The sequence below is a fragment of the Sminthopsis crassicaudata genome, chromosome 1 (genome assembly GCF_048593235.1).
Source record: "Sminthopsis crassicaudata isolate SCR6 chromosome 1, ASM4859323v1, whole genome shotgun sequence".
In the NCBI taxonomy this organism is placed as follows: Eukaryota; Metazoa; Chordata; class Mammalia; order Dasyuromorphia; family Dasyuridae; genus Sminthopsis; species Sminthopsis crassicaudata.
Genome location: NC_133617.1, coordinates 665,573,686 through 665,717,864, shown reverse-complemented (window position 1 = coordinate 665,717,864; position 144,179 = coordinate 665,573,686). Strand labels below are relative to the sequence as shown.

General features: G+C 41.1%; 1 protein-coding gene across 1 annotated transcript; it reads right to left on the bottom strand.

The window, feature by feature from the left end:
* Nucleotides 1-32,126: 32,126 nt before the first annotated feature.
* Nucleotides 32,127-128,891, bottom strand: WNT3A (Wnt family member 3A). The gene is made up of 4 exons (XM_074283117.1): nt 128,686-128,891; nt 95,187-95,428; nt 41,029-41,294; nt 32,127-37,614 (listed from the first exon to the last, which is right to left on the bottom strand). The coding sequence occupies exons 1-4, from the start codon at nt 128,754-128,756 to the stop codon at nt 37,135-37,137; spliced, it is 1,059 nt and encodes a 352-aa protein (XP_074139218.1). The 5' UTR covers nt 128,757-128,891; the 3' UTR covers nt 32,127-37,134.
* Between the last annotated feature and the right edge of the window lie 15,288 nt (nt 128,892-144,179).

Below are 144,179 nucleotides of genomic sequence, written 5' to 3'. Positions count from 1 at the left end.
TCCACTTAAATAGCAAGTCAGAGACTGTGTAAGTACATTAAAGGACCAACCAAAAGTTTTGAGTGATTGAGCAGGGAAGGATCACTGCTAGATGGAGTGACTCAGCCAGAGAACATCTTGAAAGAAGTGGAAGCTGGTCCAGGCCTTGAAAGAAGGCAGAAGTTTCAAGAAATGAAGGTTGGCAGATAGGATGGAGAGGGAGGTCAATGTTTTAGATATAGGGATCAATACAAAGAAACAGAAATTGGAGATGGGATGTGGTAAAGGAGTAAGCAGTTTTTGAGTGACAAGTAACAAAATCAGTGGTGACTGGGAGAATTTTCACTTCCCTTCCTCCCTGAACCTAATTCTTATCTAATTATCTTTACTAACTAGATTAGCCACCCCACTCCAGATTCCATCCCTACCCTTGATCTCCACATATATATTGCATGTTTTCTCTCCTAATTTCTTAGTTCAAATAGCACTTCTTTCAAGAAACCCTCACTCAACATCCCAGCCCACAGTAACCTCTCCCTACTCAATCTTCCTATAGGACTTATCTCTTTGAACCACAGCATGGCACTGCCATGGCGGTCCTGATCATCTGCTCATTGAGGGCAGAGACTTTTGGTTTTTTGTCCCAACAAACCCACCATGATGGTTGGCCCATATTAGGCACTTAATAAATTACTGTGTTTGATTGCTTGATTGGATGTCTCTGGAGGGGACAGTGAGCTAGGTGCCCTTGTACAGTCCTCCCTTACTTCATCAGATTCACTTGCCTGCCATGGCATCCCTCTCCCTGATGCCCTGGTCCTTTTCAAGAATGAAAAACAACAACAAAAACAACGATGAGAAGAGAGGGCAAGAACCCCACATTAACTGCTAGTAGCCTGTGTGTGCATCTTGACTTTGACAATCAAACTCTAGCCTCCTTCAGGGCAGAGGCTTCCCTGCTTTTTTCAGTCCCTATAGAGCCAGTTGAGACCTTATGCAATGGAAAAGGGAGTTGAGTCCCCTTTAATCATAAAGACTCTTCTTTTCCCAGCTCAAACATTTACTAGCAGTATGAATCTGGCCAAACCATTTCTGTCTCCGAGTCTCAATTTCCTCCTTTGTGAAATGGAGATAATACTTCTATTCCTTTCTCCACATGATATTTTAAGGAGCACTTCTGCAAAGTGGACTACATAAATCTAGAGAGTTAATATTTATAATAGGTGCTCTGTAAACACTTTCTTAATGAGCTTATTAATGTGCCTGTAACTTGCCATGTGGTCTGTGACAAGCCATTTCCCTTTGTGGGATTTGACTTTAAGAGTCCCTTCCCATTGTGATGTATAAATTCCATGTGTTATATTCTACTCCTGCCCCTTCTCCACTCATCCTATATTTTCTTCATAGTTTGGATACTGTATAGTCCTGTGTTACATATGTTAGTTATAAGGTATTCATCTTTGATGAGACAATGTAGATCTGGGAAACATGAGCTAAACTGACCCATGGACTGAGACTCTAGCCCCGCCCAGCCCTGACACACTGAATGACCTTGGGCAAATCAGTCATCGTCTCAGGGACTCTGTCCCCAGGGATAATAATACCTGTGCTTTGAGCTCTCCGGAGCCAAGGTAAAATATAGTCAATGTTATTAATGACTGTTATTCTAGGGATGATAATATCTATAAAGGCATTTAGGATCCTGGGAGGAAAGGGTTGAGGACAAGGCAAGAGAGAACTGGGTTTGAATGACTGCAGGAAATATTTAGACTAGGTTTAGAAGAATGTCTACAATATAAAGGGGAGTGGGGAAGGAGAAAACTCCTGCCCAGGAGAGGCTATGGAATCTCTAGAAGAGATTTTTAGGGTCAGAGAAAACCTCTGGGATGCAGACCCCGGAAAGGCCACAGCTTCCATAAATTGTCTATTATATTATAGGGTTTGAAGAAGAGAAGATTTGTAGCAAATTAGAAAGTCCAGAAGGCAGTCTGCACAGTGCTTCACACATAGTAGGTGCTTTGGACATATTTGTTGAGCTGAATTGAATTATCAATAGAGGGAAGTTGGCAAGGTTAAGACTTTTATGCATGCATGCATTTATTCATTGCATACTTTTATATATATAAAGTTCTTCCTTCTTACCTTCCTTTCTTCCTATCTAATCAAATATCATCTATCTGACTATCTATCTATCTATCTATCTATCTATCTATCTATCTATCTATCTATCTGTTTGCTTATTATCTCTCCCCCCCCATTAAAGTGAGTTTCTTTAGGCAATGAACTGACTTTTGCTTCCTTTTTTTGACCCCTTAGTATTTAGCACAGTGACTAACATATAGTAGACATTTAATAAATGTTTATTGACTAAATGATTGGTTCTTTTCCCAGCTATGTAATGGAGCCTTCTCAGTCATTTATAGTAGCTCCTTATATATGCTCCATACCCCAAATATGAATGTTAACCAAAAGCTTGCTCTGGGATCTTCTTATTTCTTTTATACTCTCAAAGAGGTCTCATTAGCTCTTGTTACATTTATGCCAAAAAAAAAATCACATATCTGTAAGTTCAATCCCAGTATTTCCCCTGACTTTCAGTTCTGTATCACCAACTGCCTTTTGGGTATTTCAAGCTCAATGTCCCAGAGAGTTTTCTTATTCAACAAATCCAAAACAAAATTCATCATCTTTCCCTCAAACCCACCCCTCTTTCATACTTGCCTGTTTTTATCAAAGATATCACCAAGCTGTAAATATGATCCAAATCTCCTGAAGGACAGAAGTGAAAGAGAAAAGCTTCCAAGAAAAAAAAGGCCTCACTACAAGAAAAAAACCAACAAAACTTTAACACAGGGGTGGGAGAGCTGGAGGGAGGGAAATACTCTGAAAGGTAAAAGTGAAAAAGTCCCAGGCTAAGGAAAAAAAAACCCACGTTACAATGTGGAAAGCCTCAATTCCAAAGAAATCCCCAAAAGAACAAAATTCATAGTAAAAAATGAAAGACTTAAGTCCCAACAAAAATAAAAGCTGTGGCAAGACTTCAACATAATGAAATACAGAGAAATAAAAAGTCCTTCCTCCTTACTTTATTCCCCATCTTCAGGAAAAGGCCTCTAGGTGATTTATTCCAGTGCAAGAGGTTTAATCTCAAAGTTAACTAATAATTAAAGGAAAAGTAGTTGTGACACGGTGCGATCATTTTGGAAAGCAATTTGGAATAATGAAAGATATCCATACTTTTTGTACCAGAGCAATCATCAATAAGAAAAAATTTCTCAGAGCAGCGAGGTGGTGCAGTGGATAGAGGGCCAGCCCTGAAGTCAGCAGGACCTGAGTTCAAATCTTATTTCAGACACTTAATTGTGACCCTGAGTAAGTTACTTAACCCCAGTTGCCTCAGGGAAAAAAAAATCCTGTTTGTAGCAGCCCTTTTTGTAGTGGCAAGGAACTGGAAATTGAGTGGATGCCCATCAGTTGGAGAATGGCTGAATAAGTTGTGGTGTATGAATGTTATGGGATATGTTTGTTCTACAAGAAATGATCAGTGGGATTATTTCAGAGAGGCCTGGAGAGACTTACATGAATTGATGCTAAGTAAAACCAGTAGAACCAAGAAAATACAGCAACAACAAAATTATATGATGATCTGTTCTGATAGTAATGACTCTTTTCAACAGTGAGCTGATTCAGGTCATTTCCAATGGATTTGTGATGAAAAGAGCCATCTGCACCCAGAGAGAGGACTTTGGGGTTTTTTGTTGTTGTTTTTATTTGCTTGCTTTTTTTTTTTCTAATTTTTTTCCTTTTTTTGATTTGATTTTTCTTATGCAGCATAATTGTGGAAATATGTATAGAAGAATTGCACATGTTTAATATATATTGGATTACTTGCTGTCTAAGGGAGGAAGTAGGGGCACAAGAAGCAGAAAAAATTTGAAACACAAGGTTTTGCAAGAGTAAATATTAAAAACTATGCCTATAATTTGAAAATTAAAAAGCTTTTTTAAAAAAGAAAAAAATTTCACAAATATTTATAATAGCACTTTTGTAATATCTAAGAATTGGAATTAAATGGGAAATAGCTAAACAAATTGTGGTTCATGCATATAATGGCATACTATTGAAATGATGTGTGAAGAATACAGAGAAACATGGAAAGAACTATGTGTTTGATGAAAAGTAAGCAGAACCAAGAAAAAAAGTTACTACAGAAATATAAATGGAAAGAACTACATATCAAGAAATAAAAAATAAATATAACAAAATTATAAAGATCAAGTGGAATCCAAATGAAAAAATATGAGAGGATTCCCCCATTCTACACCATTATGAAAGTGGGAGGTCCATGGGTATTGAATAATGAATATATTGTTAAACTTTCTCAATGCACTGAATAATTGTGCTGACTTTTTCCTTCTTCTTAAAAAAATACTATTTGTTATATGGGATGGCTTTGCGGGAGAGGGGAAGGGATACATGGGAAACTAGTAATGTAAGAAACAGAATACATCAAAATTTTAAAAATATATACATATATGACAAATAATATAAATGGACAAATTAGGTCCAAAATTAAAAGAGAGAAGGTTCAATTGCTTTCAGGAAATTTGAACTCTTTCCCCTTGAGTTCTCCTCATTTACTGAAAGACACCATAGCACAGTAGGAAGGAACACCAGGTTTGATACTGGGATTGCTGTTCAAGTCATTTCAATCATGTCTGACTCTGTGATCACACTTGGGGTTTCTTGGTAAAGATATTGGAGTGGTTTGCCATTTCCTTCTCCAGTTCATTTTACAGACAGAGAAACTGAGGCAAATAGGATTAAGTGACTTGCTCAGGGTCATGCAGCTAGTGTCTGAGACTGAATTTGAACTCAAGATAAGTCTTCCTGACTTTGTATCTAGTACTTTGTGCACTATGGTGCCACCTGGTTGCCCACAGGATAGATTCTAGGGGACCTAGAAGTCCTGTCAATTACCATGTGGGTAGCCTCATCCTCATCCATAAAATGGGATGATTAGCCTAGATGAACTGAAATTCCTTTTCAGTACTAAATCTATGATTCTATGAGTTCTGAAAAGTACCTCCTTCTGTGGACTAGTCCAGATACCATCTATGTGTCTCTGTCTGTCTGTCTGTCTCTGTCTCTGTCTCTGTCTCTGTCTCTCTCTCTCTGTCTCTCTGTCTGTCTGTCTGTCTGTCTGTCTCTGTATTCCCTCTCTCTTTCTGTATCTGTGTCTCTTTGTCTCTCTCTCTCTCTGTCTCTTTCTTTTTCTCTCTGTATCTGTGTCTCTTTGTGTCTCTCTCCTCTCTCTTTCTATCTTGTCTCTCTCTCTCTTTGTCTCTGTCTCTGTTTCTGTCTCTCTCTCCCTTTTTCTCTCTGTTAATGTCTCCCTTTCTCTTTCTACCTCTCCTTGTCTATCTGTCTGTCCCTGTTTTCTCCCTTTCTCTTTCTTTCTGTCTGTCTCTGTTTCTCTCTTTTAGATGAGGGTTTCTTAAACTTTTTCCACTCATGTCCCCTTTTTGCTTGAGAAATCTTTATACGACCCCAGGTATATAGGTATATAAAATAGGTGTACAAATCAAACATTTACTCATAATAAATTATAATTTCATGACCCCCACATTCAGTTATGTGACCCCATATGGGGTCATGACCCACAGTTTAAGATAGCTTCGCTTAGATAATAAAACATTCCTAAGATAGTCTGTCACAGATTTCAAATGACTTGGAACCCTTTCTCTAATCCTGGACAAAGGAGACATAAAGGCAGAGGGATAGACAAGATTATTGAGATCTGAGGTTTTCCCTAGCTCAACAGTCTTAAGCTTCCATTTTCTCAAAGCCATATTGTGTAATGAGAGATGGAGTAACTCCCTCCTTTCCCTTATTTTGGAATTAGATCTTCTTTGCTTTTTTCTCTCAGAATCCCAGACAGAGATATTTGATTTAAACTTCCAACAAATGAGTGGGCCTCAGTTTTTTGCTTCTGGAGAATGGGGTCCAGGCTCAGTAATCTATCTTCAATGATCTGGCAGCTGAGAAGGCAATGTATATGGAACTAGGGGTAGGAAGTACCCATCTGGTGCTCCTACCACCTCTAGATGAAAGGGAAATGTCAGGTCTTATTATTACTGGCAGATAATACCACTTCTAGCCCACAGCACATGTGGTGTTTACAAAGCCCTTTACAATGGTTAATTAGCTAATCCACTCAGCATCTTGCTGGCCACCCACTGAGTCATCCAGAGGAGCCAGGAATGCCTGGCGCCCAGCCCCCTGACAGACCAGACCACTTTTCCTCCAGGGCTCGTATCTCGACCCATCTTTCTTGCCAGTGAAGGCGTCTTCTGTCTCATAACCCTAGTGTCTAGTTGTATTTTCCCACTCCTACTTCTCCCAGATTTTGCCTTCCCTTTGCCCCTAGCAAGGTGAGTCGGGCAAAGACCCTACCAGGATACTGGATGGAGAAAGGAGAGAGATGGAATATGGATGCAAGAGTCAAACCAAAGGGATAATCAGGATCAACAGCCCAGGAGGAATAGTCACAGAATGGTGATAAAAGCCACATTTGGGAGCAAGGATACTAACTGGAGCTAGTGTTCTATAGTGGAAGCAGCATTGAGCTCCAAGTCAGGTAACTTGCATTTTATTCCTGACAGTCACATAGCTGGACAAATCACTGCCCTCCTCTGTAAAATTAGGGGTTTCGATTTCATTTTGCTGTTCTGAAACCAATGGTGTCTATTTCTGTAAATGGTAACCCTATATAACATTTTATTGATTACAGGGCATCTCCCTCTCCACACCTATGTGAGGTAGACAATAATACTGCTCACCTAGGTTCGTCACCTAAGTGTTATTTTTGACTCTTTCCTGTCCCCCCATCTAATCAGACACCAATTCCTTTCTAATAGTTCTCAACTCTGTTCCCTCCTCCCCATTTCTATTCTCATTGTTTACTGCTAACCCCGATTTCAGACCCCTTTCACTTCCTGCCTGAATGGTCACTATGGCTTCTTCTCTGGACAGTCTGTCTTTAGCATCTTCCCCTTTCAATCTACCTGTAATCAATCATAAACATTTGTTAGGAGCCCACTATGTACAAGGTACTCTACTGGGTGCCAAGGATTCAGTGACAAGAGAAACATTTCCTGCTCTCAAAGAGTAAAGGGATGAAAGTCTCAGGAACACTTTGGGGGGCTCCTCTCTCTGTGACTTCTTATCCTCATCCCGGCAGAATGGGGGAACCTTAGTACTTGGTACTGCCAAGCTCCCTTATGGAACACTCAAATGGCTAGAACTTTAAAATATAGAACGATCCTTATCTAAACAGTAAAAGATGGGGAAATCCATGCCAGTAGAATGACAAGATACCCTCTCTCTCTCACCTAACCCCTAGGGACCTGTACTGTCTGGATGTCGAAGAGTAATTGCCATAGATGCCCCTCTTCCACACCATCATGAGGTAGCTGGATCACTCAATGGGTAGAATGCTATACCTAGATTCAAGAAGATTCTAGTTCCAAAGAGCCTCACAATTTCCTAACTATGTAATCTTGGGCAAGATATTTGACTTTTATCTGCCTCAGTTTCCTCAACTGTAAGTGGAGATAATAATAGCATGTTTCACTCAGGATTGTTGTGAGGATTGAAAGAGATATTTGCAGATACTAAGTAATTACTTGTTTCCTTCCTTCCCATCAAAGGGGAGGTATATATGTTATACTCCTGTATTTTGGGTCCTATTTAGGCATTCTTTTTTCAATGTTCAATTCTCTTCCTGAAGATAGTGCTAACCAGTTCCTTTATAGACCAGTTCTCTAACAGCTGGCTCATGGAAGGATTAGTTTGGAGCCTCAGTGGACAGTGTTATGGCTTCTCTTTATCTTGTAGGTTCAGAGTAGTTACTCCTCTTTTTTGGTGTGGATAGAGTGCTTGGCTTGGAGTCAGGGAAAAACTCATCTTTCTGTGTTCAAATCCAATCTCAGACACTTACTGTGTGACCCTGGGCAAGTCACTTCACTCAATTTCCTCATCTGCAAAATGAGCTGAAGAAAGAAATGGTAAACCATTCTAGTATCTTAGCCAAGAAAGCCCCAGATGAGGTCAAAAGAGTCAGCAGGACTGAAACAAAACAAAACAAAATAACAAAATGGAAAAGCAGCTCCCTCCACATAAATGGCTTTTTCAGGGGTCTATGGGAATGTCTCTTTCTTGAACCATTCAAAAGGATTTCTGTTTTCCACTCCAGATAGATCCTCTATCATTTTCCTTCTCTCATCACCGGTGTGGTACCTTCCATTTAGTCTTCTGCTAAGTCTTTTGGGATTTGGAGAGAAATTCTTGAACCTTTTCCTTTGAATTTTCCTTCTTCCATCTTCTTTTGTGGCAACTTGTCTAGATATGCAAATTACCCTAAACTACTTCCTGCAGATCTCCAAAAGGGAGATAGGAAAGGTGTAACTGTCAGTCTCTGATGGCTGCTCCTGGGAGCAACAGGCAGTTGTGACTGAGGGACATCCTCACACTGTCAAAATGAGCAAAGAGCCGGTCAGATCATTCTTCTGATCTAAACCTTTTCATGATTTCTTACTGTCCATTGAGTAAAGTTCCAACTTCTATTCCTAGCCTTTGTGGCTTTCCAAAACCTGTCTTTATCTTACCAACCTTATCACAGATTACTTACCTAAATTTTATGTATCCATACCTCTGTTAATACTGCTCCTGAGACCTAGAGTGCCCCCATGTCCTCCATCTTTATTTGTGGGATTCCTTTAAAGCTCAAGTGAAATGCCACCTCCTCCAGGAAGCTTTCCCAGGTTCTTGAGGTCATTTGCCTTTTTCTGGGACTTTATGTGGCATTTTGTGTATACCTCTCAAATGCAATTTTAGCCTGTATTATCTATAATAAATTCCAAAGGGGGAATTAGTGGAGGCAAAAAAAAAAAAAAAAAAGTCTACAGATGTCTTGGTGTGTGACCCAAAAACATTCTTTGATAATGCTGGAAGAAAGACAATGAATAGGCAGAAAATGGAATAGATCTTTTAATGTTTCTCTAGTGTTTTATTTGTGGCAGCTAAATGGCACAGTGAAGTATTGGGTTTAGAATCAGGAAGACTTATCATCATGAGTTCAAATCTGACCTTAGATGCTTACTAGCTGTATGATTCTGGGCAAATCACTTCACCTGTTTGCCCCAATTTCTTCAACTGTAAAATGAGTTGGAGAAATAAATGGCAAACTCCTTTAGTATCTTTGCCAAAAAAACAAAAACAAAACAAACAAAAAAAAACTCAAAGGGAGTTGGGTCGTGAAGAGTCTGAAACATTTCAGCAATAAATCTCTATTTTCATTCTTAATAACAATGGAATCATAACATTTAGGCTCTTGTATCCTGGCCCCTAAAGTGCTATATAAAGAAGTTAACATGATAAATAGATAAGGTGAATCTGAGAAGATCAGGTGGAAAAGGTCTAGAATATACAGGAAATCTATGCTGGAAATATATAATTTTAAAAGCCTGAAAGAATTTTTTTTATCATAGGGAGATGCAAAAAGATTGGAAAAATCTCAGGTAATATTATTACTCTAAAAGTTAACAGACAACAACTATTTAAACATATGCCTACTTTCTTGTCTTTTTAAAATCTTTATGAGAATAAAGATGCACATACAACAAAGAGGATTATCCTTGAAGTAAATATGAAAAAGGAACAGGCAGATTTTACAAATTATTTTCTACGACATTGTATATTTTAGTAAATGACTGAAAAGGTTTATAGACTTTAAATTTCCATTGAATTTGTTGATTATTTAAAAAAAACACAATTTAATTTAGTAGGGTTAAAAAGGTAGCCTTAAAAGGTCTCTCCAATCAGGACTTCATAGTTCTTTTTCTGGATGTGGGTAGCATTTTGCACCATCTTAGATGATTGTATTGCTGAGGAGACCAAAATCTTTTAACATTGATCATCTGCACAATGTTGTGGTTACTATGTATAATGTTCTTTTCTTGGTTCTGCTCACTTCACTCAAAATTAGTTCATGCCAGATACATTCTGACTCTTAAGTATAGCATTCTTCCCCTTACGTTGTGGGTGGTGATGACGCTATTGGTGAAGGTGATGAAGATGATGGTGATTGATGTAATAATAGTGAAAATGATGATGGTTGTGATGATGATGGTGATGTTGAAGATAATGATAATAGGTCTATTAATGTCTATTAATTATAGTAATGATGGTGATAGTGAAGATATTGGTGGGATATCTTATCTAGGACAGAGTTTAAAAGGACTGGTGGAAGATAAATAAGAGATTCTACTTTGACTTAATTAGATTTGGGATTTCTTTTGGGATAACATGTTCTTGTTGTATGGAGACAATCAAGTCTAAGTTACACCAAGTTTTTATATGGGCTATAAAGAGCTGGCAAATTATGCCCTCATTAGCAACACTGATAAGCAACTATCATAAGAGGTACAAGAATTAATCAATAAACATTTATGTATTTATTTTCCTTTTTAATTGTTGAACTAAATACAAAATAAGAAAAAAAAGAATAGAAAAAAAAGAAAAAATAAATTAAAAAACAAAATGACAAAACACGTCATGTGCCCAGCAAAACATCAGGAAGGATTTAAAATATATAACAATAACTTTCTCTTTTAATTATATGATAATAGAAGAAATATATTCATGAGTGTTCATCTTTTCTTTGCTTCTTTGTAGATTATTCTTTTGTTCTCTGCTGTGCATGTTTTTTAGTTTTTTTTAATAACAAAAACATATGCATTCATCTGGGGTTCCAAATTTTTCCCTCCCTTCTCCCATCCCTTCCCTAGAGCAAGTAATCCATTATATATCAAACATGTTAAAAATGTGTTAAATCAAATATATGTATACATATTTATACAATTATCTTGCTGCACAAGAAAAATCATATCAGAAAGGGAAAAAATGAGAAAGAAAACAAAACACAAGCAAGCAATAATACTATGTTATGATCCATTCTCAGTTCCCAATAAATATTTATTAAGGCCCTGTAGTGTACTGGATCCAGTGCTAGTCATTGGAGAACATGCAAAGCCTCGGGTGACATAGTTCCTGATCTTGGGAAGCTTTTACTCTGATTGGTAAAATAACTTTCACATGGCTGAAAATGAATGAATGAATGAAAAGACATTTATCAAGCACCGTTGGTACCAACTACTGTAGATTGTAGCATACTGTTTTCACTTTTTTTTTTCTTTTTTCATGATTTTCCCCTTTTGTTCTGATTCTTCTTTCATGACATGACTAATATGGAAATATGTTTAATATGATATATGTATAACCTACATCAGATTGATTACTTTCTTGAGAAAAGAGGAGGGAAAAGAGATAGAAAAAATTGGAAATCAAAATCTTATAAAAGTAAATGTCAAAAACTAAGTGCTGGGGCTTCAAAACAAATCACGAAAGTGCCTGCTCTCAAGGAGCATACATTCTAATGTGGAAATCAACAAACATTGAAAAATGCAAGCCAGGGAGGGCATGTTTGTCCAGAATGGTGTAGGGATGGTAAGTGGAGGTATGGGGGAGTGAATAAATAAACCCTGTCACTGCTTTTGAAAGGGGTGAGTCAATCCAAATTTTTTCCTTCCCTTTCCCCTCCCCTTTCCCCTACACAGCAAATTATCCAATATAAGGTAAACATGTTCAACTCTTCTATGCAAATTTCCACAATTATCATGTTGCACAAGAAAAGTCAGATTCAAAAGGAAAAAATGAGAAAGAAAACAAAATGCAAGCAAACAATAAAAATGACAGGGTTTATCTGACCATGGTTCCAGAATTGGAGATGGTTGGGATGGTAAGGGTGACAAAGAGATGGAGGGGAATAGAGAGTGAAGAATAACATGGCAAAGAGCTGCTTGAAATAGTGGGCTAATGGAATGAGTTACCCATCAGGGCAGAGATAGAAGTTCTGGAGGTGAGAGAAGCACCTTTTTTTTTTTTTTTTTTTGAATCAGAGATTGATAACTGGAAGGCCCTTAGAAATTCTCCCACTTAACAGAGAAGGAAACCGAGGACCCCAAAGAACAACTAATTTGATCCAGGTCACACATCTATCCATAATTTAGTTTTGATTTGAACCCAAGTTCTTTCCCTTTCAAGTCACTGGCTGGGTTGGGGTTTGGGCCCATAACATAGGACTGGATTAGTCCCATTCAATTTTTCAAGTATTCAAGTACTCAATTTCCCCCACTTCACCTAATACAAATTCCTTTCATTTCTAGGGCTTTTCTGTATATCACCCCCATCTTTCCTTGTAGGAAGAGAAACAAAGGCACAAGACAGCCTAGATCCTTCTGTAGTAAGGGAGGAACATTTAGAAAGACTCCCCAGATTCCCTTTGCATATCTTTAGTGGTTGTTAAGATTTCTCCCAGCTCTGACAATCTGCGTCCTGTAGGCTCTTCCAGCTAACTACTAACATTTGAGCTTCTTTTAGGAACCTTCCCTAATGAATTCCACTCTCTAATTGTCCTATTTTGTCATAGCTCCCTGGGTAATTATGAATTCATTTTCTCAGATTTGAACTGTTTTTTGCCTTACTGATTGAGTATTTATGAAAACATCTGTCTTTGTGATGGGTTCTGTCTCCCAGGGACTTTCTAGGACTGGGATCATGACTTTCAGAGAATGTCAGGGTTAAAAGGGACCTCAATAGTCATATACTCCAACCTACATCTGAAAAAGTATCCTTTGTCAACAAAGATGGTAGTGATGGGGATCAAGGGAGGGCATGTTCACCTTTCTGAGTGGTGGTAAAGATGCTTTTTGAGAGAAGTGGGTCCTGTCTCTCTAATCTGGCCCCAGAAAAATATGCCCCTCCCCAATTGGGCATATATTCTGCCCAAAGCAAGAGGAGAGAAGTGGTGGTGATGATTAGGAATCTGCTCCCTATCCTTGAGAGGACCCAAAGGCCTGGAGAAGAGTTTAGTAAAAAGAAAGAAACAAAAGAAAGGAATGGAGAAAGAGGGAGTGGTGGGAAAGAAAGAAGAGAAAAAAAGGGAGGGAAGATAGAAGAGAAGGAGAATAAGAACATTGTCTCAGGGTTACTTAGCAAGCCTGTCATGGAGAACTGGCCTCCTTCCTCCCAGACCCCAGGTCTCAGACCCCAGACCCTGGGTGCTTGCCCTAAGCGGCCACATCAAAGCTGATTCCAGCTCCACATCTCCCCCACCTCCTGGGCACTATGGGTGTGAGGTTTTTCAGGGGTGGGGTTTGGATAGGAGGAGCAGAAAGTCCAGGAAGGCATTGCAGAGCCCCAGCCCATGTCCCCCCCCCCCCCATGGCCCATTGTTGCCTCTTTTATATGGTTATTCCCCTCCTGTCTCAACTACCTGTGAACTGGCCCCAATCCCGCCCCATTTCCTCCCTTTGGGGGGTCATCGGCTGTAAACTTTCCTCAGGGGGGATTTTAAGATTTAGAGTTAGTAAGGATATTAGAAATCATCTAATCCAATCTCCAAATTTTACTGAGAGGGAAACTGAGGCCCCAAGAGGGTAGGTGAGTGACTTATCCAAGGTCACATAGATATAAAAATCATAACTAAGACCCCAAATCCAGAACTCTTTCCACCATACAAGATCATTCTGGTGACCTGTTCTAGGACTTCTGTCTGCAATTGGGGGTGGGGCTGGAGGTGGGGAGGGAAGCATTTGATTTCCAGACTTTTGGAAAGGGGTTGTGAAATGGGTTTCTTCCTCCTCATTCCCCACCTTGTCTCCTTTTCCCCTACCCCACCCCCAAAATTGGGAAGGCCAGGACTCTGGGCCTGAGTCTAAGGAGTCATGTCTCTTTTCACTCCTAATTCACTCCAGCAAAAGAAACCAAAATGGTGTTCTTTTGGTTTCCTATGTGCCTGGTGGGTATGAATCACCCTTGCAGATGTAGAGTGGCACAGAGGGGAAAATGCTGGATTTGGAATTAGGGACCAGGGTCTCTATCACTGTCCTTGTGTGACCTCAGGAAAGCTGCTTTCTGGGCAATTTACTGGACCTCAGTTTCCTCATTTCTAAAATATAAGGAAGCTGAACAAGATGACCTCTAAGCATTCTTCTAGCTCAAGACCTTTAAGGTTATGAACCAGGCCGTCTGACTTCAAATCCAGTGTTCCCATCACTAAACCATCATTGGAGGATTTTCAAATCGAGAAAAGGAAGCAGGAAATGCAGAACTAGCATCTCAGAATCTCAGAATTGTTCTCATAACTTGAAGGAGCATTGCAGATTTAGGCCACTTCTTCCCTGACCGGCTGAACACATTCAAGGACAGGAAACTCACTACCAGATAAAATAACCCATTCCATTTTTGGTAGGGCTGCAGCTGTTGGGAAGTTTTTCAGTATGTGCTTCTAAGATCTGGCTTCCTTCCACTTCCATCAATTCCTCCTAGTTCTGACCTCTGGAATCAAACAGAACAAATCTCTTCTCTTCTCTTCTCTCCATCAGCCTTTCAAATAGTGGGAGTCAGCTACCATAGTGTTCCCCTGCATTGGCCACTTCCATCCCCATCTTGATCTCCACTAGACATATTCATTGGCTGTCCTCCATACTGGAATGTTCTCTTCCTCATCTCCACCCCCTGGCTTCCTTTAATTCTCAGCTCAAATCTGACCTTTTACAGGAAGTCTTTCCTAATTCTTACTGGTAGTACCTTTCCTATTTTTATTAGTCCCAATCTAGCCAATTTATTGTCTCTCTACCCCCCCACCCCATTATACCATGAACTTTTGGAGGGCAGGAGCTGTTTTTTACTTTTCTTTGAATTCCTATCACTAATATAGTATCTGGCACACAGTAGGTGCTTTCAAAATTTATTTTTAAAAATAAATACTTTAATAAATATTTATTGAATGACTCTGCCTTTCTCTAAATCCCTGGTTCAATAATCCTTCTGCAGGCTAGATTTCCTCAGTTCCTTTCATTGCACATAGAATGACTTCTAGATTAAAACTCAATTTTAGATTAGAATTGTCCTAGAAATGTCCTTAGGATATCGGGCCATCTCCTGTTCTCTTTTTTCCCATATTTTATTTCATTTTTTAATTAAAACTTTTTATTTTCAAAATACATACATGGATCATCATGGAAACCTTCTAATTTTTTTCCCTCCCTTCCTCCCACCCCCTCCTCAGTCAGCAAGTGATCCAATATATTTTAAACATGTGCAATTCCTCTATACATATTTCCACAAATAGCATACTGTGCAAGAAAACAATCAGATCACAAAAGGAAAAAAATGAGAAAAAACAAAATGCAAGCAAATATCCTATTTTCTTTCTACCCATAGTATGTGTGTACCCATGTACACACAGGTGTGTATACACACATAAACATACACACATAAATAGAGATCACAGCATTTGAACTCTCATCAAAAGGGACTTGCCTCTGAAAAAGAGCCAGTCCCTAGTTAGAAGATAATTTCTTTTGTCTTCATAGCACCTTGAAAAGTAGGTTCATTATTCACTTGACAATGTGCTTCAATGGAGATCAATTGCTGTCATCTGGCTAAGATAATAAAATAAATATTTGGATGCTAAATTGGGGGTTGAGACCATCTTAGTTTCAGATTTTCCCTGAATCATAGAAGTCAGCACCCCTTTAAGGGTCTGGGTATGCTTCTCTGTAAAATAAATGAAGGAATCAGATTAGATCTCTAAAGTTTCCTCCAGCACCAATATTCTAGGTCTTTAGGTCTTCCCCAGTTTGATAGCATTCTATGTTCTCAGGGTTTTCCCATTCTCACATTCAATCATCTCAAGTCTTTTCCAGCTTTAATATTCTAAGTTTTCTAGCTTTGATATTCTCAGCATCCATGAAATTCCTCCTATCACCATAAGAGACTTTCTTCCCCCCTTCTCTCCCCCCACTGAGCTTCATTCCTATATGGAGTAGCTACACAATGGTTCATCGGCTTCCTTCATGTCTGGGAAGAGGTAATTACAGCCTCTGTGCTATTTTCTTTTCTTTCTAATAAAGGTCATAGCACCCTGGTCCTCAGCCAACAGCTAGTAGCATCCAGCAATTACAAGTCCCATACAGTCTTGGTGCTTCATTTCTGCTCTGATGAAGAAGTTCAGGAAAGATCACTTGTCTTTTTTTCTTTAACCTTTTCACATCACCCAGTGGAGTACGCTGATCATGTGAGTCAAGGGTCAAGAAGTAGAAGTAGAGGTTGACATGAATATCATTACATGGGCAGCTCTGACTATTGTTCAATTCTTCCACAATCTTCCCTTTAGGGAATATGGCCCAACCCTGTCTCCAGTTTCTACCATTTGTCTTGTTCTCTCTCTGTTGGCCTTCCTCCTCCCCAAACCTTTTCTGTTGGAAACATTTGCCTGCTTTGTCTTGCTCTAGTGGAAACAAATTATTATTTATTGCTTTGATATTTGATTTGGGGCTAATAACAATAATTTTTTATGTGCCATTATCTCTACTCCTCCTCTACTAGCTGGTATCTAAGTCAGTGTGGCATCTCATAGGAAGCTTTCATCTCAGGATCTCCTAGTGCCCGACCTGGCAGGTGTTAATTAGGCTGTCTCCTTCAAGGTGTTCTGAGTCAGAGATCAATATCCAAGCTGCCATTTGTGAAGTAGGCAAAGGTAAAGATTTGTAACTAACCGGATAGCCCAAAGTCAATGGGTACATCCAGAGATGGGTAAGAGATTTTTTCCTTCTCACTTATAAAGGACACAGTTTCCAAGGAAAATGCTAAAATTGGACTAGAAAACCATTAAACTCTGACATTCTGTGTTTTAGGTATTAAGGCCCCTTCAAGCTTTAACAAGTTATATTCCTAAAGTCTTTTCTAGCTTTGATGTTGTTTCTAAATTCCTTCCAGCTCTGTCATTTTATTCTTTAAAGACTCATCCAGTCCTGACATAAATTCTAAGTTCTGTAGTTGTTGTTCAGTCATTTAAATCATGTCTGACTCTCTGTGACCCCATTTAGGACCTTCTTGGCAAAATCACTGGAATGGTTTGCCATTTCCTTCTCCAGCTCATTGTACAGATGAGTAACTGAAGCAAACAGGATTAAATGTATAGCTAATATTTGAAACTGGATTTGAATTTAGGAAGATGAGTCTTCTTGATTACAAGCACTGAACTGCCCCATTCTATATCATAAGGGATATCATATTCTGGTCAACAAGGCTTCTATTAATAACTTACAATGTGCCAGGTGCTACTAGCAGGGGGCGGGGCAGAGAGAGAGACAGACAGAGAGACAGAGACAGACAGAGGCAGAGAGACAGAGACAGACAGAGAGACAGAGAGACAGACAGACAGAAACAGAGACAGAGAGACAGAGACAGACAGAGACAGACAGAGAGAAAGGGAGGTAAGAGAGGGGAAAGAGAGAGAGAGGGAGATCAAGGGAGAGGGAAAGGGAAAAGGGGAGGAGAAAGAGGAGGGGGAAATAAAGGGGAGGTAGAAGAAGGAGAGGGGGATGGAGAGGGGAAAGGGAGAGAGAAGGAGAAAGAGAAGAAGAGAGAAAGTGAGGGAGACGGGGAGGAAAAGGGAGAGGGAGAGGAAAGGGACACGGAGGGACAGAGACAGGGACAGGGACAGAAACAGGGAGGAGGAATTGGAGGCTGAGCCAGCTGGGAAGTTCTCAGTCCATCCCTGCTGGTTTTTCCAGTGCTCCACAGACAGACAGGCCACATTCATGCCCACCCCCTAGATTCCTAGATTGTTAGAGTGGATAGAACCCAGAAATCATTAAGTCCTACTCCCTTATTATAGATTGAGGAAACTGATGACATTCACATCTAGAATAATTTTCATCTTTAATCTCTTCCCTGAATTCCAGGTCTCCCTTGCCAATTGCCTGGGGATATTTTTGCCTAGATGTCTCACTGGCACCTCAAACTCAATCTGTCCCAAACAGAGATCAATGTCTTACCTGCCTAAAACTGATCCTCTCTTCTTGTTTCTGTTTTTTATTGACCAAACATCCATCCTCCTTAGTCACTAAGGCTAGTAACTTCAGTATTACCTTTGGAGCTTCCCTCTTCCTTACCCTCCCCAGCCTAGAGTCTTCTTGTGGATTCTTCTTTCATAAGACCTCTAGAATCTGTTTCTGCTCTCCACTTAAGACAGTAAGCATCAGAGTTCAGGTTCTCCTTATCCAGGAATTCTTAATCTATGGTAGAATGCAGGGGGTCTGCAAACTTGGATGGGAAAAATAAATTGGATCTTTATTTTTACTAGCCTCTAATTGAAATTTAGCACTTCCTTCAGTTATGGGTTTTGTTTAAAAAATATATTCTTCTATAGAGATAGCATGTTTAAAGTACTTAGCATAATTCCAAGCATAGAATATTTGCTTAATAAATACTTATTTCTTCTCTCCATTTATAGGGAAGAGATGGACTAATATATAGAATGAGATACACAATTTTTTAATATAGCCAGTATGGGAATTTGTTGTGCTTGATTGTGGTTATTTATTACAAGGGATTTCTGTTCACCTTTCCTGCCCTACTCCACACGCTTGAGGAGGAGGAAGGGAGAAAAGAGAAAAAAAAATAAATGTTTGAAAAATTTAAAAACAAAATTTTATTAAAAAATCATTCTGAGAAGAGATCCTTAGGTTTCACCAGACTTCCTGAGAGGTCCTTGACACATGCAAAAAGTTAAAGAATCCTGGCTCTTTTCACTTGGACGATTTCAATAATCTCCTAGTTTCCTTGCTTTGTGTATCTCCCAATCTAGTTCCTGCCCACACAAGGATCTCTAAAGCACAGGGCTTCAAACTTCACTCTCCCATAAAAATATCAATAATGACAACAACATCAAGAACTTACTTCCCTTTGCCTCTAGAATAAAATACAAACTCTTTGAGTTCGTTGTTTTAAGTCCTCCATATCCTGACACACACTGAATATTTTCCAGTCTTGCTTCACCTTACTCTGTGTCTTCCTAATTGCACTCCATCTTCCAGATTGTTGGCCATTCTCTTCACTCAATCTGTCATGCATTTGTAGCATTTTATCTTCCTGACAGTCCCAAGAAATGGGTACCATTATTATCCACATTTTACAAATGAGGAGACTGAGGCAGAATGAGGTTAAGTGACTTGTCTAAGATCACATAGCTAATAAGAATTTTTGAGGATAGATATGAACTCCGATCATCCTGACAGCAAATCCAATGCTATTCATTTATTGTACCACCTAGAATTTTGCGAAAATAAAGATGTACAACTATAAAAGACTTGGTTCTTCTCAGTGGTTCAGTGATCCAAGGTAATCCCAATAAACTTTGGAAAGAAAACACCACCTGCATTCAGAAAGAGAAATATGGGAACTGAATGTAAATTAGCACAAGCTATTTTTACTTCTTTTTTCTTTTTTTTCCCTCTCCTATGGTTTTTCCCTCTTTTTCTGATTTTTCTCTCCCAATGTGATTCATAAAGTAATGTAAAAAATTAAGTTAATTAAATTTTAAGAAATGAAAAGAAAGATGCAATTATTTTTCTTATTCAAAATAACAGACCTCCTGAAATCTTTTCATTTTGAAAGCTCATAGACCCCAGGCTAAGAACAGAGAGGTATATCCAGGCCCAGAGGGAGAAGTAACTAACAGTGACAGATTTGGACTCCAAATCCATTTTTCTTGATTGGTAGGAAGAGATTGTTTGGAGGTTCCTTTTATTTGACCTTTTCTATCTCTTCCTTTGACACCAAATTCTTCCTTTGGAACAACCCTCCATCCAGGAGGTTTATAGATCTATTTATTTAAATTATAAATATTAATGTTTATAAATCTGGAATTAAAGGTTTTAACTTTGGTTCTTTATTTTTTGGGAGGAGTATGGAAGTAGGCAAAGAAGCAGGCTGAAAAATAATGACAGCAGAACTTCTCTGTGGAAAGAAGAAAATAGAAACAAAGAGGAAGCCCACTGATAAAGGACAGGCTGAGCCAACTATAGTGTATGAACATGATGGACTTTTATTATGTCATGAAAAAATACACATATGAAGAGTTTTGGGAAACCAGGGAAGCCTTATATGAATGGATGATGAATTAGCTGAGCAAAACCAGGAGAACTATTTACATGATGACCACAACAATATATATATTTAAAAACAAAACAAAACAAAACAAAACAAAAAAACCAATCTTAAAAGACATTAGATGTTGAAAGACTAATCAGCAAGTGCTGTGACCACTTCTGAATTCAGAGGATGGCAAAAGTGAACTAGGGTGTGAAGCTTGCCTCCTTCTTCTGAATATAGATGGCACATTTAATACTTTCATAACAGGGCTATTGTGAGGATAGAACACACACACATACGTTATACCTATTGTTTGAAAGATGAGGAAATTGAGGTCAAGTGACTTTGGAAGTATTTGAGACAGGATTTGAATTCAGGGCCTCCTTATTCCAAGGCTAATACTCTTGTCAGTTCTACCGGTTGGCTGGAATTTAGTAATTTATGAAGGCACACATTTATTAGACTTAGAAATTTGTCTGACTGCTTCTTTGTTACTAGGAACAGTTCTATCAGTGGTGGCAGGGGAAGAGATGGGGGAGCCATTGGAAAAATAATGAAAAAGAGCATAAATAAAGAAAACTTTTTATTTTATTTTATTTTAGAAAAAAGTAAATTTGGATTTGGATTCTAGAGATCTTAATTTGAATTTCAGCTTTGGTGTTTTCTTTTTTGTCAATATTATTTTTTTAATTTAAAGTAACAGAATAAGAAAAAAAACATAAAAAGGAATATAAAACAAAATGAAACAAAACAAAAGAAAACATTATAATGTACCCAACAGAACATCAGGGAGGATTCAAAATATGTAACAACAAATTACCAGATCAAGAAAGTATATATACCAGTAGAAGAAATGATATTCATGAGTGTCCATCTTTTCTCTACTTCCTTGTAAATTGTTCTTTCATTCTCTGCTGTGCATCTTTTTTACTTTATTCTTTTTTTCTCCCTTTCATCTCCCTAAGCAAATCATAGTTAAGAAAGGATATATTTTTATACACATATGTAGATACACACACATTTTTCCTATTCCTGCTGACCCTTTACTTAAATTTTGCTCCTAATTTACTTTGCTATTATTTAACCTCCTCCACACATGGATCCCCCCACTTCTTCCCTCACTTTTGTTTCCTGTCCACTCATTCCTCCCCTCTTATTTCTTTATAGATTTTGAAGGGTGCTATACCCTTCATATTATATATGTGTTATTGCTTATTTAACCCATTCCCTTATGTGAGGTTTTCAGAACTATAAGCCCTCCTCCCCTCAATGCCTCCATGTCTATTCTTCCTCTGCACCTCATTTGTTTAACATAATTATCTTTACCTTAACTCTGCACCAATCTTTCTTTTGAGCTGCACTATTTTTGATGTCAATTTAAACATATATTTACCATGTCAAAAAAAACATAAAAATTTTGGCCATATTGAGTAACTTGAAATTTATCTTTGATATTGGCTCTTATATGTTAACTTTTCTATTAAGTTGGGTTTGGTTGATAGAAAGTTCTGAAAATCTGAAAATTTACTGAATATCCATTTTTCTCATTGAATATTGTAGATAATTTTGCTGGATATGATATTTTTGGTCCTAGGCCTAGTTCTTTTAATAATTGGTAGATATGATTCTAGGACCTGCCATCTTTTATTGTGGCTGCTGATAAATCCTGTACAATTCTAATCGAAGCTCCAGAATATTTGAATTGGGTTTTTTTTTTGCAAAGTTTTTTCTTTTTTATCTGGGAGTTTTGAAATTTGGCAATAATGTTCCTATCTGTTTTCCACAAAGGATCTTTTTGAGGTGGTGATCAGTGGATTTTTTCTATTTCTACTTTTTTCCTCATATTTTATCACTCCAGGACAATTTTCTTGGATTACTTCTTGCATTATTGTATCAATGTCCTTTTTTTGGCCACAACTTTCAAGTACTCCAATTATTCTTATATATATATTTTTTTCTTGATTGGTTCTCTACATCTGTCATTTTTCTTATAAGATGTTTCATATTCTATTTTTTCATTCTTTAAAATATATTTTATTATTTCTTGGTCTTTCATAGCATCCCTAGCTTCCCCTTGCCCGATTCTAATTTTCAAAGATTATTTTCATCTTTGAGATTCTGTATCTCCTTTTTCTAGTTGGTTAATTTTTTTTCATAATCTTATTTTTCTTGGAGGTTTTTATTTTTATTTAAAAATATTTTCCTCAAATGAATGGATGCCCCTCAATTGGAGAATGGTTGGGTAAATTATGGTATATGAATGTTATGGAATATTATTGCTCTGTAAGAAATGACCAGCAGGATGAATACAAAGAGGCTTGGAGAGACTTACATTCAACTGATACTGAGTGAAATGAGCAGGACCAGGAGATCATTATACACTTCAACAACAATACTGTATGAGGATGTATTCTGATTGAAGTGGATATCTTTAACATAAAGAAGATCTAATTCAGTTCCAGTTGATCAATGATGGACAGAAACAGCTACACCCAGAGAAGGAACACTGGGAATTGAGTGTAAAATGTTTGCACTATTGTCTTTCTACCCAGGTTACTTATACCTTCGGAATCCAATTCTTATTGTGCAACAAGAAATTTGGTTTTATACACATATATTATATCTAGGACATACTGTAACACATTTAATATGTATGGGATTGCCTGGCGTCTAGGGGAGGGAGTAGAGGGAGGGAGGGGAAATTTTGGAAAAGTGAATACAAGGGATAATGTTGTAAAAAAAATTACCCATGCATATGTACTGTCAAAAAAATTATAATTATAAAACTAATAATAAAAAATATTTTCCTCAATGTCTTATTTGAATTTTAAATTCTTTTTTGAGTTTTTCTAGAAATTCTCTCTGTGCAAGGTGTCATTTCATAGTATTCTTTGGGGTAAAACCTTTTTTTTTAACTTCAGTGTCCTCCTCTGAAGGTGAACCCCATCTTCCCTGTTCCCATAGTTGCTTTCTATGAGGGGTTTCTTTCTTCTTTTCTGGTTCATTTTTTTTTTAAATACGAGGTTTTAGTTTAAGTACCTCTAACCTTGGGGTGGGGTAGGGGAAGGTGCCCCTGCCTTCCCTTCAGCTCTTCCTTCTGACCAGGAACCTCAAACCAAGAGCTTCACCCTCCAGCAAGTGCTGGAAACAGCAGCATCTCTGCCCCACCACTCTGCACTGCCGATGTGCTGATTTTTTACTCATCAGAGCGGCATCCCTGCAGCACATCTGGGTCTGACATTCCTAATCTGCCAAGGTTCCTTCAGTCTTCCAGGACTCAGACTTGGTCTCCACAAACAATCCAGGAGGTAAACGTTTCTGTGGTTCTGTGAGGCTCCAGCTCATCCTGGGGCTCCCAACTTGTTGTTTCTAGCCTGGAGGTATCTGAGTTAATCCGAGGTCCTGGGTCTTTCTTTGGATCTTCCAGGATTGTATCGGGAGTACTCCTGTTCTGCTCCCAAGTCTTCTTGATTTTTCAACAGTCTATGTTTGCCCTAAGGTGCATTTTTTTTTTTTTTCTGTTTGTAAGGGAAATTGGAAGAGCTTGAAATTTACCAACTTATTCCTCCATCTTCCCAAAATCCTCCCCCAGCTTTGGTGTTTTCTAACAGTGTGGTTCTAGACAAAGCATTTCCCTGGTTCGAGTCTCAGTTTCTTCATTTGGAAAATAATCCATATCCTTCTTACATCACAGGATTGTTGGGAGGAAAGTACTTTATAATCTTTCTCATGCTAGAGAATTGCTGTTACCATTACACATAGGGATGAAATATGAGGCTTAATATGAGAAGTAGACTAGAATGTGAAGACATTAAAGGTCAAGATGAAAGAGTTTAGACTTTATCCTGGAACTGGAGGCGGAAAGATCTGAATTAAAATCTGCCTTCAGAAATTTATTGGCTGTATGACTCTGAACAAGTCACTTATCCCTATTTGCCTTTGTTTCTTCATCTATAAAATAAGCTGGAGAAGGAAATGGCAAACAACTTCAGTGCCTTTGCCAAGAAAACCCCAAATTTGGTCACAAAATGTTGAAACAACTGAATAACAGCACCAAATAATGGGGATAATAATAGCATTTACCTTCAAGGGTTGTTGTGAAGATAAATGAAATAACATTTGTCAACTTTGCAAACCTTAAAGTGCTACACAAACCCTATTTTAACCACTAATAACTATTATTAGTTAATAATTATTGCTTATTAGCTATTATGTTTATTATTATTAGTCAAGGAAAAAGCAGATGACATGAAAGCAGAGTTATAAGATTGTGAGTCTGATTGGAGACAATCTCTAGGGCCTCTGCCAGCTCCAACAACCTACATTCTTTTTTTTTTTTTTACTTAATAATTTTTTATTATATATATATTTTTTATAATATTATCCCTTGTATTCATTTTTCCAAATTATCCCCCCCTCCTCTATTCCCTCCCCCCGATGACAGGCAATCCCATACATTTTACATGTGTTACAATATAGTCTAGGTACAATACATGTGTGTGAATATCATTTTCTTGTTGCACAATAAACATTAGAATCCGAAGGTACGTGCAACCTGGGCAGACAGATATTAGTGCTAACAATTTACATTCACTTCCCAGTGTTTCTTCTCTGGGTGTAGCTACCTCTGTCCATCATTGATCAACTGGAAGTGAGTTGGTTTTTCTTTATGAACAACCTACATTCTAAAGACCTCTCTATGACTTGACTTTGCTTTTGGACACACTGAGTTTGAAAAATCTGTGGGACAAAAACGTGGAAGCTTGGAGCTGGTGAGGTGTAAATTTGGGGCTTTTAGGGAAAGTCCAGAAGAGAGCTCAGCTCTGTGGAAGTTACTCTCTTTTAGGCCTGCCTTACCCTGATCTGTTCGATAACACTGTGTCTTCTGTCCACTCCACTAAGTCACTCAAGGTCTCCAGCAACATGCAAAAGTCTTTTAATCCATGGTAAAGATTCCATGCTGTGTGTGAAGTGCTTCCAAACATTGTACATACTTATTGTCATGAAGACATGAATGCAAATTTGTGTTTAGATAAGAAAACGTACTTATTTGTACATGTATACCTACATGTGTATTTTTGTATACATATGCATGAACACAAAGATATAGCTAATGTACACATGCAGATATATGTATAGCTGTATGTTGTATCTATGCATATGCATGAATGCATGCATATACCTATATGTACACATGTGTGTGTATGTGTGATGTATGTGTGTATCCCTAACTGTTAGTACTTTTTCCATATGCATGAGCTGACACTCAACATCAATATGGCAGTCAGAAGAGCTGATGTAATTATAGACTTCATTAACAGAGGCAGTTTGTACACAGGAGGTGACACATATTCCCCCTGTTCTCTGGTTTAGCGAGATCACATCCAAGGTATTGGGCTTCAGTTGTGGATATCACATTCTAGACTGGCCACTGTCAACCTGGAGGGCTAAAAGAGTTTAGAGAAAGCTCTGAAGACCATCCCTCATGAGAATTAGGTGAACTGTGTTCAAGCTGAAGAAAAGACAATTTGGGGGAAGAGAATATGAGAGTTTCAAGTATGTGGTCCTATGTTTTCATTTTACAGAAGGGAAAAATGACAACTGAGAACTGGGTCTGCTCAAGAAAATGGTGGGTGGGACTATGATTTCTATCCCATGCTTAAAATGTAGGAATGATGGATTTCTTGCCTGGAGATGGAGTACACCTAATGAGAGTTGTTAACAATGTTATTTACTTGCAGCTTGCTTGTTTAATCAAAAGGGCTTTAAAATAATAAGGAAGAGGAACAGAGAAAACTATCTCAGTATATCCATCAAGCTAAATACCACAGGGCATAGCAATAATGCTAGGAAGAACTTAAGCAGCTTTTGAAATGCTTAGAAATACACAAGAGATCAATATAGCAAAGGGGCCAGCAATGAAACAAATGGTCTCTATAAAGTATGGCCAAGAGTAAAATGAACTGGAGGCAAGTCTGAGGTCACAAGACTGAAAGTTGGCTAACCAAAATAGTGCTCTGCAGTGGGATGCCTTAGTCAAAATTCAAGGGGTAAGAGTGTGTGTGTGTGTGTGTGTGTGTGTGTGTGTGTGTGTGTTTAGGTTAGCGGCAGAAACAAGCTTGCTATTGTAACCACATGATTATATTACATTGAAACTATGTCATATTATATTGTTATGTTTATTATATTATATTGCTACATTACACACATAATATGTAAGTATATATAATATGTTATACTATATCATATTTGTAGAATTAGAGTTCTGTTTGGAGTTTGTGTTGAAGAATATCCAAAGGAGGGAAAGCAGGCATAGTATAAGAGCTACACTGTAAACTTTGTGTCACATGAGAATAAGCTCAGTTTACCCTGGAGAAGAGAAGCTGAAGGGGTGACATGATGGTTCTTTTCATGTACTTGAGGGGCTGGATTTGTCCTCCATGGTCCCAGAGGACTATGGAAAGTAATGGTGAAAGTTGCAAAGTCATTTTTATACTTGAGGGAAGGAAAGAAGGAAGGGAGGGAAGGAAGAAGGAAAAAAAAGGAAGGGAGGGAAGGAGGAAGCAAAGAAGGAAGGAAAGAAGGGAGGGAGAGGAGAAAAGAATTAGGAAGTAGGGAGAGAGAGAAAAAAAAAGGATGGAAAGAAAGAAGAAAAGGAGAGGCATGATGAAAGAAAGGAAGGGGATAGGAAGAGAGAAAGAAAGGACAGAAGGAAGGAAATTGAATGGAATGGAAGAAAGGATGGAAGGAAGGAAAGAAGGGCTTCCTGCCAGTGAGAGCTGCCCAGAAATTTAATGGGCTGAAGGGGAGCTATTCCCCTCAAAAGTCTTTAACCCAGGGCTGGAGAACCACTTGTTAGCATGTTGCCTGGGCACAGAGAAGGTTAGGATGGGAGATAAAGTGCCGGTTTTTACTCTAGTATGGTTTGTTCTAGAGCAAGATCTTAATCTTTTGTGTGTGTGTCTGGACTAGGTAGTCATTGATATGCTTTCTAACTCTGAAATGTGGAGATTCTGTTAATGGAAAGTACTATGGAGGAAATTTTAGAGAAGCAGATTTTTTTTAATTGAAAAAAGAAAGTATTAACCCCCCCAAAAAAAACTGTCCTAAAATGGAATATATTGTCTCCCCATATTGGAAGTATTCAAATAGAGGTTGGATGAGCACTCCTCTGGGATGCTATGGAAGAAGTTTTTAATAAGATATAGGTTGAAGTAAGGCTGCTCTCAGTTCTCAGATTCTGTGATTCCACAGAGTGGGCCCATATTTGTGCCTATATATGTATGTGTACTCATGCCCATGCCTGCATTTGTATATGGGCAATCATAGGAGAAGATGACATGTTCACACAGCCCATCTCTGTCTTCTCTGGCAATCCTTCATCTTCCAGAAATCTGGAGTGTGAGAGGGCTTAGGAAGGAAGCTGTTCAAATTTCTCCAAGGTTTGTTTGCCTGCCCACTGAGTCTTCTGGGCAGTCACCCAGAGTCACAGAAGGAAAGCACTTCCCAATTATACCCTTAACTTCCCACAAACCCTCCCTCCAATATCCCATCTTAGTTGTCAATTGGGCCTCTATCTCTTACCAGCTTGGGGACAGTATCCCAAAGGCTATGTGAGGGGTGACTTGTTTGTAAATGAGAAAGAATGGGCATAAATGTAGGTCAGTCAGTCAGTCAGCAAACACAGAAGCATTCATTGTGCATTGCTACCAATACAAAGAAAGGCAAATAACATGGTCCCTGTGCATGCACATGTTCCTGGATACGTGTGCCCAGTGCAGCTTCCTGGACGTGTGCATGTATGTGTTTGTGTGTCTATATAATTTCAAGTACGGGAATGCATGCCGTATTTGTGTGTGCCACGTGTTTTTGTGTCCAGATAAGTGGCGGGTATGCATGTTGAGGTATATTTGTACCTACCTGTGTTTCTGTCTACACGTTCCCATATGCATGTTTTATGGTTGTGTGTGCATATGTGTGTGGGATGTGTGCCTGGCTGGGAGCTGAGATTAGGAGGAGGCAGCCCCTGGGCCTGAATTGGATGCTTCCAACCAGAAAGAGTAGGGGAGGTTGCCCCGAATCCCATTGTCTGCCCCTTTTCCCGGTGCCCCCCTCCCGGTAGTCTCCTCTTGCCCGGTGGGGCAGAGCCCCCAGCTGGGATAATAGTGTGATTGAGATTGAGAGTGTTGGGGGCCCTCTCGGCTGGGGGGAGGAGGGCACATTGTGCTGTCGGTGAATGGGGCCAGAGGGGGCCAGTGCCCTGGCCCTGGAGGGACCGGCCGGGCCCTTCTCCCAGCTCGCCAGGGCCTCGGGGGTTTTGTTCCCCTTTTCTTAAGCGCCGGGGCTGCCCGCTGGGGCCTTAAAGGAATCTGATGATCCCCGCGCCGGTGGCCAATCCGCCCAGAGAATGGGCGTAGGCAATAATGATGGCATTGTGCCCGCACCCGCCAGGGGCCGGGGGCCAGCCTGTCCGGCCTTCCCTGGGGCTTTGTCCCCTTAACCCTTTCAATAGAGCCCCAAACCATATTTAGCAGCGGCACAAATACTCCCTCCCTTTCTCGGCCCTAATCCCCGCCAGGGCCCTTCTCTCGGCCTGGCTGGCTGGTTCGCTCCCTCCCAGGGCTCTCCTCCTCTGCCCTTCTGCAGGCGATTTATCTCCCCCCTGTCCCCCTCCCTGCAGTCTCCCCCCACCCCCGTCCCCCCGCCGTGGGGAGCTCTCAAATTAAAGGGCTCCTTGTTAATCATTAGAGAAAACACACTGTTAAATCAGGCCCCTCCACTGAGGAGGGGTAGAGATTATTTCTTCTTCTTTTTTTTTTTCTCCTCGGCTTCCCCTCCCCCAAGGCCTAGCCCCTATGAGGCCAACTGGCTTGCAAATGGACAACTGGAGTCTGCCCTGACTCCTGCTTGCTACTTACTCCGGGCCTAGATGGGGCCAGCCTGAGCCTCCCCTCTTGACCAGATACCTTCTGTCTGGGCCAGGCTGTGGTGCCCCCAGAAAGGACACTGCAGCCACAGGATCTGTTTGAACCCTGACTTTCCTATTCCCTACCTGTGAGACCTTGGTCAAATCACTTTTCTGTGCCTCAGTGAGCTCATCTGTGACTCTTTTCATGACTCTTGAAGGCAGAGGGGGTCCAGATCAAATAGGAAGGAGGGAGTCTAGAAGGGTCTGATCTTAGGTACTAGGGTGAGCACTGGGGAAAGGGTAGCAGGCTCCATGCCAAAAGTGCCTCCATTGACTTCTCTCCCCCCATCCCCACCTCCATCTGGGGAACAAGAGGCAGGGTAAGGGAATGCAGTTGGCTCCAACCATCTCTCCCTGCTTTGTCCCTCTTGGGCCCTAAGGAGAGATCTAGAATTAGGTCAGGTTTATGAATAGACTAGAATTTTCTTCTTATAGACATGGGGAGCCTAAGAAGATTGGGAGAGATCCCCCACAAGCTCTTCTGTCTGTCCTTTATCCCACCCTGGGCTGTGCAGGGGCTACTGGGAGATAGCCATTTCATTCATCTGTTCCCCCACTCCTTTTCTCCCTCTACCCCCTCCACACTTCCAAGCCCTCTTCCAAGACCTTGCCAGCTGGCTTCAAGACAGGAGGCTGGAAATTCAGACTGTTAGTCTGCTGCTTTCTAAACGGGGAGTAGAACCTAAGGAACAACCAGAGAATGGAAAGAAAGGGGAAGCTCAAGAGAGTGGTAGACACAGTTACCGGTGTCTCTTGGGATGGTTGCAATTTATTTTTCTTGTTATATTTTTCCAGTGGAAAGAGCATTGATCAGGACAACATTCATTCATTCAACAAATCTCATTTCTCATGCTATGATATAGCACTTTCAGCTCCTATATTCTGTTTTATAAATTGCTGGTCTCTAATTCTAAAAGGAGCAAATAGCTGAGTGGGACAGGAAAAAAAATCTCCAGTGATTTTCTTTCCAAGAGGAAATCAAGATTGGATTCCAAGATTTGGGCCTCATGTATAGCAGAAATTTGATTCTCTCTTAGCCATGACTTATTGGTACTTAGCCCGGTCCTAAACCTTCTTAATCCTATCACCTCCCTTTTGGTTCACCTAGGAGGCCGTTTCTGTCAGGCCTTCTCTGAACCCTAGAGTACTGGCACTGTGAACCACCCTGCTAATCCACCATTCTGAACCAACTGGGCCATTTAATGTGCTTGTTCAAGAGGTACTTCTTGGTATTTGTTAACAAGGCATTCAAGGCCCTTGACCATCTGTTTCTGACATGCCTTCCTTCTCCTCCTCCTCTGAGAATATATGCTTGAGCCAAATTCAGCTACTGCTTGTAGCTTCCATAATTCTGAGACTTTGTTTGTGACATTCCTATATACCCTCCTGATAATGCCTTTTCCTCTTGTTGAAATCCCACCTAATTCTCAAGCTCCAGCTGGTTGCTGTGTCCTCTGATAGGGCTTTCTCTGAGTCTGCTAGCTCGAAATGATGAGACTCCATAATTTATTTGTCACTTCCCTTCTGCCACCAAATCTCTGGGGGCAACCTTGAGTGAGAATGACTTCACATGAACTTTATTCTTTCAATTCCAGTGACTCTCCAAGCCGTGTCTACTCATTCAGCTATTTATTCACAACCAGTCTTTTTCCTCACCTTTCTGCTAATTTCCTTTCTCCACCTTCTAGACTCACCCCCATGCCTAGAATTCTCTTCCTCCTCACCTCTACCTCCTGGACTTCTTGACTTTTTTCAAGGTTCAGCTCAGATGCCCCTGCTATGAAAATATTTCCCAATCTTTGGCCCACCCCATTCTCAATTAATTTGTGTTTACTTTGTATCCATTTTGTATTTACTTATCTATTTACCTGAAGCTTTTTCCTCCTAGAGTGTAAGCTCCCTGAGGGAGATCGATTTTTTTGTCTTTATATCCCAATGCCTAATAAAAGAAACTGGAAATTAAAAAATGCTTGTTGAGTTGAACAAAACTGGGAGCTTCCCAGAGCCAGACATTGCACCTTCTCTTGCTGTGGGACTTCTGGACAAATCATTTCATCTTTTCTATAGAATAATGGTGGGTGGGGAAAAGGGAGTAAATGAAGAGATCAGAATTAAATTCTCTCCAAAATCCTTCCCATCTTTAAATCTTATTTACATACACAATTTACACACACAAGGTGTTGAAATTAGAGGACCTAGATTTGAATCCTTGCTTGACATTTACTTTCTTTTTATCTCTCCCTCCTTCTCACACTCTCTCCTTTTCTCTCTCTATCTTTCACTCTTTCTCCCTCTGCTTTTGTCTGTCTGTCTGTCTCTCATCTTGGGTGAATCAGATAGATCAGAGATGAGAAAATGTTAAATACAATTTTAAAATTTTAAAATAAAACATGGATAATGTTAATTTGAGGTTTTGGAAGTCAATATATAGCCCAGGCATGTAAGACTCTACTAAGCTGAAGCTCTTAAGAATTTACCTCTTCCATCCTCCTCACTATACTTTAGCACCATGCCTCATCTGCCAGTCTCATTCTGCCATGCTTCATCTACCAATGTTCAGGACCTGGGGCCTTCTCCTTCTGCCATCCAGGTCTTCTCCCCTGAGTGAATTCCTCTGTTTTGTGTGGGTAGGGAGGGGTGGGTGGAACAGGTCAATCAATTTATTCTCCTCTCAATTATGCTTCTGACTGTGCAGACTGCAATTCTATGGCTCCCTCTGATCCTTTCACCTGCCCTACCCTGGCTTCTCCAATTTAAATATAAGCTTCTTGAGGACAGACACTTTTTCTTATAATTGGATCCCCAGAACTGGTCACAGTGCTTGGCCTGTAGGAAACTTATAATAAATGCTTGTCGCACATCTGCCTGCTCTTGTTCTAATTTGTAGGATCCAAATTCTATCTTTGCTACTTATTAGCTCTAGGATCTTAGGGAAATAGTTTCCCTCTTTCAGTGTCAATCTTTTCTTCTGTAAAGAAAAAAAAAAGAGGATTTTACTAGTGGATTCCTAAAGACCTCACCAGCTTTAAATCTGCTACGAATTAGAATACATTTGTATGGATTTCTAAAGTTGACCTTCAAACCTGGAAAAAGGAGCAGAGACAAAGACAGATGTATTGAATATTAACACATGATTTTTTTATTATCCATATAAAGTTAACACATCTAACAACTTGCTGTGGCCTCAAGAGACCCAGTCCATCACCGATGTCCTGGTGGGTGAGCTGTGGTAATGGGAAAACTTCTTGGGGGATGAAGAAGCCTTTCCCCTTCCTATGATTCCCCACCACCTTCTGCAAAATATTAACTCTCCCTAATACAGAAGACACTTGTCTGTCAAATAAATAATTGTAAAAACAAAAAGCCACAAACAGAAGTGATCAATGGGTACAGAAACCAGGGGATACCAGGCTGGATGAGGCATAGTGAATAGGGAAAAATGAGAGTGTAATACTTTTAGACATAGGGAAAGAGCAGTGGATGGAACCCAATTCACAATAAAGGGACTGTCTGTTTGGGGAGAGACTTTGGCATAAGGAATTCTGTGCTGGGAGTCAAAAGAGATATAGGTCCAAGACCCAACTCTATTACTGACTGGCTATGTGACCTAGGTGATACTCTTCCCCTTTCTGAGATTCAGTTTCTTCTTCTGTGGTGGTGGTGGGGTTTGGACCAGACGTCCTCTGAGGTTACTTCTCAGCTCTGATATTTGTTAAATGTGGTGTCATGAAAAAAACAATAAACTTGGAATCAGGAGACTGGGTTTGAAGCCCAGTTTGACCACTTAGTAATAATAGGATGAGCAAGTCAATTCCCTCTCTGATCTTTAGTTTTCTCATATATAAATTGGGGATGATAATCTTTGCCCCACCCCTTTATGGGGTTGGTCATTGTGAGAAAAAGTCCTTGGCAAACCTTAAAGTGCTATAGAAATAGGAATTATTATAATCTGCAATGTAGGGAAAGGAAGGACTCAGAAGATTCTCTGGAGGTGGGCCTTGGGCAATTGAGATTGGAAAGCTGGAAGAAGGCCCTAGAAGAAATACTAGAGACTCCTGTGTTGGCCATGTCTATGACTTCCTGTCACCCAGAAGAAACTCTAACAAAGTCCTGGCTGGATTCAAGGGAAATAGCCAACCAGGTTTGAGTCCCTTTGTGGAATTTTAGGGAAGGGACAATGAGGAGCATGAGTGAGACAAGGTATCAGACTTCTCTCCCTTGAAAATCTAGGCCAATGGAATAGGAGGGCTTGTGGTACAAAGCTCCCAGGAAAGGGAGAAACACAGCCAAACTGAGATAAGAGAGCAGGGATGCAGAGAGTGTCTAAAAAGTCCTTCTTCTGGAAGAGGTGCCCTTTTTGTGAAGGAGCAATCACTAGAAAAAGGAACTTAGCAGATATCTCATTTCTCATCAGGAATCTTGACCAGCTCCACTATCTTACCGAAATCATTTAGCATTTAAATAAATTGTCTTATTGAATCTCAGAATTGAAAAGGACCTCAGAGGCAATATTGTCTAACTGGTCTCCCCTCTATAACATTCCTGCCTAGTCATCATTCTACCTCTGCTTGCAAATTTTCAAGATTAGGAAGCTCACTACTTCCCTTAAGTATTCCATTGCACTTGGGGACATTCCAATATTGATTTGGTGTGAGCCAGCAGAAGAGAAACATATCTTGAATTACTAAAGATATTTTCATCTCTAAATCTCATCTTGTATCTCACCACTAGTCCCAAGAAACCCAGAGGGACAAGGATGAAGCTCCTGTATCATAAAGGAACAAGTCACATAGTAAGGCAGGAGGTATTGGGCTAATTCACAGGGCTCTGAGGGCTTCCCATGATCTTAAGAGCCCCAGAGGTAATTAAGTCCAGGAGTTGAATTAGGTAGGCAAATGCCTAAAATCCAGAGTCCTTGGACTTGGAGAAAGGCTTACAGAAGATTTTTATTTGGATTTCAAATGTGGGAACCCAGTCTACCTCATCCAACCCCCCTTTCTATATTTGTTCTAAGGGCCATGCTCTTCTCAGTGACGGGGGCCCCCTCCTCTTCTATTATGCCAGATTTCAAAGGTTCAGGCATGGGGGGAGAGAATGATCTACCTTGATCTTCCTTTCCCCTCTTAGGGATGGGGAAACAGCTAAGGACCACAGAGGTTGGGAGCTTAGAAGACTGCCCATGTCCTTTTCTCCCTCTTTGCTGTGTCCAATCACACACAGCAGCGAGCCAACAATCACAAGCATCACCAAGGCCCTACTCTCTCCCAGAAGTTTTGTCAGGTGACATCCAGAGAGTCCTTGAACACTGGTTGTCACATTGCAGGGAGATCCTGGAAACTTGGGAATTGAACATACAACTTCACATTTCTTTTTTTTTTTTTTTCTTTTAAAAATTTCCTAAAGCTAAGTCTAAAACAATTTCTTTCATAGAAAGAAAAGAAAAAAAAAATAAATTTTGTCTGTTTGTCTAGTTCCAGTGTATCGTTGATATAGCAGCATTTAAAATAAAAGTTTAAAATAAAAAAAGGAAGAGGAATTCGTCTCCCTCCCTCAATCACCTGCAAAGTATTCTCTTTGCAAACTGCTTGTCTCCTACCAGTCCCACCCTGGCCCCCATCCCTGACCATGGAAGACCAGGATCCCAGCTAAAGAAATGGAAGTCAGAAGGACCAGTTTCACATTTATCGGTGATGGGAGTTCGAGGGCAAAAGGGAAAACCAGGGGAAACTGAGGCCTTGAAGAAAAGACCTAATTTGGCATTAGCTCCATTTTTTCCAGATGAAGAACAAAGGAGGGAGATGTCACTCAAAGGATCAAACCTCAAAAACACTCACACACCAGATGACTTTGCCTCCAACCTCTGCCTGGTCAGGAAGAGGTTTCTGGAAATTTGTTTCAATCCAGCAAAGTAGAGAAAGGAGAGAAGAAATGAAAGAGCTAGAACGTTTGGACATATACACAGATACACACACAAATGCTTCCTCCCCTTCCCCCAGGATTTGTAATGGGTTTGACTTTCAGACTATCCCACTGACCTCTCTGAGAAAGAAAGTGGAAGTGGTGAGGGATTAAAGGAAGCATATAGGAAATACTGAAGGGATGGGAGAGGAGAATAATAACTCCATCTCAGAGGTCCTAGCTTCGTGGTTCTCCATGCTGAGGGCAGTCCACCATGTTGTTTTAGGGGATGGGAAAGGGAGGGAGACCTTCGCTCACCTCAAATCTACCTTTAATGAGAATGACTGAATTACTGAGTTGGAAGGGGATTGCATGGCCACAAAGCAATGGCTATGGAGCAGATACTCAATTGACCAAGTTTCCCTCTCTCTTCTCTCTTAGAAATTGGTGAGAAGTACCTGGGGCAGGGAAAGTGGAAAGACTTTGAAGAAGGACAAGGGAAGAGTTCTAGGTAGCCATGGAACAAGTGGGTATAGGTTCCTCAGGGCTGGGGTACAGAGAAAGTTAGAATAAGAGAAACAATTCCCTCAGCCCTATCAACTCTGGGAGCCACTTGTGGGTCATATTTCTTTTTTGGGGAAACTAGGAATGATTAAGGAGAGCCTGTGCCAATTCTAGGGGTTCAATTTCTTTTGTTTTTAGGATGACAGGGACAGGGGCAACTACATGGTACAGTGGATATAGCACAGGTCCTGAAGTCAGGAGGACCTGAGTTCAAATCCCACCGCAGACACTTAATACTTCCTAGCTGTGTGACTCTGGCAAGTCACTTAACCCCAACTGCCTCGGCAAAAATAAAATAAAGTAAAATAAAAAAAAGAATGAGAGGGACATAGAGTTATCTCTTGGCTCTTGGGGTGATCAGAATTCCACATCCCAGAAAGACCTAACAGAAATCTCGCTCTGCTGAGCATGTTCCAACCTTGGAACTCAATCCTGCCCTGTTCCTGCCCCAGTGAATACAGAGGAGACTTCCTTCTACCTCCCCAAATGGCAAACAGACCACGGAAGGCATCGAGTGGGCACACCTGTGCATGTGAATTTGTACACACTGTGTGCTCTGGTGAGAACGGATGGAGATGCAGTTCTATGAGCAGCTGAGGGTGAACATCAGTCTCTAGACTCATGGTAATGATGCTGTGAGTTAGTCCGAGTGTGACTGGAAGCTTGTGGTTTCTTTCTTCCTGGGGATGATTGGGATCCCAGCCGGTGCACAATTCTCAGAGATAGCATCGGAGGCTATCTGGGCCAGCGGTGACTTTTCCCCCGACCAGTGATCCCCTGGGGGGGGTTTCAGAACATCCGGCATTCCACAGGTTGATATCTTCATCCCAGGCCAACCCTCTTGCCTGATCATGGAGATCGTTTGCCCCTATAGCGGACTAGTCCGCCAAGAGCTCTGCTTCTTTCTTTCCCGGGCTCCCAAAGAAGGGAGGCAGTGGTGATGAAAGAGGCTGGATTCGGAACCAGGGGCCCGGCTCGGGGCCTGACTCCCACTCCTCATCAGCTGTGCGACTCGAAGCAAGTCCCTCCCTTTTTCTGGCCTCGGTTCCCTCCTCTGCAAAATGAGGGGGTCGGTCTGGATCGTCTCTCAGGCTCCTTCCAGTTCTAAATCCTATGACCCTACTTTTTCCTATGAAGGACCCTATAATACCAGGACCTTCCGTTTGTGTAACTTTATACTCTTCAGTGTGACATCACCTCTCAGTGCTTCCAGGCAGCTCCTTAGACAATAAGCTGTCGGTGAGTTGCGGATCGGCACCGGTGGAGGGGCGGTTCCACACCGGGACCCAGTCGGGACACCCCACCCCCACCCATCCCCACCCCCAACAACAAACCACGTTCCGGAGCGCCCTCGCGCCCGATTTGATAATACAGAGAGCGCAGCCCCACAAAGCAGCTGTTGGACAGAGTCTGAAGCCCCGGGTTCGAATCCCAGCTCGGTCCTTGCTACCGGTGTGAGCCGCCCCTCTTCGGGCCTCAAGTCTCCTCTTCGGTAAAATGAGGCTGTTGGACTGAATGACGTCAGAGGTCCCGTCCAGCTCTAAAGCTACGAGCTCTTTCGGGTGGGGCCCTGGGGGGGAGGGGCGGGGGAGTCCATCATGTGGGAGGGGGGGCGAGGGAAGGCCCCGCCCCTCCCCCGCTCCCGCGCCAGGCCAGCTCTACTTGCACGTGTGCACGTCGTAGACCCGCGTACACTCCTGACAGCTGACGTAGCAACACCAGTGGAAGACGCAGTGGCACTTCTCGCGGCGCTTCTCCGTCCGGGTGTTGTGGCCGCGGCCGCAGCACAGGAGGTCGCAGCCGTCGATGCCGTGCGAGGTGACGTTACACGCGCGGTCCCGGGTGCCGAAGGAGCCCGTCTCCGGGTTGGGCTCGCAGAAGTTGGGCGAGCTCTCGTAGTAGACCAGGTCCCGGTCCGTGGGCGCCTTGAAGTAGTTGTAGCGGGGCCGCAGCGTCTCCACCCAGCCCCGGGACTCGCGGTGCTTCTCCACCACCATCTCCGAGGCGCTGTCGTACTTGTCCTTCAGGTAGTCGCCCACGGCGCGGAAGTCGGGCTGCGACCACCAGCAGGTCTTCACCTCGCAGCTCCCCGACAGCCCGTGGCATTTGCACTTCAAGTGCATGTGGTCGATGATGGCCTGCGAGGGGAGGGAGGGAGGGAGGACGTCAGCGGCAGCCTGGCTCTGAGGGGGAGGGGCTGGGCCTACGCGTTAGTGGGGGCGGGGGAGGCCGGAAAGACCCGGATGTTGGGACCGCGAGACGGGATGACAGGTTTCGAGCTGGCCCAAGAAGCCAACGCCCCATCTTCCAGATTAGTGATGTGTGACCTAGCAGTAATAAATAAAGAGCAGTGGATAGAGCACCAGCCCTGAAGTCAGGAGGACCCGAGTTCAAATCCGCCCGCAGACACTTGGACCCTGGGGGAGAAACTTAGCCCCAGTGCCTCAGCAAAGTAAAATAATTAAAAAAAAAAAAAAAAGAGCGAGGATTTGAACCCAGTGCCTTCCCTATCCTCCCTCTCACACACCCTTGGAGTGGGTCCCGAATGTACAGGGAAAGTTGTCCAATGGAACAGTCCTGGGCCTAGAAGAGCTGTCTTGAACTCGGGCTCTGCCACACTGGCTCTATTTCCAGAAGCAAGGCGATTTCCCAACCCTGGCTCTCAGTTTTCTCCTTTGTCAAATAAAGGGCTGTCAGCGAGGATGCTCTGCTGAGTCCCTCCAGCTGTTATTCTGTCTTTCCCTCCTTACTCTTTGACTCTCCTCCCTTGACTGTGTTCATGTGCTCCACACTCTGCCCGATACTGTATCTAGGGGTAGAGCTTGCTGACGTGTAAACAATGTTTCTCATGGCTGACCACAATCCTTGCTGTTTATTTTAAGCTTTTTTCCTCTTCTTGGGGCCTGCAGGGACTTGGATCTTCTCTTCCCTTCTATTGATTGACTCATTCAGCTCTGGCTACAGACATACTCAGGTTTTCCCTTTCTTTTCCTTGACCCTGATATTCCCTGAAGCTATCGCTGTATCCTCCTGTCGCTACTAAACTCTTAGAAAGTGCTGTTGATACTTGCTGCCTCTCCGTTTCTGACACCCACTCACCTTTCAGCCCCTTGCAATTTGTTCCCCTGTTCCCCTCCCGGAGACACCTCAGAATCACCTTTGACTCTTCCTTCTCTCACCGAGCAGTAGCCTAGCTCTCATCACCATATACTGTTGCTCTTAGCCCTGCGGCATCTTCTATCTAGATTGCTCTCTTCCCCGCACTCCCTCAGCCCCCGGAGTTTTGCAACAGTCTCCCTGCAGCCTCCCTTTTCTCCTTCGGTATCTCTCCATTTGGTCAATCCTGTACAGAGCTGCCAGGTAAATCTTTGTAAAGCACAATTCTTGTCCTACCTTTCTGATTATAAACTTTCATTCAAGGTCCCAATTTGGTCTTGATTAATATCTTTCCTTCATATACTCTCCGATCCAGTCAAACTGGATAACTCATAGGGATCACAGATTTAAAAGTTAGAAAGTACCTCAAAATGCTATCTAGTCTAATCCCCTCTCCTCTGCTACGTCCCCCATTTTACAGATGAGCAAACACCCAGAGGACTGTCAGAAGTTATACAGAGAGTAAGTGGAAAAGCTCCCTGGCTCCACATCCATCATTCTTGGTTCTTCTGTACTCACCTCTACAGTGAGTTCATGCTGATACCATAGTTCAAAAACACATTTCAAACTTTCCTGTCTCCGTAACTGCCCATATAGCTTCTAATGCCTACATTGCCCTACACACCCTTCACTTGCTGAGGTATGACCATGGTAGCATGATAAAATATAATGAAGATCATATTTGGAGTCAAAAGACCTGAGTTCCACTGTAGGCTCAGCCACTTGCTGGTTTGTCCTATGGTAGGAAAAGCATTTCATCTGTATAAAATGTGAGGTAGAGTGGAAGAGAGGCAGATTTATTCCTGAGGTCCTGTTAAATTATAAATCCTAAGATTACCTACTTGGCCCTTATTTTCCTCTTCTATGAAATTAGACTCAGCAGAATGGGTTCATGCTGGGAAATCAGAGGACTAGAGTGGGGGTGGTAGGGCCTCAATCCCAGCTCTGCCATTCATTATCTATTTCAGTGACTCATTTATAAAGAAGAGAGTGGGTATGGTTAGACTCTCAAGACCACTCCAAGACTTCGATGATGTCTTTCAGCTTTAATTCAATGACCTCATGAACCCACACTTGGATGTAGGATTGTTGCCTTACAGGGTGCATCTTGACACTCCCTTACTGGATTATAGCTCCTGGACAGTGAGCTGGAGCTTTATTTCACTTTTCTGTGTTCCCCAGGGTCTGGCACAGTAACTCATACACAAACAGGCACTTTAATAACTGTTGGTTATTCCTGACCACTTTAGCCTATAGGGCTTCCACCCTTGATGAAATACTCGGTTTCTGTTTTGTGCATGGGGGATCATGGCTTGCCAACTAGATTTTGCTTCCCCTCCCCCCATCCCATGTGGCTGAACAAAGGGCAGATGTTCAATAAAGACAATTATTTTATTTATTAATCCTTTAAGAGCCTGCCCAGAGATTCTTCTAGCTGTTTGACTCAGGAAAGTCAAATAACCTCTGAGACTCAGTTTGTCAATGAGGGAGTGGTAACTAATGCAGGGAGAGCCCAGAGGCAGGTTCCTCCAGAAGTCTGGGCTTGGGAGCAATCCCAAAGCTAGTTAAATTCAAAGGAGAATTTCCTAAAGATAACTGGGGAGTGGAGGGTGGGACCACATTTTCTGAAATCTTTCCATCACAAGTCTCCTTTAGCTATGATTGACCCAGGAGTCATCCTTCTCTTTTACTCCACTATCCTGCCTCCATTTCCCAACTCTTGGCTCAAGGGTCATGGGTCAAATTTAGGGGATTTGTTAGTTTCAGATTAGGACATATGGAGTTTGTGTGGAAGGAGGTCAGCGTAGCATCCAGGTAGGGACTTGGAGTATAGCCTCAGAGAAAGGCCCTTAATCTAAACAGTGGAAATGGAAACCTAGCCTAAGAGACTGACTACCTCTCCATGTTCTTTCCCACTGAGCCATGGAAGTTCAGGGAATTAAATAAGGCCCAAGAAGAAAGGGGAAAGGGTGGATTCTACTGTTCCTAAGGGTCTTAAGAAAGGTACCTTAAGACAGGTCTCTAACTCTGGTGAGACTGAAGGGGTCAGATTAAGTAGAGACAGGAGAAGAAGACAGAGGTGAAGTACTTAGGGAGAGAGAAGCAGATAAGGAAGACTGAAAGCAAATGGGAAGTGGTGAACTGAGAAAAGAGGGAATGGATATGAGAACATTGAAGGGATTGAGAGAAGTAGGATGAGGGTAAATGAAGGGATGGTGTTGGAATTGGGAACTAATGAGAAGGTGTGAGGGAAGAAGTGGGAAGCCAAGTGTAGGAGATTCAGGAGGACAAAAGGGTGACTAAGGGAAAGGAGGAAAAGGTTAAGGTGAGAGAGGAAATAAAGGGGACTGAGAGGAGGAGGCTAACACAGGGGCCAACCTAAGGCCTCCACCTACCAGCCGCCCTGCCTCGTTGTTGTGACGGTTCATGGCCGAGCGGGCATCAGGTCGGTTCTCTCGGGCATCAGCGAACTCACGGGATACCATGCCGCCAAATTCCACGTCCTCGCTGCAGCCCCCCCACTTCCAGCCTTCACCTGGGGAGCCCTTGTGGCGGGTGTCGCAGCCACAGAGGGCAGCTGAGCCCTCTGCACAGGAGCGGGTCACGGCGAAGGACACACCAGCTGAGGCAATGGCGTGGACAAAAGCTGACTCCCTGGTGGCTGTAGAGGGGCAGAGAAAGACAAGGGAGGTTGGAGCCAGATTCAGAGATGAGGGGGGAGAACGGGGGTGTTTGTGAGAGGTGTGGGGGTCAGCTAGGGTACACCCATGGATCTATACCCTAAAGAATCAGACGACAGATTTTAAACATCTTTCCATATTTCTAAGCAGATGCTGCAACCTTAAGGGGAACCTTGAAAACAGTCTTACAAAGGTACAAGAGAGGGTAGAGTGTGATTTCTCACCACACAAAAGTCCCCAATTGGTTCCTCTCCCCAGACCTGAGCAAAGTCCATCCAGGACTCTATGTGAGATCTCCAGGCCCCCAATAACTAGGTTTCTGGGAACCCAGACAGATCACAGCTTTTCACTGCTTTTCACCTGGGCCAGGGGAGCCCCTTAGGCAGGGACAGGATTTCTGTCTTCAAGTATCTGAAGGGCTGTCATGTGGAAGAAAGATTAGATTATTCTGCTTGGCCCAGAGGGCAGAATGAGAAGGAATGGAGGGGAAGTTGCAGAAATTCAGACTTTGACTAATGTAAGGAAGAATTTCCTAACAATTAGAGTTGTCTCAGAATGGAATGGGGGTAATGCATTCCCCTTTTACTGGAGGTCTTCAAATGAAGGCTGGAAGTCTACCTGTCAGGACTATAATATAGGAAGTCCCTGATTTGGGAGTAATTTGGACTCATCAATGCTGAGATTCTTACCCAATCCTCTCCTTTGGACTATGTAACCCTGTCCCAATTTGAAGGAGAGCTCCTTCTCCCACACAGGATCTTTGGGCTTCTTAAGCTTGTTGTGGGACACTGATCCTAACTATAGGGAGAAGGTGCTTTTAAAAGGTAAAATGTATTCAATCTTTCAAAACCACAAAGGCAGAGCCCACATTCAGAGAATGGAGTGAACAGATAAGAGAGAAAATAGATGATTTCATTTAGATTTGTAATCAGGTTAATTTCCATAAGGGCTCTAGAGGACAAGACCATGCAGACTCTAACCTTACTTCCTCATTCATCCATCCTTTCTGTCAATAAGTTCCTTCTGATGTCTAAATTAATCTCTTATACAGAACTTAAAACTGTCCTGATCCTCATGTGGATGATTAGTTGGCAACTCCTCTGTCCAAATCAGTAAAGTCTTCACCCGGATGGCCCACCTCACCTCAAACTTAACACATCCTAATCAGAAACAAATACTTTCTCTAGACTTCTCTGCTTTTGTTAAGGCTCCATCACATGGATTCGAAAAGTCAGTCGTCTGTGACTTTTCAGTCTTCTTTTCCACAGCATCCAACCAGTCAAAGGATCTAAAGATAACAGATTTAGACCTGGAATGATCTTTAGAAACCATCCAGTTCTGTCTTCCCATTTTTACAGATGAGGAAACTGAGGCCCAGAGACATGAAGTGACATGGCCAGGATTGTGTGTACTATGTGTTTGAGGTGGGATTTGACTCTACGGTTTCTGAGTCCAGTTTCCCACTTCAACTCATTAGTCTCCTGTTGCCTTTACTTCTACAATGTAGTAAGCATTTGCTTTTGCACTCTCCATTCCTGTTGCCATGACTCTAAGATAGAGAACCTTAATAGTGCTGTAAGATCCTCTTAACTTGATTTCTCATTGTATTCTCCTTTCTTTAATTCAACTTTCATTAGACTTGTGATCAATCTTTTTAATACATGGGCTTAACCACACCATGCTTCTGTAAAAAAACAAAAAACAAAAAACAGAACAACAAAAACCAAACATCTTTCAGTGCTACTTTCTATTGTTTATAGGTTTTCATAAAAATGTTGTGCCCCTGAAAATCTGGCATCAATCTGCCTTTCTAGACTAATACATTTTGTGGATGTCTCAGTCAAATTAGCTTCCTTCATCTTCTGTCTCATTCAGTCCTATCAAATGTTTGTCTACACACCTATAACCTTAGGCTGGGATCCATATCCATGTCCCCCTTTCTTCCATCTCCATTTATACCTCCAGTTCCATCTCTCAAAATCTCTTTTCCTTCCACATTGCTTAGACGCCATCTCCAACAACTTTTTCTGACTTAAGTACCGACTCAGAGAATCATAGAAACCCTAATTGCAGCTCTGCAATTTCCACCTGGACTTGATGACTTCTAAAATCCTCTGAACACTAAGACTATGATCCTAGGAACTCTGTCAATCATTTTTCCTTCTTAAAATTTTTCCTGCCATTTTGTGGGGGTTACTACTTTGTACTTACCTCTCACATCTTACTTTGTAACATATCAATGTATATCTCAAGAGACAAGGTAGGGAAGTATAATGAATAGGGCTAGTCAAGGGAAAAAAAATCAAGGCTCAAATTGGACTTTTGACCTATGCTGCTATCTGTCACAATCTGTCAATGGCTGAGAAAAGTTTCTAAGTGGCAGATAAGATGCCAACCTGCAGATAGAGAAACTTTATCTGGAAATTTCCTGTGTCAATGAAATCATGTATCTTAATCATTCTCTTTATCTCCATAATATTTATGTATGTCCTGAAAGATAGTGAGATGTAGTATGAGTAGAAGGCTGGTCTTGGAATCAAGAATATTAATATTATTCAACTCCTGTCTGACACTGGTTGTGTGATTCTGGACAAGTTAGCACTTCAACTTTCAGTATTGAATCAATGTGATCAATCAAAAAATATTTATCAAGTGTGTGCCAGTTATTGTGCTAGGTATGAAGGATTAAAAAAAAAATTCAGTTCTTGCATTCAATAAGTATACACTCTCTACTAGGAGGATATACTACATTCACAAATAAGTAGATGTAAGATATATACAAACCAGAAAATGGTTGGAGGGGGAACATTAACAGTTGTGAGAATCGGAAATTTACTTGAGCTGTGAAGGAAGCCCAAGCTTCCAAGAGCTCCTGATTTAGGACTAGAATTTGCAGAATGGATTAGAATTTGCCTGGGGTTCTACAGTGGTAGAGGGTATTTCCATACTAGGAGTTTCCTATCTCAGTGAAATCTGAGCAACAACAACAAGAGTCTATACCATTTCTCTCATTAGATTATAAGCTTTGAGGCATGTTTGTCATCTTAGCTCTTTTGGAAAGCAACAAAGTGAAGCACATAGCAGGCATGTTTTTCTTGGACTGGGCTAAGTTATGAAAGAATCCACAACTTCAGAGTTGGAAGATACCTCAGAAGCCATTACTCCAACTCCTACCTGAGAAAGCATATCCCCAATTATCATTTATGGATGGCCATCCAGTCTCTCCTTGAAGACTTCTGGGGAGGATAAGCAATTTCCATTATAGAAAAGCAAAAAAAAAAAAAAAAAAATTATCCTTTAAGTCAAACTCTGCCATTCAGCAGCTTCCTCCAAAATTCTGTTCTCCAAGGTCAAGTTGAACAATTCCAATGTCTCTTTCCCATCGTAGCTCTTCAGTTATTTTAAATCTGTTATCATGTCCCCTTTTAAGTCATTTCCTCCCCAGACTAAAACATCCCCAATCCTTCCTCCTTTCCTAGTTTAGGTTAAATGTCTTGTGTAGAATCACACAATCAGTAATGCCTGAGATTGGATTCGAACTCATGTCCTCCTGATCAGGGTTGGTGCTTTATCCACTGTGCCACCTAATTGTCACAATCCCAGTTCTTTCAACTGGTTCTGACATAGCATGAAGTCTAGGTTCTTCATAATGCTGGTTACTTTTCTCTGAATGCTTTGTAGTTTCATTTGAACTAAAATGTGGTGCCCAGAGGAAAACACAAAATTCCAAATGTATTCCAACCAGAGGAGAGAACAGTGGGACAATCAATTAGCTTTGTTTTGGGGACTTTCTGCCTCTCTTAATGTCCCCAAAAACCATCTTAGGCTTTTGTTTTGTTTTTGTTTTTGTGGGGGAAAGCTACCATTTGTCCCATTTGTCCTCTTTGATGACTTATGTTAATCTTGTAGTTCACTAAAACCACCAGATCTTTTTCAAACAAACTGCTAGCTAGCTATGCTTTCACCATCTCATATGTTCAAGGTTGAGTTTTTTTTAAATATAATATATTTATTTTATATTTGTCCCTGTTAAGAGACAGTTTGATATAGCAGAGAAAATTGTGGCCCTGGAGCCAGGAGGAGCTGGGTTCGAGTCTCTCTTCTGACATGACTAATTGCCTGACACTAAACAATTTGACCTCTTCTTGCTCTAGGTAACTCTCAAAAACTATAAGTTGTGGAGAAAGCACCTACTTATATTGGTTGAGGAAACTTTTTCACTAGAAGTTTGCTATACCAGGGAAATTATAGTTCTGGTCCCTCTACAAGCCACATTCTTGACTTCCTGAATTTTCTCAACAATGCTACAGAAACATCTTCACTCTGGAAGCTCAATCCAATCATAGGAATACATTGGAAGTTCTCTGTTTTGGCAGCGTTGCCCTTTCTAATTGGCTGATTTCTTTCAGGGAAAACCCTTCTTCAAGCCTTTTAAGTTAGATGCGTGGCTCCCCAAGTCTTCATTCCTCTCCAGTCCAGTTCTTGGGACTATTTCTACTATAGTCCCAGAGCTGAGTACCTTCATCTTCTTTCCTCTTCCACTGCCCTCCCCTTTTAGCTTCCTTTTACATGTTGTCTTACAATTTAAATTAGAAGTTTCTTAAGTGCAAGAACTTCTTTTTTTCTACCTCTATTTCTGTATTTGTACCTCCAGCACTCAATGCCAGGCACATAGTAAACACCTAATAAATGCTTGTTGGCTATTGACTTGGCTCCCTAAATTCCATCTTCTTGGCTTGGCTGAATGTTCCAGCCTACTGAAATCTTTCTAGCTTTTGAATTTGCTACTCTGTGTGTGTATTTGTGTGTGTGTATGTGTGTGTGCTTCCTAACTTTTTGTTATCTACAATTATGATAAATAGGAAATATATGCTTTTATTAAAAATAAAGTTGGTACACAGCATCAGGATGTTCTTAGGGGTGGATCCCTAGGGCACTATGTGAGAGACACCTCTTTCCACGTTGACAATTGAACCACTAATGACTATACTTGGGGTCCAGCCCTTCAACAGTTCCAAACCCATTAAACACTATTATCATCAGCTCCTATCTCTCTATCTTGTATAAAAGTACAGCTGCAGAGGCTTTTTCGAATACTTTTCTGGAATCTAGGCAAACTATGCTTATAGAATTTTCTAATCTACTAGTCAAAGAAACAAGGACAGTTTGGTGAGATCTTTTCTCTATGGAACCCTGAAGTCCTTTTCTAATCATTCACTTGCCCTAACTCTAAGTATATGTTTTATAGTTTTGCCAAGTATTGATGTCAAGTTCCCTGATCTGTAGTTTGTAGCTTTCCTTTATTTTTTTTTAATAGGGAAAGTATTGTATTTTTCCAGCTCAGTGGTCCTGTGGCACGTGATCTTTCCAAAATCCTTAGCAGTGGGTTGGCTATCATACCTCTCAATTCTTTCAGTTCCCTAAGATGCCCATCCTTCATCAGTTTGATCACTTGACTTTATCGAGGACAGCTAAGTGTTCTCTGATTATCTCTGTACTTATGCTGGGTTTTAGCTTCCTATTAACAATGTTTTTCTGTCCTTCTCAGGCCAAAGATAATTTTCTTTGGGAGAAAAATTAGAAATAAACTAAGAGTTGAAAAAGGTTAAACATCTCTCTTTGTTGCTTATTATTTTTATTCCTCCCAGTCCTATCAAATGAGAAAATATTTGTTAGTTTTTCAAGTTTAGTACTCTATCCACTGCACCACTTAGCTGCCTAACATCTGTAAAGGGCTTAGCATAGTGCCTAGTACATAGTAAGTACTTAATAAATGCATGCCTCCCCCTCCCCAGCAATAGTCCTATTTATTTTTAAATTCTCCCCTCCCTTTATTGCTTAAAAAAACAAAAAACTCTTTCTTATGGTCCATAGAGTTCTTCATTGGGCTTAGCTCTTCCTGAACCTTAGCAGTATTCTGTTAGATACATGCCATATTTGTGTATTCATCTCCTATTATTTCCCTTGCCTGTCTTCTGTACATGCTTTTTTTTTTTTTTTTTTTTTTTTTAAACATTTAAGCTGGTAGAATGATTCAATGAGTTTCCTGTGCATCAACATTAATTTCTTGAGACAATCCTACCCCTTATTTCTCTTCATCAGAATTGCTTCACTTTACTTCTTCAGAATACCATTGTTGAAAACTTATAATCCTTTCTGGTCTGTCTTCCTCCTGCAGAATTTTAGGCCACAGAATCCTTCTTATCTTTTTTCTGACCCCTCTAAAACCTGTTTTCTTCAAATGTGATATAAATTGTACTATCAGACTTCGATAGACTTTCTTAGCCTTTATCACAAATTCTGGAATGGAATAATTTCTTCCTCCCTTCCCTCCCAGCGCTCAAGTATGTATCAGCAACCAGTTTTTCTATAAATGCAAGCTATAGAATCAGGTAGTTCTTATTGTTTGATCTTACCTTTTAAGGATGAATATGTCATTAAGATAGACCAAGAAATTATGAGCTACTTAGCTTTTGATAGGGAGGATACTTGGAAAAATGTCCATTAATAGGGAATAGCAATTGTCTGGGCATCTTTTGGAATATTTCTGCCTCTGAGTCAGACTTATAATCTATTTCTCAGTATCTTAATCTATTTCCTCCTTCTGTCCAGGTGGTCTGTAGTAAACTCTTAGCATGATTCAAAGGAAAAAAAATATTGGATTTGGACTAAAGAATTGGAATCTGAATTCTGGCTCTCTCATCATACTTTTTTCATGACCTCGGGCAATTGACTACCCTGCTTAGGGCCTCCATTTCCACAAAATGAGGAGGGAGGACAAGATGGCCTCTTAGAGACATTTCCAGCTGTGATCCTACAGCTCACTCTACCTTTTTAGCCTTCTTACATTTTATATTTCATATGCTCTTTATGTTCCTCAAACAAATACTTCCTCTTCCATCTCTGGGGATTTTCACTCTCTTCTCTCAGTTTCTATGAAGTCCTAGCTTCCATGAGAAGCCTTTCCTGACTCCCTTTAATTCTAATGCCATCCCTCTGCTATTTCCAATTTATCTCATTTATCTATAATTATTTGCATGTTGTTTTCCTCATTAAATTGTAAGCTTCTTGAGAACAGGACTGATTTTTGTTTTTTTTCTTTTTCCGTTAGTACTTAGCACAGTGCCTTGCACATTGTAGGTATTTAAAACTGCTAGTGGATTGATTCACTTAATTATTACCTCTCTTATCTTTAGCAAGTCAAATGAACCTTTTTTGGGCCTAAATTTCTGCATCCATTAAGTGAGGAGTGTACATTAGATAACTTCTGGGGCTCTCTCACCTGTAAACTCTAAAATAGAAGGAAGGTTATTCTTTGATATCATTCTGGGTTTCCCATCTCTTGGCAGGGATTAGCTGACTCAAAGACAGGAAGGGCAAGGGTGGGGAGATGGGATGAGGAGGAGGGTGGGGTAGGAGGGTGACAAAGGTAAACTTCACCTCTACCCTAATTTTGCTGATGGGACAGTCCTGGATGATGAGTTCAGAATCATTCCCAGGTATTGCATAAGTCTAAAATCCAAAGGAGCCCCAGGATTAGACAAAGACTATGCTTTACCCTTCACAGGGTTTAAGGGGAGAAAATATCAACTGCTTATTCAGGAGAAACATCTGCCCTCTGGGAAAGCTTCCAGATTAAAATGTTGCCCATTGAACCTCCTAACACTTTGAACTCTCACACAATGGAATGGGCTGCTTTAAAAGATAGTGAGTTCCCTGTTACTACTGATACTCAAGTAGAGGTTTGGTACTGAGATGATCAGGCAGCTAAATGGCAGCAGATAGAGTGCGCCAAGATTGAAGTCAAGAAGATTCATCTTTCCAAATGCAAATCTGACTTCAGATACTTATTAGCTGTGTGATTTTGGGCAAATACTTAACCCTGTTTACTTCAGTTTCCTGTTATGTAAAATGATCCAGAGAAAGAAATGATAAACCATTCCAATGTCTATTCCAAGAAAATCCCAAATGAAAACACGAAATAGTCAGACATGATTGAAAATGACTGAACAACAATAATTAGGATGATCTATATAGACAGCCTTAGGTTTTTACCTAAGTGATCGAATTGATCACAGAGCTTATAGTTGACTGCCCTATGATTCCATTTACTATCTTTGTGATTCCTCAGCATGTGTTCTCTCCCCTATTAGAATGTAAGCTCTTTAAGGGAGGGACTATGTCACTTTTATCTTTGTATCTCCAATCCCTATAGTAGCATTTAATAAATAGTTTTCCATTCAGTCATCATAAAGAAATATAGTCCTTTAGTTGGAAACTACTTACTATTTGGGGATGCCACAGAGGACATTAACTGTTTACAACTACATTAAATGAACTAGGAACTCCCTTCCATCCCTGTAGTTGTAGGTCTCCTGGATACTATCTATAAGCTTATATTTTAGAGGTGGATATAAGACAGGCACAGGAAGTTTCATGGTACAATGGAAAAACACTGGCTCTGGAATCAGAAGATCTAGTTTCAGCTACTACTCATGTCACTTCAATGCTCCTATGAATCTGGCCAAGACATTTAATCTCTCTGGATCTCAATTTCCTCATTTGTAAAATGAGGAGGTTGTCGAGATTGGTGATCAAGCACCTAGCCTAGTGTACAAGGGAAGCCTGAACCAAATAAAAAAGCAATTGGGATGTATTTAACAAAATCAAAGTATAACCAAACACAGATAATGTTAATAGATGAATTTCAAAATCAATGTATGTCCATAGATATCCTCCTGTTTGGCTTACTGGCCCCCAATTTCTCTTTGAGTTTGGTACTATTGAACCAGATGCCTTCTGAAATCCCTTCAGAATCTAAACCTGTAGATTTATGAAATAACTGTAATGAGTAATCTCCCCTTTCTTTTAGGTTGAGTTTTGAAAATAGTCATTTCCTCCTTAAAATATTAACTAACTAATCTTGTCGGGTATATTATTCTTTTATTACCATTCAATTTTGTTGGTATTCATATCTATTCATTGGCTCAAATGTATTTGGATGTATTTTTATTCTCCCCAATTAGAACAAAAGCTTCTGGAGTGTGTTAGCTCTTTTATTTCACAGTTAGTTTCCATTAATTTTTTTTTTTTAAAGAAAGAAACACAACCAACCAATCAACCAAAGAGGCTAGCTAGATGTATTCTCCCCTCAATATCCTGTGTGCCTCTGAATATCAATCTACCCTAACCTTAGAGAATGGGGAGAATGGAAGTCTTTCATTCTCATCCAGTTTGGCTAGTGTCTCTGGAATTTACCATGGAACAACCATGGAGACCTTTACTGATGATGTCCTGGCTCTCAGACTCCAGGCAGGAAACCCTGGATGGAATCCTGGTTCTGCCAAAAAAAAAAAAAAAAAAAAAAAAAAAAAAAGTGGCTTGGAGCAAGTTTTTTTTTTTAAATTTCCCTGACTCCCAGCTTTCTCATCTGTAAAATAAGAATAGTAATATCTCCTTCATAGGGTTGTTATAATAATATAATGACTGGGATACATAGAAGGTTTGAATAAGGTATGGTTCCTGCCTTCAGGGAGCTTATAGTCTAATAGAATGATAAGACACAAACAATCATAATACATGGTGAATAAATTAGAGAAATGTAAATGAAATGTTTTATAAGAGAAGGAAAATTATTCTTGGATGGGGCAGTTATGTGATGAGATTGGAAAATTCATGGAGAATACAACATTGAGCCTTTAAAGAATGGGTAGGAATTCAGTAGATGAAGAAAAGAAGGATGCTGGTACTAAGAAGTAGTCTGGTTTAGCTGGGGAAGATAAGGACTGGAAAAGTAAGATGGTACCAAGCCATAAAAGGCTTCGAATGGCAAGGGAAAGAGTTTGACCTTTAGACAATAGGGAGCTATAGGGAAATAGAGAGTGATTAGATTTATGCATGTGAAAGATTATTCTGCTGGTAGTATAAAGAATGGTTTAGAGTAGGGAGACCAGAAGACTTACTAGGATATCATTGCAATAGTTTAATCTCCTAGTAATAGGAACACCACAATGGTGCAGTGGGAATGAGTTGTTCAGTCATGTCTGACTCTCTAAGAGAGTCAAATGGGCTCTATGAGCTCATCTATGGCTCTATGAGCCCAATTAGGATTTTCTTAGCAAAGATACTAGAATGATTTGTCATTTTTTTCTGCAGCTCATTTTACAGATGCAAGAACTGAGGTGAAGTGAAATAAAGTGACTTGCTCAGGGTCACATAGCTAGTAAGTGGTCTGAGGCTGGATTTGAACTCAGGAAGATGATTCTTCTTGATTCCAAGCTCAGCGCTTTATTCACTGTACCACTCAACTTCCCCCTGGGAATGAACAGAAGTTATATAAATGTATTTGCTAGCACTGGATATGTGAAAGATGAGAGATTGAGAAGGGTGAAAGAGAATCCTAAAGATACGAAATGGGAGAAGGGAAGTATTAAGCTGCTATAGACAGAAAAAATGAAGTTAGGAGAAGCAGATTTGGGGGAAGGGAAGGGAAGATAATTAACTTCAATTTTGATGAATTATCAGTCATCAGTCTAGATGACAGCCAGGTTGGATAGAAAAGTCTGGAATAATTGGTTTGGGGAATAAACTAATGGAATCAAAACAGATTAGAAGGACTGTCAGGTAGCAGTGAGGATTCAGATGAGATAATTTGTCATGGACATGGAGTGGATTCTGATTCTACCACTTAACTATATTACTTTGGTAATTTCCTATTCTGAGCCTCAGTTTCCTCATCTGTAAAATGAGGAGTTTGAGCCCTAGGATCTCTAAGATCATTTCAAAATCTATGAACCTATGACTTTCTTCAGCAGTGCTCAGCAGCTCTGGAGCAGGACCAGTTAGCTGGCCAGTCAGTAAACACTTAGCACCTACTATGTGCCAGGCATTGTCCTAAGCACTAAGGATACAAGGAAAAGTCTGTGAGGATCAAGAAATTTGCAGACAAACGGGGGAGATCACATACAAATAAATGACAATGTACAAACAAGATGCCTACAGGATAAACTGAAAATAATTGACAAAGGGAAGGCAAGGCTTCCTATAGAAGGTGGTACAGATATCTAGTTTTGGGGATGACCTGAAGATGGGGATCTGCAAGCCAGAAACAGTCGAAGGTCAGGATAGGGGACAATGAATTATAGACTCCAGTTTTAAAATGACTGAGTATGAAGTATGTGAGGAGACTGTTTTGTAAACCTGAGGGTGCTTTAGCTAGAAGCCTTTTTTATTTCCTGATGTAGTACATTACCTTTCTGTATGGCTGTTATTGTTAAGGAGATTGTTCTTATATTGAGCTGTATTCTGTCTCCCCAGGTGCTAGACCCATGTTTGGAAACCCAGGTTTCAATTCTCAGACACTATAACAAGTTCCCCTCTTTGTGCCTCAGTTTGTTGTTTTTTTTTTTTTTTGTTTGTTTGTTTGTAAAATAGGCATCATAGCATTATAGAGCTTTGAGAGGGTCTTAGAGGCCATTTAGTTCAATTACCTCATTTTCCAGAGTATTGGGAGGAAGGTTCTATGCAGATATCAAAGTTTGGTGTATAATTATTCCCTTCTGCCACCTAATCAAAGTATGGTGTCAGTTTTGACTGATAATTGCTACTAATTCTTTAATCTCTCCCTGAAACAAAGGCTCATCTTTCTAATGTAGATGTTCTGCTTTTGAGTCATGGATTGCTACAGAAATCCTTCAGAGATAATGGAGAGGCATGTGGTAGGTAGAGCAGGCTGTGACCTCTCGCCAAGGCAGAACTACGCAGAGGATACCCTTCAAATGATGACTGGATGGAAAAGGAGGCAAGCTGGTTGGTCATGGGGTGTGAGAGGAAGGGAAGTTAGAGGGAGGTAGATTATAGTTCAATTATAGGAAAAGATTCCAAACCACTGGAGTTGTTCAAAAGTAGAAGGAAATCAGAATACCCTAAATTCTGGGTGGTGGTACTGGTAGAGCCAATGAAAATTTCCTGGTCAAGAAGCTGTCTTCTTGAAGAAATCACTGATCCTTCCTCAGTTTTTTCATCAAGAAAATAGGAATAATAGTTTTTGTACCATCTTTGTCACAGAGCATAAAGTCCTTTGTAATCTTTAAAGCCTGAAGAAACATCTACATATGATCATCCTGAAGGCATTCTTTCTAAAAGTCTCTTCTATCACCAGAAGTTTTTCTCTACTGACAGAACTTACTGTCAGATCTGTAGTCAATGGGAGTTCATACCACAGACAGGAGTTGGGGCTAGATTAATTATGCAAGTTATAAATTACAATCACACACATAATTAGAGTTCTAAAAAGAAAATACTATTAATTCTCATGTATCCAGGGAAATATCAGCTAAAGAAAATGTGGATAAGAAATAATTCATGCTGGTTCCTCAAATGGGACTTAAAACTCCATCAAATTCCCAGTTTTCAATACCCTTTTCCATTCCAGATCTTGTGGGAACCTCACTACGGGCCAAAGAGGGAAGTTATTCTTCCTACTTGACAGATGTGGAAAAGAGGATTCACCAGGTCCAGACCAAAACTCAGGCACTATCTGCCTGGGAATGGTTTTTCCAATGGGATGAATAGGCAACCAGCACTAGAAATCTCAAATATAAGAATCTGAGGGGACTCTGGGGAGCATCTGGTCTGATTCCGTTTTTAAAAGGAGGTATTGTTTTTTGCTTTTGTCCTTATAACCCTAGTTATAAAGACTCGTAGTAGGGACTTAATAAATGCTTGTTGAACTGAATTGAATTAAGGAATGTGGTAGGAGAGACACATATTTTGATTAAGGGTCAAAGCTGATGACCTCTGGGATCCTTTCCAACTCTGGGATTCCTTGAGGCTATGAAAATAAAAGAGGCCGTGACTTATTTAGGATCACACCACAAACCAGGGGCAGAGCTGGCACTGTCATTCAGTTGCCCTGATACCTGGTCCAGCAGTCTTGCTCGCTGCCTTACCTTTTTAGAAGCCTATCCCCCTTTCCTGGGGCTCCCTCTAGCCAATGGCCTCCTGATTTCCAGGTGACCATCAGGGTCCCAACTGTTACTAAAGGGGTCAGAATCAGATGTGTTTCTTCTGCCTTTAAATAATCCCCCTCTTAAGTAATACCCAACCTCCTTAGGGCAAGACAGGGGTGGAGGAGGGAGCCAGAATGGGCTGAGTTGAAGGGGGGGGGGAGCCCTTGGGGAAGAGGGGGGAGGGAAGAAGCGAGATTGTATTTTGTAATCAGGAGCAACTCTGGGGACAAAGCCACCTGAGAGAGGAATGTGGGCTTCAGTGGGCGGATTGTTGCTGCCCGCTCCCCCCCACCACCGCCCAGTTGGGATGGCAAATCGTCCTTATTACCTGCTGGGGCTGATGAATCTTGCCTTTGTGAGGGCACTGTCACGCCGCGTTAGGCCCACAATGGGCCCAGATATTTTATATGAATTTTCCCCTCTCCGGTGATTAGGCTGGAGCAAGTAAGTCATAGCAACCTGCAAATATGCATTGGCCCCGCTCGGCGGTCGGGCGCGAGGGGAAATCCCTATTGAAATGGTTTAATAAAACAATCTAAAGGGCGTGTGAATCGCGAACAGCATTTTCACTTTTCTCTTTCGCTTAATCTCGTCGTCACTGGGATATTGTGCTCCGAGCCGGCCCCAGCGGGGCGCGGGCCGAGGTCTCCCCTCAGCCCCTTTTACAGCGCCCCCCCCTCGGCGGCCGGTTAATGATATACCGGGGAGGGAGGGAGGCAGGCGGCCAGCCCAAAAACAGGGGCCCGAGTGGCAACAATTTCTCGTCCCGGGGGTCGGGGGTCGAGGGTCACAACCTGGATTTGGGGACACTAAGGCCAGACCCCCTCCCCTCCCTTTCCCCTCCTCCTCCCTCCCCGCCAGCTCCTCCTCCTCATTTTTTGGGCAGGCTCCAGGCCATAGTGATAGCCAGGGCAGATGGACAGGTGGGAAGGCAGACTAACCGCGGAGCGATCCTTTTTGGAGGGTGCAGGGTAAATGGCAGCACTGGAGGGAAAGGAGCAACGTACAAAGAGGAAGAGAGTTGAGAAGCTGTTTTTTCCTTCTCTTGCTTTCAAATTTTCCTTCCCAACCTTCACCCCACCCCCCACTCGAACCACACACACACATACATTCAAACTTAACCCACCCAAGTTGAAATCCAGGGCCTGCAAATAGGTGAATTCCGTAGTATCCAAAGGAAGCAAAATATTAAGGAGAAAGGGATCGAACTCCTATGAGCATTGATTGAATGAACTGGGGGCCAGTAAGCCAGGTGAAGTGAGGGAACATCCCAGGAATGATGGTTGTTTGAAAGAAGGTTTAGATCAAGAAGTCAAAGTCGGATGATAACTTTGCTCTATATACAGGAAAAAACTTTATAACAGAGAGGGCTTTCCAATAAGGAAACACTCTCTATCTCTGGAGATATAGGGGCAAAGAGGGAGATGTCAGAAGTACTCTTAAAGCAATTCCTGCATTGGGTAGGGGAGGGAGTTGGAGTCTAAAATTCTTTCTCCCTGTAAGACTTTAATATTTCAAAGAATCTGTGACCTCATAAATGTGATTCTTCCCTCCACTATTAGAAATTGTAGTTCACTGAGACCTTCTTAACCCATGCTATTCTTGCCTATATTTTCCAAAAAATCCTCCAAAGGGAATCTAACCAATATATTGGAAGAATCACAAATTTAGAGGAAGCCTTAGAAAGCTATAGTCAATGCCTCTCATTTTTTACAGGTAAGGAAACTGAGGCCCAAAGAGATTAAGGGACTTGCCTAAAATCAAAGCGGTAGCAGATGGCAGAACCAGAATTAGAACCCATGTTCTCTGGCTTCAAATCCAACACTCTTTCCCCCCCATATCATGGTAAAACCCTACTCTAGACCATTTAATAGTTCATAGCCACTAGTATGGTACTTGGATTGTTCAGATACTTTTTAAAAAATTAAAACACATGTATGGATACTTTTTCAACATTGACCCTTGCAAAGTCTTATGTTCCAAATTCCCACCCCTTCCCCAGATGGCAAGTAATCTATGCTAAACATGTTAAAATATATGTATACACATTTATACAATCATCAGATACTTTCTTAACCTCCCTTTTAGTCATACATATTCTTACAAATAACCCTTCTTATTCCACTTTTTTTATATAGCATCCGGTGTTGGTAATTTGCTGTGGGCTATCTACCCCCACCACTGGGGGTATTGAGGTCTTTGATTCTTTCAGACTTTAAACTGAGCATGGCATCTATTAGGCCATGCCATCCCAACAACATTAGTCATTAGTGGCTGAAAGTCAACCTGTAAGTCCCTAATGGCATCCCCCAGGGAATTTATTGTTGGCTCTGTGCTGCTTTGAATTTTGTTGACACTTGGTATAAAGATAATATGACTATTGAGTTTGCAGGTGATCTAACTGGGAAGGATTGGATGACAAAGTTTGGATCTAAAAAGATCTTGACAGTTTAGAATACTGTTCTGATCCTGTGAGGTGAATTTTAATGGGGACAAATGTAAGCTCCTACAACTGAGAATCTCACTTTCTTAAGTAAACAAAGAGGGGAGTTGTGGCCAGACAGCAGTTTGTCTGGGGTGGGGAGAAGGGGAGGGAATTCTGTGTTTTAATGAATTATAAACTCAATAAAATTCAACACTGTGATATGGTAACCAAAGCAACGAATGTGATGCTAGATGACACTAAGAAAGAAACAGAAGAGACAGTGATGGACTCTTACTGGGACCTTAGATTCCATCTGGTTCAAAGCCACCATTTTGCAGAAGAAGAAAGGGAAACCTAGAGATCTAAAGAGACCTTTTCAGCTCAAAAGATGAGAGAGCAGGGCGTGTCTTTGTATTCCCAGTGCCTCATACAGAGATTTGCCTATAAACACCACTTTATAAATATTTGTTCAGTTGAATTGGCTGCTCAGAGGATGTGCTAATCTTTAAATATCACTGGAAGGAATTGAGTACCTCTGAAATGTGCCTTATTCTTATAACCAGGCTCTGACTTCACCGGGATTTCCAAAATCCTGGAGGCTATTGAGAAAAAGGTTTGGAAAAGAAAAGAGATTCTGAGAAAAGAGTGTTTTCTTGGGACCTGAGGCTATAGTGAATGGGGATATGATGCTTGGAAGAAAGGGTTCCAGGAGAGACTCTTCATAGGTTTAGTCCAGAAACCTTGAAACTGACCCTCAGTACTTTCATAGTCACCTTCCCATATAAAGGGAACTGGACCAAATTGAATTTGGCTGGCTAGTGACCAAATGATGAGATGGGGGAAGGTGTGTGTGGGGTGTGTGTGTGTGTGTGTGTGTGTGTGTGTGTTATTTGAAGAATGGAATCATTGTACGTGAATGATGACATGTTCTAAAAAATTTTAACCTTGATCACTAATCCCACTAAAATAAATACATAGAAAATAGGAAATAATTGGGGGATGGAACAGGTAGCAGTGCGAGCAGTATTCCCAACATTTAGAGGATCATAGATCTCAAGCTAGAAGGGGCCTTGGAAGTCATGTCAGGTTACTTTCCCTTTATAGTTGAGGAAATTGAAGTCTAGATGCTTGATTTAATCCAAGTGGCAGAGCTGGTTCTCCTTGTCCCCCTCCCAATCCAGCAGTGAACATTTATTAAGTGCCTATACTATACAAAGCTTTATTAGGTGGTTAGGTTCTGGAGGGAAATGTCAAGCTCAATAATCTATAGGATGAACACTGAGAGGTGGAAGGGGGGTAGGAGCTCATTCAATCCAATTCGTTCCTTTAACTAATAAGGAAACAGAGGCCTGGGATGAGAGATAACGTCTGTAAGGTTGCATAGGTAAGTGGCAGGATCTGGATTTGAATCCAGGACTCTTACCTCCCTGTTTAGTGTTCTTTCCTTTGGGGAGCTAAAAGTCTAGTAGTGGGATAATATACAAACACAGTAATACAATATACAACATCATCTGATAAGTACATCCAGACAGGAAAAAATCTAGTACTATATGTGATCCAAAGGGAAAGGTTCCATGGAGGAAGCGAGTTTATTAGAGTTAGATCAGTTAAAAGTTCAGTAGACAAAAAAGGAGAGGGAGGACATTCTGCTCATAGAAAATAGGCTTAGGAAAGGCAATAGGGTTAGGGGTTAGGTTGGAGACAGAAGGTATATTCAAAGTGTCCAGTTTGGCTGAAGCACAAAGTGTATGTGTGAAGAGGAGGGGCCAGGGAGAAGGAAAAGTAGGAGAAAAAGAGTAGATAAGGCTGGAAAATTAGATTATATAGGGTAGAGATGGAGTCTGAACTTTTTAAATTAAGCTGGAGAAAGCCAGTGAAGATTGGGCTGAAATGTTGAAAAGAATCTCTGAGATTGAAATGAGAAGCCCAGATGGGAGAGTCCTCCCCTTGGGCCAGCCTTGCTTGGGGCCATCTCATTCATGGCCTTGTCTCTGGCCATTGCTAAGTTGGAGTGTCCTGCCTTTGGGCTTAGGGTTCTTCTTACCACACGCCACAGGCAATTGAGAGACTCCTTAAAGCCACACCTTCCCCAAACCTGCCCCAGTACATCTCTCTTCTGGAAGTTACTCATCTTACTCTCTCCTGAGTTAAATCATGGTGAGGGATCTTAAGAGCCAGGGCTAGAAGGAATCTTAGAGGCCCTTTGGTGCAGAGAAGCAAGGGCCATAACTGTTTCTTGTCCTAGCACCATCCCCAGCTCTTGGCATCCCCTTGTCCTTCCAGAGAAGAAGGGTACATTAGCTATAATGTCCTGGGTCAAGACATCCCACACACCATCCCCTAGTGAACTCACAACATCAGTAGGGAGGGGAAAGCAAGTTAATCATTCCATCTAAATCCCTTGGATAGGAGGGAGACTCCACCCAATCAACCTAGAGGGGGAACACCCCTGGGTGGTGTGAGTCTCTCAGTCCCCAGACTCTTTACACAGTTCAGGAGGGGTGGGAGCTACCCAGCCACCAACCCTCATTCCCACCCACTCGAGGCTAAAAGATGATGTAGGAGGCTTGTTATGGGTGCTCCCTGCCCCTTGGTTGGTACCGCCCTTACTATGGGATGCTCTTTTTCCTCCCCACCCCAAGCAACATGCCTTCCTTCTCAGGCAATTTCCATAAGTGTATTTAGCAACAGAGACTATCTCTCCTTTTCCTCCTTCCTCCTTTAATCTCTTCCTCTGTAAAGTAAGTAGGCTGAGCTGGATGACCTCTAAGATCCAGGTCTATGATCCTTTTGTTTGGTCCAACCCAAACAAGGCAATAGAATGGGCAGCATTCCAGGCCATGGATAAAAGGAGGATGGTCCCTGGGCAAAGTGCAGAAGGCTGTGGGTTGGGGGAGCCCCTCATTCACCAATGGGATGTGATGAAAAGAGACCTAACACTTAACAATCTTAGATAACCTCGGGCAAATTATTTCACCTTTTGAGACCTTTAAAATAGGGATAATAACTTGTCATGGAATCCTAGCTCACCCAAGTACCTTAAACATCTCTTCTTAGATATCTCTGACAGTCATTGACTTTGTTTGGAGGGAAAATGCTTTGTGGCCCTAAACTTTTGGAGAAATGGAAACAATGCTTATTATACTTCCTCAATACATTCAATTTAACGAACATCTACCCACTTTAGGCAAGGCACTGTGCTAAGTGCTGGGGATACAGACAGCTTCTCCCTGCAAAAGTGATAGTCCCTGTCCCTAGGGAGGTTGGAATGACCTTTGAAATAGAAATGGGAGAATCTGGAGGAGGGGAGGCTTTGGGATGGCCAGGAGAGAGAGAGGCTGACCTTGCTTTTGGACAATACAAGTCTGAGATGCCAATGGCACATTCAGGTCGGGGCAGCTAGTGATATGGGGCAGGAGTTAAGAGGAAAGATAGAAGGTTGTCTATATAGAATTGGGAATCATCTGTATAGACATGATCATTGAACTCATGAGAGTAGTCGAACTCAGCAAAGGAAAGACGGGCAGCTACGTGGTGCAGTGGATAGAGGATCAGGCCCAGGATTGAGAAGACAAATTCCAATTTGGCTTCCAACACTTATAAGTTGTGTGATCCTGGGCAAATCACCTGACCTTAGTATTCTCCATCACTAAAACAGGGACAATAATGGCATTTATATCACATTTTGGTGCTTTACACAGTGCCTGCCACATATTAGCTATTGTTATAGGGAGGTCCAGAAAGGTCCAGAACAAGGACCCCCAGATCTGTGGGGAGAGGAACATGATTATTCAGTCAGAATATCTGACTGGTCCTGTACATCACTATTATTGACAAACACTTATTAAATGCCTGCTGTGTACTAAGTGTTAAAGTGGATCAAACTTTTCTGTTCTGGCCATAAACTTTGGGGGTCTTTTCCCTCCCTGACTGATAATTTTGTCTTACCCAACATTTAGTCACTGAATGGGTAGTGCCCCAGACAAAGAGACCTGAAGAGACCTTAATTTAGAATGACCAAGGTCAATGCATCCTGAGCCATCATTAGTTGTCTTGGCTTTTGTCTTACCACTGGATATAGATGACTCTGGAAGAGTGAGGCTGGTGACATTTTTGCAGCTCTGCCTCATTTAAATCCAAATTAAGATATTCCCCATGATATATTGGTCTTCTTCAAGAACAAAGGATGAACAATGACCACAATAGTAGATCCAAAGCCTATTTAAGACAAGGTCCCAGTCTTCACCATCAATTAAAGACACAGGCCACAAAGAGTGGTAACTGTAACCCACAATATCCCAGGATAAATGAATTTCATGACTAGAACCTAAGTGAAGGACTCCAGAGTAGGGTCCTGTGACAGCATAGTTTAATCTTGACACCACAAACTAACCAGAAGATGAAGGAATCCCCTAGCAATTCTTTAAGGCTGCCTAGGAGACTGGCTCCTTACTTCCTTCCTCAAACTGAAGAGCCTTGGAATATCCACATATAGGAACCAAGGGGCAGGTCTACAAGGCAGGTCTTATTACTAGGATAGATTAGGGCAAAGTTTCTGGAGAAGTCACCATTTGGTTGGCCAGAACTTCACCATCTCTCTCAAAAAAGCAAAGAAATGTCAGAATAAACATGTGTGTAACAAATTGCTACAGGTTGTGAGCATTTTTTGTTGGTCAGTTGTTTTTCATTCATGTCCAACTTTGTTATCCCATTTGGGATTCCTTGGCAAAGACACTAGAGTGATTTGCAATTTACTTCTCCAATTCATTTTATAGTTGAGGAAACTGAGGCAGGTTAAATGACTTATTGAGAGTCACACAGCTAATAAATAAATGATTCCCAATTCTATGTAACCAACCTTCTATCTTTCCTTTTAACTCCTGCCCCATATCACTAGCTGCCCAGACCTGAATGTCCCATTGGCATCTCAGACTTGTATTATCCCAAAGCAAGGTCAGCCTCTGGCCATCCCAAACCTTCCCCTCTTTCAGATTCTCCCATTTCTATTTCAAATGTCTGAGCGTGGATCTGAATTCAAGAAACCTCTTCCTGACTCTAGCACCCTTATCTACTTTATTATCTAGATGCCAAATTGTAAGGATTTAGGACCTACTGAATACCTAGCAAGATAAAATTTGGTAGCTACAGCTACATGTTGTAGATTCCCTTTGTAAACCTTATAGAAATGGAAGCAACTTCATAGTTCTTCTAAACATTCAATTCTACAGACAAACATACAAACTTATTATGTGTAAGGAATTGTGCTGGTGCGTGGGATAAATTTTAAAGTGTAATAGAAACAAGAGAAATTATTGCTATTCCCCTTAATATAATTAATTCAATAAACATTTTAGTATCTACTAAGTGTAAAGTATTGTGCTAGAAGCTGGTATAATCTTAAACCAGTAGTTCTCAAGATTTTAAGTCTTTGGATCACTTCATACTCTTTAAAAATATTGTTTTCCTCAAAAAGTTTTTATTTACATGAATTATATCTATTAGTATTTTACCATATTAAAATAAAAATGTCTCAATATTATGATGAAATTAATTTTGACCTCCTGGGCCTTCTGAAAGGATCCTGGGGACCCAATCATACTTTGAGAATCACTTCCTTAAGCTGTTACAGAAATGAGAAAACAGATCATCATTCTCTCTCTTCATAATCAATTCAACAAACATTTATCAGGTCTTTACTATGGGCAAGGTGTTGTACTAGATGCCAAATTTCAGGGATAGATGTCAAATCTCAATATATATCTTAATTCTCCCTCGAGAACACAACCAATTAACTGTATAAGAGTCAAGCCATGATCACAGACTATGCTGTTTGCCCACCATCACTTGGATATAATGTTGATCCGTAACAATTTAAGAACAATGTTTTCTTAGAACTTGTCATCCTCAACACTCGCAATCTCCAAGCTCCCAGCAATGAAAACCTTTCAAAATACAGAGACCTCTCATAGGAGATCAAAATCCTATAAAATAGAATGAGGGACACTTCATCTCTATGGTTCTCTCTGTTACTGGAGTGATACTCCAATGCTTAGCACAGTATCTGACACATCAATAAATACTGCTCCATTGATTGGTACCAAAGATGCTTTCAGTCAGCCTCAAGAGGATAAGCTTTGACTCAACCATGAAAAGCAGTTGTTTTTTCCACCTGTGCAATAATCCTTAGAACATTAAGTATCACAGAATAATAGAAGATGGTGACTTTTCTTAGAACCATTTCTGTTGGAGATTCATGTTTAAAATAGGAGAACAAGATGATAATAATCAAAGGATAATAACTTGTCTTGGGACTATTTGAATCCAAAACAAGATAACAGTGATAAGGATGGCAGCAGGCCTTCAAAAATAATTAACCTTCAAAGGATGTTTTTTTTGTAAGTTTGTAATATTTATACTTTTAAAGTTTTTAAAACTTAAAACTTTTAGGATATTGTATGTAATAAAGTTTGAAAATGATTTTATATTGTATACTTATATATCATATAACATTGATATGTTTATATCTTACATTTTTATATAGTATATCTATATATTTTAAAAGAAATGTATTGATTAATTAGTAAGTTTTATAATCTAGCATTTTAAATTATGCGATATTCATAGAGAGGGGTGGAGAAAGGGAGAAAGCTTAAATTTGCACTAAGATTTTTGGAACTCTCTCTATATATATACATATATATATATATTTACATGTGCATTTGGATATATATATGTATGTATACACACATATAAACACACACACACACACACATATATATACTTGATCTTTATGAAGTATATACTTCTGCCATCAAAACTCCCATTTTATAGATGAGAAGACTGAGTATCAAAGAGCTTTAAATTCCTTGCCCATGGTCACCTAGCTAGTAAATCTTTGAGAGAGAATTTGAACTTAGTCCTCTCCTGAGTCCAAGGCCAGAGCTGTTTATAGGCTATGATTAACCAGAAACACTCCCTGAGCCCCAGGTGAGGCTGAGGACCAAGGTGTCTGCACTCTCAGGCCTGTTACTCACTAGATGAGCTTTCTCTCTGCTTCCCTGACACCTAGCAATTACCTCCAGAGAAGAGGTAGATGAAGGAGGGTGACGCTGAAAAGGGACAGTTTATAATAATAACTTGCATGTCTCTAGTACGCTTATGTTTATGAAATGCTTTTCTCAGAAACAGCAGTGTGAAATTGTTCTCCCTATTTTATGGATGAGGAGACTGAGGCTTAGGGAGCTTGAGTGGCTTGCCCATGGAAACATAGTAACTATTAGTTGAGATGTATAGCTAGAGCAAAGTCCTAATGGACTCTACCTTCCCTTCAGGGAAAATCCTCTACTCCCCAAGATCAAAGTCAGACCAGAGATAGGCTGTAGAATTATCCACTAATCTTGTCTGGAGGCTGACCCCTAAATATGTATTGCATCAAAGTTTACAACTTGAGATAGACAGTACTTCAAGAATTATTATTTTATAGAAGGAGGAAACTGTGGTTGAGGGAAAGAGTTTGCCTAGAATCACAAAGCTAATGGCAGAGGCAGGATTTGAACCCAGTTCCTTTGACCTGAAAAAAGCTCATTTTTTCTATCATGCCATACTGCTTTGCTAGGGACTGGATTATCCATCTACTTTTGGAGACAAAATTCAGAGTCCACATTCAGCTGTTAGGGGAAGAAGGTTGGGAGGTGGGGAAGGCAAGGTAGACTGGAGACCTGTGCAAATAAATGGAAGGAGTGAAATCAAATCATCAGCAAACACTTATTAAGCACCTATTGTGAGGCTGGTTCTGTGCTAGGAAGTTATCTAATACAAACCTCTCAATTTATAGGGAAGAAACTAATAGTACTTCCAGATTAGTATCACTTTCCCCTAAAAGAAAAAGGTGGAAAAATTGAATAAGGGACTGAAATATCCCTCCATATGTTGAGAAGGAGCAGAGGAAACTGTATCAGGATTCTGATCCAGAAAAGAGGCCTCTGGGCTGTCAAACAGATGGTCAAGTCAACAAGCATTTATTTATTCATTCACTTATTTATTTATTTATATAACCAGAAGGGATTTTATTTTTTTTTTCATTAATTTTATAATTATAACATTTTTGACAATACATATGCATAGGTATATATATATATATATATATATTTTTTTTTTTTTTTTTTTTTTACATTATCCCTTGTACTCCCTTCTGTTCTGAATTTTCCCCCTCCTTCCCTCCACCCCCTCCCCTAGATGGCAGACATTCCCATACATATTAAATATCTTATAGTATATCCTAGGTACAATATATATGTGCAGAACTGAATTTTCAATAAGCATTTATTAAGTACCTACTATGTGCCAGGCTTTGTGCTAGATCACCTTATCCAAGCTTTTTGATTTGTTCTCTATCGTTTTGTGGGTGGTGGAGGGGGGAAGGAAACTGTGTATGTGAAATGGTGCATATGTGCCAGATAAAGCAACTGTGCTAGTTTTACTTAATTGTTTATCTCTGCTGTGAGGAAAGGTTGTGTCATGGAGGAATAGGGAGGTCTAGGGTATTATCAGGAAATGACTGGTATAAAGGCATCAATAAAACCAACAAACAAAAAATCCACAGTAAAATAAAATAATATGAGGAGATTGGCCAAATGATCACCAAGTTCTCTGGAAATCCTAGCCTTCTGTGCTTCGGAAAGTAGCTCCCTGCTTTTGATTGAGCTACAATAAAAATGATGATATCAGCCTCTGTCATGGGACCCTGCCCTGAGAGATGTTCTGTAATTAGCCAGCTGACAACAGCTAGTTAATAACCTATTAGGAGCCCACCCTGACACCCTATTAACCCAAATGGGGCTTGGGTAGACAGCCCCACCCACCTGTCCAGAAAACTGGCAGCTGAGGGGTTCAGTGGAAACAGGAAAAGCAGACCCTTCAGGTAGTATCTACATTGGCAGGCGCGGAAACAGGAGAAGGAGACCTGACCTTATGGGGCCACACCTTGGCCCCCCTCCCAGCCCCAGGCACAAGCTCTGACTGGGACTTTGAAAGTTGTTCTGGGGAGAGCTTGTATTACTTTTCTTGATACAGCTCTCACAGGGTGGGGGTAGGCCCCATTCCACCCTATTCCCCCTCACCCGTCCCTTTCCTCTATGGACTATCAAGGAATTCTCCCCAGCTCAGGGGCCCTCTCTCAAGTACATAACTCCTCCAGGGCCCCTCCCTCTTGGGAAAAAAAAGGACAGCCTAGGATTGGTTGATCCAGAGATTTGGGGTCAAATGGAGCAATATCCCTGAGTGTAGCTAAATCAGATTAAAATGTAATAGGGAAACTAGGTAAAAATGCAACAGAATACAGATAATATTAATATGTTTTTCTAAGTCATATATTTAGTGGTCCCATTTCTATTTGAATTTGACAGCAATGCCCTATATCATGCTTCCTCTCTAATTTAAGAGAGAACCAACCAAACAACTTCTCATCCAATAGCAAGATGAAAGCCTGCATAATTTCACTGTTTGTCAGTCATGTTTCTCCTGGACTAATTCTTGTTCTCAAGAGTCCTGAACTCGGCATCTTTTTATGACCCTTAGTTTCCTCCTCTGTAAAACAGAGGTAAATTTCTATGGATTTGTGATCTGATTCCCTCCATTAGTACAGACTGAAGCCCACCCATGCCCTCCCTTCTTGTTCAATTCCTGTCTAAATCTCTCCCCCTCTCACCTCCCCAGACCTTTTAGAGAGCTGGTCAATGGCTGGAGAGAAGGACTGCTGAAAATATGCTCTTGATTGTTTGGACCACTATGTGTGCGGATGATAAACCTGGAAGCAGAGATTTTCAAGTTGTAAAGAAACACAGAAATCATGTACACTGTTGGGGAATAGAAAGAGAATGGATTCTAAGAGAGAGAATTCAGATTCAGATCCTGCCTTTGTCTTTAGGCAAACCATCTGACCTCTTGAAGCCTCAGTTTCCTTCTCTGTAAAATGGGGCAGGGGACAGTTGAGCCAGATGATCTTGCAGCTCTAAACCTATTATTTTCTCTTCTTTTAGATGAGGGCAAGCAACCTGTCTAAAGCCACGTTGCTGAGGATTGATGTGAGGTTCTATCAAGCATACTTCTGACAATACCAGGGTAGCCTCTTCCTAAGGCAGTTTGAGCAAAGTGCTTGTAAACCTCTGCGCATTCTAGAAGTGGGAGGAGTTACAATAATCACCTAATCAGGCCCTAAGAAGGTTCTTGTCCTAGGGTCTAGGGTTTGAGTAAAATGTCCCAAGCCTGCTTTGGTAGTTTATAGATGTCATCTGGAACTCCCTTCCCCTAACCAGTCTGTGACTCCCTAGATGGAAAAGCATCTTGAGCATCTCAGGCTGGCTTCCCAGGGCACCACTTCCTTCTCCCTTCCATCCTCAATCACTTGAATTCTGCTTCTCAGGTTCCCTCCAGTTCCATGGAGTCTCTCTTCTGGTTGGTGAGAGATCCATACTCAGTACTCCTGAGACAGCCACTTGGGGTATGGTTCAAGGGAGGAGAATGAAGTCTGTTTGACTTCTTGGCCTTCTGTCTATTTTTAAGGGCCAATTCCTTGATGAAACCAACCCCACTGATTCCTAGGTCACTTTCCTGAGTGGTTCCCGAGATGTGTTGGAACTTATCCTACAGGGATGGGGTGTGACTCTGAGGTAAGGAAGCTGATCATTTAATAAGAACAACAGAACTTTATACGATTGTAGGATTTAGAGCTAGTGCTAGAAGGAAATTTAGAATATAAAATATCAGAACTGGAAGGAAGCTTAGGACATGAAATGTCAGAGCTGAAGGGAAGCTTAAAACATGAAATGACAGAGATGGAGGAAAGCTTAGAACTTTGAATTGGAGACACTTGAGGCAGAGAGACCAAGGCTCATGAGGGCCTAAATTAGAGTATGGTCGTGTTGTTGGAGAAAAGCTAAAGGATTCAATATCTTACAAAGGCATCATGCTAAATGTCCCTTATTCCCAACCAGTGATCTAAAAAGAAAGAGATTGCCTGGCTTTAAGCAGGACATGCCCTCAGAAATTCCAAATGCCAAATCCAGGACTTGAAATATCAGTTAGAGTGAAGTTTAGAATATGAAATGTTAGAACTGAAGGGAAGGCATATCAATAGGGGTTAGAAAATATGGATGTAATATACTTCATTGCTTGCTGTTTAGGGTAGGGCGTGGAGTAAGGGAGGGAAAAAATTTGGAATACAAGGTTTTGCAAGGATGAATTTTGAAAATTACCCATGCATATGTTTTGAAAATAAAAAACTTTAATACAAAAAAAAAAAAAAAAAAAAAGAAAGAAAAAAAAGGAAAATAAAAGCTGGGAGAGAAGAGATAATAAGCCCAGGAAGAAGTGACTTGCCTACCTTCACTTAGATAGTGAAGCTGAGATTCACAGCCAAATCTTTCCACACAACCAATTACAACCAATAATTTAACAGATCTAATTTCTTTAACCTTTTACGAATTACAAAGCACTTGTCTTACTCCAGCCCATATAGTTGTCATTTTATGGACTGTTGTCTCTGTTTTACAAAGGGGGAAACTGAGGCTTAGGGAGATTGAAAAATTATTTGCTCAATGTCATAGGGCTAGCAAATGCCCAAAACAAGATAGCTCAGCAATCAAATTCAGAGCGCTGTCTCCTATACTTTGCTGCCTCTAGGCATCATCAAAAACAAATGCTCTTTCTAAAGCCCTGAGTTTGACTATGTATATATGTGGATGCCTAGGTGGTGGCAGTGTTTGAGGATCCTGCTGAACCTAAACCACCACTCTGGTGGCCACAATACGCAGAGAAGCCCTAGAAGTCTGGCATTTCATACCTACCAGCATCATTGTCCTGCCCAGAACACCTTAATCCCTTGGGTTTCCACCCTGGGCTTGGCATTTTGGATTTCTGAGGGCGTGTCCTGTTTGCCTGCGTGCCTGCTTACAGTCAGGCAGTCCCTTTCTTTTTACATCACTGGTTTGGGAATAAGGGCCATTTAGCCTGGTACCTCTGCAAGATATTGCATCCTTTAGTTTTTCTCCAGCAACATGGCCATACTCTAGTTTAGGCCCTCATGAGCTTTCACCTGGACTTTCATGTCTTGGTCTCTCTGCTTCAAGTGTCTCCAATTCATCCTTCACTTGGTGACTGACGAATTAATCTTAAATCATAGCCATATTACTCTCTTACTTAAAAAGCTCTAGCAGTATCCTATTATTTCTCATACAAACTATCGAGCATTTAATTTATTGTAATTGGGTCATTACAATCATGTCTGACTCTCTATTTGAGGTTTTCTTGGCTAGGATACTGGAGTGGTTTACCATTTCCTTCTCCAGCTTATTTTGCATATAAGAAAACTGAGGCAAACATGGTTAAGTGACTTGCCCAGAGTCACACAGCTATTGAGCATGGATTGAATTCAAGTCCTCCTTATTCCAGAGCCAGCACTCTATCCACTTTGTCATCCAGAACAACATGGATCCAGCTTCCCTTTCTAAACTTCTCTCCATCCCTCTCTTCTTGCTTATATATGGCAGTCTGTTTCTCATTTTTATGCCTTTGCACAGTCAATCCCTCAAGTGTGTCATGCATGTATATTCCCTCCCTACCTTTGCCTCTAGAATTCGTATCTTCTTTTTAAAAATAAAACTTTTGTGACATTTAGCCTTTTGATTCCCTGGTTCCTTTGTTTTTCTTGCCTCTTCCCACTTAATCCCTTCAAATGAAATTCATTTGCATTTACTTTGTACATGCTTTGTATACATTTACCCATGTACATGTTGTATGTATCCTCTTGTGAGACAGAGGATACATGAAGGTATGGCTTGTTATTTTGTTTTTGTATCCTTAGTGTCCACAATAGTGGCTGTACATAGTAGCGCTTCATAAAATGCTTAGTGATTGATTGATTAATTCTTCACATTGGAGAGGTCAATGCCTGATAATTCTTTGCAAGCAGAGAACTAGTCTTTTTTGTTCCATAACAAGAAAGTGTTTGGGCCTCATTATCTTGATAGACTGAGGGATAATTCTGGATTCTTTGTGAAGTTGCTCAAGATGAGACCAATTTGCCATTTGCATCCCTTAGTTAAAAAGCTGAATTAATAAGGACAAGTTTATGGATTTGATCTCTGTTCAGGTCAGCTAGTTTTACAAACAGAAAAGATCTATTTCTATATTTCACAGAAAAACTTGTAACCATAGCCAACTGACTCCCCAACTCTGGTCCTAAGCCTGAGTAGTAATTAAGTCCTAAGTCTGGCCATGGGACAGAACTCTTAACAGTGGACCTAGATTTAGTGCAAAGACTGAGCCTTGACCTTGACCACTGATTGAGCCCAAATCCTGTCCATAGAGAAACCACAACCATGGTTTCAGACTGTTTTGACTCTGGCCACTGAGACCTAACTTTATACATAAACAGATCCCTATCCTGCTCACTAAAAATGAAAGGAATTAAAAAAAAAAAAAAGCTTTTATTGAGCACCTACTATGTGCCAGGCACTGTGCTAAGGTCTTAATAAATATCTCACTTGGCTCTCATTGAAATCTGGGAAGTGGGTATTGTTAATTATCCCTTTTTTACAGTGGAGGAAATTGAGGCAGGCAAACATTAAGTGCTCTGCCCAGGGTCACACAGTTAGGAATATCTGAGGCTACACTTGAACTTGGGTTTTTTTGATTCTAGCTAGATTTAGTAAGGTCAAGTAAGTACCAAGGATCTGGGTTAGAGCTCCTCTAAAAAAAAAGGTAGGAGAATACCTCCTCCCCAGTCAAATATGAACTGAAATGATATTGCTTTCCCTCCAGTTAGAGTCCTACAGGTTTAGTTCTAAGGTGAGAATCCCTAGCTAACATCTTATTATCCTCATCTTCCTCTGCAGGCACTGAAGCCTGTGTAAAGAAATTAATCTAGAAGCAGAGATATTCTCCTTGCTGCCTTTATGTCTGAGTGGCCACAGGTAGGCAGGGAAGCACAAATCTGGCTAAAGCATTTGCTTGCTCAGTATGGAGAGATAGTCCCCACTGCTGGGGAGACTCCTGTAGAAAGAAACACATTAAGGCCCTAATTATACAAGGCCTTATATAAGGCCCACATTATACCTCAGAAATCTCCTTCCCTTCCTTAATATATTTTGTGTATTTAATTTATGTTTATCTTTGGGGACCAGTGCCAAAGCCAAACTGTCTGCCAGGGACCCTAACTTACTGAATAGACAAATTAGAAGGTGGCTATTTAGATCATTAAAGGATAATCATGGGATATCAGAGTTAGAAGGGGCCTTAGAATATAGAACATAGAAAAACATCAGAATGAGAAAGACCTAAGAATCATAAGATCATAGAATTTATCACAGAAAGATACCCTGAATAATAATAGCTAGCATTTACATAGCATTTTAAGATCTGCAAAGGACTTTATAAATATCTGAATTTATTCTTGCAACAACCCTGGTTTTTATTACTCCCATTTTATAGATGAGGAAATTGAGGTAGACAGAGATGAAATGACTTAGTATCATACAGCTAGTAAGTGTCTGGGGCAGGATTAGAATGAAGGTATTTGTAACTCCAAGTCCAGAAGTCTATCTGCTGCACAAAGGCTATCTGATTGAACCCTGACATTTTACAGATAGAGATGTAATTTGCCTAAAGTCTTGCCTAAAGTTCAGTAGCAGAGAAGAGACCCATGGCTTTTTCTACTTTATCACACTCCTTCACTGCAGGATTCCTTGAAAACAGCAGCCTCCTTTGTGCATTTAAGGGTTTGTTGACAAAGAAGGGGTTTGGGAGTAGAGACACTTAACTGGGAGGCCCCTGTTGAATAAAAACTGAAGGAGCCTTGGAAATGAGGAGACCATTTGAAATGGTTAGGAATTCAGTGTGGAAATTGGGTTAGATTTAAATCTAAATTTTTGAGATCCTGGCAAACTTCACCAGGAAAGTGAGGCCCCTTTGGGTGAATTAATCAGTTTTAATAATAATAAGTATGACATTAATAATAGTGAACTCTTTCAAAAAAATGAGAATGAGATAATAGTAATATAATACCTGGACATTTCTATAGTTCTTTATGGTTATAAAGATTGTGTGTGTGTGTGTGTGAGAGAGAGATATCTTATTTTGATTTTCTCTCTTTCTCTCACTCACATACACACACACACACACACACACACACACACACACACACACACACACAAACTGTGAATTAGGTAATAGTACAATTGTTAGATTTTTTTTTTTTTTAACAGATAAAGAAACTTGAGGATCAGGATGGAAAAGTGGGATTGCCCAAGACTAGCCAGTTAGTTGAGCAGGTATTTGATTTGGGGCTATTACTTTCTGAACCCAAAGTTCAGCATCTCCCTAGAAACTCAGGGAGCTGAATGTTACCCAAGAGGAGATCCATAAAACATCAGAGCTAAAGAGTCTTCAGCTACTAACATATATAATCTATGCCCCCTCCCATTTTGCAGATGGGCAAGCTAGGGTTTAGAGAGACTCAAATCCAAGTATCCTGCCTTATAAGTATTCAAATTAAGAGTTTTGGTGAGATCTCACTTAGAGATTCAGGATTTGAGGACCAAGAAACATTGAGTTTTGATCATTCATCTCCTTGATTCTAGGTATTCCCTTTCAGTCCACAGTTTAGCTAGAGACCATTGGGCAAATAAATTCTGTGAGGAAGAGTTAAGCACCAGGTTAATAATAATAGTATTCCTGAATCTCTGAAGAATGATTGCATGGAAGATAGTGACCCAGTGTTTTCTATCTTCACTGAATCTGGAACCCAAGGAAATATATGGAGGGAGATGGCAACAAGAAGGTTGGTTATAGCATAGATGTTAAGGGGAACTTTCTGGCATTCAAACCCTGGAATAGAAGACTTCTTGGGGGTGTGTGTCATAGAATCTCACAGAATCCTAGCATTGTAGAACTGGACTAAGTTTTATAGATGATCTAGTCCAGCAATTCTCAAAGGGACCCCCTGAGGGTCCCTGAGACCCTTTAAGGGGACCCTTGAGGTCAAAACTATTTTCATAATAATACTGACATTATTTGCCTATTAAAATACTCCTCCCTTTTCCAACTACATATCTGTGTGAGGCCAGATTTTCTTCATATACTTAAACCAAAATAACAGATCACAACAGATTGAGTGCAGATGAAGATATGAGAATCCAGCTGCTTTCTATTAAGTCAGATATTAAAGAGATTTGTAATATGTAATTTTGCAACATGTAAAACAATACCATTCTTCTCACTATATTTTTGTTTTGTAATATACATTTTATCCATAAAATGTTATTTTGGTTACTTTAAAATATTTTTATTTAAAATGTTGTTTTATTTTAAAACATTTTATTTAAACTCTTATTTCTAAAATTTTTCATAAAAGTATTATTTCTTTGAACATATAATGGGTTTATCTGTTATAGTTATATGAATTAATAAATATTTAAAAATTTTAATGGTTTACTTTCTCATATGCTAATTATTAAGAGATATAACACATAAACACAAAAATTTTTGTTAAGTCCTTAATAACTTATAAAGGGGGTCCTGAGCCCAAATGATTTATTTTCTTGACCAAAAGTAGTTAGATGACACAGTGGATAGAGCAGTGAACCTGGAGTGGAAGATCTGGATTCAAATCCATCCCCAGACACTTGAGTTCTGTGGTTTTTGAATCAGAATTGTTGTGAGCCTTAAATAGGATATTTGTAAAGTGCTTAGCATAGTGCTTGATCTACAGTATTTCTATATAAATGCTTGTTTTCCTAGAGACAGAGTGAAATAGTCTTGTTCTAAGGTCCTTTGTTGATTGATTTGAGGCCTCTCTGCTCTGTTGAACACAAGTTCTCAGAGAAGACATGACAAATACCAGAGATTTCTTGCTTTCTCTTTCTTTCTTTTCTTTCCTTCCTTCCTTCCTTTTTTTTTTTTTTTTGCAAGTTTGGAGATTCCAGGGTGTCAAAGCTAATACTTCCAGTGAAATTTAATCATTGAAAAACTTGCTGGAATTAAAGAGAGGAGAGAAAAGGGGGAAATGTATACTAGTGACTAGTCTAAATTATGAGTAAACTCCCTCATTTTTCTGGGTTTCATTTTCTTCCTTATAAAAAGAAGAGATTGGACTAGATCAGAAGTCTCAAATGTAAGACCTTTAACACTCCCAGATGCTGACAGATGAAAATGTAATTGAGAAATATTTAATAAAATAAATGAAAACACAATGGAACATAGATAATGTTAACATGTGGTTTTCTAAGCCAGAATATGGCCCGCAGGGATCCTTATGTATGAATTAGTTGGCCCTGTTTCTATTTGCACTCCACAATTTGAGTCCGTGGCAAGTCTAAGATACTTAGGATGTGTGAGCCTAAGTAATCCCGGGAGCTTTCTTCTATACCAAGCTAATTACTTTATTGGGAAAGATTACCTTAAAGGTCCCTTCCAGCTTTCTCTCCCAGGAGTTTATGACTTCAAAACTTCACTTTAAAGGCTTCTAGCACACTAAATGTGGCGCAAAAGAGGAACTGCCTTAATGGACAGATAAAATAGATTTAGCCTAGGTAAATTTACAAAAGAAGTCCTTGGAAAAAAAAGAAAAACCCAAAACACTAAACAACTACTTTGTTTTCTTAAGTAGGTTAGACATGCTTCCTTCAGTCTTTACCACTTGGACCTCTAAGGTACTTTGGGAGAAAGAACTGAAACCTAATGGCCACATGTGCTGAAGTCTCGTGGAGGTTATGGTCAGGACATCAGGGCACAAGCCCTCAGCCCCTCTTCTAGGCACACTCCGTCTGTGCAGAGCTGGGGGATGGACAAACACACACACAGACACAGACACACGGACACACACACACACAGACACAGACACACGGACACACACACACGGACACACACACACACACACACACACACACACACACACACACACACAGAGCAACCAGGCTGCTGGGGCCCTCTCTTCAAAGGTGGCCCAGGAGTGTTAAACTCTGATCAACATGGCCCGCCTCGGTGGGGGGGCCCAGGCCCCCGCGCCCCCGACACAAAGCCCTGGGTGACCCCTGACACTATTAGGGGTCTCGCTGACCCTAATCCAATCAGACTGAATAGGGCAAGCGGAGTGGGCCCCGGCGGCCGGGCCGCCTGCTGACAACGGGGAGCGGGAGGGGAGCGGGCAGGGAGCGCACAGGCGGGCAGGCGGCGGCCGCGGCGCGGAGAGGCTGCTGCGCCCCGGCGCCTGCATCTCCCCCGGCGGGCAGCCGCCGCCGCCTCCGCCGCCGCCCCCGCGCCTTCCTCCCGGCCCTGCGAAGCTCCTTGAGAGCCGGGCTCACAATAGCCAGAAGCCATTTCTCAGCCCTGGTGGCAGGTCCCGGCCATAAGCCCCTCGCGGGGGGTAGGGCGCACAGATTTACTTTTCCCATTTAAAGCCAATGAAAAGGGGGAAGACAGTTTTCAGGAGGGGGGAGGCTTGGAGGGAAGGAGAAGAAAAGCGACGGGAGGGGAAGAGGAGGAAAGAGAAGGGGAGAAAGGGCTAAAGAAAGAAAGGGAAGATAGAGAATGAGATAAAAAAGGATAGGAAAGGTAAAGAGGGATAAGAAAGGAAAGGAGGAAAGAGAGGGAGAATTAAAGAGGATGGGAGGAGACGGGAAGGAGAGCCAAGAGAGGGAGAGAAAAAGTGGAATATAAGAGAAGAGAAAAAAATGGGAGGTGAGGAAAAGGAAGGAACATGTGAAGAGAGAGAGGATGGAGACAAAGGAGGAGAGGAAAGGAAAAGAAAGTAGAAGATGAGAAGGGAAGAGAAGATACAAAAGGACAGAGAAGAAAGGAGGGACAGAGACAACAGGTTAAAGAGGATGGCAAAGGAGCAAGAAAGGAAAGGGGACACTGAGGATGGAAAGAGGGGAAGGGGAAGGAAGAAATTGGGAGGGAGGACAGAGGAGGGAAAGAGAGCATTGGGGAGCCAAGGAGCCAAGTAATGGAAGTCGGAAGCACTTGATTATGGGGAAATGGGGACTAGGACTTCCCCTGCTTTCCATGTGACTATGTGAGACAGAGGGAGGAGGATGCTAGATGATGTCTTGGTTGTGGTCTCAGGTGAGCTTTCATCAGGGTGGGGGCTATTTCTAAGACCATGGGGATTTAAAAATCCATAAAGATTTTAGCCCTTGCTAAGGACTGGAACCAGAGACAGGTATGATTTCTGCTGAAGCTGCCCACTACCTGCTTGCTTAGGAAGGGGATGCCACTGATCCCCACTTAGCCTGCCCTGCAACTGATCACCCCCAGAAACTCAAGGCTCACTTTTGCATTTATTTTGTATTAATTTATCTGTATGCCTATTATTATACCTTCTCCAAGAGAATACTTTATTTTATCTTTGGATAATGCCCCATCTAGCAGTCATGAGTTTAATGAAAGACATGAGTATTAATTAAAGATTGTTGAACAAACATGCAACAGATTTTGGACCCAGCCCTCAGTCTCAGCCTCTGAGAGTCGGTTACATTCTCCCATCTCCCCCAAACATAATAAAATGCCAGCAGACTCCCCATAAATTGTGTAGAGGGCTCCATAGAAACCTCCCTGGGAAAACCATCCAAATAATATCTCCTGATATCGATCCACAATCATTCCAGTTGCAGGAAACACAAGTCTGGTTTGACCCCATATAATAGATGAATAGATTCATAGCTTATCACACACCCTATGGTTATCTATAGTGCCACACTGGGAAGCTCCAGGCTAGAGTCTGGGGTGAAATTTTGGGTTGTTCTCCATCCTACAGGGGATGCAACATTTGCCAGATGGCAGTGTGCCTGCTGAAGAATTCAAGTGTAGGGTGTGGCCGTGGGGTTGGGGTTGGGACTGGACCTGCTGCAGATCTTACCTTCTCCACCCTATGGCGCAGAGCCACCTCAGCTGAAGTCCTAGGGAATCACTATCCCCCAGATCAAAGAAGATTTAAAAGGGGGGCAAAGTGAGAGAAAACTGCAAAATTCTATAGAAACAGTACTCAGGACTGAAAATGGACAACTCAGAAATGAATGGCTGAGGGTGGGGTGAAGGAGAAAGAGCTCTATAAAGGTCATCTGACCCATCCTCCTGCTTCTGGAATCACACTGTTTATCACCTCCAGACAGAACCATCCCCTTCCAAACTGCTTGACCTTACCTCTTCCCTAAGTTAATTGTTTTTAAGACTATTGATTTACTTAAACTTCTTGGTCATCTGTACCTACTGTTCTGCTCTACTTCTTAGGGTCTTCCTTGAGAGTGATAAGTATCCTCTATTGAAATTCAAGGCCCTACTCCCATCATAAAAGGCGATCTTGAGGTATAAGGAAATAATTTAAGACAAATGCAAGGGATCATTCAAGAAGCAATAGCTTTGGGTCCAGGTTCTATCCTTGCAAGTTCCCTAGAATCTCCCCCCTCTTCCTCACTCAAAATTCTACCAATGGTTCCTGTTGTACTTCCTCCAGGAAGCTGTCCCTGACTCCTTCAGCTCGATAACCTGTCTCTTTCCTGAGACATCTCACCACTTACTTAAGTACAACTTAGCACCTGCTTGTGCATCATCTTGTCAATTGTGCTTGATTACTGCATTGTCACCTTGGCACTGAGCCTCCAAAGATCAAAGAATAAATCCAACACTTTTCTGTAATCATAACAACATAATCTAGCACAAATCAGAGTTATGAGATGTTCCAGATACTCTCCCAGTCTCTTTTTCCTCTTTTTTTTTTTTCTCCCTTTCTCACTCTTATAGCATAGAGTCATGTTGGGGACACTCATAAGTCTGGTGTAGTGGAAAAAATGCTTTTGGTGTCAGAACACCTGGTTTGAAGCCTGTTACTTATATGACTTTGGACAATTGACGCGACTTTTCTGGGCTTCAGTTTTTTCATTTGTGAAATAACAGGATTGAATGCTAGGTCAACGTTCTCCAAGGTCCCTTCCAAATCTATGATTGTTATCACCAAGTTCTTGAGGATCTGGGCCTTCCTCTTTAGCTATTCTCCTCACCTTTTGAAAGTGGGACCAGCTTACCTGGTGTTAGAATTATAACCTTAATTCTCCCCCCAATCCAGCCTTTCTCCATCCTTCGAAGTGCTTCCTCATTGAGTTCCACATCTTCCAGGAAGTCTTTCCTGGCCACCCTGGCCTATTGGGATCATCCCCCCTTCCTCTGAGCTTCTCTAGTGCTTGGAAGCTGAATCACTGACTATGATGCTTAGCCACAAGTTTATCCAGTAGTAGTCTTTCTGTTTGCGTTGTGAATATCCCCATCATACTGCAAACTCCTGAGGAGCCCAACAGTTTCTTTTCCTTTCTCTCGTAAAGCGCCTAGAAAAAGAGTGGTTCAGTAGAGATCTATAGCCAAGGTTGGTCTCATTATTTTGTGCAAAACTTATTATAGACTATATAGGTCCTGAGTTGGGGGGGGTGTAAATGTTTTTTAACCCTTTCTTAGGTTCTCCGAGGGTGACATAAGGATCACTGGATCCATTTTGCAGAAAAGGAAATTGAGGATCAGAGAAAGGAAGTGAGCAGCCAAGGTCATTTAGCTAATAATTTCTAAGCCAGAATTTGAAACCAGGATTTTCTAGACTCTAGACTGTGTATTCTTTCCACCAAGACCACTTTATTCCACCCCACCATAGCCATAACTTCAGAAAATCTGGACTCCATTACTTTCAGGGTCTGACATTTAGAACAAAGGGTGAACTACTTTGGGACTGAAGGGAGTGCTTAAATGTTTGGTCTGCACTCTTAAGTGCACATGGCCTGCCTTGACAGCAAATCCCCAAACCCAGCACCTCTGGGGTGCCCTGTGGGGCCGATGCTTCACCCATGAGTCACAGGGCACAGGGCCCCTCCTGCTCAACCCTTTTCCTGCAGCACCTGGCATTTTCCCCAGCCCTCCTAGCCCTGACTAAGCTGGGCCTGAAGGCACCCGGCTGTGCTGATGACGTCACTATCAGTGAGGGGAGGGGGGAAGGTTGGGCAGGAGCCCTCCGTCACCCTCTGGGTCACAGGATTCATGAAAATGCCAATGCTCTTTGCCCATTCATCTCTCACCTCCCCTTGCTTCCTATTAAACTGGGGCCAGAATATTTACTTCCAGGAAGCCTTTTCCCAACTAACCCCACCCAGCTCCTCCCTCTTCTGGCCTTAGCAAAGTGGGGCACAGCTCATTCACACTTGGTGATGTTGGGTTGTAAGTGTTCTCAGGTTATTTCATGTGCAAATGTCTGGGCTCTTTGATTTTAAACTCCCCAAGAGAAAGCCTCCCAGAACTGTCTAGCCAAAGGGACCATTTCCCTGTCCCCACCCCTTGCCCCAGCCAGAGACCTGGTCTCTCCCATCAGACTGTTCGTTCCCACAGCCCCCGGGGCAGGCTCCCCTCACATACAAGAGGCTTTCCAGCTCAATCCCGCTCCTCTCTCTCACCTTCCTCATCATGTCTCTATAGTGAGTAGAAAATTCTTCTGGGTTGGAATCAGGGAGATCTGGCTTCAAATCTTCCCTCTCTGGGTCTCCATTTCTTTATCTTTAAAATAGGGATAATAATAACTAACTAAATAAAAATGACTAATTAATAAATAATTAAATAAAAACTAGATTTATGAGTTATATATTTATATTATCTCATTCTTCTTTTTCGATAGGATTCAGAAACTCTCCAGAGGCAAGTCACGACTATTATTCACGTATATTTAACATTCTAAGGATAGTTGGATAAAATACTTTTATGGCTACATAATTGTATTAGGATCTAAATTCTCTCTATAGGCTTACCGAAGACCTTCTCTGTACACTTGCATCAACAGATCCAGCTATAAGGATGACAGGCACTGTATTATCATTTTGATTTCCTCTATGGGGAGGTATATTTGGAAGCTTTTCCATTTCATGATTATTAGTGGTATGGCAGGATCAGTGGCTCTGCTCAAAAGTTTAAAAAGCAGGAATAAACCCAAGGTGGCAAAATGAAGCTCTCTCTAATGCTTCCATTTTTGACACTTTAGGAAACTTCCAAGTCAGTCGTAGGACCACTGACAGAACATAGAACTGAGAGGAACCTGAAACCTCTTATTTCATCCCCATCATTTTCCAGATGAAGAAGAGGCCTAAAGAAATAAAAGTTCTAATTCAGGGCCATCCAGGTAGTCATCCTTGGAAACAGGGATAGATCAAAAGCCCATTGTAAACATAAGGGCTCCTGGAGACATGAGAAAATTTTTTTAATTAAAGCTTTTTATTTTCAATATATTCACCCTTAGAAAACCTTGTGTTCTAATTTTCCCCTCCCTTCTTGCTACTCCCTCTTTTAGATGGCAAGTGAGCCGATATATGTTAAGCATGTGATCCTCTGAGAATCAACCCTAGCTGTTACTCATTGTATTCCATATGACTGTGATCAAGTCATTTTCCTTCCTAGGGCCTCAGCTTTCTCTTCTGTAAAATGGGTTGAAATAGATGGCATCCAAAAGTATCTTTCTAACTCTAACAGTTATTTTCAAAAATCCCATTTTCTATCTTTCTTTGTTGTGCTGTGGCTATTAAATGGTGAGATAAGAAATCTGGCCCCGAACGATGAAGCAATTTTTAGTGGCCTGGTCAGAGTTATGTAATGAAATATGTTGGTACAGGGAGGAGTGTTGTGGAGAGCCCACCCCACTGTCTACCCCTTCCCCTTGACATTCTTCCTCCACTCAGAGGTGTGGGTTGCTGTTCCCTGACTCTATCCATGTGAGTGGCCCGCTGCGGGGGAGGAGCTCCACATCAATCCCAATTTATTTCTCAATTTCCTCCCTCCTGATTCACACACACACACACACACACACACACACACACACACACACACACACACTCTCCTGGTTCAAGAAGGGGAAATATAGACTTGACATTTCAGGTTGCAAGGGGAGCGGCCTACCTTGCCTTAGACAACAGAGAGATCTCTTAACTCTCGGTACTTCAGCCAGGCACCCCATCATACCAGAATGAATAGGAAAGGACTTTAGAAATTGTCTAGTCTAGTGGAGGTTCACAAAAGATGACTTGACTTTCTGGCTCACAGGTATAAGGAGCAAGGCAACCTCTTTAATCCGGACCTTATCACGGCAAGGCCCGTGTGTATTCTTTCCAGGACACTGAGTGTCAATCTTTCCATCAATCAACTGACATTTATCAAGTGGCTACTCCAGCACAGGCTCTGTGCCCAGCCCTGGGACCAATGTAAAAGAAGTTTGAGTTACTGTTCTTGTTCTTGAAAAGTTCTCAATTTCACAGGATTCATAGATGAAAGTACTAGAAGGGTTTCTCCGGCTCAATCAATCTTTTCATCTCACGGATGGCAAACTCAGACACATCAGGGGAGATCGCTTATCCAGTGGGGTGGTGACAAAGCTAAGATCCAAATTCAGGTCTCCTGACGCGGAGTCCCAGGTCTCTGATTATGGCTATATTGCTGTCATTGGCACTGGAAACAGCCTGGGATGAGAAATCTGGTCACTAAGGGGATTAATCCATTAGGAAGATAATGTCAAGCCCCCTTCTAGTAGGGATTGCATCTGATATTCTTGTGTATGGGTCAGACCCAGGCTCTAAGAGCTTGGGAAGGCATGGAGGAGTTCCCAATTTCTCCACGGCCGCTGCTAATGCTCCCTTAAGCCCAGGGCACTGACTTGCAGGCACCCCATGTTTCTGGACAGCTGGTTGCTCCAGGCAACCACAAACACTCAAGGCAGGAGGGACTTTGAGAGCTCATCTCCCCCATCCCTTGGTAGGAAAGGTCTCCTCCTGTCTGGCCTAAATCTTTCCTTCCATTACTCAGAATGGATCCATCCGTGGTCTCACCAACTTGGAGAGTTCCTTGAGCCCATCCTGGGGCATCCTTAGCCATGTCTGCTTCTGAATTCACCAGAGGGGTCCAAGTAAGACCTTAAATCTGTTACATTGTGATTAACCCCCATCTCCTTCTCCATTGGAGGAAGCCAAATGTTCGGTCCAGGCTCCTCCGCAGGCACACTCCCGGCTCCCTTTGTCCCCTGGAATAACCGGGGGGAGCTGGGGAAGTTTTGTCTTTGGCCCTCAGAGAGCTCAGGAGTTTGGGTGCTAGTGTGTATGTGTGTGTGGGTGTGGGTGTGTGTGTGGCTGCGCCTGCACCCCTCTGATAACCCAAGTATGTCCCCCCTCAGGGAACTCCAACTGGAATGTGGCTGAAATATCTAACAACCCCCTCCTCCTTCCCGCCGGGACTGAAGGGTCCTCTCCCTGCTCCCTGAGGAGCAGCATTCTTCAGGCATGAAATCTTGCTGGGTTCACTCCCTCCCTCTTCTGTCCTCCTCTCCTCCCCGATGGCTGTGGCCCCCACACTGGCCAGAAAGCAGCTAAGCTCAGGAGGGGGGAGAAATCTCCATCTGGGCCAGAAAAGGCACAGCTTAGCAGAGAGACCAAAGGCAGAACACCCTCCCCCACGCAGTGCACACACATGCACAGTGCACACACATGTACAGACATACAACACATGCATACATAATGCAAAACACCAGGTATACATCCAATAATATACATACAGTGTACACACATGCACAAATGCATACCTGCCCACAATACACACATGTACACACATGCACCACATACACACAAGCACACAATGCACAATACACACACAATTACACATGTACAGACACACATATGCACACATATAGACATGCACATACACGTATCTTGCCCAAGGAGGGGGAAACATAGGAGAGACACATGAGTCCCACCTTCAATACATACTGACTGTGGAATCCTGGAAAGCCATTTCTCTTCTACAGGGTTCTAGGGAATTCTATAAAAGCAGGAGGAAGGGGACCTGTGCTGTGAGTGGGGTTTCCCTTTCCTGGGAGTTCTCTCTAGCAAATAAATCACCATTCTAATCCCTTTCCCTCCATGGATCCCTATTAGCCAAAAGCACCAAGGCATCTCTGCACATACAACTCCCACAGAAATAGAAACCCAAGCATGCGGAGAGATACTTAGGCAAAATTATTATTTCTTCAACATTTCCCCCAAGAGGCATCTGTCTCCAAAAATATCAAGCTAGTCAGAGAGCTCCCGGGGTTTGAACCAAGGAGTCTTACAAGCATAAAAGATACCTAGAGAAGGGCTTTTTTTTTTTTTTTTTTTTTTAATGGTCTTAACCTCTGCTTGGGCCCTATCTTAATGATCTGTTTCATATATTCAGATGCTATAGTTATTATTAGATTGATGAAGAACCTGGTGTTTGGAGACTGATAATGTAAACTACTGTTTTCCCTAATTGTTGGGATTGTGAATAGGATAATAATAGGACTGAGTTCTACCTTCTCTACAATCAATGAAGCAACAGAGTAAACGAAGCATCCAGGAATTTTCCTATAACTTCATCATAATATATAGATGAGCCCTTTTAAAATTAATTTGAACTTAGGGTCATTGGTTGAAAAACATGTGATGTCACAAGGATATTGATAGATTGATTAGGGAAAAGTTGGATTTCCAACCTTGCAAACTGAATTAGTGGCAAAGCCAAGGCTAGACCTCAGACTTTCTGATTCTAGAAAGGTTTCTCAGACTACAGCTTTTTTCTTATCACAGCCCACCCTCTTCTACAGGATAACTAGATGCATCAGATTGTGGAGTTCCCAATGGCTCACTGGGTCAGAGGCATGAATTATGGGTTCCCTTTTCTAGATCTCTTCAAGATCAGCCCAGATGCTGAGAGACTAGAGCTGACGAGTTCTCACTAACACTTTGGGGGTGATGGTGATGCACAGTGGGATCTACCTCCTCTCTTTCTTAGGCCCTCCTGCTGGTCTGTCTCCATTTGTTCTCTTGAATATCAGTTGATATGCTGCAAGGGAGAGGAGCTGAAGGGTTTCTAGCAATTATATAGTGGTGGTAGTCCCTGAAAGAAAAACTCTGATTTCCTTCCTTCCTTCCTTCCTTCCTTCCTTCCTTCCTTCCTTCCTTCCTTCCTTCCTTCCTTCCTTCCTTCCTTCCTTCCTTCCTTCCTTCCTCTCCTCTCCTCTCCTCTCCTCTCCTCTCCTCTCCTCTCCTCTCCTCTCCTTCCTTCCAGGGTTCCTTCCACAGATTATAAAATGGAGCTGACAACCTCCTTTTTCATCCATCTCAATAAGACCTTAGAACATAAAATGTCAGAACTAAAAGAGACCTTGGAATATGGAACCTCAGAGCTCTTTAGGATACAACATATAGCATCTTTAGTTCAGAGTTCCTATGATAGAGCCCATTGCTACAATTGTATCTTATGTCCTTGGAGGGAATTGGGGGAGGGAGCAGTAGCATTGAGGATCTCCTCTCTGATCTAGGCTAGACCTAAGTAATGTGGACCTGGAATCTTTTTCTGGTCCTTTATCTCCTATCCCAACAGAGAGGTACAGGTCTGACCTCTCAGCGATAGGGGTCTTGGCCCATTATGGTAAATACAAGGATGAGATTTGAGTTAAGGGGACTCCTATGGTACATTGTTCTTCTGCACTAGTTTCTTCCTCCCTTCAAACTCCACATCAAATTCCACACGCACACACTGTGAAAATATACAAACATATCATAGAATATCCACTTACAGAATGTAAGTGCCCCATCTTCTCTCTTCACAAAACCTATTATGAATAGGAATATGATAAGCTGCAGTCTTCCCTCCACCCTAAACTTTTTCCCTGAGAGCCATGGTCTCAGGGATTTCTCAAATTCATATTACAATCAAAAGAAAACTAATAATAATAGTAATAACATGTTTCTCCCTAGCTTTAAATTTCACAAGGGATACTATCTTTATACATTTTGATCTTAGGGAAAATCAGGAGAAAGTTTTCCATCCTTCATCCTTAACCCTTCATGGGAATTCTCTCTCTCCATCATCTAGCACAAAGCCTTTACACAATCCTGTGAGGTGGGCCCTGTAAGGATTATTATTTGCCTTTTACACAGAAGTGAAACATGCTCAGAACCTTAAGAAATGGCTTTTCAAATGTCCCACAGTAAGACAGTGCTAGAGTTAAGTTTCTAGAACTCAAAGGTTCTCTGATGCTCCTTTAAGGGATGGGGAGGGATATATAAGAAAGTGTACCTTTTCCTTCCCTCTCTACTTAGGACAGTAGGGGACATCTCTCAGAATCTATCTCTCCCAAATCTAATGAGATTATACTAGGGAGAAGGATGGAAAGAAAGGGCTCCAGCCTAAACAAGAGACAGAGCTGGCTTCTTGCAGCCACCAATCTAGTATGGTAAAAGTACTGACTGGGACCATATGTTTTGAATCCCAAAGTGGGATTCACGGTATCCCATGTCTTTTAGATTTCCAACCAAAATTGTATTTTCTGTTCCTTAAACTAGGACTGTGCCAGAAAATGCCTGTGTTTCCTCTGACACTTTCACTTTCAAGACCTCTCCTCATAAGATTTCAGTCAGTCCATTTAATTAAGTAAATAATACTTGTGTCTGTCTACTCTTCCTCTTTTCTAATAGACACCTCCAGCTCCAGGCAGGCTGGTTTCTCTGTGGCCTGACAAAGTCATGCTGCTAAATTTGACACCCGGGGGACTAAATCTTTCCCTCAGAGGTTATTTATCATTGTGTAGGGTAGACAAGACTTTTACTAAGGCAGGAGGGAGCACAGGTTCATAGACCTTCTTGCTTTCAGAGACCTGAGAGATCACATCAATGCAAGTTCCCTGCTTTCCAGATGAGTGAAGTGAGGCTGAAAGATGGAAAGTTGATTTGCTTAGTGACCCACTAGGGTCATGAAAACAAAACAAAACAAAAAACAAGTCATCATACTTGAAGGCAATCATCATTTTCTAAGTCTTTCTCCAGAATAAACATGAGAACTTCCTATATAAGGCATGTGTAGACTCACTCAGGGTTTTTCATCTTTCACTAGAAAGTATTCATCTTCATAATATCCCTTAAAATATATTGCTTAGAATTGAACACAATACTCTAGCTAAGAATATAATATCAAATCCCTGGTCTTGGTCTTGGATACTCTGCCTCTCTTAAGTCAGTCCAATTTTGCATTAGCCTTCCTGGCTCCCATGCCATACTATTTGACTCACACTGACCTTGAGGTCTTTACACCTGAAGGTCTAAAACCTTCAGGTTTTTCCATCTCTCTGCTCTGAGCATTTTCTCTAGCTGTTCCCTATGTTCAGAATGCTCTCCCTCCTCATCTCTGCCCTCTGACTTCCTTTAAGTCCCAATTAAAATCCCACCTTCTACAGGAAACCTTTTTAAATCTCTCAGCTCTAGTGTCACCTCTTCTGTTAATTATTTCCTACTCATCTTGTATATAATATGTGTATATTTATTTTCATATTGTCTTCCCTATTAGACTGTGAATTATTTGAGTTCGATGTCTTTTCACTTTTCTTGTGTCCCTAGATAATTTAGTAACTCAGTGAGACTATACCAATGAGCTAGAGGGATAGAGCTGGCCTCTCATAGCCACTCTCTTATTAATTAAGGGCTCCAAACATTGTAGAAGCTCTATTGTGAACTAATAAATAATTTGATGTCCATAAGCCTTGGGAAAAGAAGGCTAACCAGAAACATGGTTAAAAATTCATGAATCTTTAACCTTGCCATGACTATCAAAGGAGGTAGCTAAAAATGCATTTTCCAAAAGGCCAATAATATTTTAAATGAAGAAAGAAGATGGGTCCATGTCATATAAGGTCCCAACAAGCTAAAAACAGATAAATATCAATGGGAAAAAAAGAGAGAATGAGGTAAGTCCCAGATATGCTACTTACTACCTGTGGGATCTTGGACAAATCACCTCATCTCTTTGGGTCCAAGTTTTCTCATCTATAAAAAAAGAGAATTGGACTAAATGCTCTCTAAAGTTCCTTCCCTGTTCCTTAATCCCTTTCCTCAAATCCATCCTTTATGTTGCTGGCAAAACAATCATCTCGCTCAGGAATACTCAGTAGTTTCCTACTGCCTGCTATATTAAGACCATCTTTTTAAGGTCTTTAATCTGGACCCAAACTACTCACCTAAAAGAGATGGTGGGAGTGAAGGAAAACACATTGGACTTGGGGATTAGGGGATCTAGATTTGGATATTGGCTCTCCCTTTGCTTTTTGACCTTGAACAATTCACTTTCCTTTATTGAGCCTCAGTTTTCTTTATCTTAAAATGGGCATTAGCGTGCCTGTATTAGCTCTGTTGTAAGGAAACAACTTTACAAGATTTAGAGCCTGGTAGAAGTGAGCCAATATAATTTTTCTTATTTTCCACTACTTTCAAAAATGCTCCCTCTATCCTAGTCAGACCTGTCTCCAGGGACTATACTCTCTTCACCCTTCATGAATCAGTTTCTCCTCTATTTTTTATTTATAACTGATGAAGCATTGAATTCTCTCATCTTCTCCTAGACTTCTGAGTTTATAGATAAGCTCTTAGTCATTTTAAACTCTTTAACCTGGCATTGAAGGTCTCCCATAATCTAATCAATAACCTACTTTATCCACCCTTTCTTTTCATTCTAACTCTCTTAATTCTAAATCTTCTACATTTCAGACAGATTGAACTACACACTGCTCCCTGTCACCACCACCTATCTCTACAATTATACATGCTGTTCTCCAAAGCCTAGAATTTCATCTTTTGTTTAAACATCAGCTCAGGGACCACCCCTGTCACAAAATGGCCCCAAACCTTTTTGCCGAAAGTGATCTCTTGCTACAAATCTTCTCAGAGCACCTCTCTAGATCTCTGCTTTGCCTCGAGCATATACAGCCCTGTACCAAACTTATTTGTGCAATTGCAATTTCCATAGCTTTCCTATTAGACTAAGCTCCAGGAAAAGAGGGACAGAACCATTTTCCATCTTTGCATCTTTCTTAGTTCCACAGATCAGGATTTTGTTTGGAGTAGATACATAATAAATGTTTAATAAATTAAATTGAATGTGTGTTAATCTAGTTTCTCTTTCTCTGTCTCTCTCTCCTCACTTCTCTGTCTAAATGAGAATTCTTTAAGGAAAGCAAGCATGGCCTTCCTTATAGGCTAGTGGAACTCACTAGCCACCTCTATCTTAGCCAGAGCTATAAAGATCCAGCACACACAGAAAAAAAATAGATAAAGAGACAGAGAGACAGAGACAGACACACACAGAGAGACAGAGAGATACAGACAGAGATACACACACAGAGACAGAGACCAGAAACAGAGACACAGAGAGACAGAGAAAAAGACAAAGACTGAGATAGATACAGACCCAGGCAGACTGACAGAGACAGAGACAGATAGGAAGACACATACACACACATACACACAAAGAAGAGAGATGGAGAATCAGCAAGAGAGTGCCAAAGATAAGAAAATGTTTTCATAAAGACTTCTTTTTAATGTTTTTTCTCAAATTAAAAAAGGGGCAGAAATATTATTTCTTTAAAGATTTTTAGGGTAGGCTTTCATATCTGGAAATATGCCTGTAGTAGTAATTTTGCTAGAATCAAAGCTCTAGATAATATATAAGTATTCCTCTGTTGTTACTATAGAAAGGTGAAACAATTTGGGGAACACTGAGACAGGGAGAGAAAACTGTAATATGTTCTCCCTTCCTTACTTTGACTAATGGGGAGGAATTTCCAAAAATAAAAGTCCTTAGGTTAATGTGGCTACTTTTAAATGAATGAAAATAACTTTTGATATGGAAAATCCACTTACAAGAAGTATACCCAGTATTCAAGTCTTCCATATTTCCACTTCTCTACTCCTTCTTCCCCCACATTTAACCTTTTTGTCAATTTTACATCTCTAGCCTTTGCTTAGAAATACCTTCCCTTTTCCTTGTCTGTCCAAATCCCTCCCATCTTCAAGGCCCAGCTCAAGTTCCATCTCCTCCCATAAGCCTCCTTTTATTATTCTAGTCCCCTTTGATCTTTCTCTTCTCCGACCCCCAATAGTCTTTATTGTCTGTAATACACAACTTCATTCCACAAAAGTCCTGCTCTGCTGAGTCATCCCAGAATAGAGGTGACCCTGGTTTTCTAAGGCTGCCTAACAGAAGGCAGACTCTATCAGGCCTGACCAAATTGGACCTGCTTCAAGTACAATCCCAGAGGTAGTCTGTGTCTAATCTCAAGATTAGCTTGGCTAAGTACAGAGAAACTCATCATTGACTGGTTAGCCACCAGCCGATGCATTCTTTGACTACCATGAAGAATTAAACAATTAAAAATATTCAGTGACCCTTAATTCGATGTAACCCCATTCTTTAGCTGCCATGGAAATCTACATTTTTTTGACCATCTACAATCATTCAGTTTTAGATCTTTGTTCAATAATCTCAAAGCTAATACACTAGTGGAAGACTTAAATCATCTCCACATTGGTATTCTCACTATAAATGAAACCTCCAAAGATAAAGAAGTGGGAGTCAAATAGAAAAAGGTTCTCCTGCGAGAAGTAAATAAAAGATCTTTCACCCTTTCCCCATTAGACTAGAAGAAACTAGAAGAGACTAGAAGAAACATTTTTCCATCTGACATTTGTCCATCTTGCCTTGCAGACCTCAAGATGAGTATGGGCAAGAGGACCACCATGATTATTGTAGCTTATGGACCAACTTTTACTGTTGATATTAAAGAAATCCTATGAATATGAAGATTGAATCCCCTGCCCCCAAATCCCAACCAAGTCAACTTGTTAATAATACTCAGTGACTTAGATGAGAATATAAACACAGGAGAGGGCAGGGAAAACTGTGTTGAAAAATATGCTTCATTAAGAAATGATTGGGTTGTAGATTCCTCAGAAGCCTCATGTCTTTTTATTATGAATACTTTCTTCAGGAAGAGTTGGGAGCAATGAGATGATTCAAACCAGTTGCAATTGTTCAGGGATGAAGAAAGCCATAAACACCCAGAGAGAGGATTGTGGGAGCTGAGTGTGGACCCCAACATAGCATTTTCATGCTTTCTATTGATATTTGCTGGCATTTTGTTTTCCTTCTCAGGTTTTTTCTTTTCTTTCTAGATCCGATTTTTCTTGTGCAGCAAGATAACTGTATAAATATGTATATATATATTGGATTTAATATATATTTTAACATATTTAACATGTATTGGACTACCTGCCATCTTGGAGAAGGGGATGGGGGGAAGGAGGGAAAAATTTGGAACAGAAAGTTTTTGCAAGGGTCAATGTTGAACAGTTCCCCGGGCATATGCTTTGTAAATACAAAGCTTTAATAAAAAATAATAAAAGAAGAGTTGGGAGGCAGTGGATGTGGTGAGTTCCAAACACTACCTAAAAAAAAAAAAAAAAAAAAGAAAAGAAAAGAAAAGAAAAGAAACTGACTGTATCTTAACAAACAGGAAACAACCAGTTACTGACATGGGAATCATTTCAGACTCAGCCATGTGTAGCCAGATGGACTGGTTAGAGCAAAGAGCAAAACAAATAACAAATTAACTAATTAAACTAGAATATAAGCTAACTAATTAAACTAATAACAAATTAAAAGAAAGGATAAAGATGAGAAGATGCTATATGCAATTAAAATAGCTCCAACCTGCCCTACTTAGGCTGTTGATTCTGAATAATAATAACTGACATTTATGGAATGCTTGATTGTTTACAAAGCACATTATTTCAACTGAGCATGCAAAAGATTGTGGATAATATTACTACCCCAAAAAGGGGGGGCAGTAAGACTTGCCTCTATCTTTATTTCCTCATCTCTATAAAATCATTATGAGAATGATCTATGCATATATCAAGAGCCCCTTGATGAAAGTATGACAAGAGAACAGGAAAATGTTTATCAACAGTTCTCTATAGCAGACCATGTCTTCATAGTCCCAAGATTGACTGAGAAGAATTCTCTACTATGGGTTTTTGTTTGTTTGTTTCTTACCCCATTTCCACCTCCAAAAGGATTTGGCTCAGTAGATCAAAATGTAGCCTTCAAAGTTCTTTCTAAAAGGTTTTCCCTATGCACTTGCTAGTATTATGGAAGATTGATACAAACACAGAGGTAACTTTGTTCAATGATCCTCTGATGAACAATAATCAAGGGAATTATAAAACAGGGATCTGCTTACATAAGTTTTTTGCCAGTGTCATGGAAGCTATTTAAATGTCATGATAACAATAATAACAATAGTAACAACAACAATAATGATGATGAGAATGACAGTAGCTAATATTAATTTAGAGCTTAAAGGTTTACAAAGTATTTTCCACATATTTCTTTTGATTTTCATAACAATTTGGTAAGGGAAGTGCTGTTCTCATTTTACAACTGAAGGAATTGAGGCTGAGGAAAGTTGTGACTTGATGAGGGTCACACAGACAGTAAATATTTGAGGGAGAATTTTGAACTCAGATTTTCCTGATTCCAAGCCCAGTGCTATCCATTACATTACCTGTATTTGCTATGAATGTTGAAACTCTTCAGATGCCACAATTTATTGCTTACATTGTGCTGATTGTATTTAGCACTGGAGTGATGCAGGACCTTCTCTGTTACTTCCATGCCCCCTCAGAAAAGATCAGCATAGCAAGCGATACAAATGAAACAAAATGGATGATGAAGACATATTGCTCAGATTCTGATAAGTGGTGGGATGGACTATTCATTGGATTAGTCTCTTCATTCAAGCAGAATTTATTAAAGCACTTCCTGTGCTAGGATATCAAAAATACAAAAACAAAAATTAAAGAGACTTGCCCTCAAGCTTAAATTCTGTTGAGGGAGAGAGGAAAAAAAAAACCATGTATCCTGAGAAGTAAGTAGCGAGTAATTTGGTGGTGGTGGGGAACCAGCAAGGGAATTATGTTTGGTCTATATTAAATGGTACTTCAGTTGAGTCTTGAAAGAAACCAGGTATTTATGAGGCAGAGAAAAGAAGGGAGTTCATTCCAGGTATGTAATGTGTAAAGGTATGGGAACAAAAAATGAAATATTTGTGGGGGAATTGGAGATAGGTCTTTTTTTTTTGAGATATAGATTTCTTAGAGAAGTGATACCTCAAAGAGCTCAAAGAAATTTAAAAGGAACTTATGCATTCTAAAATATTTATGGTGGAAACTAAGAGCTGCCCATTATTTGCAGGAATAGCTAAACAAATAAAACATGATAAGCAATGGCCTATTATTTGTCATGAGAAATGATGAAAGGACTGGTTTTAGAGTAAATCTATTGCAACTGAAGCACAGCAAGTGAGCAGAACCAGGAGGGCAATTTATACAACAACAACAACAACAAGAAAAATAACTTTGAAAGAGTTAAGAATTCCCGTCAATGTAATGACCAACCAGTATTCCAGAGTGCCAAAGGTGAAGCTTTTGCTTCTCACCTGACTGAGAGCAAATGGATCAAAATGTAGAACAGAACACCTGTTTTAGGGCAAGGCAAATGTGAGTTTAATTTGTCTTCCTTAGTTGCTACAAGAATTTTGTCTTTCTTTCTCTCCCTACCCTTATTGTGTGTATTTATGTATATGTGTGTGTGTGTGTGTGTGTGTGTGTGTGTGTGTGTGTGTGTGTGTGTGTGTGTTTGGTGTGCAAAAGTTAGGATGAAGGTCTCCCCCAAACAAAAAGGGAATTAAAGGAGCAGAAGAAATTGCAAAGAAGCAAGACATCTTTGAAAGTTATATGTTAAATTTATTACAAACTTTTAAAAGGATATGCAGTTTCCTATATAATCCTCCTTTTCTGTTATATAATCTACATAGAAACGCTAATTTTATTTCATGTTTGTTCAATTTGGAAAAGAAAAAAGAAAAAAAATTCTGTGCAGCAATCCTGGAAAGATCCATTGGAACCAGACCATGAAGGGCTTTCATTGGCACATTTATCTTTAGACCAGAGCTGGAGATACACACTGAGATGGAGTTAGAGATCAAAAGGAGGAAGAAAAAAAGAACTAGATGGTATTTGGGGAATTTTGCAGTACTTTTCCTTATTTCAAATTTCTCTTTGCCACCCCAATTCCATCTTTTTAATATCAATATTCCCCTGGTGATATTACATTATTACAAGTCATGGAATGCCACTCTCTCAGAAGATTTAAAACTGAAAATAGCCTAAATGACAATGGAAAAATACATGGTGGATGTGTGATGGTTGCAGAATATCATCGATGAGGACTTAAAAGTAAGAAGTGTCATAAAAAATACATCACCCGGGATATGACCTGAAAAGGAAGTGAGCCAGTTAAGGAGTGGGAGCAAAAGATAATAGATAAATAGATCAGCTTGTGGGCATTATGCTCCATATAGAAGATTTATGAAAGGACATGAATAATAACTGCCCAGGTTGAGAAGGATGAGATAAGCTAGACTGGCAAATAGCCACATATAGAACATGGATGCCAGAGTTGAAAACATAGGATGTCAAACCTGCTTTTTTTTGTAACAGAGAATTGGAATGGGATGGGTGACTGGACAATAGGGGTCAGATCCATTAAATATGTACAATGTGCTTTGCCTGGTGATAATCCATATTGGATGCTTGGTGAGCCTGCTTCTGGGGGCAAACATAGTGGAAACCCTGCATTTCATATCAGGGCATGGGCAGGTATGCTGTGACTTTTTCAAGTTTGCTTACTCTATGCTGCAAACCTTCTGTTGGCTCTTGAATGGGAACTGAGGGCACACTTAAGAAAATCCTAGGGAGAAACTTGTTCTTTTTCCATGTGGCTCTTAATGTGGTACAACAAATAGAGCGCTGAGCTTGGAGTCAAGAAGACCTGAGTTCAAATATGGCCTCAGACACTTAATAGCTGTATGATTCTAGCAGTCAATTAACCTATTTTTGTTAGTTTCCTCATCTGTAAAATGAGCTGGAAAGGAAATGTATCTTTGCTAAGAAAACTCCAAATAGAGTCACAAGAGTTGAGTATGATTAAATAACATTCAGGGAAGCTGTGCTATATGCCTCTGGGTTGGGAAAAAGTATCGGGCCCTTCTCTCCCTACCTGGATGGCTATGTGTCCTGTGAACACCAGTATCTGCTTCTTTGTCTCTTTGTGTTGGGTGAAAAAATATCAGAAATAACTTTGGGAGCTTTGAAAGGTGAGAAGATCTGTTTGCTGGCTGCTAAACTTTGTAAGGAGGGCAGTCCTGGGGAACGGTCTGTAGGACTGAGTAGGTAGTAAGGAAGTGACTCATCCAGTAACTTTACCAAAACTGGTGAACTTGGAAGGTCAATGTTTATAATAGGTATTTTAAGTTTGAATCCACTATCCCCAAGGACTAAGGTAAAAGAGAGAGTATGCCAGTTAGGTGGAGACATTTTTGTATTTTGTTTCTTACTATATATTTTTAGTAAATTTTCCTTTTCAAGATTAACTTATTGGTGGTATCATTATTTAATGATATTGGTACTGGAATTCCTGTTAATTGATGGTGGGAGGAATACACCAGAAGTTTGAGCCCATAGCTTTAGAGGAGATCTCATAACTCCTTAAGATTATTCCTAGGACCTTGAAGAGGAGGAATAGCTGGATTATGAGGCACAGGATCAGCAGCGGGAGTATGAGTAGGAAGCGTACGTTCAGAGACCTGCTACACTTTATAGATAAGGAAGCAGAGACCCAGAAAGGGTGTGGGATTTGAACACAGATTCTGCTGTCAAGCAGCTCAGAATTTTGTAGGGGGTCTCCACATAAACAAAAATGTAGTTCGGAGGGAAAAAGTATTTAGGAAAGGTCAAACAAATACCTGAGACTGGAGAAGAAGGCATCTCTTTTTCGCCGAACAGGCCAGAAAAGACTTTTAGGAGAAGGAAGTATCTGAGTTAAAACCATGAAATACAGGGAGGATTCAAAGGTAAAGACTATATATGGAAGATAATGTGTGCATATTGACAGATGTAGGAAGATAAGGTTGTTTTTTTTTGTTTTGTTTTGTTTTTGTTTTTGTTTTTCCCATGTGTATAAATGCTGTTTTCATCAGGCCTTTGAGGACAGGAATCATTCAGTATTTTGGGCTTTCTTAGTAGTCAAACTTATTTCGTCAGACTCTGAGGTAGGCACTGGGACACCAAAGACATCAGTCCATCCCCAACGTGCTCACACTCTAATAACAAAACTCTTAAGTTTGATGTACTCAGGTCACTCAGTGAATCATCCTTTGGTGAATAGCTGAAGGACTAAGTTAGTTTTCCTGCCCCTTGGAAGGTCTCCCCTTCCATCACCAAGGCAGGGGAAGGAAGAGCAGTCTTTCCTATTACTAGAATCCTCTAGGTCACCTAATATAACCTTTCTGTTTTAAAGATGAGAAAGCTTAAATCAAAAGTGGGCAGAAAGACTTCCCAAAGTTGCACAGGAACCTAGAGGCAAAGCCACCGGTGACACATGGTGGTCCTACAATGACCCGCCCCCCCAGCCAGTACCTTTGTATAGCACCGGGCCAAAGATGGCCAGGTTGTTGTTGACCGTGGTACAATTCCACCTGCGGCCTCGGAACTGGTGCTGGCACTCCTGGATGCCAATCTTCACTCCTTCGGCCACACTGGGCATGATGTCCACGTAATTCCGACAGAAGCGCAGCTGCTTGGGCACCAGGCCGGGGATACTCCCACACAGGATGGGCTGAGTGCCCAGTGAGGAGTACTGATGTCCCACAGCCAAGGACCTGGAGGGGGACAAGAAGACCGTTGGTTAATAATAGAATTTGGTGAAACTCATTTCACTTCAAGTCAAGATAATGCAACACGCATTCATTAGGCGCCTGCTGGATACACAAAGCATTGTATTTGACACTGGGGGAGATGCTAAGATAATTAAGACATGGTTTCCATCCTGTTGGAGTTCACAGTTAATAAGCATTCACTGGGTGCCTAGTGTGTGCAAAGCCCTGTGCTTAATACTGTGGGACCTAATAAGAAAAGATAACCTATAGTTCTTTGGAAGCTTCTGGTCGATATCACACACACAGAGATAGCCATAATGCTAAATAATACAAGAGAATACAAAGGTTTGTCTTAAAGAAGGGTAAACAAAATACAATGTGAGGTCCTGGAAAGGAAAGATTGTTACCAATAATGGATGAAAGGAGGCTTCCTGCAGGAGATAATTTGTGAGCTAGACCTTAAAGAACTGAGTAGGAATTAATAAGGAAAAAAAGAGAAGAAAGAAATTTCAGGAGAGAGAATTCAATAAATAAACATTTACTGAGCACTTACTAAGTACCAGGCATTGTGCTAAATAGATCAAGAGATAGTCCCTGCCCTCAAGGAGCTCACAATCTAATGGAAGAGACTACGTGCAAACAAATATATACAAAGCAAGCTCCGTGTAAGATAAATAGAAAATAATTAACAGAGGGAAGGTGCTGGAGTTAAGAGGGGTCTGGGGAAGCTTCTTGTAGGAGGTAGGACTTAAGTTGGAACTTAAAGGAAATCAGGGAGCTTCGCTGTGAGAGGGAAAATGCTCTAAGCATGGGAAACAATCATAGAGGATGCCCAAAATGGAGAGATTAAGTGTCTCATTCAGAGGCCAGTCTCACTGAATTGATAAATGTGAAGAAAGGCACAGAAAATGGGGGGGGGGGAAGGGGAAGAGAGAGAGATAGAGAGACAGAGAGAGACAGAAGAGAAAGAGATAGAGACAGACACAGAGAGAAAAAAAAAAAAACAGAGACAGAGAGATAAAGACAGAGAGAGACAGAGCCAGAGACCAAGATACACACATACACAGAGACAGATAGAGATAGAGATAGAAAGACAGAGAAAGACACACAAAAGGACAGACAATTATAAATATAGAGAGAAGCAGAGACATAGAGAGGGAAAGAGAGAGGAAGAGGGACAGAGCCAGAGAGAGAGAAAGAGAGATGGAGACAGAGATAAAATCAGAGAAACCATGTGCTATATTCAAACACTTATGAATAGATCAGTTTGTCTGGCCAAAGAGTGGGCTGAACAGTCCTTGTTTACAGGACAAGAAATCTAAAGGTAAAGTAGCACCAGACTGCCAAACAAATGAGCTTGACTCTTACTCAGTAGGTAATGGGGATCCCCTGGAGATCAGAGAAGTCACATGGCCAGATTTGGCACAAAGAAGCTTCTCTGGCAGCCCAGGAAGAGAGAGTGAAAGCAAGAGGACCTGTTAGGAGGCTGTTTGAATTCTCCAGAGGAGCAGTAAGGAAGGCTCGTACCAGGGCGGTATCAGTGAGAAAAGAGAAGAGAGAGATGTGGGAAATATTTCAGAGATGGAATCAATAGGACTTAATGATTGATTGGATAGAAGTAGTGAGGAAATGGGAAGAGTCCAAGAGAACATTAAAGTTTCAAACACAGGAGATGAGTGAACGTTGGCACTTCGTTAGGAATAATGAATGGTTCCTCATTTGAGGAGGTGAGTGTGATGAGGGAAGAGCAGTCTCTGAAGAAGCCACTGGTTGAATAGGAAGACAGAGGTATGCTGGTAAATGTTTAACAACCAGCTCTTAGGTGGGGGGGGGGTAGAATGGGGATGTCGGAGTGGGGAATGTACACACAACACATTCAAGTTTTAGCCATATTAATATTTTCTTCCTCACGTAAGTCTAGATAACCAACAAAACTATAAAGCAAGTGCTGATTTGTAGAGTTTGTCAGTTTTCAAAAGCTAAATACTCAGATTGAGAATCTAACCATTGGATTTGAGCTGTCTCCAGCATAGTCCTGGGGACACAGGAGACAAATATGTTCGAGATAATTACATTAAGAACAAAGCAATTCAGTGAAATACATGAAGACATAGATGATCTAGGAGAAATTCTGAAATCGGGGGAGGGCGGCACAAATTTCTCAGATGACCATTCAAGGTTCTTCACAATCTGACATCAATCTGTCTGGCTTCTTTTCATATTCAGTATTGACAAACTACTAATTTGGTTACTCCCCGATCTTAATTCTACCTGTCTATAATATAGAATATACTTAAACTATTTTTATCTATATTGGAATTGAGTCCTATGTCTTTGTTTGTTGAGATTCTTCCCTTATTTCAAAGATCAATTCAGATGCCACCTCCTTCCTGAAGTTTTCCCTGATTTTTCCCATTCCCAAACCTCCATCATTCTCTCCCTCCTGCCTCACTTCACTATTTTGACCTTTTCTACTTACTTAGCACATTACAGGTTTTGTTAGTTATATACTCGGGGAGTCAATTAGGGGCAATCCTTTGCTTTATCTCCATATTTATCTCCCCTTGGATTGTAAGCTTCAGAGTTTCATATCTATAGCCCTAGCTCCTGATGATGGTTGAAGGTACAGAAGGTTGCTGGCTAGGGAGCAAGGAATTCAAAAGTATGAGAGAGAGAGAGAGAGAAAGAGAGAGAGAGAGAGAGAGAGAGAGAGAGAGAGAGAGAGAGAGAGAGAGAGAGAGAGAGAGAGAGAGAGAGAGAGAGAATTACTAAAAGTAATGGTGGTAGCATGTGGTTAGAGAGGGAAATTTCAAATTTCAAGATCTTGGAGGAAGAGCAGTTTTAAGTCCTCAGGATAGGAATAAGTTATGTTCACCTGATGGATAACTAAATTGAGAATTGAGAATTCGCAACTGCTGACACACAAAATTGGTTGAAGGAACTGGAAATGTTCAGCATAGAAAAGAGCAGAGTTAGGAAGCATATGAGAGCTGTCTTAAATTATCTGAATGGCTCTCATGTGGTACAGAGATCAGACTTGTACTGCTTGGCCACAAAGAACAAATTTAGAAGCAATGGAAAGAAGAAGAAGGAAGAAGAAGGAGTAGGAGAAAGAGAAGAAGAAGAAGAAGGAAAAGGAGGAGGAGGAAAAGGAAGAGGAGAAGGAAGTAGAAGGAGAAGTAGTAGTAGGAGAAGAAATAGTAGTAGTAGAAGAAGTAGTAGTAGAAGAAAATGATGGGGGCAGATAAGTGGCACAGTGGATAAAGCATCAGTCCTGAAGTCAGGAGGACCCGAGTTCAAATCTGATCTCAGACACATAACACTTCCTAGCTGTGTGACCCTGGGCAAGTCACTTAACCCCAATTGCCTCAGCAAAAAGAAGAAGAAGAAGAAGAAGAAGAAGAAGAAGAAGAAGAAGAAGAAGAAGAAGAAGAAGAAGAAGAAGAAGAAGAAGAAGAAGAAGAAGAAGAAGAAGAAGAAGAAGACAATGATGATGATGATGATGAAGGGGGAGGAGAGGAAGAAGAAGAAGAAAAGGAAGAAGAGGAAAAGAAAAGAGGAAGAAGGAAGAAGAGGAGAAATAGTAATAGAAGAAAATGATGATGATGAAAAAGGAGGAAGAAGAAGAAGAAGAAAGAAGGAGAAGATGAAGAAAAAAGAAGAGGAGGAGAAGCATGTTATGATAATTTGATCTGGAAGCTGTAGGAACTATGATTGCACGTATCTCTACTTCACATCACCTATTTGATGAAAGGGTGAATCACATCACTCCTCCAGATTTCAGTTTCTCCATCTTTAAAATGGTGGTGATGGGGGAGTTGGATTAGATGATTTCTAAGGTTCTTTGCAGATATACAACCCAAGGCTCTAAATTATAAGAAGTCAGATTTGCATTGAACTTAAACAGAAAATATACCCCCCTTCCAATTGGAGCTTCCCAAAAGTTGAGGAGGGCTGCCTTGGGTTTGGTGAATTCCCTGTCACTAGAGGGTTTCAGGCAGAGGCTGGATGATCAATTGTCAGGGCTATTGTAGCGGAAATTGCTGCCCTGGGTAATGGTTGGCTTAGCTGTCCTTGGAAGGCCTTCTCTGCCCAGATCTTAGATTTTACAATTCCAGCACTCATTCACGAGGTAATCCAAGAGGCCCTTTGGAGGTAATCTCCTCTGTCTCCCCATTCTCAGGCACAACTGAGCCTCTGTAGGAGGTTGCTAGTTCCAAGGGAAAATGATTCCTTAACCTCCCTGCTATTTGGTATGTTCTTCTTCCAGGCTAACTCAAAGCTCTCTTGCTCCATTTTTGAAAAGTAGACAATATCTAGTCGCCAGTGCTTGTTCTCGGTTAAAAAACAAATACTTTTACTAGGAGCCCATTTGTGAATGCCAAGTAGGGTCATGGCAATGCTGCAAGGAGAGGGATAGAGAGTGGTTTTCACACAAAATTAAGACAGGTTATCCTGGGGGCAGAGGAGTGAATTATTTTCTGGCTATTCTGCATGCTTGTGACCTCATCCTCTCCTCCATCCTCTCCACTTCCAAGCTCCGTGGAGCTCATTCTCTTACCCTGGAAGGTACTTTTCATGCACCTGCCAGATGAACCCATGCTCCTGATCCTGCTCACAAACATTTCCTCTAAAAAGCCTTTTCTGATTTGCCGCAAGTCAGATCTTTTCTAATGGCAAAGTGATGGAAAGAAAGTCAGATCTGGGGCTGAATGTCAGCTCTGAGACTGATCATTTGTGTGATCTCAAGTAGCTTGACTTGGCTTGTGACTCATTTTTGTCTTCTGTAAAAGGAGGGGGTTGGATTAAATAGACACCTTTTAGTTCTAAACTCTATTCTGGGTACTGAAGGTACTTAGAAATCTCCCAGGGCAGGGCAAGAGAAGGACAGTTCATTTATTCAGATCTAAGACAAAGAAGGAGAAGCAGTGTGCAGTAGTGGATAGAGAACCACCTCAACCTGAGTTCAAATCTGGCCTCGGACACTTAACACTTCCTAGCGGTGTGACCCTGGGCAAGTCACTTAACCCCAGTTGCTTCAAAGTGAGAGAGAGAGAGGGTGGGGGCAGAGCCAGCTTTAGAGTCAGGATGGGAGAGGTCCAAGAGCTGCTTTTGACACATGTTGGCTCTGGCATCTTGGACAAGTCATTTAACCCCTGGTATCTCAGGGAACTCAACTCTTTTAAGACAATAATTCAAACGGGAGATGAGCAGATGTCCATAGAAGGAGTTTCTTCTTTGAAAGTTCCCTCTATCAATAAAATCCTGCTCTGGTAAAAAAACAAAAACACATGCAAGAGGAGGAAAGGAAAGGGAAACAAGGAAGTGAGAGAAGAAAGGAAGAAAAAAAATACATGGGAAACAGAGATCCAACTGCAACTAGGAGATGATAATTTGGAGAGGAACAGCAGAGGCAGCCCTGTGCCTTCAGTCAGGAAGATTTCAATTAAAAACCAGCCTAATACTAACTGTAACTGGGCAAGCCATTTAATTTTTGCCTCCCTTTTCTCATCTTTAAAATAGGGATGGTAATACTAGCACCTATGTCCCAGAGTTGTTGTGAGGATAAAATAAGATATTTGTGAAGATTTTTAAAAGCCATATTGTCTCTCGTGGCCTCTGTCTCTGTCTCCCTCTCTCTGTCTCTATCTCCCTCTCTGTGTCTCTCTGTCTTTGTGTCTGTCTCTGTGTCTGTCTTTCTCTCTCTTTCTGTCTGTCTCCCTGTCTATGTTTCTCTGTCTTTGTGTCTGTCTCTGTGTCTGTCTGTCTGTCTCCACTCTCTGAGTTGGAAATAAGCCTGGCACATGGATGGATAATTTGGTGAGGGTGAGAGTGTGCTTTGGGGAGCACATCAAATTTGAGAATTTCAGAGCCTGGTGCCATTGTGAGAGCACTGGGTTTGGAGTCAGTCAATCAATAAGCATTTACTATTAAGCACTGAGCATACAACCTAAAACAAAAGACAATCCCTCTCCTCAAGGAGCTTGCAATCTAATTGGGGAGACGCAGACAAACAAATACAAAGCTAGAGACAAGATAAATAGGGAATAATTGACAGAGGGAAGGCATTTCTTGATGAAAATTGCTGGACCAATCGCTGCTTAAGTGAAGACCATCTCTGGCTTGTAGATAAGCCATGGGGTCCCTGGAATATGTTGAACAGAAGAGGGACATGGTGAAGTCAAAATAATGTGACAACATGTGTATGTTTGTGTGAGGGGTGTTGGAAAAAAGGCCCTGAAGACAAGGAACTTAGTTGGGAGAAGGCTGTTGGGCAGAATAGCTTATAGCAAAGCTCCTTTGTAGCCCAGACTAATGCCAAGCCACTGGCAACGAACAAGAAGGGTGGACCAAAGATCCTGAAAGGCAGCCTAGGATCATGGACGCAGAGCTGGAAGGGACCATTTTACAGATGAGGAAACTGAGCTTCAGAGAAGGTTAAACGACTTCCTGAGGCTAATAAGTGTCTAAGGTGGATTTTGAATTCAGATCTTTCTGAAGCCAAGTCCAATGTTCTATTCTCTTCACCAAAGTCCCTACCCTGCCAAGAACTCTCTTCCTAAATCTAGAGCAGAAAAAGGACCTCAGAGGTTCAGTAACTTCAACAGATAATGAGACTGGACGCAGAAGAATTGAATGATTTGCCAATGCCACATAGCTGGTGAGAAGTTGAGGTGTGATCTCTACCCTGGCACAGAGCTTTTATGCTCCGTGCCACGTTGGTTCATTGTATAATGGATGAAAATAAAAAATGGCTTCCCTCCTTCCACTCACCAATCTGAACTCAGAAGTCTCACAAGAGTCATAAACCCTCTGGGCTTAGAATTTAGGGTGTAAGTTTTGGGGTTCTTTTTTGCCCTCTACTCTGGTTAGATCACATGGGAGCATTAATGAGCTGGGGGTTAATCCAAGAGGGGAAGGACAATGGAGGTGGGATATAAGCCCATACAAGGATTCGTTGAAGAAAATGTTTAATTCCGAAAAGACTTAGGGGGGATGCTATCGCTGTTTTCAAGTATTTGAAGGTCTGTTCAGTGGAGGAGAAACTGTGTTTGTTTCATTTGGTCCCAGGGGACAAAACCTAGAGCAAATGGGTGGGAGAGTTATTGGAAAGCAGATTTAGACTCAATATAAGGAAGATACATCTATCAGTTAGATCAATCCAAAGGCAGTGTAGGTTTTGTTAGGAGGTAGTGAAATTACCTCAAAAGGGGGTAAAATGACCAAGTCCTTTTCAGGGATATTCTTACTCAGATATGGGTAGTCTGAGTGACTTTCCAGCTCTTTAAGATTCTGTGATTCAGGGTCTTCATCTTTTAATGGGAAGGCTCCCTAAAGAGCACTCCCCCGGGGAAAGCAGGGGAGATGGGGTGCTCCTCTGAAGCCAGGATCCTCCCCTCCGGCTTCTGTAGGGTGTGCTGAGTCAGCAGCCTTCATCCTCGAGTAGCTCCCTCTCCTCTTGCCCCCACTCCACCCTGCCCCACTCCTCCCTGGGCATGCTCCTGGCAGGCCCCAGCATGTCTGCCTCTTCGGAGAGCCTGCCAGGGTGCTGAAGAGTGAGCCGCCCCAGCTCCAGACGCCACTCCAGATGTTTCAAACCCCGCCAACAGCTGCCACGCTCCCTCTTTCTTTCGTCCAGGGCTATGAGCCATCCTCCCTCCCGGCTTCTCAGCTTGGCCCATGATGGGAAATGGGTGAATCCTGGGGCTACCTCCTTGGGGGGGGGGTAAAGACAGAAGCCATCTCTGCTACCAGGGGTATAGGCTATATTTTGTGCAGTTTAGTGAATACCAAGCAACACTGACAACCTTAAAGTTATAGAACCCGGCAGATCATGGATAATCTAAAAATAGGGGGAAATCTCAATCTGTGGGTAACTAGACAAACACAAACAAACTCCAGTCATTTTTATTGGATGCTTTTCAGCAACCTAAAGACTGTCTTTTATTTTCCATATCTGGTGCTTAGAATCCTGCACAGGGTACATCAGTATATACTGGAATATTTTCCCACTGGAACCAGAATACACAAACCCTTAAGAGTAATGGTTAAAAAACAAAAGGATGCAGGCTGGAAGAGGGAGCTGTAGGAAGGGAGAGGGATGAGAACAGCTGTTGATCCCTATTGCCCCTGCCATCACAAATATCACCCTCTCAGGAAACCTGAGAAGCCTTTGTTGAATTGAACTGAATTAACTTGACCTGTCCTAAAGGATAGGTTGTTTCACCTCACCTCACATGGTAGAAGCTCAGAGTTGGAAGGATCTTTGGAATGCATAACATGGAACACAGATTGTTAGAGCTAGAATGGAGTTCAAGTTTCTTTTTTTTTTTGGGGGGGGATGTTTGTTAAGTGACTTGCTAAGGATCACACAGTTAGTTAAGTGTCTGAGGTCACACTTAATTGAGGCCCTCCTGACTACAGAGCTAGTGCTCTATCCATTGTGTCATCTAGCTGCCCCCATGTATTTATATACATATATATATATATAATTCATTTTTTAAAAAATGACTTAAATTTTAAAAATTAAATTAAAAATTATTAAAAAATTTATAATATATGTATATTTTCATTAAAAATTTAAAAATATATTTATTTTTTAAAATTAAAAATTTTAATCTAATTTAAATTAAATATTTTTAAAGATTTAATTTTTAAATAAATTTTTAATTAAATTAAAAAAAATATGTAGTTGATATTTTTATAGTCATGATTTACAAAGAACTTCCTTTACAAAAGTTCTTGAACTGCATGCATTATTACACACATTTTACAGATGAAGAAATTGAGGCTCAGGATGATGTGACCACAGTCACACATAATACTCTTCGAGCTGGAATTTGAACTCATTCCACTCTATCCCAGCTCCCATCAGATCTAGAAGGCATCTCTAGCCAGTGGGTAGAATGCTAGACAGTCTCAGACACTTAACAAGGTATGTGATCCTGGGCAAGTAAGTGATTAAATCTTTCTTGGACTTTGCTCTTCATCTGTAAATGAGAGTTACCTTGTTTGCAAGCTACTCTTCTAACCGAAAATCTATAATCCCATGCATGTGAGCTTTGAGAGGGATCTTGGTCATTTTCTATTGCAACGCTTTTATTTTATGGGAGGATAATCCAAGACTCAGCAATGAATGGGAAGCCTGGTTAGTGATAGATTTAATGGTGAAGACAATAAAGAGCTGGGTCTGGAGTCAGGAAGATTATTCTTTATGAATTCAAATAAGGCCTTAAATTCTTATTAGCTGTGTGATCTTGAGCAAGGTCACTTATCCCTGTTTGCCTCAGTTTCCCGATTTGTTAAATGAGCTGGAGAAGGAAATGGCCACCTATTGCAGTATCTCTGCCAAGAAAACCCCAAATGGAGTCACCAAGAGTCAGACATGACTGAATAACAAAAGTAATAAGTAAGTAATAAGTTTAGAATAAAATATGGCCTCTTGCCTCTTGGTAATGGCCTAAAGGAAGATCAATAGCAAATGTCTGACTTTAAAAAGTCAAGTTGCTAGAAATACTAAGACCTCCCTGTAATACCTGCCTCAGCAATAGGACACATATATGTATGAGAGAGACAGAAAGCGAGAGAAAGAGAGAGAGAGAGAGAGAGAGAGAGAGAGAGAGAGAGAGAGAGAGAGAGAGAGAGAGAGAGAGAGATAGGGAGAGATGTAGAGACAAAGACAAAGAAAGAGACAGAGAGACAAAAACAGAGACAGAGAAACAGATAGAAACAGTGAGAGATATAGAGACAAAGACAGAGACAGACAGAGACAGAGAGAGAATGTGAATAGGTAAGGGGGATGCTAGTTTTGAATGGTTTTCTCCTATGGGATGGAAAGAGAAAGCTTCTAGATATCCACTCCACAATCTCCTAATGATTTCCTAGTGATACCCCATGAGGAAGATGGCACAGTTTAATCTTAATTTTCACAAATAAGGGCACTGAGACTCAAAGAGGAAGTGACTCATCAAAGATAGGAAATAGTAGATTTGAAACCTGATTTCCTGACTTATAAATTTAAAACTCTTTCCAATGCATCCTGGGGATGAGGATCCACCCCAGTAGTCCTCAGATCAAAAGAAGCATCTCTTTTCCTTCTGTTCCTGCACTCAAGTGTCTCCTCCTGAAGAAGGAGTTCTATGGCTTTTTAGCCCCAGTACATCACAAAGACCACGAACCATGAAAAGTAGCTAAGCACAAAGAGATGACTTGATGGAACATCAGAGCTAGAAGGGAAAGAGATGGTCCAGCATCTCATCCCCTCTTTATCACCCTTTTCCACCAATGAAGAAATTGAGCTTGAAGATATGAAATAACATGCCCAATGCCAAGTGAATAAATGGCAAAGAATGCACTAAAACCCTAGTTCACAGAAGGATTGCTGAGGTTTTTTCTAATCCTACATCCCATGATCCTAAACAACTTTATGTTTAGATTTCCTTCTGCCCCCCCCCCCCCATATTGAAGCTCTGTTTTACTGTATTGGGATCTCACTGGGTTCCTCTCTATTCAGCACATCAGAGCTCAAAGAGATCTTAGAGACCTTCTATCCCAACCTGAAGCCCCCAAAAGGGGATGCTTTGTCTCAGGTCAGGAAGCCAGCCTGGCCAGAAATTGAACTCCTGTCTCTTGTGAGAGCCATGAAGGAGTCTCTTTTTGTGGGGAGGGGTGAATAGAAGCTTAGAGCTAAAATGGAAGCTTAGAGATAAAAGATTCTTGACCTCAGTGGATGCTGGTGGAAGGAACAGTCTATCATGAGGCTGATAGGATGCTATCAGAGAGTTTAGAGGATTCTGGGAGTAGAGGAAAGAATCTGTGTGCAGATGTTATTGGGAAAGGGTCAGAAATTGGGTGAGCTACCTGAGACCCTGAGGATTCTGGGAAGTTTATTATATGGGATTCTAAGTAGTTGGCCCCAGATGATGCTGAAAGAAGGCCTGGGAAGAAGGGGACCAAAAGTGTCTAGGAGAAAAACCATTGCCTAAGATCATGGGGAAAAACTGGATTCTTGGAAGGACTGAAATGAAAACTGGGGGATTCTTTGAAAAGACTTAAGAAAAAAGGGTTGTGGGAATGGACACCAGCCCGGCGTAATTGGACCTGTCAGACTAATGATTCCCTGCTCTTGAGCCCCTAGAGTTATGCCTGTCTCCTCAGAGAGAGGGAGATTGAAGGGAGGATGTGTTTCCTAAAAAGTACCATAGGGAAGGAAACCTGGTTTGGGCACTGCCCCCATGTCTGTGTGGACACATTATCCACTCATGTCTCCAGAGAATACTACCATCCATAACATACATGCAACTATCCTTCTCCCATCGAGATGGTGACTGGAATAATTCATACATAAGACTAGTGAGACAATGAAAGAACAAGTTTTGAGCCTTCTTTGGGCCCCACTACATTTCTCCATGACATTTTTCATTCTACATCCAAAATCCCATGTAAAGGAATGAAACACCGATTTAGACTTGAATTTATGTCTAGCCCAGTTGCTCCATTTTACAGATGACAGAACTGAGGCCCAGAAGGAGTAAGTGATTTAGCCAGTCACAGGCATTAAGTGCAAATGGCCTACTTGGGATTTGAACTCGAGTTGTCTAACTATAAATTCAGCACCCCCTCCAGGATGGCACCAACAGGAGCCATGAGACTAGCTGCTTGGGCATGAAAACCACAGGGACTGTCTAGTCCAACTATCTCATTTGACAGATGAGGAAACTGAGATTTAGTCAGTGGTATAGGGACTTGGCAGCAGAGTTGAAACCCCTAACCCTATGTACTCTGACAGCAAACTCAGTTCTCTTTCTATCTGATAACAGAGCAGTTTTCCTAAACCCTGTCTATGACACAACTGTGCACAATTATGTTTGCTACAAATAAACTATTGCTTAACAAAAAGATTCCTCGGTCTGATTGTTTCAATCAACATTTGATTAAAAAAAACAACAAAGCTCTCAATCATTCAAACAGGAGTGGCAAACATGTAAAGTCACAGAATCAGAGGATCTTTCGGAATTGGAAGAAACCTTAAAAACATTGGGCTAATAGGATCGGTCCAATTGGAAATCAATTATTCTGCGGCCTGGTCCATTTCACAAGAGAGGATGCTGAGATGGAAAATGGAAATAACTTGCTCAGGATCTCATAGCAAGGAGCCAAAGCAGTTTTCACCACCTCATCTCCATGTCTGTTCCCTAGTTTTGGGAGGGGCCTTCCACAGTGGTTCACTTACCTTCTTTTACATATGGTGGGCAGAGGAGCCCTAGGTGAAGATGGCATAGGCTGTCTAAGGAACATAGGAAGTCTAATTACCTCCATGCTCAGAGTCATTCTGGTGCAATATCAAAAACTTGGGACTTGGAATCAGAAAATCAGGGTCAGACCCCAGCTTTACTAGCAGAGTGACTCTGGAAACTGAATTTTCTCATTTGTCCAATGGAGGGGAAAATTCTTGCATTACAGACCTTGCAGGATTTCAATGAAGCAAGCACTTCATAAAGTAGAAAGCAACCCAGAAAAAGAAGTTAGGGCCATTTCTATCCCTCCTGATGGAAAGTCTTCAAGTTAGTGACCACTACCACTCCTAGGGGATGCTGAGGCTGTGGAGAAAGAGATGCCCTCTGAAGGGCCTTCCAGCTCTGAGAGCAATAAAACCACAGTATGGGGCTCTGGACTCAGAGGCTGACGGTTCAGATCCCACTTCTGATGCTTACTATGTACAGGCAAATGATTCAACCTTTTTGGGCCTCAGTTTTCTCATATGTGAAATGGGAGGAAGATTGGATCAGATGATCTAATTCTAAGCCTCTGACTCTAAGATAAAGACCTCCCAACCTCATCCACCATTAGGATGTTACTTTCCTTTAGACGCAGTCAGACCCCTGTAAAGGTAATTCTGAAAAGGAAAATAAAAGTCCGAGAATGTCATTCACAGCTAGAGAAACATGATCTTTGCCTAGATGTTGAGTGACAAAAGTCAATCCCTCAGAAACTCTCAGCATCATTCCCTGCTCATCAACTTATGGTGCCCTACACTTACCTCGCCTCCTTCTGATAATCATTTTTAAAATCATATTTATAAAGTGCCTACTGTGGACCAGGTGCTGCTGGGCAATGGTATTACAAAAACAACGAATGAAACGATCCCTGGGAGTTTGTTCTAATAGAGAAAACAAGGGTGTGATTTGAGGATACCCTAGAAGGATACAGGATTAATCCAAAACAAAAGAACAAGTTAGATCAAGGTAGTTAGAGAGGGAGGGCAGTCATGCCCACAGTGACCTAGCGCCTGGCTTTGGACTAATTTGCATCCTCACCCTGGCTCCAATTTGTCCCCTGACTTCATCAGAGAAAAGGCAGGATCCTGGGAAGGTTAATAATATTGCTTTCCTTTTCTTCTCCTTTCCCACTGACAGAATGTCTTGGGGCTTGTGATATGATGGGAATTGTATTGGGCATGGTGTCAGAAAACTCTGACATTTATCTTGTATCACCTTTCTTTCTTTAATCCCTATTTGCCTATTCTATAAAATGGGAATGAAGATACTTGTTCTCCTTACCTCAGATATCAAATGAGATAATACTTCCAAGCCTTGTTTAAATTGGATTTAAAATAGTCCCTCTAAGGGGGTGAAGGGGGAAGTTAGAGTTTCTCAGGCATGGGATGGGGTTGCCCCGACGGACTACCTCTGTCTAACTCAGTTATCTCAAGCAGTCAACAGTTGGCTCAAACCTGTTTGAGTCACAGCTGGATTTCCTTTACCTTGGGCTGTAGCAGGAATGGGGGCTGGTTGTTTACACTGCTGCCAGGGAGAGGTGTCAAAAACAGCAGCCAGAGGGGAGCAGGGGCAGAACTGGAGTTCCTAATTAATGACTGTTGTCCCTTTCTATCCCTTGTATTTCTAACTATGTCAACTAGGATTACAAATGGGATCCCCTCACTTTGTATCCTTTCCCTTTCCCTTCCCCCCAGCCTCTGCACAGATTTTAGGTCTCCTTAACTGAACAATTGAACAAAACTGAAAATCCCTTGCCTAGCATTTGGACTCCACAATTGACAATTCAAACATTTGTTATTGGAGAGGAAGAGATGCTTTAAAAATTATTCTTTGAGATTTGGCTAGATAAACAAATAGGAAGAGGGAAATGAGAAGCAGAATCACTGAATGTCAGATCTGGAAGGAATCTCAGAGACCATGTGGTTCAATCGTCTTATTTTAAAGAGGAAGAGAACAAGACCCAGAGAATTAAAATGACTTGGTCAAGATCACATAACTAATAAGGAGCATAGTCAGGGAGTAAACCCAGATCTATTGTTCTTACACTGCCTCAACTATTCCTTAAAGCAGACTCTGCTTTATGGGGCCTTTCTACACTTGCTTTGTAAGGTTCAACTCAGTAAACATCTATTAGGCACTTACTGTGTGCAAAACACTTGCACTGGGTAGTGGGAGAGATATATAATTAGAAAATTCATAGTGCTGGCCTAGTCCTGAAGGAAGTTCACAATTGAATAGGGGAAATGTAGTGTACAGTGGCAAGTACATTGGAGATGGGGCAAAGTCCTGGGGGTGCTCCCTGAGAGAGGGATACTATGGGTGCAGTGCTTCCATCCTACTGATTGGCTGCTCTGGTCACTGAGGTGTTTGGGCTCCATGTAGGAAAGTTGGGGTTATTTTAAATTGTCAGTATCCCAGGAAACAGAGCTTGAGAGACCTCTAATCCAATCTCTGAATTTTACAGATAATAAAAGGGGGGCCATGAAGAAGAGAATTGATTTGTTCAAGGGGGAAATGGGAGCAGAAAGAGTATTCAAGTGTAGGGGTGACCTCTTTAAGGTCACATAGGGAGGATATGCCCCAGCTTGGATTCCAACCCAAATCTGACTCCAGATCTAACATTCCTGTCACTTCCCTGCCCTGCCTTCCGACTCACTCACTGTCTGCTCCTCTATTTTGGGCTCTGGGAAGAGCGTTTAGGCCTGAAATAATCACAGTAACACCTGGAGTTTCTACTGTGTTCCTTAATCTCGCAGACGCTCTTCTCCCAGCTTTCTAGGTTATGTAACCCCCTTGTCCTCCATTTTTGGGGAGGATCAGCACCAGGGCTGGAAGGGACCTTAGAGAGTATCTTCCAACTTTCTTTGCCCCCTCCTCTCCCCTCTCCCCCTATCTATAAATTAGGTTAAAAAGCTGAGAAAAATGAAGTTACTTATCAAAGTCATGGGGGTTGTAAACAACAGAAGTTGTGATTCTAATCAATATCCAGAGGATTATGGAATTCTAGGATTTAGAACTTTTTAGGGGTCGTAGAGAACATACTAAAATTATACTTATTTTACATATGACAACTCTACTGTAGACTTCCTCTGTGATCCTGGGCAAGACCCCTCCCTTCTAAGGGCTCCAGTTTCCTTTTCTTCAAAGGAAGAGGGGATCTGTAAGGTAGCCTCCAGCCCGAAGGCCAATGACCTGAAGCACAGGCCCAGATGGCTTAAAAGACTTCCTGAAGATCCCACAGGAAGTCATGAAAAAGGTGGGGTGCCAGCTCGGGTTGCCTGAATCCCACAGTGCTTCGCCCTTGTCCTTGCTGGTGATCGGCCTGGAGTCCGGGCCAAAGGGACTGGTGGCCGGCTGCCAGAGTCCCCCTTCCTTCCTTAGCTTCTCTCTCCTGCTCAGCCCCAGTCCTTGCCTCTTCCTCCCGAGCCAGGGCCTGCTGCTGGGATTACTGACACATACTTCTAGCAAGTCCCAGCAGGCAGGCCGAGACGCTGCGCTCTGCCCGGGGCCACACATTCACCCGCTTCCATCGGTGGCACGTTTCGCTTGGTAAAGAATGTGAAGGCACTGCACCTCCAGCAATTTCACCCAGGATGCTGAGGAAGAAGGGAGGGAGAGCAGGGAGGAGGGAGGGGAGGAGGAAGACAAGTCGGGGAAAAAGGGGAGCAATGGCTTTTGACCTGGCAACCCCTCACACCCTCAGTTCACCTCAGTGGGTGGCCAGCCACTTGCTGACCTCTGGGTTCAGGGGTGGATTAGGAAGAAGGGAAGGAAGCAGAGGGATTTGGGTTAAGAAAGATGCAGGGTGTCTATCCCAATTTGGAAGGGCTAAGTTTGGGTCACCTATTTCACATTTCCAATCCTAAAACCCTGTGATATTCTCCTCTGCACAGCACCCTACACTTAGTGTTGGAAAGAACTTTTTATCTAGTCCAACCGTCTCGTTTTAGAGAGAGAGAGGAAATGGCTGGTCCAAGGTCATACAGATAAATAGTAAGTGGTGGAGCCTGGATCTGCTCTCCCATACTGTGAGCCCAAGGCCTAGCACACCATATGGCATCTTATCCTCTCCTCCCAATCTGTCATATGTAAGGGGTCTTGCTAGGGACTAACAGATACCTCCCAAAGGATAGAATTATAGACTTGCAAGGGGCCTTGGAAATCACTGAGAAGGACATACCTGAGAAAAAAATAGGCTAGCTCTCATCTCCCAAGAACCCTTCTCCTTTCTTCCCCACCTTCCTCATTTCTGATAAAAGTGGCTCTTTGTGACCTTAAACAAAATCCCTCTAAGGGAGTCAGCTTACACTAATTGCTTCACAGGGTTACTGTTACCCCAGTTCTCCTTAGCTCTGAAAAAAGACACATGTATTTTAGGAAGAGGAAAGGGTATCTAGAATTATCTTGGATCTGCCCCCCCAATTCTTCTTGCTGGAATTTCAATTCACCTCTCTACTGCTACAAACAAATAATGAGAAATGAGAACTTGAACTTAGAGCTTCCCAAATCACCCAAGACCTCTTGAGGCAAAATGGAGATATTCAGTTCCTTTGAGCTTTGCAATGTCTCTGCCCATCAATAATCCTCTATGACTTAAAAGAACAAAGTGAAAATTCCCTGCCTAGCAATAACTAAAAATTTATCTACTTTTCTAAACATCTCCTGTTATGCCCCTAATTCCAGTGTGGTTGGTGCCTTAATATCCTATTGCTAGAGTTCTACCATTATTTCTCTCCTTTTCATGTTCCCTTATCCAAGACCTACATATTCTTCAGAGTTTTATTCAAATGATACCCCTTCCACAAACCCTTTCCTCACCAACCCAGCCCCAGAATCAAGCACTATCGCTGCTTCTGGTCAAAACAGTTTAGTACAGACTTTTTCACCCTGTATTCCCTTAGCTTTTTAGTAAATTTTCTTCCCCAACCAGTCAATATGAAAGAAAATGAATTGTAGAGATTATCAAGCCTGTGTATCTAAGAAATAAGAGATTTATCTCAAGTTGGAGAATATCTATAAGATGATATAATTATTTGCCAAGCATTGCCTACATCCTTTTGATAAATTTTTTGCACCCCTATGGGAGTGTATTTATTCTATGTTGGAAAGCCCTGGCTTAATTTTAAGAAAAAGCCAGGATCTGTGAGTTAAACATGGCTGAACTGGGTCAAATCTTAGATCTGCTATTTGTTGTTGCTGTTTACCTGTTTCAGTCATGTCCTACCCTTTGTGACCCTATTTGGGGTTTTCTTGCTAAGAATCTTGGAGTGAGTTTGCCATTTTCTTCTATAGCTCATTTTATTGATGAGAAACCGAGGCAAACAGGTTAAGTGACTTGCTAGGATCACACAGCTAGTAAATTCTGCGGCTGGATTAGAACTCATGAAGATGAGTCTTCTTGATTCCAAGCCCAGTATTCTACCCACTGCGCCATCTAGCTGCCATTTATTATGTGTCAATTTATCTCTCTGTCAAATAAAGATCAGGATATTTATATTATCTCACAGGCTTAATGTGAGGAAAGCACTTGTTAACCTTAAAACACTAGAAAAATATGCTTTCATTCTTCTAATCACAGAGGGACAGTACCTTGTCATTTCACTGGTTCAAAGAACTATCAGGTGAAGAACCAAATTCTCTGAAATCCTAGAGAGTTTCCGGTGTACAGTGAGAGATTAAATGGCTTGTCCAGGGTCACACACAATATGTGTGAGAGGCAGACCTTGAATCCTGGCCCATTTCTATCCAGTAGATAATACTGTCTCTTCTATTATTTTATTTGTGATAGAATGTAATAATAGGAGAGGAAGAGATGGCAAACCACTCTGGCATCTTTGCCAAGGAAACACCAAATGGTGTCATGGAAAGTCAGACATCACTGAAATGACTTGACAGCAACAACAAATGTGTTCATCTAACTTAATTAATAATCTCCTCTCTCTCCCTTCTTTTCTTAGCATTTGTAAAATTAGTTGAAACGATTGTCTTTTATTATTTGAGAAATGTTAAGAGTTTGGGAGTTCCCCCCATGTATATGTTCTGTTGGTTTGCAGAATAGTAGGAGCCACTGGACTATAGGTGAGGATATGCTGACTCTGGCACCAGTGTTGCCTTGAACTCATTGAATGACTTTGAGCAAGTCCCTTCCAAGACTCAGGTTAAGGTAAAGTTTTGTCTCCTGCTCTCAAGTGAAAAGGCTCCTCAAGGAGTGAAACCTTGTTTCCTGGTTCCTCTTGCCCCCATCATACTGTAAATTCCTTTGAGGGTAGGGTCATCAACTCTCATCAGTTCAGTGATGACCATGGAAAAAAGATGAACAATTTCACAGATTTAAAACTGGAAAGATGCTCAGAAGCCACTAACCCTAATAGTAATAATAAATAAAACATAAAAGTAAAAATAAAAAAACAATAAAAGCCAGTATTTATATAGTCCCTTAAAGTTTACAAAACATTTTGCAAGTGTTAATTCATTTTATTCTTATGATAACTCTCAGAATTATGTCATCTTATTAGCTCTATTTTATAGATGAGGAAACTGAGGTACACAGGTTAGTGATTTTTCCAGGGGTCCACAATTAGTAAATGTCTGATCAGGATTCAAACTCAGCCAGATGTTCCTGATTTTACAGCCTTTGTTCCATTCACTGATTCTCTTAGCTACTCTAAGTTAAATTTAAAGCAAGATGGTGAATATAAAATGTTACGTGCAGTGGTGATGGTAGATGGGGATGACTGCTAAAATTTCCTTTTCCAAACCATAGTAACCATCGTATGGAAATCTAATTTGAGCTCCCCCTAAATAAAAGAATCCCTTCTACAATAACTAAGAAATTCAAAGTCTCTGCCAGAATACTTTCAGAAACAGGAAACTTCCTGTCCGTTACTTAGGCTTCCCATTCCACTGTCAGTTTTCCTTATTAGAAAGCCTTAAACGCTAATGAATGAAATCTGCCTCCCTGAACAAGGTACTTGATCTCTAGATTCTGGGCATTTTCTTTGACCATCCTGAAATATTCTTCTTCCTCAACTCCAACTACTGGCTTCTCTGACTTCCTTTAAGTCTTAACTAAAATCTCTTCTTTTTTTTAATGGTGGTTGTTGTAAAGTCCCATTTTCTAAAGGAATCCTTCCCAATGTCTCAATTTTAGTGCTTTCCCTCTATTCATTATTTCCTATTTATCTTGTATATAATTTGTTTGCATACTGTCTCTTCCCCTTAGATTGGGAACTCCTTGACGGCAGGGACTGACTTGGGCCTCTTTTTGTATCCCTAAAGTTTTGCATACCTCCTGGAACATGACAGATACTTGTTAAATTTTTTATTGATTGGTTCACTGACTTCTCATTGGTTCTAGTTCTGTCTTCTGGAATCACAAAGAATTTATTTAATTCATCTTCCTATAGGATAGCCCTCTTGTTATCTGAAAATGGCTGCCATGTTCCCCTTAAGCCTATTTTATGATAGAACTAAACAGCCCATTTTCCCAATGTTCTTCCTAATTTCCAGATTTCTCCTAATTAAACTTAGGCAGAGATAAATGTAAAATTTAAAAATCCATTTTAGGACAAGAGCAGTTCGTGTGAAGAAGACATAGGAGTTTTAGATGACCAGAAGTTATGATCAAGTCAACTGTGATCAATTTGTTTAGAAAAAAACAACTAAAAGCAAATATGATTTCAGAATGTATCAGCAGAATAGTGCCCAGAATAAGGGAAATCAAAGTCCCAGAGTTTTTTGATTTCTGAGCATATCATTTTAGGAAGGGTATCAACAATCTGTAACACACTCGGAAGATGATGAGGATGAAGAAGGGACTGAAGACAAAGTTACAGGAGGATCAGCTAAAAAAAATGGGGGTATTTCATTTGAAGAAGACTTAGGGTATAAAGGTAATTTATTACTCTTTTTATTTGAAGGGTTATCCTGTAAAAGAGAGATTACACTTATTCTCCTTAGCCTCTGATGGCAGGATTGGGTGCAAAGCAAGGTAAAATTAACCAGAGGAAGATTGCAGGGGATAGAACAAAGAATTTTCTAAGAATGCAAGCTGTCTGGCAATGATATAAACTGCTTTGGCAAGACATGACTTCTCCACTCATTTTCAGCAGAGGCTGGTTGAGTGACCCAAGTATATCATAGAAGAGATTCCTGTTCTATGGAAGAACGGATGGAAAGGAATTTGAATTGAATGACTTTAAAGATCTTTCCCAAGCTCTGAAGAGTCTATGACTTCAACTGGGCCTTGAAAGAGAGGGATGGGATGAAATGTTGGATTTATATTCATAGGCCTTGGATTCACATCTTTCCTCTTCCAATTACTATCTGGGTAACTGAGCAAATCACTTCCCTGCTTTGGATCTCATTTTCTTAATTTATAAATGAGGAGTTATACTAAATCACCTTGACTAAATCCATTATACTTTGAAGAGTGTAAATAGCATGAGTGGAATACCCATGATTTTGATGGGGAGAATAAGAACATTCCTTTGCTTGGAGCAAGTAGCAGACTATACTTGCTACTTGCACCCATATTCCAAGAGGGAAAAATAAGGCTTAACGGAGAAATTGTTCACGGATCCCTGAAATCTTAATCTGTGCACTCTGGTTTAAGAATCCCTCTCTTAGAGGTTCAGAGAAAGCCTGGAACTGGATTATGCAGGATCTTAAATGCCAAGCTAGGGAATTTGTTTTATTTTATGGGCAGTGTGGGATCACTGAAAGGCTTTGAATTTGAGGGTGACATAATTAAAATGGTATTTAACAAAAAGAACATGGACACCACAGGTTAGATGGATTAGAAAGATACTAATGAGGTAAGAAGACTATGGCTATTACAATAATTCAGCAGATGCAATAAAGAATATAAGATAGAACAGAAAAAAGGAGATATATGGAAAGATATGGCTTTCTTTCCAGTCATTCAGCACATTATTATTTCTCTTTACATCCTCTATTTCCCCTCTAGTTTAACTCAGACTACCTGCTATTCTCTGGTCTTGTACTAACTCCATGGCTTTGTGTCCTCTGCCAAAAATGACTTCTCTATTCCTATCCCTTTGGACATTTTTCTCAAAAATATAGCATATTACCAGTTGTTTTTATAAGTATTTTTGTGTTTGTATGCATTTATCTTATTCTCCTTCTAGACTAGACTATAAGCTCCCTGAGGGTGGGATAAAATCTCTTGCTTGTTTCGTCTTTGTAACCGCAGGGTGCCTTAGACATAATAGACTCTTCAAAAGTGTTTGGTGAATTGAATTGAATTGCAAGGCCCAGTGAGAGATACAAAGATGAATGGGACTTTCAGTCTGCATTGACACAGTTTAGAATCTACTAAAGGAGACAAGACTCACAATAGGAAAAGACTATTAACAATACCAGTCAGAGATAAGTTAGAGACAAGTTAGAATGAGGTTCAAAAGAAGGAGGGATTTGTGTGATTTAGGGTGGTTAGGAAGCAGGCAGCCATGGTGTATGGGAAAGAACATAGGACTGGAATGATAATTCAGATTGCAATCCAATTCTGCCACTAATTCACTGTGGAATTTTGGATGCATTTTTCCCCTTCTCTTCCCCATCTTAGCTTCCTCATCTATAAAAAGAGGGGAATCGGACAAGTTGATTCCCTGAGGGTTAGCCCTATCTCTCTAAAATTCCAAAGAGGAATTTGAATTGATGATGTGAAGTGGAGATGAGGGAGGACATTGCAATTGGGGTGGAGGAACAAAGAGAGTTGAGAATTACTTCATTCAAAACATTTATTATTATTATTTTTTAAGTATGCACTATCATCTGTACGCTGTGTGGAAGGAACAGTGAGGAGACTCATCTGTGTTTGTGTTGATGAGTAATGGAAAAGAGTGCCAAGCAAAGGAGTTAGGATTCTATCTTTGAGGTAATGGGAGCTATAATAAGTTCCTGAGCAGGTGAATGACATGAGGAAAATATGTAGGGCAGAATAGAGGTGAAGAATGGATCATGGAAAAGATGTTAGGAACCTATTAAATTAGTTAATTAAGGGAAGGTATTAAGAACCTAGGGTGGTGGCAGAGATCTTGGGAAAGGAAGAAGAAATAGATTGTATTGGGTGATCTAGAATAAAATTGATTGTACAATGAGAATCTTAAGGTTAAAAGGAATCTTAGATCAGTCACTGTAGTCTTTTATATAATTCATACTATCAGTGCAGTCATCCTTCTGTTTGAATATCTTCAATAACAAGGAGCTCACTAATGACATAGCCCGTTTCACTCCTGTACATCTCCCCAATTGTTGGGAAGCTTTTTTCTTAAATGGTGCCAAAATTAAATTCATGTAACTTGTATTGATTCTTCCTTGCCTTCTCCTGCCCAGTCTTCTTTCTTCTGATGTCACCTTGAACAAAAGCTGATCTCCCTTCTCCAAGATGTCATTAGGAAGATTCCTCCTCTTCTTGAATTCAAATCTGGTCTCAGATTTGAATTTACTACACTGATTAACTGCGTGTGACCCTGGATAAATCACTTTTGTCTCAGTTTTCTCATCTATAAAATAAGCTAGAGAAGGAAATGGTAAACCACTGCAGAATCTTTGCTTAGAAAACCCCAAATGGGGTCATGAAGATAACATAACAATAATAACATCTCTTTATAATATCCCTTCAGATATTTGCAGATAGTATATATTTACCCCCTAAGTCTTCACCTGTCCTTCAACTGATCTTCAGATGATATGATTTCTGGTCTCTTTATGCAATCCTTCACTCCACTCATACTTCAGCCACCTAATTCAAGCCCCGTTTATCGCTTACAAGGACTATTGCAATATCTTCCTAATAGACATCCCCTATATTAAGACTTTGCTCCAGGGTTTTAACTAGGGTGGGATCATGGAGTTTTCTCCCGGGCAAGAAATTTAGAGAGGACTGATAGTGAAAGCACTAAGGTTTCCCCTACCAGTTTAGTTCTCTAGAATGACAGTTTTAACCTATGGCATCTTCCTCCCCTGCCTAATCAACCTTCTGGTAGAAGTCTGGAATCAGAATATTTCCTCTCTCTTAAACAAATTAAAAAGCTCCAGATACCCTGGGATGTATTTCCCCCTTCAAATGATGGATTTCCAGCTGTCATTCCCTTTTTTTTCCAGCCCCCAACTTGTCCTAGATATAAAAATTATTAGATATGGCTCTGATCTTCCCTTTGCAATCCATCTTCCACATAGCTGCCAGATTGATATTGCTAAGGCATGAATCTGGCCACATTCCCCTCATGCTCATGAAGCTTCATTGGTTCCCTATTGCCACTAAGGTCAACTCCCCACTTCCCTACTTGGCATTTCAAATCTTTCATAGTCTGGCTCCAGTCTCTCTTTTCAGGCAGATTAAATACTACTCCCCCTCAGGCACTCGACATTCCAGCCAAACTGGGCTACTGGTTGTTTTCTATACACAACATTCCATCTCCCATCTCCCATCTCCATGCCTTTGCACAGGCAACCTGCTCTTCTTGTGTGGAATGTTCTTCCTCATCACTGTCTCTAGGAAATCTTACCTCCCTTCAGGGCACAGCTCAATGGCCACTGTCTAAAAGAGCACTGATTCCTGGCACTCCAACAACTATTTTGTATTTATCATGTAAACATGTGTGTATGTGCACATACATATATGTTATATATAATATTGTTACATATTTTAGTTTTTCTAATAGAATGTACATTCTTTGAGGTCAAGGACTGCTTTATTTTCAACTCTATAACTGTAATGTCTCGTATACATAGTAGGTACTTTATAAATGCTTGTCAAACTTAGTTTTTAATTCCACTTGTTCCCAACAAGGGATGTTCTCTCCAATTTTCTCTGCCTAACAACATCCTACTCAACCTTTCAGTCCCAGGTTGAGTCCCATCTTCTCCTGGAAGCTTTTTTGGGCCACTCCAGCCTATAGTGGTCCAATTTGGTTGGAGCCTACGTGTTTGGAAAGTAGAAAGATAAGACTGGAAAGGTAGGGTGATGCTAGACTGTGGTGGGTCTTGCACTTGGTAGACAAAAGGAATAACTGAAGACTTTTCCATCAAGCCTATGATTTCTCCAATTTTCCCTGTTTCTATTGGAATACTTCCAGGTCCTTCCAGGCACCTCTCCTTCAACCATATCTAATCAGTTGCCCAGTTATGTTGATTCTACTTCCACCCCATCTGTTTCATCCTTCACTTAATCTCTACTTACATTACCTTTATCCTATTTCAAATCTTCATCATCTCTGGCCAAGACACCTTCAATAACCTGCTACTGTTCTCCTTGCTTCCAGTCTCTCCTCTATTCTATCCACACAACTGCCAAAATGGTTTTCCTAAGACACAGCTCTAATCGCACCACTCCCTCCACTCAAAAACCTTTAATGGATCCCCATTGCCTCTAAGATTTAAAATACAGACTCTTTAGCTTGGTATTTAAAACTGTCTACAGTCAGTCTCTTAGTTCCCTGTTCTGTGATTTTATATTATTCCCTTCTCACAATCTCCACCTCTATCATGTTATCCTGCCAGCAGTTCCCTGTCCACATTACATACCATCTCTGGGGTTCCTCACATGTGGAGTGTATTTTCTACTTGTAAAATTCCCACTATCTTAAAAAGCACAGCTCAGGTGCCCCTTCCTTGTGTAACCTTTCCTGTATTCCTTAGTTTTTAGAACTCCCTCCCTCCTGAAATTACTCTGTTACTTTCTATTTACTTTGTATTTACTTACACTGGTACGCACCCAGCACACTCTTCCCCTCCCCTAGATTAACAGAAGTTCCTTGAGGGTAGTAACTTTCATTCCTGTCTTTCTATTCCAAGAGTATACATAGTAGACACATATAGTATACAATAAGCTTTAATTCTATAAGAGTTGAATTAACTTATTTTTTGGGGGGGAGAGATCAGTGATATGGCCAGATCAACATGAAAGAAACATTATTCTGGCAGTGTGAAAAGGCTGCAATGGATGGGGAGACAGTAGAGATAAGAAAGTCTGGTAGGATTCTATTGCAATAGTCCATGGGGTCATAATGAGGGTTTGTACCATCAGAAAGAAAGAGAGGAGAAGCCACAATTCTGAACTTGTGGTTCATGGACAGATTTCAAGAGTACTGTTCATTTCAATGAGAAAACATTACATCTTAATCCTCATTAGCTTCTAAGTGAAATTTAGCATTTACTTCAGTTATCTAAGAAGGCATCAGATCACAGTAATATTAGACTTCAGTAAACTGCCAAAGCTGTCTATGACACAACATTGTTCAAAATCCCTGCATTAAAGGAGGGTATTTCAGAGAAGGAATTCAAAGGACTTGCTAAATGGCTTGGTAATCTAGAATGTGAAAGTGCTGGATGAATTGGTCTTTTAAATTGCCTTTCAGTTTGAATATTCCATGATTCTGCAACATTATGCCAGTGGTGGTACAAATTCCACGAGTTCAATTTTACTTTTTAATGATTTTATCCCTAGAGGTAGTCAGATTAAGTCTTGTTATTCACATTTTCTAAAAAAGGAAGTTGTGATTTATAGAGGTTCTGCAGCTTGATCCAGTAAGGGAGATAAATAGGACTAATTTTTCTGAATTCTGACCACTTATCCCATGTGCTTTTTTCTATTACTTCTGGCAGATTTGGAGTCAGAGCATCTGGGTGCATATCCAGATTGCCTTAATTACTACCTATATGACATGGGATGTCATTTAACCTTTCCTGAAAAAACTTTAGTTTTCTCATCTGTAAAATGAAGGGATTGGACTCAATACTTCTACAATCCATTTTGACTCCAAATCTATGATCCTAATACCAGCCATGAAACCACAGTTATGCAAAGAGCAAGCAGGACGTTGAGATGGCTTTGAAGGCGTGTGACATGTAAGGGCCAGTATACTTTGTTACTCATACCTTCATTAGAGGGCTTTGCCTACTTTGGGTCAGTGCAGTTTACAGTAGCAATGAGGAACTGGAGGGTGGCCAGAGAAAGTTAAGAGAAAACTCAGACAAGCTTGTACTATTCAAGAAGGCTTCTTAGGATAATGGAAAATCCTTGATTCCAATTCAGAAGACTTTTGTGCGAAAGTCAAGTATGTCCCTAACACCAATTGTTTGATTTTGTTAAGTCACTCTCTCTGAGCCTTAATTTGCTCATGTGTCATGCTGGAGTTGAGCTATATAGGCTAAGGTCCCTTTTAGGTCTAATTAAAAATTTTTTTAAAAACTGTAACATTTTAAGTTACAAGGCTCTTTCCAGTTCTGATATTCTCTGTTCTAAGGTCTCTTCTGTGTCTCATATTCTATGTGGTCAGGGCCCTTTCAGATTCTTATATTCTTATTTGTCTCTGAGGCAGGAGGTTGAAGTGAATGACCTCTGGATGCTGCTTGAAGCTTGTGGGTTCTAGGATTAGTTGCTGAACTCCTCTCACTCCTCATGCTTATCCCTGTGATCTTTGATCTTGTGATTTGCCAATTCAGTAAGGATTTTGCTAATTTCACATCCCTGCATCTTTCTAATTATTGTTGCTTAAGTCAGACAATCTGTCTCCCATTTCTATAAGAGTTTCCTCCCAGAATTCCTTTGAGATAAAAGTAGATTATTCTTATTTTACAGATGAAGAATGGGGAGGTTCTCATAACTAACTTGACTTATCCATGGATGTTGGATCAAGAATTGGAACCTAGGTCTTTTGATTCAAAATGCAGAAAGTTCTTCCCAGGATCCCAAGACTGCTTTGGACCAAGGGCTCCCATGCAAAGAACACTCAGCTTTTCCCAGCTTTGTTTCTGGAAAGCCCAGGTTCTGGGGGATGGGGCAGTTTTTCAAAGTCCCTCAGTGTGTTGCCAACACCTCCTTCTCGGCATCCCCCCCCAACCCAGACTAACCAACTTCAAAAGCCTAATTGCCCCTGATTTGGGCTGTTTCCTTGTTTTGTTTCTCAGGTGAGGAGGTTCCCCGCTCAGTTTCACTTTTATATGCAATGGTTGTTACCAGAATGTCCCAGCTATCAGTCCTCTCTACTGTTTGGGAGAGCATTCTTAGAGGAAGTGGTGGCTCAGAGGTGTAATAATTTTTTTTTTTGTGTGTGTGTGTATGTGTGTGTGGAGGGGGTTGCAGAAGGCATGAAACAAAAGAATAATTAGGAAGGCAGAGTAAAAGGAGGGGTAAAAGGAGGGGTGAGAATTTAAAAGGCTAAAAACAATACCCCTTCCAGTAAAATCAGAAAACCTAGGTGTGAATCTCACACTAAGGTGAGGATGCTCTTAATATTTGTGTGATCCTAGGTAAGTCACTTCATCTCTCACAGCTTCAGTTTCCTTATCTGTAAAATGGGATAAACTAAATTAGATGAACTCTATAGTCCCTTCCAGATCATAGAATTTAAAATTGAAAGGTATTTTGAAGGAAATCTAGATCACTTCTCCTCAAACATCTCTTTTTCACAGATAAGAAAAGTAAGGCACAGAAATTTAAAATAGCTTGTCCAAGGTCAATTAGATAACAAAGAATAAAGCCCAGATTTTGAATCCAGGTCTTCTGAGTTCAAATCCCATTCTTGGGCTTTAGACTGATGCTAGCTTTTTGGTGTAAATGTCTGGGCCTTCTCTGTGATTAGCCAGCTCTGAATTTTTTTTGATCATATAATATGTCTTAGAGAGTCTATTTAAAGACAAGGAAGAAAAAGAAGAGTGGCTGAGGCAAGGAAGATACCTTTCCTCCTCTTCCCTACTCTTCTCCACCTCTTTTTAGGTTCCTTGCTTCTTTCATGGAAATTACAGTATTTATTTACTCAAGAAATGTAAGGAAGGCTATGGATTAAACCCATCAATCCAAAGATATCTCCTGACCCAGCTTTAGAGTAGGGGATTGGGAGACTCTTAAGTCATGTATGTGGGTCTTGAAGACAGAGACAGTATGGAAAATCTAGACTGAAAGAGAAATCTAAGACCATTTAATTCAGTCCCTTTAAGGGTCTTTAGGTGAATGTGGAAAAATTCTCCTCTAATAACGGTAGTTAATATTTTCTAAATCACTTCAAGCTTGGCCAAATTCCTTCTCTCTCTCTTTTCTCCCATTTCCCTTCAACATACAGGAACCATTTATTAAATGCCTATTGCATACACAGTCTTGTATTAAGTGTTGGGAAAGATTTAGAGAAATTTAGAGAAAATTCTATGTGAGAAGGTTTCACAGGCTGATGGGGGGGATTCAATATAAACACTGATAGTTATAATACAACTTATTATATGGCAGTATATGAGTTCTGAAGGGTAAAGATTTTAACTGACCAGTCCCTAAATGTAAGTATGATTATTTCCAGTTTTAACAGATTGGAAACTGAGGATCAGAGGTATGGCTGAGTTTGTTATCTGAGGTAGCCTTGAACCTTGTTCCTTCCTTTCCAGATTCAGTTTTTAAATTGCCTTTTATATCTTATGTGTACTTCTCTTCGTACATGCTGCCTCTCTCTAGAATAACACAAACTATGTGAGATTAGGAAATGTCTTTTGGCTTGTCTTTGTATCTCCAGAGAAGTTTAATGAGTAGAAAGCCTGCTGCCAGGAATACTTAGGATTCAAGTCCCATTCATACTGGCTATGTCACTTAAACCATCAATGCTCTATGCATTCCAACACTCAGCTGCAGGGAATATACTGGCCTAGGTAACTAAAGGGAATTTCCTCACCGGAAGTTCTTCACAACAATAAAATCACTAATCCAGTTCCTATCTTCAGTGCCTGGTACACAGTAGGGCATTTAATAAATATTTATTATTTCCCCCTATGCCAGGCTGCTGGAGCTTTTTTTTTTTTTTTTTTTTTTTTTTTTTTTTTTTTTGGTGGGGGAAGCAGGGAAAGAAAGAGGTAGGAAAGGGAAGAAAAGAGGAGAATTGTTGGCTATGAGAGACCACAAAGTATTGGGACAATGGGATAGCGCAAGATCATCTTCTTTGGCATCACAGGACGTGGGAAGTACGCTAGAGAATCTGGGTCTCAGTTTCCTTATCTGTCAAATGTGGGAGTCGCCTACGATGATCTTTAACCCACGTCTAAAACCTATGAAAGCACAAGCCGAGCTCCAAGGAGAGTTGGAAGATTTCTCAGAAGAGCAGAATGCTCTTTGACTTGCCAGACATCTCTGGTCGGAGGGACTAGGCAGGGGGACCCCCCTGCGTCCCGGGGTTCCTAGGGCTATCTCTGAGGGGAAAACTAAACAAAACAGAAAGGACAGGAGGGTGCTGAAAGGAGGCCCTGGAGTCCCCGGAAGACAAATTCTATTCGCATCAACCTAGTTCCAGGCTGCCCAAGGGAAAACGATTTTGAAGGCAAATGCCTGCCACAGGAAGGAAGAGGTGTACTTGGGGAGGCCAGGCTGGGGACCAGGGTGGGGGGTTGGGACCAGCTCCCCAGTGACAGGAGGGATATTTATATCAGTAGTTTGGGGGCGGAACGTGCTTCCTTCTCGCCCCAGGAATGCGGCTGCCCCGGGGTTTCTAATTAGGGCTATGGAGCAGGGATCTGGCTCCAAGTAACAAACATCGGCGGCACACCTCCCTTTCCCCCCCCCCCCCCGTACCCCTCCTTGCAGGTGTCCTGAGCTCCTCGTCCCGCCCCCGCCCCCCACCCCGCCAATGACCCCAACTCTACTACTTTAGCTCTACTCAGCGCACACCAATTAGATTCCTGAACACACATAGATTCCTACAGACACCTCACCTCGCCCCCCACCCCCCGCACGCCCCTCCCCCGCTCCCCAGCCCTCAGTTCTGGTTCTTCTCCCTCCTCCCCGCGGAGTGACCCGCGACACCTGCTTGGGTTCGGGGCTCTGTCCGCTTGGCCTTCTAACTGGGGTTCTAATCCGGGAGCCACACACACTTCCACACCCTGCGCACCGTCACATTCCTGGGGTGGGAGAACAAGAGCCCAGGCCGACTGAAGCCACAGGTGCTGCAGAGCCCGGGGCCTGCGTGTCTCTGCACGTATGTCTGTGCATGTTTGTGTGGGGGTCTGTGTGTATGTTCGGGTCACCGTGTGTCTGTGCATGTGACAGTGGGCGCTGCGGGGTGGGCCCACGTGCTGGAGGCTCTGCGTGTCTGTGTGGTGCGCATTCTCGGTGTATGTTCCCGCGGTGTGTGTTTATGCCCTAAGGTGGAGGGAGGTGTTCGGGGTATGTGTGTGTGTGTGTGTGTGGGGGGGGGGGGGGTTCAGTGTGTCTGCAGCGCGTGTGCCCGTGTCGTGCGCGTCCGCGTTCTGTAATTACGGCGAATTAGCATCGCGCAGCTCGGCTGTGCTTTACCGTACTTACTAATCGCCGTTCCAGCGTCACCGCTCCCCAGGCGGCGGCGGCGGCGGCGGGCACCCGTGTTTCCTCGCCCCGCTCCTGCTAGCCCGGACACGGTCTCCTCGTGGGAGAAGGGTCTCTTCCAGGGCTAAGCCCTTCTTCCCCGTCTAAATCTCATGCTTCCCCTTCCTCTTAGCCGGGGCTGCTCCCGTGCGTCTGAACGGAGCGGAGGACTGCGCTCGGAGCAGCGGGGGACGCAATCACTGTCAGCCCGCAGCCTCTCTCCTCGGAGCAGCTCCCCCCCTCCTGAGGTTTCAGGGTGCGCTGAAACTCCCTCCCCCCGCAAACCCAGCCAGTGGCACTCACACATCTCCCTCCACCCTCAAGTCTCCCGGAGGCACCAGGACTTCCGAAGGAGTGATTCTTTTTTCTTAAAGGAAATCGACAGACTGTCCTTGAACACCCACCCCCAACCTCCCAGAGTGGGGACCCCTCCCTCACCTCCCTTTAACTTTCGTTTACGTCTAGGAGAACTCTCCCAACTTTTCCCCGGCCCGACCCCAGATAGCGCCTGCGGCCCTCGGCCGCCCCTGCCAGGGTATCTAGTCCCATTCGTCACTTTCCTCTGGTCCTAACCCTCCTCCCTCCCCCTCCCAATATCTAGTCCCATTCGTCATTTTCATCCCCTCCCTCAAGTCCTGACTCTCCCACCCCCACCCCTCCCCGCCCAGTATCGGGTCCCATTCGTCACTTTCATTCCCCCCTCTACCCCCACCAGTCCCCCGCCTGATTCGGGACCTTGCTACTGCCTGACAGGTCAGAGGGAGCAGACGGAACCCGAGTCACCCACAACAACTATATCACTCCTCCCCCCACCCCACCCCGCTCCGCCCCACCCCCTCCCGTGAACCATCTTAGGGGGAAAAAAACCCAGAAAGAAAGAAAAATTATTATCGGATTAAATGTACTTCGGCTGTCTCTCTTAGCTCTCTGCCTCCTCCCTCCCGCCCCCCCCCCCCCCCGCATAATTATGCTAAATCTTCGGCACAGGCAGGTCGGAGAAGGGGAATCAGTAGACTTTCTCTACCCTCGATCTCAATACTCCCCTTATTCCCACCACCCCACGCCCCCACTCCCCCATCCCTCCGGCTTTTTTTGCAAGTGAAAACTCCGGAGTTTCCCCTCCAGAGTCCGGCCCTCTTTAGGTGCAGTCGTAAGTCTATAGCGCCGGATGGGCGCCCAGGGCAGTTGGGGTTTAACTTGGGCTACCGTCGGCTTAGATTAGGTTCAGGCCAACACCAGAAACTGCGAGCCCCCTTCCCTCTAAGAAGTCACCACCTTTTTCTGCCTTGTGGGTCGTCAGGGGAAGGGTTCTGGGAAAGAGAAACTTCGAAGGAGCAGTCTTTTCTTTTTCAACTTTAACTCTTGGAGAGTTTTGCTTTAATTTCATTTAATTCGTTTGGGGCTAGAGGAGTTATTGGAGAGCAGGAAAATAAGAAGTCGCCCTCTTCACCTTTTCTCCCTCCCGAGATCGACAGTCCCATCTGCCCCCCTTCTCTGTCCCAACTCGCTCGCTCCGGACCCTTTATAACGACCTCCTCTCACGACCAAGGGGCACAATTTCAGCCTGCCAAAAGAGCCCTTTCATTGGCACCGCAGACTCTGCACCTGGTGTTGGGGGGAACAAGCCGCGCCCGCATTGTAGACGATGAACCCGCAAATTCGCTGGAGCGGGAGGTTTAATACTCCCATCTCGGGCCCTTAGTGCGGGGAGATTCAGGCTAGAGATGGGCCGAGAGAGATTGTATAAGCCTCGGTCCTGCCCCTATCTCACTCACTCTGGTCCCCTTTCCTGGTTTTTTTTTTTTTTTCCCCTTTTCTTTTTACGTAACTTTTCTCCTCTGAAGTGTTCAGTCTTGTCTTACCAACTTTTTTTTTTTTTTAAAGTTTGTGTGTGTAATGTATGTCTATAGCAATTCATAATGTATGAAGAGAACCTTTTTATCTTTTCACATGCCTTTCTTCTTTCCTCCATCATTTCATCTCTCCGTTCTTCCTCTTTCGATTCCTATCGCACTTTCCTTTCCTTTCTCCTTGTCTTTTCTCTCTCTGGTGCCCCCCACCTCTTATTTCTCCTTTTTTCTCATCGTTTCTTCATTCTCTCTCCAGCTTCTCCTGTCTCGCTCATCTCCCTTTTCTTTCCTATGCTTTTCCTCTCTCGTTTGTCGAGCGAGATCACCTTGAAGCACCGATGTCAACTGAGATCATTAGCTCTTTAATTCGGCAACAGGCTTGGCTCGAGTACTCAAGTAGATCAAAGCCCCCGGAAGCTTCCTTCACTACCCCGTCCCACCCGGGTCAGTGGTGTGGATTGGAGTGGGGTGGGGAGTGTCGCGGTACCGACGCACACAGGTCAAAGGGAAGGAACCAAAAGAAACAACCACTGAGTCCACTCTACCTCCCCTCCCTCACTGCAAGCCCAAAAGTGAGGAGACCTGGCAGAGGAGGGGGGAGGACGGGCAGAATAAAGATACAGATATTCCTTCCTCTGCTCCCGCAAGCCGAGCTTCGGACCTCAAGGCGATCCGGCTCGACTAAAAGCTTATACACAGGGTCGAAACTCGGGAGCGGCGGCTAGGGCATGTGTTCAAGGTGGGGGGGGGGGGACAGACAGAGGGAAGAAATGAAGTTGGGGAAGCCACACTCACCACCAAATCGGGTAGCCGCCCATCGCTTGCTTCAGCCAGCAGAGAAAAAATAAATATCCAAACGAGGCCATCGCCACAGGAGCAGGAAAAAAAGCAACAAGCCCTCCCCCCAATTAGATTTTTTTAAAGAGAAAAATTCGAGGTTCGTCAGGACCTCTCACCCCAGACACGGGGAAAAGTTTAAAAGAAGAGAAAGAGGGGGAAAAGAGGAGAGGCGCCCCCCTCCCCCCTCCCCTGGAGCCCCCTCCTGGCTCCTGTGCGTTCCCCTCCTGGCAGCGAGGTGTGCGATCAGCTCCTCTCCCCGCCTCTCCCCCCTCCCTCCCCAAGCTAAACTCTCGGAGGAGAGAGACTGGAGCAGGTAAGAGGGAGCCAACTCGCTTTCCTCGGGCGCCTTCGGAGCGGGTGGGGAGGGGGGTGTGGAGAAGGAGAGAGCAAGTGTGAGAGAGAGAAAGTAAAGGGGGGGGACTATTTGCGCCCCAGCCAAGACAGTGAAGAGCCGGAGAGGCAAATATTTAAGAAGGAGAAAAAAAAAAAAAAAAACAAAAAAAAAAACAAAAACAAAAAAGGTAGCAGGAGCTCTCTTTGAAGGCTCCAATCAGCACTGATCGCCACAGGGAAAACGCGGATGCTTCCCTCTCTCTGTCAGTCAGAGCCGCCCGGGCTGGAATGAGCTAATTGCGCGGAGATAGGGTTTTAATACTCATTAAAGACAAGTTGGCCCGCGAGTCCCGGGGAAGATGGTGTTTAAAGGGGGAGGAAGATTTAAGGGGCTTTAAATAGACAGACGGAACCCCTGCGGATCTGGGTAGCTATAACAACCTCCCCGGATTTCACTCCCGGGGTCGAAGCTGCTAAAATGCAAAAGGAGAGAGACAGAGAGGGAGAGAGAGGGAAAGAGAGGAGAGAGGAGAGAAGAGAGAGGAGAGAAAGAGAAAGAAAGAGGGAGGGAGGGAGGGAGGGAGAGAGAGAGAGAGAGAGAGAGAGAGAGAGAGAGAGAGAGAGAGAGAGAGAGAGAGAGAGAGAGAGAGAGAGAGAGAGAGAGAGAGAGAGAGAAGAGATAAAACACACAGAAAAGAGTGACAGCCTGAGCCAGAGAGTGAAAAGAGGAAGAAAGAGAAGAGAGAAGAGGGGAGAGAATGACAAAGAGAGAAGAGAGAGAGAGGAGAGAGAAGAGAGAAAAAGAGAGAAAGAAGACAAAGAAGAGAGAGAGAGACAGAGAAAACAGGGAGAGGAGAGGAGAAAGAGAGGGAGAGAGAGACAGAGACAGAGAGACAAAGAGACAGAGAGAGAAAGAGATCATCTAAATATGTTTGATTTCCTCGATGGAGGGGAAGGGATGGAGTAGGGAGTAATTGGGGATGGTCAGTTCTCTCCGTCTTTCTCATTCAATTATTTTACTGTTATTATCTCTCCATGGAGTGTTCAATATGGAAAGATTTACTCCATGTCTCTCATCTCTTCTCTCTTTCCTTTGCAATGTAAAGAGAAACATAATCTTAAAGAGAAAAAGGACATTTCCCAAGTCAGTTTAGAAACTATGTGGGTTTATATGGCCAAGACTGAGGGGAGACCAGGATCCAATGAAAAGGGTGCTAGATTAGGAGTTGAGTTAGAAGACTGATGTCCCTGCCAAGTTGTATCTCCCCTTTGGCCTTAGTTTCCTCATCTATAAAATGAGTTGTCTGGTTCTAAATGATGTGATCCTTTGAAACCAGTCTTTCCAGAGCTGTCAGGTCCACTCAGCCTAGCCTTCCTACCCCAGTGTTGACCTTGGAGAAGTCTCTAGTACTAGATTCAATTGGGTCCTCCCCCCTCTTTCCCCCTCCTTCCCCCCATACTTCCTCCTGGGACAACAGCTGTTGGGATTCTCTCCTTTTCAGCTCTCTTCTGTCACTCATTGTGTTTGTTTGTATTGTTGCATCTGGAAAAGACAGTAAATAAAGAACATCTATCCTTAGTCTCCTTCTTCCCAGAGAAGGGAAGGGACTTGAACAAAGTCACATTGTAGAAAAAAGGACCAGACTTTAGGTTTTCTGACTCCCAGCACTGGGTTTTTTTCCTTTACTATCTTTTTACTCCTGAAGTTACAGGGGCAGGAGGAGGAGAAGAGAAAGGGATGGGTATAGATAAAGTTGCAATTTAGAAAGTACTGTCCCCAGGTCCTTAAGGGCCCCTAGCAAAATGAACCATTAAATTCCACTTGCCAGATAGGGACCTGATCATATGATTATTGCTAACTCTTCCCTTCCCTCCTCTTTCTATTTACAGGGATACTATGGCACTGCTGGATAACGGAGAGAGGATGCCAGTGAATGGATTTATTGGTTTATTTTGGGGGGCAAAAATAAGGGAGGAGGAAAGAGGACTTTAACCTAAGCCAATTCCTTCTGATTCAATCATGGAGTAGACACTTGAGTTCTGTTCCTCAATCCTTCCATTGCTTTATGTGAGGTGATTGAGCAAGTCTCTTGCCTTATTTGGGCTTCCATTTTCTCCTTTATTGGATTAGATTGTTCACCTCCAAGATTTTTCAGATCCCTTCTCCTTCTAATATTGTATGGATATCATCATGCAGATCATTCAGAAAGATGATGTAATTCCCTTCTGCCCCAATCCTGGGCTTGCCAAATAAAGGCATCCTTCCCTCGTAGGGATATGAAGATCATCTAGTATATGCCTCTTATTCTACAAAGGGGGAAACTGAGGCTCAGAGAAAAGGGACTTCAGGAAACATGGTCTTGGAGTTGGAACATTGGGTATAGATCCTGGTTCCACTGTGGCCAGTGTATATGACCTTGAGCAAGGGGACTTTTCTCCTGCACTGTAGTCAAGAGGAAAGTGGTTTGTCAATCCTAGAATACTGCAGCATTGGGAGTTATTATTGCCTGAGGTTATATAGCTTGTAGACTCAGAGCCAGGGTCCAAACTCAGGTCTTCTGATTTTGAATATACTGTCTTCCATTGCACCAAATGACTTCCTTCATTTAGTTATTATTTTGTATTTGAGTCACCTCTGCCCCCACCCCAGGGAGAAGGGGGAGGAGGAGCCAGAAGGCTCATCCTGTGGACTTTCCCTCTGTCTCTCTGAAAATCCCACCCAATTATAGCATTACTGGAAGGAACCCCAGGCTTTGTAGGGAGGGGAGGGAGAGGGTGGAGTATGGGGATTGGAGGAGTTCACTTTGCAGCTGAAATGATCTGTTTCAGTCTAGAGGTCCCATTTTCTGTGGGGAAGGATTCCACTTAGGGTCTCCAATGGGACCTGAGCCAAGGCAGGCTTAAGGAAGAGATAAGAGAAAGCAAAGTTTAGCCACATACTCTCTGTTTGGTAACAGAATCCTGACTTTTTGGAGCTTAGCATGGGGAAATCTGGATGTTTGGGCTCTAGAGTGCTGTGTTATCATGAAAAAACAGATCACTGTATTGAGTGTCAGAGGACTTAGGTTCAAACCCTGTCTCTACTGCTTACTTACCAGCTATGTCTTGTTTCCTCTTGAAAACTCATTTTCAACATATATCCAACATTGGTTTCTGAAGTTCCAAACAGCTCTAAATTCTATGATCCTTGAATGGTTCCTGTTTATTCTCCAAAAAAAGATCTTTTTGCCCCACTACCTTCTAGTTAGCCCTTACCCTGAACCTGGAATGCCTGGAATAGTAAATACTTTGTCTGAAGAATAGTCAAGAGGAGCTGCTAGAAACAAGTAAAGGAGATACATTATTGGGAAATTGAGGAATAGTTTAGGGAATCAGCAGACCTGTTAGAGATCTCCTGCATGTTTGGGGAAAAGAGAAAATTTTCTTGCCTTATGGTAAGTGGGTAAAGTTCAGTCTGGGGTGGGGGAGTCTATAAGAAGGTCCTTGAGATCCTTCATTCATCCTCTCTCCCTAATGGGCTTGAGAGAGGAGAGACTATCCTTTACTATTCTGATAATGAGACAGATTCTCTAGATCAATCAAGTTCTATCCATGGACCATCTCTTCTATGAAGCCTTTACTTATCCCTCTATTCAGAAGTTGCACCTGGCATAATGGAATTAGTGCAAGACTGAAAGTTGGAAGATTTGGGTTCATCTATCACTTTTACAATCTGGGACATCTTTGCCAAATAACCTCACTTTTCAGACATCCATTCCTTACTTGTAAAATGGGGACAACAGTGCTTTTCTATTACCCAGGGTTGCAAAGGAAATATCTTCAAGTGCTAGGAAAATGGGAGTTAGCATTATCATCTCCTGGGACATTGTAGTCTTATCAATTTATCATTTCTTAATTTTCTCTATATGTGTATAATGTTCTACTATTATCCTTTAATGATCTTCTTGTTGAATAGAAGAAACTCTTCTTTTTTTGTATAAAGAATTCTATTAAAAATTTTTAAAAATAGTGTTTTATTTTTCCAAGTACATGCAAAGATAGTTTGCAAATCATTGTGTTCCAATTTTTTCCCTCTCTCTCCTCTCCCCCACCCCAAGTAGCAAGCAAATTGATATAGTTTGAATACGTGCAATTCTTGTAATATTTTCTATATTTATCATGCTGCATAAGAAAAATCAGATCAAAAGGGGAAAAAACCCAAGCAAACAAGCGATAACAACAACAAAAAGATGAAAATACTATGATCCACATCCAGTGTCCAAAATTCTCTTGCTGGATGTGGATCATAGTCTCACAAGAGACACTTCTTCTTAAAGGTAATGTTAGTTGAGTTCAAGACCTGCCCAATTCAATCAATCAATCAATTAAACATTTTTAAAATGCCAGTTATTGTACTAAACTCTGATCATACAATGAAAAAGCAAAAACATTCCTGCCACCAAGAAACTTAAAGTCAATCTGGGAGAGACATGTACATATCTAGACATAAACAAAATAAATTTTGATCGTGATGGGAAGGGAGTAGCACCAAGGGAGGATCAGGAAAATCTTCATACAAAAAGTAGCACTTGAGCTAAGTCTTAAACGGAACTCTGGAGTCTTAGATAGATAGATGATAAAAGCTGAAAAATCCTTGAGAAGAGCACCTGCAATGGACTAACTGAAGAGAATCTCATCACCAGAGGCTTGTTCCATAGAACTTAATTTGTAGTAGTCATTCCTCAGATTTGTCTATTAAGTTTTATAGAGGCAGAGATCTACAAAAGTAGAAAGAAAACTCACAATAATGAAATCATGACTCTAGAATATGGATGTACATGTCAAGTGTTCTGTATGTAGTATATTGGAAATTTACTTGAGATGAGGTTCTGTGTTATTAGCTATCATTATATCTTTAGCCTCTAGCATCTCAGCCCTCAAGGTACTTCTTAAACCTTTCTTCCTTCATTTGTTTGTTTGTTACTTTCTTTTTTCCTTCCTTTCTTCCTCCCTCCCTTCCTTTCTTTCCTTTCTTCTTTTTTCCCTTTTGACCTCCTTTCAAATGAAAACAGTACCTTATGTTCCACATTGTGGTGAATACTGAGTTGAATTCAATATAATTCAAATTCACCAAATATTTACTGACAACATGCAATGTGCAGGCTCTGAGAGAAATTAAAAAGTTTAGGTAAGATATAGTTTTGAGCTTACAGGATGATAGTGGGAAGAAATACAGAGAATTAAAATATAATACAGCCCATTAGAATGGTGCAAAGTGCTTCATGAGGATCCAGAACATGGAAAAAATAGCTGTTACTTTGCTCTGAGTCTCAGTTCCTCATTTAGAAAAGGAGTTTCTGGAGGTTAGAAGCTTCTTTATGTTTCCTGTGAGAGCATCAGGACCTAGGACTGGCTAGGTTCAACAGAAGTGCTGAGGAAATGTTTGGGTGTTATTAAATGGAGTTAATTCAGGCATGATCTTCACTGAAGGACAGTGAATATTATTATCTAATAAATATTGCATTAGGAGTGAGGAGCTCCAAGTTTTACCCCTGGATTTTCTGCTGGCTAGATGTATCATACTGGGGAAAATACCCACTCTGAATAATAATAATTGACATTTATATATCACTTTATAGTTAGCAAAGCACTTTACACATCTTGTCTCATGTGATCCTCCCAGCAGCCCTGTTAGATAAGTGCTACAGGGAATATTTCTCCAATTTTGTATGTGAAGAAACTGAGATCAAGAGAAATTAAGTGTCTGATGCGGCATCACAGGACCAGTAAGAATCTGAGGGACAATTCATAACCAATTCCAATTCCTAGGCTACCCCACCTTAGTTTCCTCATCTGAAAAATAAGAATAATAACATAATCAAATAATGTTATTTTCCTCTCAAAGAATGTTGTGCGGAAATCTCAACATAAGTCCTAAGTATAAATCTCTATAAAACTTTCTAGTGTTATGGAACTGGGAATTGTTAGTAAATAATTTCTTCCTGTCAACATTCAATTGACTTGCTCTCAGAAGACTGAGGAGATCAGGTAAGGGGGTTTCTTTCCCAGAATCCTCCTGTCTAGAGCATGGGCTGAGAAAGGACTGAGGGAGAGAGAGAGAGAGAGAGAGAGAGAGAGAGAGAGAGAGAGAGAGAGAGAGAGAGAGAGAGAGAGAGAGAGAGAGAGAGAGAGAGAGAGAGAGAGAGAGAGAGAGAGAGAGAGAGAGAGAGAGAGAGAGAGAGAGAATGCTTCAATCTGTATTCAGACACAATTGATTCTTTCTCTGGGTATAGATTGGATTTTTCCTCATGAGTCTTTCAGAATAATTGTGTATCATTGTATTGCTGAGAATAGTAAAGTGTGGTTATCCCAGAACATTGCTTTTACTTTGTACATGGTACATTTCATTTTGAGTTCATGGAGGACTTTCTGTAACTATTATTTTTTTAAAAATAATTTTCTTAGTAGATCAGCATTTATTAAGATCTTTATATATCCCATGCACAAATAAAAAGCTAAAATGGTATCTGATGGCAATGAGCTGATATCCTAATTGGAAGAGCATCTTTATGAAAGGTCATTCTCCTCTATGGAGGATCAACATCTTTATGAAAAGGATATCTATGAATAAGATACATAACCAAGCCTATACAAGGCAATCAGAGGAAAGAAACCACTAGCATCTGAGGGTATTTTAAAAGATCTTTTGCACACTAACATTGAACTAAATCTTAAAGGAAGCCTAAGACCCTAAGCAATGGAGATGATAATAGAGATCATCCCAGATCATCCCATTGACCAACAAGGTCAGTCTACCTATTTTTGGATGCTAATTCTGTCATCTGCCATGTTAGTCATTTCTTTCCAACTTTGCTTCTTCTACAAATTTGATACGCTCAATAGAGTTAAGATCAATAGGGATAACCATTACCAAGGAATGGAGATGAGACAGGGAGTAAAGTTATGTGACCCTAGACAAGTTATTTAACTTATTGCTACCCCAGGAAACGCTCTAAGATATAGTTCTCAGATCTGGTAAAGGGAAGTTCCACATTGGGAGTTCCGCACACTGATGAAATCACAGTTCTGGACCACATCCCAATTTTACATATTTTACATATATGTAGTCTAGGACCAGTGTCACACACAGAGCTCATCTTTCTCTCTGGACTTGTTCACTAATCTTTCCTTACCATGATAGGTCTGGGGATTTTCTCAGCCAAGATGGTTCAATTCAAACGCTCAGGGTCCAAGAGGGAGTCCTGATGAAGGAGGTACATTTCTACAACCCATTACTGTAGCCCCTAAGCCATCACCAGCATGTTTCTCATTTATACAAAATCAGTCACAATGACCTCATTGATTATCTTACAGGGAAACATTTAGTAACCAAGTAGACAAATGCAAGAATGATCATATTTACTCAAGAAGGCAAAAGCAGGAATAATTAGTATACTACTATCCACCAATATGTCTGAGTCATGCTCTCCAACCAGTGCATACGGTGTTGGGGAAGAAGGCATATATATGTAGAAATTTAGCAGTGAGGCATAAAAACAACTTGGAAAACTCATATACATGGGGCATTCCATGACTCTGCATTGCAGTCCCTGATGTCCTTAATCTTTTTAAAGCACAGTTTGCACCGTGCATTATTTGGGCAAAACTTCCCTGCTAGCTATTCCCCTTCTGGACCTCAAAGCTTTATTCCTGAACAAAGCTATTTCTGGAAACTTTTTTATTCATAGTAAACCACTGAGAAAGTGTTATATTCTTTTAGCAAAATAAGACAGTTTGGTCTTATTTTAATAGAATGGAGCTCCCTTAAGTTTAAAATTTGCCCTAGTAATCATGGGATATGTGGGGGTTTCCCCTTAATCAGTAGAGGGCAGTATAAGGCAACAAGCCCAGATAGCTTTTCAAAAACCAATAATTCTGCTTTCCTCTGATAAGCCCTGTCCTTCAGGGAAGAGTGTTCAACTCTCATTTTTGTATATTTGGTTCCTAGAACAGCATCTGACATGTTGCTGTTGTTCAGTCATTTCATTTCTCCATTATCTTGGAGTTTTCTTGATAGAGATACTAGAATGGATTGCCATTTCTTTCTGCAGCCCATTTTACAGAAGAGGAAACTGAGGGAAACAGGGTTAAGTGACTTGCTCAGTGTCACACAGGGAGGAAGTGTCTGAGGCCAGATTTGAACTTGGGCCTTCCTTCCTTCAGGCCCAGGTGCTCTATCCACTGTCACCTAGCTTTGCCCATAATAGGTGATAAAGAAGAGCTTATTGATGGAGCAATTCTTCATTAGGCAATGAATTTTTTGGCCTTTGATATTTATCTTTATTAAATTAAATATTTTTAATTTTGGACTATCATTTTGACCTATTTTTGGATGCATGGATGGATCTGTCATCTACCATGTTAGTTATTCCTTTCCAACTTTGATCCTTCTACCAATTTGATAAGCTCAGTATCTATCCCTTCATCCAAGTCATTGACAAGAGTGTTGAAAAGAATGCTTTGAGCTTGAGTTCCAAATTGGGGGCACCAATGTTTCATTCATTGTTCTTACTAAGAATATATTTGTTTCAGAGACAATGAGGCACCCTGGATAGAGGGCCAGTCTTGGAGTCGGGATGATGTGAGTTCAAGCTCTGCTTCTGATACAGACTGTGAACTTGGGCAAATCATTTAACTTCTTGGTGCCCCTTGGCAATTCTCTAAGGTTATAAGCTATTAGTGGAAAAATTTACTTAAACCTAGGAAATCAAAGATCCAGACCCCTCCAAAATTGTTTATATACTTAAATAAATTTTAGATCATACAGAAACAAATCCTAAAATTTCATTATTTTAAAACCAATCAATGAGAAAATTTGTTCAGTGTACCCCTTTTATTGGATCCTCCCTATTCAGCACCAATTCTAAAGGTCTGTGTAGTCTAAACTGTTGGCAGGGCATGGTGTTGGGAAGGTTGGAAAATAGAATTGAGGGAGTATCAAAAGTATATATCAGTGGTCCTCAAACTTTTTAAATAGGGGGCCAGTTACTGTCCCTCAGACTGTTGGAGGGCCGGACTATAGTAAAAAGAAAAGCTCACACTCTGTCTCTGCCCCCAGCCCATTTGCCATAACCCGGCAGACTGCATAAACGTCCTTAGCGGGCCTCATCTGGCTCAAGGGATGTAGTTTGAGAACCCCTGGTATATATTATCTGACTGGATGAATGAAGTGAATGTGAAGGCTGAGATGGCATCTAGATTTAGAGAAGGGAGATGAGTTTGGGTGGAATGAAGAAATTAAATCAGCCACTAATTGATCAATTTTTTAAAGGTTAGATTAATCATTGAATTGGGGTGGATGGAAGGATGGATATGCAAAGAAACATAATTGAATAGGAACATGAAAGAAAATGGAGAACATGTAAGTAAAAAGAAGACACTGATTAGAATCTAGGTAACAGAGGATTTGGAATTTTCATGACTTCTTTGTTAGCATGATTGAGAGAGATGGTCTAAATCCCAGTCATTCATTCATTCCATAAACAGTTATTAAGCACCTACTATGTGCCAGACACTATACTAAGCTCTGAGGATACAAAGAACAATAAAAGACAGTCCCTGCTCATCAGGAGTTCACAATTTTAATGGGGGGAAACAATCTGGAAATAATTTTGGTCAAATAAGTTAGGTGCATGTTAAATTTGGAAGTAATAAATTGAGAGAAGATAGGAAAATTGAGGGGAATTGTGAAAGGCTTCCTTTTGAAAATAAGATTTTAGGGGCAGCTAGATGGTGCAGTGAATAGAGCACCAGCCCTAAAGTCAGAAGGGCCTGAGTTCTGGTCTCAGATATTTAATATTTCTAGCTGTGTGGCCCTGGACAAATCACTTAACCCCTCAGAATTGCCTCAGAAATTGCCTCAGGAAAAAAAAAGATAAGGAGATTTTAGCAGAGATTTGAAGAAAGATGATTGAATGACTGGGCCCAAAGATTAGTCAGTAATGATTTGAATTCAGCTTGGATGGAGGTTGCTAAGGTGGTACTCCAGGGAATCTCTATTCAGTTCTTTGCAATTTAACATTTTTATCAATGTTATAAAAGCTATAAAAGACTCAAAGCTGGGAAGGATAGATAATGAAGTAGATGACAAATTCAGGATCAATCCATAAGGATCTTGACAGTCTAAAATGCTGTAACAAATCTAAGAAGATGAAATTTAACAGGAATAAGCATAAAATCCTATACTTGAGTTCAGGGAATCATTTTCATATATCTATATATATTATCTAATATATCTATTACATATATGTGTATATGTAAATATCTCTATACATACATACATATATATATATACATATATATATGTATGTATGTGTGTGTATGTATGTGTAAAGAGAAAGACAGAGACAGAGAAAGAATTAAAGATTCATGGCTGAATAGTAGTTTTCTTGAAAAAGATCTATGGGTTTTAATAAATTGCAAATCGATATTGTGACATAGCAGCTGAAAAAGAACATAATCTTCAGCTGCATTAAGAGGGCTATTTACAATGTGCAAATAACATGTATAGAGGCTAGAGAAATTTCCTTCAAATCAGAATGCTGGCCATATGATCCTGCCTAAGCCTTTCTGAGTACCAGGCAAATCTCTAAGACTATAAATTATGAAGCAGTTGCCCTTTGCATTGGAAGAGGTAATTTTCTTTCTGGGAGTTCCTCACCTTAGTGAATTTGCAGATATAGACTTCTATGCTCTATAGCTTTTCAAGAAAAAGTCTCTAGAAAAAGGATAGTATTGGTTTCTTAGTACTCTGCTTTGTTTAGATCAAAACTAAAATAATGTGTTGAGTTCTAGTTGCCATAGTTGAGGAAGGATACTGATAAACTGGGGAGCACCTAGGGAAGAGAGACCATGGTGATACACAAGGGCTTCATGATCATGTCATAAGATGGCCAATTGTAGGGATGTTTAGCCTGGAGAGGAGGAGACTTGGTGGGGGTTGGGGGTGGTAGAGAACCATGATCATTCTCATGCAAGAATTGAAGGTCTCTCATGAGAAAGAAAATAATTACACTTGCTCTGCTTGACTTTAGAGAGTAAAACTAGGAGAAAGGAGTGGAAATTGTAGAGAGACAATTTTAAACTTCAGGTTAGGAAAACTTGCCCAATATTCCTTTTCCCAATGCAACATGTAGAATGATCTCAAAATAGAATAAGCTCACTTGGGAGATGGCAAGTTCCCTCCCATAGAGACTTCTCACCCTGGACCAACCTTCTGCTATATTTGTCCTCTTCTTCCATTTCAGAGCTTCCATTTGGAGAATGGGTCAAGTTTGGCTGTACTTCATGCTTCATTTCACTCCTGGGTGGGCTTACGATTTTGTCACTACCTCCTCCTAACACCTCTCACTTAATTTGTAGCATCCTGCCTACCCCCTCTACCCCTTTCAGCCCCTTTTATGTATTGTTTTTTTCTCATTATAATATAAACTCCTTCAGGTCAGGAACTGTCCTTTTGATTGTATTTGTATCTTTGGTGCTTAGAACAGTGGCTGGTACATATTAAGTGTTTAATAAATGCTTTTTGCCTGTTGCTTGCCTCCCTTATTAGAGGACTTCAAGCAGAATAGAAGTTTGTTAGGATGTTGAAGGGCAGGCTCTTATTCAGATAGGGGTTGGACTAGAACAAGGGCTCTTAACCCTTTTTTGGCCATGTCTTGGGGCACTTGGGGACTTTTCACATTCATGTTTTTCTTTTTTTAAATAATTTTCCCCCATTACAGGTTTTTTACATTCATTTTTATTATTTTAAAAAAATTTGATCTGTAAATTTTCTCTCTCCCTTCCTCACCTCTCTCCTCACTGAGACAGTAGGTAATTTGATAAAGGTTATATTAATAATGCAAAAATATTACTAGATTAGTCATGCTACAAAATAAGACATAAATTCAAAGAAAAAACCATGAAAAAATAAAATGAAAAATAGGATGCTTGATCTACATTTAGACGCTATTGGTTCTTTCTTTGGAGGTGAATAGTATTTTTCATCATGAATTTGTTGGAATTGTCTAAGATCTAAGTCATTCACAGTTGATCATTGTAAGTATTACTGTTATTGTGTACATGTTCTGATTCTGCTCACATTTAGCATATTAATGCTAAATAATTAATGCTCATATTTAGCATATTAATATATAAGTCTTTTCAGGTTTTGCTGAAATTACTCTGCTCATCATTTCTTATAGCACAGTAATATTTCACTGCAATCATATACCACAACTTGTTCATCCATTCCCCAATTAATAGGCATCTCTTCAATTTCCAAATCTTTAACAATACAAAAGAGCTGCTACAAATATTTTTGTAAAAATAGGCTCTCTCCTCCCTTTTTTATCTCATTGGGCTATAGACCTAGTAGTAGCACTATTGGGTCAAAAGCTATGCACAATTTAATTGCTTTTTTTAGTACAGTTCCAAATCGCTCTCCAGAATGCTTGTATCAATTCACAATTCTTGTATATTAGTGTCCCATTTTTTCCACATCCCTCCACTATTTATTATTTTATTTTTTTGGTCATATTAGTCAATCTGATAAGAGTAGTTTTAATTTGAATTTCTTTAACCAATAGTTACTTAGAACAGTTTTATATGATTATAGATAACTTTGATTTTTTCATCTGAAAATTGCTTGTTCATATGCATTGACCATTGTATTTGAAAATTAAAATTTCTGTTTAGCTCTGGTATTTTCATCAGGAAAAGTTTGAAAATTCCCCATTTCATTTAATACCTATTGTCCCCTCTATAATATGGATTATGCTAAGTTTTGCTGGGTAGGTGATTCTTGGTTGTAATTTGAAGCTCCTCTGCCTTCCCAAGTATTATATTCCAAGTCCTCAGATCCTTTAATGTAGAAGCTGCTAAATCATGTATAATCCTGATTATGGCTCCTCAGTATTGATTTCTTTTTTTCTTTTTTTTCCTGGCTACTTGTAGTATTTTCTCCTTGACCGGAGAGTCCTGAAATTTAGCTATAATATTCCTGGGTGTTTTCATTTTAGGATTACTTTCAGAAGGTGATATAGATTCTTTCAATGACTATTTTAATCTTTGATTCTAGGATATAATTCTTTGTTAATTTCTTGAACAATGTTGTCCTGGTTCTTTTTTTTTTTTTTTTTTTTTTTTTTTTTTTCATCATAGCTTCTAGGTAGTCCAATAATTCTTAAATGATCTCTTCTAGACCAATTTTTCAGGTGATTTGTTTTCCCAATAATTCACATTTTCTTCTTTTTTATTATTCTTTTGATTTTTTTTGGTTGATTCTTGCTGTCTTGTGGAGTCATTAACTTCTACTTGCTAAGTTCCAATTTTTTAAAAGAACCTTTTTTCACTTATCTTTTGTACCTCCTTTTTAGTTAGCCAACTCTACTTTTTAAGTTGTTTTCTTCAGTGAATTTTTGCACATCTTTTTTTTTTCTCCCTATTTTTTGTGTTCCTTTGGCAAGCTGCTGACTCTTTTCATGATTCTCTTGTACAACTCTCATTTCTCCCAGTTTTTGTTTTGCTTCTCTTATTTGAGTTTTTAAATCCTCTTTTGAACTCTTTTAGGAATTCTGTTTGGGCCTAAGATCAATTCATATTCATCTTTCAGTCTTCACATGTAGGCATTCTGACATTGTCATCTTCTTCTGAGTTTGTGCTTTGATCTTCTCTGTTTTCATAGTAGCTTTCTATGGTCAGAGTTTTATTTGTTTGTTTGTTTTTTATTTTTTGCTCATTTTCCAACCTACTTCATGACTTTTAAAGTTGAGCTCTGCTCCTGATCACAGAGGATACTGTCTCAAGCATCTTGCCTGGGGGAGGGGGTCTGGCTGTGGTCTACTGGGTCAGTATCTCTGGGCCTGGAAGCTAGCCTGATGTGTTAGGGCTACAAGTCTGATGGGCTTGGTCACTTGCCTTCTACACTGGTGACTGGAGTTATCATCTTGGGACTGTACTGCTAACTTTTGCTGGGGCTAGGGACATCTCTCTGGCTTGCCTACACACTGCCAGTGCTAAACTGTACTCTTCTTTTACCCAAGTGAGACAGACCTTTCCTGGAGTCCTAAGTTATCTTGAGATGGAAACGTATTTTACCCTATTCTTCTGTGGGTTCTCTCACTCCAGATTTCATTTTGAGGTATGATTTAAAGTTGTTTGAAGGGGAATTTGGGAGAGCTTAAAAAAAATAAAAATAAAAAAAACCCACCACCCAAACTCTTGACTGATAGTGCTAGATTTGAAATCAAATCTTTCTAACTCCAGGCCCAGTGCACTGTGTACTGTGTTAACTTCCTGATTCTTGGGGAAGAGGGTTTTGGTTAGGAGAGAGGATCAGATAGGAATCTTTTATTGTTTTATTCATTCATTTATTTGTTTTTAAATTTAAAAATAAAAAATTTTGAAATATGCATAGATAATTTTCAACATTCACCCTTGTAAAACCTTGTATTCCAATTTTTTTCTTCCTTTCCCCAACCCAGATGGCAAGTAATCCAATATATGTTAAATATGTGCAATTCTTCTACACATATTTCCACAATTGTTCATGCTGCACAAGAAAAACCAGATCAAAAATGGAAAAAATGAGAAAGAAAACAAAATGTAAACAAACAAGAATCAGACACTTTTTAGAAGATTTGGAGAAATCCCTGAGTAGGAATAGGTCCCAGCCAAATCAGTAAGAAAGGCAAAAATGTGCAGTTTTTGTCATGGAAAGTGTCAGCATTTAGTCCTGTCCTAGTATTGGTGAAGAGGCTAGAGTTAGGGATGGGGAATCTTGACCACAATCCAATCTAACATTTTATATACTCATTCCTATTCCTGTGGTGAAGGGGAAGAAGTATGATAGATGAACAAGAATGATGGAGGGGAGGGGGAAAGACAAAGAAGAAAGAAAGAAAGCTCAGTGTCTGGAAAGAAGCCCTCCCAGAATACTGGAAGCTGGGAAAAAGTCTGCATGGACTGGGTGGGCCTATTACAGTGGCTCCTCAAAGTAATCACAGATAATTAAATAAGTCCCATATTTTTTAGCCCATTAAAGTTTGCAAAGTATTTTCCTTATGTCCCAGAGATGATTAGGCAATTTTCTTTGG

Coding starts and splice junctions, on each gene's coding strand:
- WNT3A (XM_074283117.1), bottom strand. CDS start 128,756: ATGGCCTCGTTTGGATATTTATTTTTTCTCTGCTGGCTGAAGCAAGCG. Junction 41,295..95,186: donor TGGCCCGGTGCTATACAAAG/GTACTGGCTGGG, acceptor GCCCCTCTACAG/CCACCAGGGAGTCAGCTTTT. Junction 37,615..41,028: donor ACAACGAGGCAGGGCGGCTG/GTAGGTGGAGGC, acceptor CTCCCCTCGCAG/GCCATCATCGACCACATGCA.